Source organism: Schistocerca gregaria, chromosome 2, assembly GCF_023897955.1.
Source record: "Schistocerca gregaria isolate iqSchGreg1 chromosome 2, iqSchGreg1.2, whole genome shotgun sequence".
NCBI lineage: Eukaryota > Metazoa > Arthropoda > Insecta > Orthoptera > Acrididae > Schistocerca > Schistocerca gregaria.
In genome coordinates, this window is record NC_064921.1 from 683,369,427 (window position 1) to 683,512,658 (window position 143,232).

General features: G+C 42.4%; 1 protein-coding gene across 2 annotated transcripts; it reads left to right on the top strand.

Moving 5' to 3' along the window:
- Positions 1 to 52,865: 52,865 nt before the first annotated feature.
- Positions 52,866 to 111,967, top strand: LOC126334755 (uncharacterized). Of its 2 annotated transcripts, none has more exons than XM_049997322.1 (3): positions 52,866 to 53,645; positions 81,412 to 81,772; positions 111,443 to 111,967. In XM_049997322.1, the coding sequence occupies exons 1-3, from the start codon at positions 52,879 to 52,881 to the stop codon at positions 111,593 to 111,595; spliced, it is 1,281 nt and encodes a 426-aa protein (XP_049853279.1). In that variant the 5' UTR covers positions 52,866 to 52,878; the 3' UTR covers positions 111,596 to 111,967. The 2 variants fall into 2 exon arrangements, with proteins under 2 accessions (XP_049853279.1, XP_049853280.1); XM_049997323.1 differs by having other exon boundaries at positions 81,436 to 81,772.
- The last annotated feature ends 31,265 nt before the right edge of the window (positions 111,968 to 143,232 follow it).

Sequence of the window (143,232 nt, forward strand, 5' to 3'; positions counted from 1 at the left end):
CGACGAACCTGGGTGCAAGAATGGCAAAACGTCATTTTTTCGGATGAATCCAGGTTCTGTTTACAGTATCGTGATGGTCGCATCCGTGTTTGGCGACATCGCGGTGATCGCACATTGGAAGCGTGTATTCGTCATCGCCATAGTGGTTTATTACCCGGCGTGATGGTATGGAGTGCCACTGGTTACACGTCTCGGTCACCTCTTGTTCGCATTGACGGCACTTTGAACAGTGGACGTTACATTTCCTATGTGTTACGACCAGTGACTCTACCCTTCATTCGATCCCTGCGAAACACTACATTTCAGCAGGATAATGCACGACCGCATGTTGCACGTCCCGTACTACCCTTTCTGGATACAGAAAACGTTCGACTGCTGCCCTGGCCAGCACATTCTCCAGAGTTCTCACCAATTGAAAACGTCTGGTCAATAGTGGCCGAGCAACTGGCTCGTCACAATACGCCAGTCACTACGCTTGATGAACTGTGGTATCGTGTTGAAGCTGCATGGACAGCTGTACCTGTACACGCCATCCACGCTCTGTTGGACTCGATGCCCAGGCGTATCAAGGCCTTTATTACGGCTAGAGGTGGTTGTTCTGGGTACTGGTTTCTCAGTATCTATGCACCCAAATTGCGTGAAAATGTAATCACATGTCAGTCCTAGTATAACATATTTGTCCAATGAATACCCGTTTATCATCTGCATTTCTTCTTGGTGTAGCACTTTTAATGGCCAGTAGTGTATCATCAGTCTTGGGTAATTTTATTATGTTACTGTAACTAAATATGTGGTTCTGATCACGAAGCTGATGTATCGTTCTCCGTTGTAAGTTTTGAGTTTTATGATACACGTGCGCAACAAGTACAAAGGTTTGTAGCTCATTGTTGCGAGGCGCAGTGAAGTATGTGACGCCACGTGTGGTCTAGCGCGAGTCTGGCAGGAAAGAGTCAGATCCAGCTCCCGCCTTGCATGGCACCACGCCCCTTCACCCTCCTGTCAAGCATCAGAGTGGCACAGAACCGATCGGCCGCGGAAGGGCACAGACACGAATTGCCACGCTTCTCCAAAACGAAACTACCTCTGGTCTCTTTACTGTCCAGTGCCTTGCTGCCAACAACGAAAGGACAGTATGACAGAACACGTGTTAAGATATCAGAGGACGACGTCCATGGTACAAGAGGGAACTGTAAGAGATGACCGAGATTAAAATACAGTACATCTGATAAGTGGTGTAGAACGTTGGATATAGCTGCTACTCCGGGATGAAGATGGCACAGGAGAAGAAATTACAGAAGGCCTCATGAAACAAGACAGAAGACGACATAAAAAGAAAAAAAACCCGACGTCGTGAAAAACAAAAAATTCTGTAACAGGCAAAAAAGTGGGTTTGTTTCTGCAATAACTCCAGTGTTTCACCAAGACTCTACAGTCAAGGTAGTTCAGATAAGTTCGTCTAGAACAGGCTGTTCCAACCGATCTCCATGGAGCCGGAGCGCTCCGGAGCGCTCACTACGGCAGCTCAGAGCCCCCGTGAAGGGGGAAAGCGAACTCCACTGCCGCATGCAGCCGCAACTGACGCAATAATCGGTGTTCAATGACAGCTATGACTAGCCGCGGGAGGCCTGTACCTCTATTGGAGGGTACCTTTCTATTCATTGAGAGGGATGGTCGTCTGCAGCGTCTTGTATGTCATAAAATATTTAATTCTGCGAAGAGGTACAATATACAACGACATTATACACGTCTTCACGCAGCGCACTACGATCAGGTAGAAGACGTTGCACGCAGAGAACTAGTAGCCAGGCTTAAGAACGACAGACCAGGAGACCTAAGTTTAAAAACGGTTTCGTAATGCGGAAGGTATCAAAACATGCAACATAGTTCGTGCTCTGTAATGCGTTTATAATTTTCAGGTGAATGAGAGCGGAGAAAACACTACTGAATCTGCAATTCGATCAAGCTACAGGATCGCTCACATCACTGTGACGTGTGGCAAGCCGTTTTCGGTGGGACCACTCGTAAAATTGTGCATGGTAGCAGTTGCAGAATGTTTGTTTCCAAGGGAGGTACAGGCAATTGAAAGGGTTTGCCTGTCGAAGCAAACACTGTCTCGTCGAATCCTGGGTATGGCAGCGGATTTAGAGACACAGCTCAATTCTGTAGCGACAGACGTTGCACCACAAATGATTGGGCGTCACCAAGGTTTTTCTTCTCGTTAGAGAAATAAACTTAGTGACGAATTCGGAAAGACATTTTGAATCTTCGTTGTTTATTCACCAAGAGGCACTGTGTGCTGAAACAAAAAAAATGTTCAAATGTGTATGAAATCTTATGGGACATAACTGCTCTGGTCATCAGTCCCTAAGCATACACACTACTTAACCTAAATTATCCTAAGGACAAACACACACACCCATTCAGGAGGGAGGACTCGAACCTCCACTGGGACCAGCCGCACAGTCCATGACTGCAGCGCCTGATACCGCTCGGCTAATCCCGCGCGCCTGTGCTGAAACAGTAGAGCTAGTTGGCGAAAGGAAAGATGTCGTGAAGAATGTGAATTCTGTGCGGCGTCACGGTATGAATCATCAAGGATTCAAAGGATTCCTGAAAGATATGGAAGCGGAGTATGGGGATATACCTTACCACAGTATAGTTCGTTGGCTGAGTCGGGGAAAAGTTCTTCATGTTTTCTTTGCCATTTGTGAGGAATTATCCCTTTTTTTCTCGAAATGAAAGGGGATGAAATGCGTTATCTGAAAGATATAAAATGGATATCAGACAGGCGTTCCTAGCTGACATAACTATGCATCTGAATAATTTAAATCTGCCATTGCACGGCAAAGGGCAGCTAATTGTTGACATGCACGACCAGATCAAAGCATTCATGGAAAAGTTACGTTTATTTGAGAGGCAGATGAGTAATGGACATTTAACGCTCTTCAGTCGCCTTGCTTCTTTAAAACTACCTGAAGGTACTACTTTTGGCGGTTCCCAGGCAAAGTTGAAGCAGCTCATGACGTCGTTTGAAACACGATTCCGAGACCTCACTAGTTTGGAAATGAAACTTAAGGTGTGCCGTTCAGATCATGTGCATGTTTGGATCTGCGTATTGTTGTGAGCAGCTTTTCTCAGCAACGAAAAGAGTAGAAAGTAAGGAACGATCGTTTCTTCAGAATATAACAATGAAGGCCATCCTCCGCACTAACGCTGCTAACACTTTGACGCCTGATATTTCCGAACTTGTAATGACAAGAAAATGTCAAGCTACAATAAAATGGTTCAAATGGCTGTAAGCACTATGGGACTTAACTTGTGAGGTCATCAGTCCCCTATACCTTAAAACTACTTAAACCTAACTAACCTAAGGACATCTAACACATCCATGCCCGAGGCAGGATTCGAACCTGCGACCGCAACGGTCGCGCTGTTCCAGACTGTAACGTCAAGCTACACAGGCTCAACATATTTAGTATGCAATTTCTTGTAAAACATTTGTTTCTTATTTATTTTCTGAACATCGTATTTCCTGTTGTAGCATGTGACCACGTCTTAACAGCTTGGAGTATGAGATTGCCGATCTTAGAGGCTTGAATTGTAGCACGTAACATGACAGCGTGTAACGCTTCGAATTCTAAGAGTTCGTCCATACATGGAGCCCTCTCTGCTTCAGAACGACAATGCCAGACCCATTCGAGCGCAGCGACATTTGCAACAATCCAGCGCCTTCGGTTCAGTGTTACCGATCATCCTCCATATAGTTCCGGCTTAGCCCCATCCGATTTTCATCTCTCTCCAATTTTTAACGAACACCTTCGAGGACTTCACTTTGATAGTGATCAAGCAATGCAAGCGTAAGTGGGGTTGTGGCTCCCTTAACGAAGTCAAACGTTCCACAGTGACGATATCAACAAATTGGTCTCTCGCTGGGAGAAATGTCTTCGACGCCAGGGTGACTATGTTGGGAAATAAATGTGTAGGTATGAAGAATTTAAAAAGCTTTAAGAGTCATCACATAAAAAATTTGAAGGCATTGCTTTTCGGCACGCCTTCGTAAGAATTAACCTTTTCCGTGAGAAGTATATTTCAACGTCATTTGAGCGAAGGAGTGTTGCAGTCATTCTGTAATGAAGACTGAGTTAATTATTAGCACTAGTGATAGTAAAAACCATCTTAAAACGCTAAAGCTGATAGTCTCCAGGTCGTAAAAGTGTCAGAACTTAGGAGTGAATTAAATCCACTATTTACAGGAAGTAATTGTGGCTCCTTGTGCAGAGAAATTTCTCCTTTTTTTCGAAAAGAGCACTGTTTCAGACATCCGAATATAGGGGAAACTGAACCACGGAACTATCATTTCTGCATCACTCACATATTATTACTGGAAATACTTCGACCTACCTGTAAAAATATAAATACCACGGCAGTCAGTATGTGTTCTGAAAATGATCATGGAAAACTTGAGTTCTTACTCTTCAGTGGGCTAAAATATAAAGAAAAATGTTCAATTATCTAAATTTTTATAGGATATCGGAGTGTTTCATGATGGCTGATTTAAATTATCTGACTATTCACAAATATATAGCGTTTTTTTTCTTTTTTTTCACTCACACAGACTTTCATGTTTTATTCATGTCACACTCTCTTCTTCTGTAGCTACTAGATGCACATATATAGGTTTTTTTCCAATTTATAGGTAGTATTTAAACATTCACTGCATATGTGCACTGTAGCACACTGCACACAGTCTTGTTCATACATGCTTTAAGACTGACTGAGGGATGATGGGAGCTGTAGAAGGTGAGAGTAGAGTGGGGTGTTGTGGTGGGAATGGAGGGAGAGTTGGTATTGGGGCCACTATGTTTCTGAGTGTGCGTGTGGGCGGAGGTTCGTGCATGTTTGTGTTTTGTGTGCATTTGAAACTTTTATTTATTATTTTTATCTAATGTTTAGTTTTGTTTGTGGTAAATGGTGAATTAGTTTGAGTATTGATCTATCGTTATTGCTCTTTTAATCATCGAGCATATCTTCATTTTTATTTATTGGCATCTTTATGAATTATTCTTCCTGCACAGTGAGCATTCCCCTTCTGATGTTGTTATGGCATGGGACTGACATGTCTGTTTTATCCAGTGTGGTGGTGGTTTTCTTTTGTTAGATGTTCTGCATATGTGGAGTAGGCACATTCAGTTTTCAACACTTTTGTATGTTCTTTCTGCCTGATAGTAGTATTTCTTGCAATCTTCCTAATACATCTAGGTTTGCTATCATAACATGTCAATTCATATATTCCTGAACTGCTGTAATGATCATTTCCTTCTATCACAGTTTTTAATTTCCTTAGAGTTGTGCTATTTGTCTCGAAGGATATATTAATTTTATGTTTTTTTGAAAATGTTACTGATCTTGTGTGTGAGTTGTTTGTGGTATGTGACGGTGTACAATTTTGTTTTCATGCTGAAGGGTGAATTTTCTCGTGTGCTCGTGTACTTTGTGTTATGGCATGTGTTGGTACATCAGAATTGTTTTTAGTTTTGCATCTCCTGTTTGTATTTTAATTTCAGGGGCGTCATGTTTCTTGTGTACTGTCCTACTATTATATCTATTGTTTAATACTATATTGAGGATCATGTTTAGTTCTTCTTGATAGTTCTTTTTGCTTAAACGTGTTCTGTATCATATGTGTAATGGGTGCTTTTTTTGTGGATGTACATGATGATTTCTTATGTATAATCATGTCTGTATCTTTTTCCTTTCTGAAGTTTTGTCTCTGATAGTTTTTGTGATTTTGAGGTCGAGATCGTGTGTTTGTTTCTGTTACTGTTTCCATAGTGAACTGAGTGTTAAGTTGTATGTTATTTATCTGCCTGTGTAACTATTTATTTGTTACTATGGTTCATCTATGAAGCTTATATCACCTACATATCTGTACTAGTATAATATTTTATATTCTTTTGTTTCCATTATTCGCGCAGAAATTCTATTTTCCGTATGATTCATTAGGATATTTACTTGTGTGCAAATATGTATGTAGATCTCCTGGCACCCTTGGCAAAAAAAGCTTTTATCCTCCCCCTGGCCTGAAATACATATATTTATTAAAGTTTGCCTACTGTGTGGGCAGGCTTTTGTTTGTGTAATACTTATCTATGAGATAGAAAGTGCAAACACAAAAACTTAACAAAGTGTCATCTACAAAATAAATGCAAATACTGTAATTGTGCTTTTATTAAAATTAAATAGAAACAACTTGCATTACGTTACAAAGGTACCAGGGGGGCAAAACACTGATTATTTAAATAACAAAGGTTTTTCTTCCTTGCACTGTCATTTACAAAACAACTTCACGGTCTCTCTATAGCCCAATTTCACTGTCAAGTCTGATACAGTAGCAAGGACACCAAAATAACAAAGACGAACTTGTTTCTAGAATGTCCTCAAATAATCTTTTATGCATCTTACAACTGAAACTGACCTTTCTGTTGAGAAACTGGAAGTAGGAGTACTCAAGTATATGTTCAAACTTGGGTAAATACATATACTGTATTTGCTATCTTTTCGATTCTTGTACGATTCTGGAAGAGAGCATGGCTCATTTTCGTTCTTACATAAAAAATGTAGCTCTTGAAAAGTAAACATTCAAGCACAAAGGCTGAGTTTTCAAAATCTGAGCTGCAGATCTGCTAAGGCCTGGACCACGCTTCCTGGATTTCAAGTGAACATAGCTTCTTCGCCTCTGACATATATATATATATATATATATATATATATATATATATATATATATATATATATATATATATATATATATATATATATATATCACTGAAGCTCTTCTAAAAAGCAATTCTCTTGGTAAGTTCTTTGGTCAGTTCTTCCAAAATCAAGAAGAAAGATAACTGCATCTCAACTGATTCATTAGTTTCTCCAACGTTCGATCAGATTCATCAAAGAATTTTTTGTTTTTCTTATTTCATTTCTTATCCTGAACGCCACGTTGTTGAATTTTAGCAATATTGCAAAGAGATTCAAATTTTGGCTGACTTAAACCGGTAATTTCATATACCATTTTAATTTATTTCAAGAAACCAGCTAAGGAATTTTACAGCTACAGAATAGTAGCCATATCCATACTTACTCCTTGTAATTGCTTAATTACAATAATGAATATTTGAAGAATAGTCATAAAAGATGCTTCAAAAATATGGAATTTCTTTATTAGATCTAACAGATCAGAATAAAAAAGTGACTGGCGGGTAGCTGTTTACAGGGAAGCTACCATAGCAACAGGCAATCAGAGAACGCTCTTGGCTGTCCCTCACTTTCCATTCACCGTTGTCAAATCTATCTGTTACTGCAGTAACGGCTTTGTTGCCGGTTTCATGTTCGCGGCGGAACAGTCGTGTGGTACGTTTTTTTTGTGTACTTTGTTTCTCTGGCGGCGATTTTATTTTGCGCTATAGAGTGTCTGAAGGTTGCAGCGTGAGTGTGCAAAAACGTTCAGCGATAGAAGTGTGTGTGCTGAACGAAAAGTTCAGCGATCTGCCCATATTTTGCGTTTTCAGACGCTTGAGTTTGTGTGTTCTGTGCGGGAGTATTTCGGGAAGGAGAGTGAAAATTGTGTCACTCTATTTGCCTCTAATGAAAGTAGTCGAAAGAACTACAGACGCTTTGAAGATACATAAAAAAATCGTCATCAAAATTTATAAGGAGAAATACTGCGCACAAGGGGAAGAGCTTGGTTCATTCAAACTGCGGACACCCGGTAAAAAGAGATCCACGGGTAACGAACTTAAACGCTTTTCAGCAAGATGCTGTTCGTCGTCACATATGTGGACATTACAAGAGAAAAGAATTTCCAACTATGAAAAAGCCGTGCGTTGCTCTTCGCGGGATAGAGTATGCAGTGGCAGCGAGACGTCTTTGTTAACGGTTATCAGAGCCCTCGGTTTTTGGTACAAAAAAATAAGTGGACAGGAAATTATAATGGAGAGAGGTGGCATCGAAGTGTGAAGTCGATTTTTAAGGAATGTCGTTAAAGTGCCGTTTGAAGACATTGTGTGGCTCGGCGAAACCTGGATAAACGCCGGCCATTCTGTCAGAAAAGACTGAACCGATGACAGCATATGTGGAAGTTCTGCTGTTCCCGTGGGAAAGAATTATTGTCTTGCATGCTAGAACTGCATCTGGTTTCGTACCTGTCTCCTTGTTTACAAATCGAGGAAAACAGGTGACTACAACGAGAAGGTGAACCACGATAGTTTTCTGAACTGGTTCAAAGGGCGCCTCTCAGAAAACTTAAATCGGCCGTCTGTCATTGTAATGAATAAGGCCCCCTGCCATTGAGTTATTAAAGATAAAGCTTCCACAACGACAACGAAAAAAGCCGACATTGTTGACTGGTTGAAACGCCACATTGTCAAAATGCAGGACGCTTTATGTAAGGCGATGCTCTTGGAAACAGTGAAAAAACTTTAAGCCACGGTTTCAACAATGTTATGGAAGAGGTAGCTTAAGAATGTGGCCACAGGGTTCGTAGGCTTCCACCGTACCACTGCCACGTCAACGCCATAGAAATGATTTGGGCACAGATTAAATACACACTTCAAAAAAAGTTTTGCACCACCTCGGTTCCGAGAGTCACGGAACCTTTTCAGAGAATTGAAATAGAGACCAATATAAATATCATTTCCGCCCTCTTTATTCCTCATGAAAACCACACATTGCATGTTGAACCACCAAATAGCGAGACCTTCGGATGTGGTGGTCCAGATTGCAGTACACACAGGTACCTCTAATGCCCAGTAGCACGTCCTCTTGCATTGTTGCATGCCTGTATTTGTCGTGGCATACTATCCGCTAGCTCATCAGGGCACTGTTGGTCCAGATTGTCCCACTCCTCAACGGCGAATCGGTGTAGATCTATCAGCGTGGATGGTGGGTCACGTCGTCCATAAACAGCCCCCAGGCATGTTCGATAGGGTTCATGTCTGGAGACCACGCTCGTCCCTCTAGTCGAGCGATGTCGTTATCCCGAAGGAAGTCATTCACAAGATGTGCACGATGGGGGCGCGAATTGTCGTCCATGAAGACGAATGCCTCGCCAATATGCAGCCAATGTGGTTGCACTACTGGTCGGAGGACGGCATCCACGTATCGCACAGCCGTTACGGCGCCTTCCATGACCACCAGCGGCGTACGTTGGTCCCACATAATGTCACCCCAAAACAGCAGGGAATCTGCACCTTGCTGTACTCGCTGGAAAGTGTATCTAAGACGTTCGCCCTGACCAGGTTGCATCAAAACACGCCTTCGACGATTGCCTAGTTGTAGGCAAATGCGACACTCATTGGCGAAGTGAACGTGATGTCAATCCTGAGCGGTCCATTTGGCATGTGGTTGGACCCATCTGTACCTCGCTGCATGGTGTCGTGATTGCAAAGATGGACCTCGCCATGGACGTTGGGAGCGAAGCGCATCATGAAGCCTATTGCGCACAGTTTGAATCTCAACACGACGTCCTGTGGCTACACGAAAAGCATTATTCAACATGGTGGTGTTGCTGTCAGTGTTCCTCCGTGCCATAATCTGTAGGTAGCGGTCATCCACTGCAGTAGCAGCCTTTGGACGGCCTGAGCGAGGCATGCCATCGACAGTTCCTTTCTCTCTGTATCTCGTCCATCTCCGAACAACATCGCTTTGGTTCACTCCGAGATTCCTGGATACTTCCTTGTTGAGGGCCCTCCCTGGCACCAACAAGTAAGAATGCGGACGCGATTGAACCGTGATATTGACCGTCTAGACATGGTTGAACTACAGACATGAGTCTTGTACATCCTTCCTGGTGGAATGATTTGAACTGATCGGCTGTCGGATCCCCCCCCCCCGTCTAATAGGCACTGCTCATGCATGGTTGTTTACATCTTTGGGCGGGGTTAGTGACCTCTCTGAACAATCAAAGGGGCTGTGTCTGTGATACAATATCCACAGTCAACGTCTATCTTCAGGAGTTCTGGTGACCAGCATGATGCAAAAGTTTTTGTTGTTTGTAGAGTTTCCCGGTCAAAATTACGGAAAGTAGAGCTCTGAGAATCGTTTTCTTCACTAAGTCATAGTGTTAGAACACATGTTCCGAAGTCCTATTGCAAATCGACGTTAGTGATATGGATCTGTAATACAGCGCATTACTACTATTTCCTTTCTTGAGTATTTGCGTGACCCGTGCAGCTTTCCATCTTTAGGTACGGATCTCTCACCGATTGAGCGGTTGTATGTGATTGCTAAGTACGGAGTCTTATCAGGGTATTCTGAAAGGAATGTAATTGGTATACAATCTGGACTGGAAGACGTTCTTAATTAAATGATTTGAGTTTCTTCTCTAGTCCAAAGATACCGACCTATACGTTATTGGGTTTGCAGCCTGTTCATGATTCAAATTTCAGGATATTTACTGCGTGTTCTTCGGTGAAGGAATTTCGAATAACCGTATTTATTAAGTCCGCTTTCACTGTCACTGTCGTCGGTAACGTTACCATTGCTGTCGTGCAATCGGAGTAATGACTACGTTTTGCCGCTGGTGTACTTCGTATACAACCAGAATCTCCTTTTATTTTCTACCAGATTTCGAGACAGTTTCGTCGTGGAAAACACTGAAAGCATCTACCAGTGAAACTCACGCTAAATTTGGAGCTACTGTAAAATACTGCCAACATTGGAAATATTATGATGTTTTAAAGCTGGTATGCTCTTTTCGTTGCTTCCACAACATTTTTCAGACCTTTTTAGTGTACCATGGGGGATCTGCTCCATCTGTTATTAATTTACGTGGTATGAATCTCTCAATAGCCGTTGCTATTATTTATCTCAATTTAAGCTACATCTGGTCTATAATTAGTACATAGTTCAGGAGGAGTGGAGACTGTTTCCTAGGAAAGCATAAGTGAATGAATTTTTATCGGTTTTTTAAATAAATGTATTTTGCATTTGTTTTTGGTCGATGCGTATCTTACGGTATTCAGTCTTGTTACAAGACCTTGTGGTCACCAATCCCTGTATCTGCCATAATGATCCCTGTTTGCTGGGAAGATGCGAAGTATGTTTTCGCTACCATGTACACTTCGCATGGACTCCTGAACTAACTGTTCTACATAATTTTCAGAGAAAGCATTCACTATAATTTTGGACGATGTCTCGTCTCTTCCACCGACATTGAACATGTATTTTCACTAACACATCAACAGTACATTGAGGTCACCACCAACTATAATTGTATGAGTCGTCTACCTGTTTGCAATTTGTTTTAACCTTTCAGCAACTTCGTCAACTGAGTGGGGTGTCGGTAAAAGGAACCAATTATTAATTTATTCCGGTCCCATATCAACTAATAGGGTCCATCTACTTTAATTTCACTACAAGACAGACTTCTTCTGACAGTTAATCTGTCATTTGTGAACGCCCTTAGGTTCTTGGAGAAATTTTGGCTGAACTTATCTCCGGCTTTAGGCGGCTTTCAGTGCCTATTAACGAATTGAGCTTCAGTTCTTTCTGTTGGTGCTTGAAGCTCTGATTCTTTCCCAACATCCCTGCTACAGTTTACGACTATAATACTCCCAGTCCACTCCACATCGCCTCCACCTTCGATGTTGCCGTCTCCTGTGTGAAATGAACCCGCGACTTGTAACCCAAAAACCTACCACCGTACTGCAAGTCAAGGAATCTGTAGACGCCACCGTTGCAGAAGCGTCTGAGCCTGTGATCAAGACCCTCCACACGGCCCTGTGCCAATGGATCACAATCGGTCCTGCCGACAAAGCTACAGATGGAGCAGTGAGCGAAGGGACACCAACTTAGGCTGCATCCGAACACAGCAATAATCGTCCCTATACCCACTAAAGGAGGCAGAAATCTGCACTACGCAGTTACTGAAACCTAGGACTGTGCCGCCAAAATACACAAACACACGTGAAATATGAGAACTAATCTACAAGTGCTCAGGTAAAACCAAAATAAGCAGCTTCTAGCTAGAAGCTCATAAAACACTGCTGAAACGAGTACTGCGCTCTGTCCTAGTGCTGCTGTAACGGAAGATGGCATCTAATTGAGCCGGCTTAAGTCGGTATTGAACTAGCTTCAAAATGTTTTAAAATTAGGTGCAAATAACGTAATTATAAGGGCAATAAAGAGTGAATGTATTCACTCCATACATGCAGAACGTTTAACACGCCGAGGTGACTAAAGTGATGGGAAACCTCCTAATACCATGTCGGACCTCCTTTTGCTCGGTGTAGTGCTCATTCTACGCTCAACAAGTCGTTAGAAGTCCGGTGCAGAAATATTGATCCTTGATGCCTCTATAGCCGTCCGTAACAGCTGAAGTGTTGCTTGTGCGTCATTTAGTGCACGGACAGACCTCGCGACTACGTGCCATAAACGTTCGGTAGGACTCACGTCGGGTGATCTGTGTGGCAAAATCATTCGCTCGAATTGTCCAAAATGTTCTTCAAACAAATCCCGAACAACTGTTGCCTGGCGACATGGCACATTGTCGTCCACAAAAATGAAGTCCACGAATGACCGCAAATGGTCTCCTTGTAACAGAACATGTCCGTTTCCAGTCATTCATCTGTTCAGTTGGACCAGAGGACTAAGTTCTTCCCATTTAAACGTAGCCCACACCGTTATGGAGCCACCACGAGCTTCAAATGGTTCAAATGGCACTGAGCGCTATGGGACTTAACATCTTAGGTCATCAGTTCCCTAGAACTTAGAACTACTTCAACCTAACAAACCTAAGGACATTACACACATTCATGCCCGAGGCTGGATTCGAACCTGCGACCGTAGCGCCTAGAACCGCTCGGCCACACCGGCCGACACCACGAGCTTGCACAGCACCTTGTTCACAACTTGGGTCCATGGCTTCGTGGTATCTGCGCCACACTCAAACCCTACCATCAGCTTTTACAAACTGAAATCGGGGACCCCTCTGACCCCCCCAACCAATAAGGTCACCATCCCAGGAGAGGCACTGCAGGCGATGTACTGTTAGCAAAGGCATTCGTGTCGGGCGGCTGCTACCATAGCCCTTTAACGCCAAATTTCGCCACATTGTCCTAACTGATACGTTCGTCGTACGTCCCACAATGATTTCTGCTCTTATTTCACACAGTGTTGCCTGTCTGTTACCACTGACAACTCTTCGCAAACGCCGCTGCTGTCGGTCGGTAAATGAAAGCCTTCGCCACTGCGTTGTCTGTGGTGTGGGGTACTACCTAAAAGTTAGACACTGGACTCGTATTCGGGAGGACGACGGTTCAATCCCGCGTCCGGCCATCCTGATTCAGGTTTTCCGTGATTTCCCGAAATCGCTCCAGGCAAATGCCGGGTTGGTTCCTTTGAAAGGGCACGGCCGACTTCCGTCCCCGTCCCTCCCTTATCCGATGAGACCGATGACCTCGCTGTCTGGTCTCCTTCCCCAAACAACCCAACCCAACTACCTAAAATTTGGTATTCACGGCATTTTGGTCACTGAGGATCTCAGAATCTTGAATTCTGTAACGATTTTAGGAATCGAACGTCCCATGCGTCTAGTTTCAACTCCATTACGCATTCAAAGTCTGTTAATTCCCGTCGTGCGGCCAAAATTACGTCGGAAACCTTTTCACGTGAATCGTCTGATTATAAATGACAGCTCCGGCAATGCACTGCTCTTTTATACCTTCTACACGCGATACTATCGCCATCTCAATATGTGAAAATCGCTATCCCATGACTTTTGTTACCTCAGCGTAAAATCAAGTCGTCATCACATTGGAATAAAAACAGGCATGTCATTCTTTGTACGAGCTGAATGGAACAGTCACTGTGGCCTCTGCACGGGTGTTTACAACGTGGAGGAAAAGTCTCGGCTTTACAACCCGTCTTAGAGTAACGGGACGTGAGCGAACAATAAACAGAACTTCCGACAGCAACACGTCGCCCTTGGCACTGTGTCTGAGCAGTGAACACAACATTACCAAGAACGTTACGTAGCACGTTGCCATAAGTACACTACCTGTGTAGCAAGATGCAGTCTGAACATGCAACTCACTGTTGACATGCTCTGGAGCTTTGTTTTCCTTCTTTTGGCAGTGTGAATGTAGAGGGCAGAATGTATATTGGATAATTTAATAATGTGTCTCATGTTTTGAAGCTAATCTTCTTTGGTGTGGACTCTAATTGATAAAAAGCTTACGTCAATTAATTGTGCTACAAAACTCGTTTTCACATTTTGTAGAATATACATTCACGAAAAGTGTTTTTAACTTAGGGATGGCGCCTCGACAAGCAAAAGTAACTGTTGCCGAACAATATTATTCGATTTCGGCAAATTAAGAGAAATAGAGAGGAAATGAAATGTTGACATCTATATCCATATCTTTATGTAACACTGTTAAAGATCGAACAAAGGATTCTTTTATTGTACCACAAATTGTTGTTGTAGATCATGTAGAAGTATTGCCAGACGGTCACATGACCCTCCTCCGTTGAATTTGATCATTGCAGGGATGTGGCGTGTGTGGATTCAATGTAGCAACACGGGTTGACTTAGAAACGTTGACAGAAACAAGCTGTGGCACTTGGACTTACGCGTGACCACCCTGTGATTGATGTGTTCAGATTTGTTGGTCTACAATGCGGTCTGCGCAACGAACAGGACCGTTTCTACCATTAGGCAAGACTAAGCGGCTGCCTAGGACCGGAGAATTTTTGGGGGACGCAAAGGGCGGAAAAAATTAATTTCAAACTGAACAGCGAAGAAATTGAACAAATAAGGAGAAAAATGTAAAATAAGAAAAATTAAACCAACGAATTGCTTTCAAAAGCATACGGAACACATACATAATAAGTCTTTTAATTACTTCGACGAAAGTAGATGGTGAAAAAGTTGAGATTTATTCCATATTCTAAAAGTGTTGCAATTAGAACAAAAACGAAATAACACAACGATTATCCAGATGATCTAGTCTGATGATTCGGCATGTCTCCCACCAGTATAGCATAATTTCCAATTCAAGGAAAAATTCATTCGTACCAGAAAAAAGTTCCACTGCTTTATTAGTTTTTTTCTTGCAATTAAGTAAAGTAAGTAATTGATGCCAGATTTGGTTGCACTGATATATTCAGTTGAGTTCTAGTTTAAAATGTTCAGCACGTTCTTCCTATTTCAATTCGTTAGGGAAATTTCAAAAATTGAAGACAAATAAGAAACGGAGGGCATTTGTGGTTCTCAATCAGTTTTAAACGAATTGAGCAAAAAACATGAAAATTAAGGACTTTTCCCAGAAACAGAGGGCGTCTGGTCATCCAAGTTTAAGGATGAAAATCGTAATAGAAGATTTGAATTGTTGTGGTCTTGGGTGGTGGTGATGGTGGTGGTGGTGGTGGTGGTGGTGGTGGAAGGGACGAGGGAGGTATCGGGGAGACCGACTGCAGTAAAAAAGAGTGGGCGTCATTTTTCAGTTCTCGCCTATGGCGCAAAACACCATGCAACGACCCTGCCAACGAGTCTACAAAGAATTACCCACTACCTGAAGTCATGCAGTGCGGCACAAGAACAGTGACAGAAACTCGCGAATGTCTGTATGCCTCTGAATTAGTTCTAATTTCTCGAATTTTCTCGCCGTGGTTATTTCGCGACATGTATGTGGGTGGAAGAATGTTGTCCGACTTTTCCGGGAAAGAATTCTTTCGAAATTTCAGTGACAAACCTCTTTGTTATGCACAACGCCTCTCTTGTAGCGTCTGCGACTGGAATTTGAGCATTTCCTTAATATTCTGCCTATGAATCTCAGCCTGGCATCTGCTTTTCCTTCTGTTTCTTTAATGTGCTCGTTTCAGTTATGGTCACTTAGTATAGAACCAGATATTATACGGTAGATATTGTTTCCAGCAATTTGTCATCAGAAGTGTTGTTGTACAGTAGTGAATTTATTTTCCGATGTGTGCGCAATATGTTACATTTCTTTGTGTTCTGGGTCAACTGCCGAAGCCTGCACCACTCATCAGCCGCCTGTATAGCATTCTGCAAATCGGTACTGTCTTCTGGCGTTGCTACTTTCTTATAGACAACCGCACCGCATCATCTGCGAACAGCCTTAAAGATCTTCCGACGCTTTCTACTAGATATTTTACTGTCTGTACATTGTAAACAGCAACGATGATATCATATTTGCGATGGGTCTCCGGTAATTACTTATGATGATTTTGTTCTATTAGGAGCGACTTGTTGAACTCTATCTGCAAGAAAATCGGCAAGCTCGTTTTTTTTGTGTTTACTAAATGGCAGCCCGAGACGATCTCAAATGCCTTCCTGAAGTCAAGGAACACAGCATCATCCTGAGCGCCGTTGCGTGCAGCACTAAGGATCTCATGCTGGAACAGAGCGAGCTGAGTTATTTTTGTTCCCGGAATCCATGTTGATTTTTATCTTTCTCCAAGAAAGTCGTAATTCTTGAGCATCAAATGTGCTCCGCAATTGTACAAGAGACTGACGTCAACGATATATGCCTGTAATTATGTGCGTCTGTCCTACGGCCCTTCTTGAAAACGGGAATAGCTTGAGCTTTTTCCCAGTCGGTAGGTACCCTTCGTTGCTCCAGCGAACTATGATAAACTGCTGCTAGAAGGGTACAAATTCTTTCGCATAATGTTTTCAGAATCTTACAAGTATCTCATCTGGACTTGATTCCTTTCCACTACTAAGTGATTGTAGTTACTTTTCTATTCCGCAATCACTTAGCTCAATATCTGCCATTTCGGTATTGTTGCAGTGATTAAAAGAAGGGAGCGTGTTATGATATTTCGCGGTGAAACGATTTCGGAAGATCTAATTCAGTATTTTGGTTCAAATGGTTCAAATGGCTCTGAGCACAATGGGACTTAACATCTGTGGTCATCAGTCCCCTAGAACTTAGAACTACTTAAACCTAACTAACCTAAGGACATCACACACATCCATGCCCGAGGCAGGATTCGAACCTGCGACCGTAGCAGTCCCGCGGTTCCGGACTGAGCGCCTAGAACCGCTAGACCACCGCGGCCGGCAGTATTTTGGCCTTCTCTGTGTCATCTTTCGTGTTGGTACAACTATGGTTTCCGAGTGACTGAGTAGATGATTTCGAGCCGGTTACTATTTTACGTAAGACCAAAACCTTTTAAGATTTTTAGTCAGGTCAGATGCCAAGATTTTACTTTCAAAGCCACTGAACGGTTCTCTCATTGCTCTCCTGACGCTTATATTCGCGTCGTTCAGGATTTGTTTGTCAGCTAGTTTTCGACTTCTCTTGAATCTCTGGCTGAAGCTCTCTTTGTTTACGTAGCCGTTCTGTAACACGGCTGATAAAGTATGTTGTGTCTTCCCCACCCCTTAAGACCTTGCTCGGAACGTACTAATCTAAGGCATACTAAACAATGCTTCACAATTTTTTTTCGATTTGTGCTCCACGTCTTCGTCCTCAGCATTGGATATTTGTTGTTGACTTCTCAGATACTCTGTCATTCTTGCTAAGCAAAAATATTTTCCTACCTTTCTTAATATTCCTTGTGATACCCTTGGTCATAGTTGCTATCATAGCCTTATTATCACTGATACCTTCGTCTATGATAACTGATTCGATAAGGTCAGGTCTGTTTGTTGGTAAGAGGTCTAAGACGTTACCTTCACGAGTTGGTTCTCTAATTATCCGGTCGAAGTAATTTTCGGAGAAGATATTTAGAACATTGTGACACGAATCCCTGTCTCTGTCACCAGTTTTGATCGCATGACTCCCAATCTATACCTGACAAGTCGGAGTCATCCCTATTACAACGACGTGATCGGAAAAGTTACTAATCATATTCTGCAAGTTCTCTTTGAGGGGTTCTACCAGTACAGCTCCAGACCCAGGAGGTCTATCAAAGCATCCGATTGCCATTTTTAACCGACTGTTACCCACTTTAGGAATTTTAGTAACATCGCCAGGTATTATCAAATTCCTTACTGCAATAAATACGCTGCCACCATTCGCGACTAACCTATCCCTGCGATAAATATTCCAATCTGAACTTATCATTTCGATGCTATTCATTTCCGGTTTCAGCCTGTTTTCGGTACCTAATACTGTTTGTGCATTATAACGCACAATAAGCGATACTAATTCCGGGGCCTTTCCTTGCGTGCTTCTGCACTTTGCTAATATCATATTAGTCTTTCCCATATCCGATCAATATTATGGTTCAAGTATCTTCGATTTGGCACGCAGTGGCTAATGGGGCCGAGCGGTGTGGGGGAGGAGGTTTGGAGGGGGGGGGGAGGTGTTGGAGGGGGAGGTTTCCCCTAACCTCTAACCAGTCAGTCTCAAATCCGACAGGATCTGCTGCTACCTGTGAATTTATGTCCATCTGAAATAGTGTCCGAGCAAACCTTGCGATTCGGGCTGCGTGGACATTTGAAGTCAGCAACAGGCCATTGCTCACCTAACATAGAGACGCACGTCATCAGCAGAACAAGCAACACGGAAGGTGGACGGAAGTTGACTGTAGCCGTGTAGTGTGGTCTGATGTATTGTGGCCTTAGGAGCCCCGATTTTGCATCTTTGCAAAGAATACAAGGTATCGAGTGACAAGTTAATTACAGGTAAAATTGTTAAATCCCAAGTGTCATATGGTCCACAGTAAAAAACGTTTATCTGTTCATGATACAAGACGGTGAACGACCAACGTAGCGTGGCTGAACCGTCCATACTTTGGACAATTATTTTTATAAATATGTAGAATTCTACTTGCAATAAAAGTCTGTAACTGAAGAATTAACAACAAATTTCAAATGACTTTGATATATTACACAGCGCTTAAATGTGTAGAACCAGAAATATTTATACTGAGGTGAGAAAAATCACGGGTAGCTCCTAGTATCGGGTCGGACCTAATATCGCCCGATGTAGTGCAGTAAGTCGATGTGGCATGGACTCAAGTCGCTGGAAGCTCTCAGCAGAAATACTGAGTCATGCTGCCTCTACAATCACCCATAACTGCGAAAGTGTTGTCGCCGCAGGATTTTGTGCACGAACTGACCTCTTGTTTGTTTCTATGGGATTCATGTCGGGGGATCTGCCTTGCCAGATCATTCGCCTAGAACTGTCCAGAATGTTCTTCAAACGGTGACATGTCACATTGTCATCCACAAGAATTCCATCGTTGTGTGGAAACATGAAGTGTATCTATTGCTGCACATTGTCTCCGTGTAGCCGAACATAACCATTTCCAGTCAACGATCGGTTCCGTTGGGCCAGAGGACCCAGCCCATTCTATTTAAATGTAGCTAGCACCATTAATGAGCCATTGCCAGTTTCTACAGTGCGTTGTTGACATCCTCGGTCCATGGCTTCGTGGGGCCTGGGCCACACTCGAACCCTACCACAGCTTTTACCAACTGAAATCAGGACTCATCTAAGCAGCCATTGTTTTACAGTCGTCTAGCGTCCAACCGACACTGACACGAGACCAGGAGAGGCGTTGCACGCAATGGCGATCTGTGAGCCAAGACACTCGCACCGGTCCTCTGCTGCCATAGCCCATTAACGCCAAATTTCGCCGCACTGCCCCAACGGATAGGTTCGTCGTAAGCCCCACATTGATTTCTGCGCGTATTTCACGTAATATTGCTTGTTTGTTAGCACTGAGAGCTTTACGCAAAGGTCACTGCTTTGAGTCGTTAAATGAAAGCCGTCGGCCACTGCTTTGTTCATGGCGAGAGGTAATGCCTGAAATGTTCCAATGCTCACCTCAGTGTATGGTGTATTAGGAGAGGAACTCTCATCAAGAGGGACGTGTTATGCAGATGTGTTGACACAGTCTAAGGACATGTAGATGTAGACATATTACAGCAGAAATCTTTGAGAAGACAAGAGGTATGTAATCACGGAAAACTGGCACAATCATTTCAAATTAGTGAACCTGTATTGGTGACGGCAAGGGCTAAGTCAGTCAAGATAGATAGTGAAATAATACTTTTTTTTTGTAATGTACGAAGGACCACACAAAATAGCATGCATAGCTCATGCTAAAGCAATGGAGCTTTCAGCACCCAAAATCAATGTGACAAAAGGCGTTCGTAATGTTGTAGAAAAAAAACAATATTGTGCACGGAAAATCACACTTTAAATGCATGTGCATGGGGAGTTACACTGTAAATAAAGACTGAAAATGAATTGACTATGTTAGTTTAGTCATTACATATTATAAATTTCATGTCAGTATTTTGCTAATGTTATGTGGCATGGTCACGAATGTTGTAATGTTTTGCACATAGTTTAAAGGACAGACCAGAAAGCGCACACAGAACAAGGGAGTGGTGTTCTAATGTTTTGCACATTGTGTAAAGGACAGAGCAGAAAGCGCACACAGAGCAAGGGAGTGGCTAGTGGCCTCCATGGAATGTGGAGCGATGAATCATATTGTCTGGCTCATCAACATCCAGCTGCTTTGGTAGTCCATGAGCAGCAGGAACACAAAGAAAGGACTGGCAACAGAGATGTTCTACGATGACGAAAGAGTTCATAATTCGTTTGTCAACAAGTTAAGCGAATACACGCTTATTGTGTAGTTGTTTTCCCATCCATTCTTCTTCCTTTCATTTTGTATTGGGTATACTGAGGCTTCAGTTAAAAGTAAGCAGTCAATGTGGGGAAGCAAGTTTCCTCTCAGTACGTTATTCAGCAGTTAATAAATAACTAATTCAGTTAGAGGCAGAATTATTGCAGCTACGAGGGGAAAGGAGAGAAATGTCACTCCCTAGTCAACCTGTCCTAGACACTAACTGCACTACATTGATCACCCCATTTTCAGCTAACTCAGGGAAGGATGTCTTTGTCTTTTTCTATAGGATACACCCACTAGGTTATAAAATTGAGGTAATGCGCAAGTTTTGAGTGCAGCCAAACTAAAACTAGCAGGGGACACTAGGATGTGCGTGATGTGTCATAAAAAGTAAGGTAAGCACAGTCATTCGATGTCTTCAGGTTGGTGGACGGATATAGGAGAAAGAATTCGTCGATACATTACCAAGAGCAACTTAACGGTATGTTTCAAAAGAATGGAAAATCAACAGAGAGTTCTACAAAATTGCTGAGAATACATATGGACTTATGGAAGATGATAATCTTGACAAATCCGTCTTCCTGGAAGCTGACAAGAGATCATTTGATGATAACTAGAAATGTCATGACGAGTCCGCATGGAATTCCCAAAGACACTGAACGAAGAAGTACGCGCTACCTGATATTGATGTGGTCGCCATGCCACAGGAAAACAAGGTAATACGTAATACAGAGGTTAAATGTTTTGCATGTAGGAATACGGGGCATATGAAGTGTAACTGCATAGAACAGCAGTGCTGTATATGCAGATGGTTTGGGTATTCTGAGCAGGACAATAGTGACAGAAATTTGCGGCCCGTGGAAGATGTCCAATAGGTGGACTTCACACCCCACGTGGCAGATTTTTTCTGATCTGCTACGCAATAGGAAGGTTGCGTAAATTTTTATAAGACACCTGATCTCAGGTATCTGTGGCAAGTAAGACTATACTTGCTAAAGTAAAACTAAATCCGCCCCACACAGGGCATTAAGTGGCATAGATTCAACAGTAATAAGTTTCCAAGTGGGGAAGGTAACTTCCAGGCTGACACGGAAGTTTCTCCTTTGGATATGAAATCATTCTCGAGCGAGATTTCGCGGTTGCTCATTACACCCAAGTTGACTTGGAACAGCGTATAGTAGGACAGCATGGAGCATCATTTCATCTTGGCTCTTTGGCTGGAGTACTATTACTATCACAAGGAAAACCCTTTACGGCGGGTTGGCTGCCTAAACTGCACACAGAGTCCCTTTGAGTTTACTTGGGGGATATTATACTGAAAGATGCTGGGAAGGTAATGTGGGATGATGCAGGAGCTCAACTGCTGCTGAATTCTTTTCGTATTATTGAACCTTTTCTGAAAACAAGGAATAGGACAAGGTGAAGCGATTTGCATGGGGTAGTTTGTTGTACGAATGAGAAATTGAAGGAAGCAAAGTAATGCCTGTCAGTGTTAATAACTTCAGCCATGAAGAAATATAGCTATCATGTGGTGTCCTGGTAGCTAATTTAGAAGTAGTAGATGAGGACGAATTGGACAGGGATTTCACGATACCAGGACGATCTGATAGCTTCAACTCACTAAGAAGTAAAGTACCGCATTTAGAGGGACAGGACAAGAAGGACATAAAAAACTCTTTGTAAGAAACCATATTGAGTTCCCCAAATCCTACAGCCTGGCATGGAAGACAAGTCAACTACCTCAAGATGGGATCATAAAAACAAGTAATAGCCCCTGATCAGCACTTATCATCATCATCATCAGCATCATCATCATCATCATCACCACCATACCGAAAAAATTTCCAAATGGCAGGAAAGCGTACGAGTTCTTTTGCGACTACCACTGTTTAAATCGGAATACAGTGTCAGATGCTGAAACATTAGGTAATCTGGGCCAGTGTCGATATTTTGCAGCTATGGACCTACCATCAGTTAAAGATGGCGTCTGAAGATCGTCCAAAGACAGCATTCTTAACGCCTTCTGATCATTATCAATATTGTTGCATGCCTTTGGGACGGAAAAAGTACCAGCCACTTTCCAGTGAATATTAGATGATGTACTTTGAGGATTAAATCTGAAGCAATGCGTGATCTTTTTAGATGATACAATTGTGTCCTCTAAATACATCCAGGAGCGTATAGTAGATTTACGTGTGGTTTTCATTTGTCTGCATGTAGCTCAATTAACCCTTAGACTGGAAAAGTGCAATTTCATTTTACAGGAAGTCCATTACTTGTGCCATATTGTCAGACAAAACGGGAATAATGCTGGATTGCGACTTGTTGATGCCATCAAAAATTTTCTGACACTGCGACAGTCAAGAAACTTCAATCATATTTAGGCATTACGAATTTTTATCGAAAATTCATGCTAAAATTCGCTGAAATTACAAGTGCCTTCAGGCAGTTGTTAAGGAAAGAGATAAAGTTTCATTGGCCAGCAGACTCTAAAACTGAAAAGTAGTATAGTCCAGTTATTGCCTTTCCAGATTACCGGAAATGGTTCATAATGTCTTCTGACTCCAGCAATTTAGCATTGGGTTGCGTTATTAGCCACGAAATAAATGGACAAAGCACCCCCATAGTGTACACATCCAGGCAACTTAATAGGACAGAAAATAAATATTCAACAACTAAGGAAGAAATTCTGGCATTAATATTCGGAATAACTTGTTTCTAATGTTATTTATATGGATGTCATTTTAAAGTAATATCGTCTTATGCAGTAGTAACTGCAGTTTGCCTAGAGCCAACATTTCCCGCTAGACCATCAGCTATGCTGCCTGTCCGTTAGAATTTGGCGAAGAGCTTGCGAATTATTTTCGCACTGATTCCTTTTGGAACGTAGCATTGCTTTTAAAAACTGCGCCTTGATACAGCTAAACTGTGTTCTAACGTGGGGCTTACTACTCTATAGCTTTGTTTGGTCCGTTCGGTCTTTATTCAGGTTTTATTTCTCCAGCCTAGATTCTACTATCCCCTCCATTTTAATAATGGATTACCGCTTTTAGCGCGCTAATTGTTTATATCTTTACGTGAATTATGGGGAGTGGAGCTAGGGTACTTACTTTCCGCTATCACTTGTTAAAAAGAATCTGTGATTTCTCTTCAAGTATTGCTAATAATGCTACTTTTTAGTATCACTCTATTCTGCAGACCATTATTAAAATTTTTTGTACGCATGAAAAGTCTTCGAGTGTTATTGCCATGTATAACCAATCATCAATTATCTTCGGAAGCAATATCAGGAACTAAAATTACCTATCAGACAAAGAAAAAGCGGTGATGTATTGGTTGAGCGAAATGGTAAGAAATGCACTGTTCAAAATAAATATCGCTTTGTTCGTTCTGAACCTGAATTGTACGGATGGAAAAAAGAAGTCGCTGGACGACGTAAGAGTCGACTCGAAACTGCGACACAGTTAATAGCGCGACTTTTTGAGCTATTTACCGAAGCCAGACAAAATTTCAGCGATACAGCTTTACGTGATTGGGCCAAAGCGATAGGTGCTGAAGAATTTACAGCTTCCCATAGTTGGATTAGTCCTTTCAAAAGATCACATAAAAATGTGGCAAGGAAAAAAGCAAATTATGTATCGAGGAACAGGTCGGAAAATGAAGTGATTCAAACCGAAATGAAAGAAGCTTTTATTACGGATGCAAAGCATAAGATTGGTAGTTTAAGTAAATCTTACGTTTACGGTGCAGATTAACATCGTCTCCAAAAAGAAATGCGTGTTAAAAGGATATTCAAAGGGGGAAAAAATATGCAGAGGCGACGGTGCAGCCAACTACACTCACACGTTCATTGACTATAAAGAACAATCAGAGAATCATGTGATAGATGCATCGAAGTCGGGAAAAATAAGAAATGCAAACGTTACGCTTCGCATACGTCATGCTTTTCTTCTGTTCTGAGGGAACAAATCTCCTTTTTGGTTCGTGAACAGGTCTTAAAAACACTGATTCATTAAGAGCTGTATTTCGAGCTCACCCTGACAAAGAAGTTTTGAGATACTTTAGATTCCACCCAGCACGACGAACGTAATTCAACCGTTACATAGAGCATTTTTCCCTGTGTAAGGCATTTTACGGAAAACTAACAAATAAAATTATTGCTTGCACATTACTGCAGTTTCCAGTCTACTACAGCGCAATAGTCTCAAGTTGCAATCAGTTGTATATTATAAGTTTGAAAGGTCTCTATTGGATTCCTTTCATGTTAATTTTTTAAATCTGTTGCCATTTACGGCATAAATTATTCCTCTTCTAAATGTACTGTGGTGTTTCTGACTATCTGGGAGGAGACTGAGCAGTGGAACGTGTTACTTTTAAACATAAACAAGAACGATCTGTCACACTACTACACTTTAAAATACAGTTTATATGTAATTCATGTCACACAGTCTCATATGGAACCTACATCCGCTTTCTTGTATATACTGTATATGATAAGATACTGTCACCCCCCTTCCCTTCTGTGTGAGAGGATGAATGAGCAAATGTATTTCTAGTTGCATGCTGGATGGTAGCAGACAAGCCTGTCTGCTAGAGAACAGTAGGACCAACGTCGGAACAGGTAGCTACGCTTTCTAAAAGCAAAGAGGTTTCTATCCTTAGTATGGTTCTGTCCATCCCTTGTCATGTTAGTATAGGAAGCTGCCCTTCTGGTCACTTCCGTTTTGTATACGGAAGCACCCTTGGTAGGAGCGCAGGTCAGTCTGTCCGTGGCGAGCGTCTGAAGTGGAAAGATCTTCGGCTAAGCGCGTGTCTGCTAAGTCCGTAGGACAATGGATTTCTTAAGTTCAGCCTAACTGAAAATTTAATCACCTTTATTTCTGGTTTAGCTGTAAAATATCTAAGGTTATCTTAAATTGCAACGCAGTGTACTTCGAGTGTGAAGTTCGAAATGTATTCCGGTAGTTGCTTTGTCACTACTTTGTGAGTAAAGTGGAACCACGTGTTGATCAGTAACTCTAACTGAGATCATCAATCTTAAATGCGAATGTGTGTGAGATTATAACGTCTCGTCTTGACAATATTTTTCAATATAGCAACTTTTCTTTGTGTTCAACCCTCATGGGGTGTACTTTGTGAGACCAGTACCACGTGCTTATACAGTTGTCTGACCCATCAGGTTAATAGTAAGACGACAGTAACCAGTTCAAGGTTTTTCTTTTTTGAATTGCTTTTCGATCTAATTTATTTGAATTATCAAAATTATTGTGGAGTTACACTCTTTGTGTAAGCCAAGTTGACCACGTGAAGCATGTGGTGTAATCATCAAAGTAGCCCTCAGATATTCTTTTCGGGAAGATTTCACAGAGAGTTAGTATGAATTTAGTATACCGGTGTGTGGTAATTACATGACGGACAGGATTGCGCTGCGAACGTAACTTCTTTGGGTGAAAATTGAATCGGTTGGTTGTGGTTAATTTCCTCTTGCATATGTTTCAACGTTGTTCGTGTGTTATTTTATGAATGCAGTGTTGTATGCAGTCTCCCAGTCTTGGCTCCATATTTGATGTGTTCCGTAAGATTACAAACTCACATTTTCACAATCCTAAATAAGGCACCTGCTTAGTTATGACTCAAGTTTAATATGCTGAAATTTCAATGATCAATGTTAAAATAAATTTCCAAATATAAACTGATTTATTTCCTTTTTTTTAAATTCTCTTTATATATATATATATATATATATATATATATATATATATATATATATATATATATATATATATATCACTGGTTTTCGTATGACTATTAAAAGATTATAAATAATGTTAGTCTGGTTGGGGATTTGGTACGCTAGACTGGATACCTGGTGAAACAGTTGCGCAGTAAGGCAAGGTTAACTTCCCCAGACAGCTCACAGCTTTTAACCCGCTTTTATTGTCTATCAGCACCGCTTTCAGACTAAATTAACGCAACAACATTACACATAGCGAACCTGTTATGTGATTCCGCTAGACTCTGGAATCTCTGAAACGTTAGATTGCGAGCGTTGTATAATCTTAATTTTTTTTTCCCCTGCAGCACTCAAACAACTTCTGCGTTGTTTCTGAGCAGACTTTCAAATGATTCACGGCGTTGTTGAGCGGCGTTGTGTTGTTTGTCTTTTTGTTTTGTTTTCTATATTTGTGTGTTTTATATGTGTGTGTGGTTTTTTTTCTCGCTTGTAAATTGCACTGCTTCGATCAAAGATGAAAATTTGTTTTGCGTGTGAAAAAGTGCGTACTAGGTTGGGTACCTTTCGTGTAACTGTCGTAATTTTTGGGGGATACATTTATTGTGATTAGTGTGTTGCGTACCGGGTATAAATTGAACTAATGCAGACACGTAACCAAGCTAAAAGTGGGCGGTCCAACAACTTAAGCAACATGGACCAAAGGGATAATTTGATTTCGAATATTAACGCGTCGGACGGTTCCGAAAAATGCAATGGGGAATACTTCAGACGAAATGCAAAACAGGACGAACGGGCTCACAGCAGAGCCAGAAATTAATTTGCCTCCTACTAACCAAATTGATTTGGCAGAACTCATGAAAGCCTTATTGCAACAAAATAAAGAAAACTCAGAGAAATTAGAAAAATCGTTCCGAGAACAAAAAGAATCATCTTAAAAATCGATCCGAGAGCTGGGCGAACAAATGACGCAGAAATCTGAAACATCGATCCGAGGGCTAGGCGAACAAATGACAGAGAAATCTGAAAAATCGTTCCGCGAGCTAGGCGAACAAATAGACGAAAAGCTAATCCAGGAGACACATAAAGTCGACAAGTCGATGCAGAGAGTGTTCGATGATATCTCACAAAGAATAAACAACCTGGCAAGTGAAATAAAAAGTGATATTATGAAAGAATTAGGCCGTCTGCAAGCCTTAGAACAGGGCAAGCGGAGTGGCGATGCGGAATCGAAAGAGAGCGAAGAACAGCTACTTAGGAATTTCCAAGCGCTGAGAGAAGAATGCCAAAGGGAATACCAGCATGTTCTCTCCAGGGTCCAGGAGGCGGAAACGCATTGTCCCGCTTCCGTTAGCAACACAGTAGCTGACAACAGTCAAGCGATTCACGCACTCGAACAGCAAGTAGAAAAATTGAAGCAGACTCGGGCGGAGGACAACAGACAAATACATGATAAGATTGCGGCATTAGCGGACATCATAGGCACGATGAAGGTGACGGAGAGTGATAAAAATATTACACCGGTAGCGGTCGTAGAGACCGAAGAAGTGCGTTCGCTTCTTAGATTTCAGAAGAGACAGTTCGAAGTGAACAGGCGGCACAAAGCTGTAACAGGCGAATTACAAGAACGCGTGGCGCATCTGGAAAGTCGCATTGGGTGCGATTCCGAACTCGCCAATAGCATCAAAAATAGCCGTACGAACAGTGCAGAGAGGGACTCCGGCCACGAGGGAGATTTTGACGACAGGGAAGAATGTATTTTGAGGGGGAAACATGAGAAAAATAGAAACATTCAATGGCCTCGCCGGGAGGAAATTCGGGGATTTGATTTCAAACATTTCGTTATGGTGAGAAAATTTGAGATATTTCGAAATTCGCAAAAAGGAATACATCCACGAGCATGGCTCGAGCAATTTGAGTTCTGTCTTCCCCCCGACTGGGCAAGTTCACATAAGATAGAATATATGTGTGGCTATTTGGAAGGCCAACCGGCGATTCGCATGAAGTCGGCAGCGCGTCACTGCAACTCCTCTCGGGAGTTTCGACAAGCCTTTCTCTCCGCCTATTGGTCGCAAGCGGCACAAGATAGGGTCAAGCATGGCAGAATTATACTGCCAAATTTGAACCAGTTTGGTTTCGGCAGCCCAGCACGCCTATCCGACCACATGCTGCAGGCGAATCAATTTCTATACGATCCATACGGACCTGCGGAACTAATTAGGATATGCAGCACCAAATTGCCGATGCACTTGCGCCACGTCATTCTTGCGGGACGATGCAAAGAGGACGTGGAAACGTTTAAGACACTTCTCCAAGAGTTGGAATATAATACAGCAGAATGCTCGCCTAATCAGGCACAAAGTTATTACGGGGCACAGCAGCGCGACCGCAGTCGTGGCCGTAGCACTTGACGGCGTGACTCGTCGTCGCGACGCGGACGGAACAATAATCGGGACCGGCCGTATAGAAACTGGGGTAACAGTCGCGAACACAGGTGGAACAACGGAAATGATCGAGGACGTGGACAGGATCGTGAACGCAACAGTTACGGCAACCAGAATCGATATTACGGTGAACACGGTGGGAATAGGACTGTAGGCGGAGCACCCCATGATGTTGAAATTCGGCCGGCTAACCCTAGACATAATCCAGCAAATGGAAATGAACGAAACCGGCAATGACAAACGATCAGCGCAGAAGGCGCCCAATCGGAACAAATGAGCGACGTGGCAAATGAGTGCATACGGTATATAGAAAGGGAAGGTATTAGAGAGGATTTGTTGCAAGAAACTACGAGTGCTAAAATTTCGGGAATAAATCCAGTCGTGACAGTTGCAGTAAACGAAATATGTTTTAAGTGTGTCATTGACACTGAAAGCCTTTTATCCATAGTGAGCGAGGCAGCATTTCAAAAATGCGAAGTGACTGGGACGTGGTCCGTTTTTCAAGTGCGAGGAATAAAGGTGAAGGGCGCAATCTACGGTAAGAGCGTAGAAATCCGGAGGCAGACACGGCTCAATTTTACCTGCCACGGAAGAGAGTTTGAGTACAACTTCTTTGTGCTCCAAATGCTGAATGTGGTAATGATTTTAGGAAATGACTTCATGAATGCCCACCCCGCAGTAATTGACATGGGTGGAGGAGTAATGACAGTTCAAGTTGGGGATCAGCCAAGTAATTTAGTATTTGATGAATGCATATTACGTGCCGAGTCAGAAATTAGTTGCCTAAAATTTCAAGCTCAAACCGAGTCGCAACCGAGACTGGAGTTACTCGTGAACTATGTAAGTGAGTCGTACTCTACGTCTGGTGAGCAGGGGAAAGATGTTTTGTTTTTGCTGATGCACTGAGAAAGAGCATCGCGTGTGTCAGAACCACGGACAGAGAAAAGGAGAAATTGTATTGCCTACTTAGGAATCATGAACGGGTATTTTCTGAGACTCCGGGGAAGATTAAGGGTTTTACTTACCAATTCAGAGTACGTGACCGTCAGACGTTTTCTCTCAGACCATACGCTATTCCCGTGGAGTATAAAGCCCAGGTGGAGAAGGAAATAAACAAGATGTTAGAACAAGGAATAATTGGGCGGGCAGTAAGCTCGTACAACTCACCCTTGCTTGTCGTACCAAAACGCGACAACTCGGTTCGTTTGGTACTAGGCTCGAGACAGATAAACACAATTATTATGTCGGAAACGGACAGGCCTGAGAGCCTTGAGGAACTCTTACAACGTTTCCACGGGGTAAAGGTACTATCATCTGTCGACCTCCGTTCCAGTTTTTGGCAAATCGTGCTACACCCATCTTGCAGATTATATACAGCGTTCCTGTGTTATGGAAATTGTTTCCAATTCCGGCGTCTCCCGTTCGGACTAACCGTCTCATCAGCTACTTTTATAAGGGGATTAAATAGCATTTTGCCTGATGATTTGAAACAGCGAGTGACAATTTTCGTGGATGACATATTAATTGCGGAAAAGTCGTGGGAGGATCATAATGACGTTCTGAACAGACTACTGGATATTTTTGAGAAGGCACGTGTACCAGTCGACTTAGATAAGTCACAGTTCGGACGAGAGAGCATAAAATTCTTAGGCCATATTGTCTTAGCAAATGGAATACTACCCGGAGAAAATTGCAGTGATAGCGGAGTGTGCAGTGCCAACAAATAAAAAACAGTTGCGAGCATTCTTAGGCCTGTGTAATTTTTATAAGCGATTTATAAATTTTAGTGTACTTGGTACACCCCGTCTATGTGGACTAACAGGGAAGAACGCTTTGTGGGTCTGGGATCAAGAGGCACAGGATGAATTTTATAAACTGAAAAAGGCTTTGGTAGAGGCTCCCATCCTTGTGCATCCCGACCTGACACAAGAATTCTGTTTAATGACGGACAGTTCCTTGTCAGGATTAGGTGCGGTACTGTTTCAAACGGAAGGAAATGATGATATTACAACTTGGAAAACAATCTCGTTTGGGAGCAGGGTGCTCTCCCGATGAGAAAAAAATTATTCAGTGACAGAACTCGAAGCACTCGCAATAGTTTGGGCATTCTCAAAATTTAGGTATTTCTTATTTGGGAGGACCACCAGGGTATACACTGACCATCGTGCACTCCAATTTCTAATGAGCACAAAAATTACGCATGGGAGACTAGGACGCTGGGCACTATACCTACAGGAATATAATTTCACTGTAGAATACATTCCGGGACAGAAAAATGTAATTGCTGACGCTTTATCGCGCATTCCTGTAGGTTTGGTTCACACAGAAGAAGGGGAACTCGGTGAAAATAATTTTAGCATCCTATACTTACAGAATGTTTGCGTTCGAGAACTTTGTTACCACCTCTTTAGGGAGTATAGCGGACGAACAGGATAAGGACGCAGTATTGAAAGATATAAAGAAGAAGTGGGAGGACAAGGAGAATGTAGGAATACGCCAGTACTACTTAGTGCGCAATAGAATACTATTCAACAAACGAGCCCCGGACGACTCCAGATGGGTGTTGGTGATTCCGGAGGAACTCGTAAACAAAAAAAAAAAAAAATATGGTACATACATTTGAGTTATGGTCACTTCGGAGCACAGAAATGTTGTGAAAAACTGAAGGAGACGTGCTATTTTAATAACATGCTACGGCGTATTCGTTGTATACCTAGAGTGTGCGGACCTTGTCAGCAAGCGAAGGCGGCCACAGTGACGTATGCTGCATCATTGCACCCGATAATACCAAGCAAACTTTGTGACCTCGCGGCCGTGGATCTATTTGTGCCACTAATACGATCTAAAGCAGGTTTTGCATATGTTTTCGTAGCGGTGGAGCTAACCTCCAAGTTTGTGTGTCTGACTCCGTTGAGGAGAGCCACAGGAAGGGCAGTGGCAGCTGCATTCGCAAAGCAGTTTCTGCATGAAGTTGGGCGTGTGAAAAGGGTTCTCTCGGATAATGGACCACAATTTAGTTAGCAATACTGGCAGCGGATGCTTCGAAAGAGAAGAATTAAACTTATATATATCTCTCTATTTCACCCCAGCTCGAACCCAAGTGAGCATATTATGCGTGAATTAGGAAAATTATGTAGGTTATACTGCACTCGTGATCACCGATCGTGGGACATACACCTAAAAAGATTCCAGAACATAATTAATGAGTTGCCTAATACGTCAACAAAGCTTCCGCCAATCACTGTACTAAAAAACAAGGAGCCTCCGAGCAAAACAAAGAGGTGGTGCCTTGGCCACTAGAGCCGAGACTACGCCGGAACGCAATTGTTGACTTAGCTTTACGCAACATCAAGCGTGCAGCAGAAGCCAGAGTCAAGGCGTATAAGAAATACGTGAGAAAAACAGTGTTTCATGTAGGACAAAAAGTTCTTATCAGATCACACAAGCTGTCTAACAGACGGTCAGGTGTCTGCAAGAAATTTTTTAATCTCTTTAACGGCCCAAACCGGGTAAGGAAGATTCCCCATGAAAACGCCATAGAAGTTGAAACTCTTCGATCGAAGAAATCAAAAGGGCTACACCATGTGTCAAACGTAAAACCATACATTGAGTAGAAAGGACAGTGAGGAGTAGAGAGGACGGTGAAGAGCAACAATTGATTAGTTTACATTTGTGATAAATGCATTTTGAATAATATGTTGGTAAAAATAATGATACAGATGTTTCTATGTGACTGATTGAAGTGATGTTTTTGGTTTTTTTTTGTGTGCAGTTAGGATTTAGGTTGGTCCAAATGTGAAGACAGAAGGTTTCTTTGTGAACGATTGAAATGCTGTTTATGGTTTTTTTGTGTAAATTGAAAAGAGTCGCTCCTAAGAGAAGCAAGATCTATGTTGAATTACTGCAAAACTCAGGGGAATATCCGATCTGTGGGTATTATGGGCCTGGAAAACCCAGGTCCCCAGCTGTTAGTAGCCTTGTTTCCGATTTTCTGCTTTCAGTGCTACTATCTATCTATTACTATTCTATATCTGTCAGTATAAATGAGGATCTCTTACTATAGTATGCGTGCTGTGTGAATATTTAAAATAGGAGAACTCTGAGCAAGGAATGAGTCAGTTTGGAATCTTGAAAACAGGGTGCGATAATACGATTGTTTAACCAGTGGCTTCCCAACATGCGCTAATATGTTAATATTGATGATATATCTTTTTTTTTCTTTATAGCTGAGTACGTAAAGTGCTGTCTGTAGATTTCGTAAGTAGATTGATTCCCTTCTTAATTTACGTGGCCCTGAAATATTATTGTGGTAGTCAAATGACGAGCAGTTTGCCAGCAAATGGAGAATGGAACAGAAATATGGATCCTTTTTGTAGTCTTGACTGATGTTGAGCCGTAGCCTGAAAAATTACTCTGCGTTAATACTTGTCCTAGAAAAGTGACGTTTATGTGTTTTGCTGATGCTGTGAGCATTACAGCTTATTGTTTTCGCTGGTGCGGGATGCACTGCAGCCTATATGAGTTGTACTGAGGAAATTTCCCTCTTGACGGTAGAGGAAGATTAAATAATTTTGACTAAGGGCCCGAAGGAAAGCTTGGTTCAATGTAATAAGGATGAAGCAAAACATTTGTCATTTAAACTACAGGAGGATTCGGATCTTTTGTGGCTGTTGTAAGTTCAATATGTTAAGATGAAACTGTTTTACGGAATAGAGGAGACCACAATTTTGCCATTCGTGAGAAATGAATCCAGAATAACCACCACAGGCGAAATAACTGATTTGGAAGCGAAAGGTAACTTACAGAATGAACGAAATGGGAGCAAAATGGATAAGAAAATTTAGTATAACCTGCATAATGAAAATATCTTTACCCTTTTCAGAGTCATCTGTGTGATTAATTCTTGTGATAACGTAATTTTAGATGAAATTGTCTTACTGTTTTATGTGTGAACATATGAGTATGATAAATGTATATTTGCGAGTCTCTTATCAGGTGTGTCAACTGGTATAAATGTTTTGGCTTGTAAATAACCATTGTTTTTTTTTTTTTACTGTGTATGTTTAAGGAAAGTTTCTCCATATTTACCATGTGACAAGACATACGCCGCGAGCGTCAGGAAGAGGACGAATTAGAACAATGTTGTAGTGGTATAAACACTATGTTGAAGTAGCATTGAAGTAGCTTGTTGGATTAACTAGTAGTGGATTGAAGTAAAATTTTGAGTAATGCATGTTTATGGGTAGTTAGTTTGTAGAATAGACAACAGGTGTGCAAGTGTGTGTGTAAATAACATGTGAACCCTATGCTGTCCTGACCTATACTTGCACAAGGCATAATCCTATTCATTTTAGTGAATTAATAAGCAGCATTTGATTTATTTAAACGCAAGTGAACCACATTAGTGATGTGGATTTAGATATTATATTGTCAGTTCATTTAATTTTTATTTGTATACTGTCAAGTCATTTCACTTTTATTTTTTATAATGTCAAGTCATTTAACTTTTATTTTTATATTGTCGATTCATCTAACGTTTTTATTTAAAAAAAATAAGTCTCACTTTTGTTCTTAAAAATTGTGAAAGACGATACTAAGTGGTATTATGTATGACATTTTGTAATCACATAACTATGAGAACAATTTCTGTGAATGCAGTTGAGAAAGCGAACCGGCTAAACTCTTACGAGACAGCGGAAGCAGCGAGGAGGGCTAGTTGTAAACTGGCGGGTTTCCCAGCAGGACACACTGTCAATCGGGCCACTTCGGGAGCGCGGTCGACAACAAAAGAAGGGTACGCGGCAAACACGTTCCCTTGCACCTGGAGCTAATGGCCGGCCGCACCAGTGCGACCCTTCGTGGAGGCGATGACCTGAGATGGGCGAGCGGTCCACCGCGCGGAAATCCATCTGCTGGCAACGCACCACACGCACGCGACCGTGGCGAGACGGGCGCGGTGAAACGACAGAAGACACGGGATAAAGGGGCGTAGAGCCTTTTGACAGGTACTGTCCAGAGAAACTGGCAGACTTCAACGACGCCTACCGACGTTTCCTGACGGATGCCCACTGTCAAGCGACAGTGAATCATAGTTCTCTGGTAGCTAAGGGTGGCACAAAGAAGAGTCATTAAGTGTCATCCTTGCCCAGGAATATCAATCTGGCGTGTCAAACTAGGATACCGCACGAATTTGACAACACAAGCATGGAACCAAATCGAGATGTACGTGACACGGGCCACCAAGAGAAACTTCATGAGAGGGCAGAGACGTTGGGGGTGCACACAACAGATGGACAAAAAAAAAAAAAAAAAAAAACCACTAAGAGCTGCGGTGACGAAACCCCCCTCCCCATATATTGTGCCTCGGAACAGTGGAACTACTGTGTGTGTCAGTGAACAGTGATTATACGGTTCTTAGTCCAATGCATATACGTGTGTTCTGTCAGAGAAACTTTGACTCGTGTGTTTTGCAGGGGTTCGATTTTTTGGTTTTCATTAGACTGACTTTTGTATTTTGCAGGTGTTTTATTTATTGGTGATTTTTTTTTAGACTTTGACTATTGCACTTTGAGAGCTGTTTTATTGATCAATGTTTGTTCTTGTGTGATGTATTACATTTGTGATATGTTTCGTAAATTCATTCCTGTGGCATTGCTTCGTTTATCGGTCAGATAGCTATTCATTCTCATTGGACTGTGATCGATTAGCCTTTGCATGTGGCATATTTATAGTGAGGAACCCCTTAAGGGTAACAATCACATAATTAATTGTAGTTTCAGTATAAAGACACAGTGATCATTGTTTGCTAACTAACTGAAATATAGCAGAGTGATTAAATTAGTGCCACAAAGTTATTTTAATTCTACAAATTATTAATTTTATAAGATATAGAATTTTTTTTGCGATAGCCACTTCATAAAACATGTTTTTTCTCTTATCTTTTTTTTTGCTTTTGCGGATTGTGCATTGTAATGTTCTGCTTCATAATACTGATGTTATTTTCATGTTTTTTTATTGCTGTGGCATCTTTGCTAATTTCATAAATTTTACTTGTTAATAAACAGTCGTAAGTTTTCCTGTGATCAGTTGGCTCTTGCAATGAGCAAATACTGGTGAACTCCATAAGGGTAACAACCAGAAACTGTTTTCATATTAATAACACAGGAACCATTGTTTTTACTTGCTGACCGAATTAGGTCTAGACTATCTTTTAAATAGGTGTCACAGATTTTTTTTCTTTGAAATTGGTAGATTCTATAGATGTGTTGAAATTATTGTATTTTAGCAAGTAGCTGGTGACCCATTGCCTTTTCTTTACATTTTTGGTTTAAGTTGGGTGTGAGAAGCCTGCTTGGGAATGTCTTAGCATGGACAGAAAATTCCCTGCACAGTCTTTTCCCGGAGCGTTGGGGTTATGAAAGGTCTCTGTTGGATTCCTTTCATGTTAATTTCTTAAACCTGTTGCCATTTACGGCATAAATTCCTCTTCTAAATTTACTGTGGTGTTTCTGACTATCTGGGAGGAGACTGAGCAGTGGAACGTGTTACTTTTAAACATAAACAAGAACGATCTGTCACACTACTACACTTTAAAACACAGTTTATATGTAATTCATGTCACACAGTCTCATACGGAACCTACATCCGCTTTCTTTTATATACTGTATATGATAAGATACTGTCATCCACCTTCCCTTCTGTGTGAGAGGATGAATGAGCAAATGTATTTCTAGTTGCATGCTGGATGGTAGCAGACAAGCCTGTCTGCTAGAGAACAGTAGGACCAACGTCGGAATAGGTAGCTACGCTTTCTAAAAGCAAAGAAGTTTCTATCCTTAGTATGGTTCAGTCCGTCCCTTGTAATGTTGGTATAGGAAGCTGCCCTTCTGGTCACTTCCGTTTTGTATACGGAAGCACCCTTGGTAGGAGCGCAGGTCAGTCTGTCCGTGGCGAGCGTCTGAAGTGGTAAGATCTCCGGCTAAGCGCGTGTCTGCTAAGTCCGTAGGACAATGGATTTCTTAAGTTCAGCCTAACTGAAAATTTAATCACCTTTATTTCAGATTTAGCTGTAAAATATCTAATGTTATCTTAAATTGCAACGCAGTGTAATTCGAGTGTGAAGTTCGAAATGTATTCCGGTAGTTGCTTTGTCACTACTTTGTGAGTAAAGTGGAACGACGTGTTGATCAGTAACTCTAACTAAGATCATCAATCTTAAATGCGAATGTGCTTGAGATTATAACGTCTCGTCTTGACAATATTTTTCAATATAGCAACTTTTCTTTATGTTCAACCCTCGTGGGGTGTACTTTGTGAGACCAGTACCTTCACACCGAACATGGACCCTTCAGATCCAGCGTTCACACTTGCAACTGACCAGGAGGTCACTCGCATCCTGGCCCAACCAGCGCGCAACAACATCCGCCAGGCTAGCACAGCTGAAGTGAAATGGGCCATCATGCATACCACTGCTAGGAAGGGCCCTGGTCACGATGGCATTCAAAACTGTGTCCTCCAGGAGTTCACGGATAAAGCAATAGAATATCTCACGCACATCACGAATGCCATACTGAAACACCAACACTTCCCCGCCTTTTGGAAGACGGCCAAGGTCCTGATGTTCAGGAAGCCGGGGAAAGACCACTGCCTCCCACAAAATTACCGACCCATCAGCCTGCTGAGCGCGCTCAGCAAGATTGTTGAGAATGTAATACTAAAACGACTCACTAGGCACTGCATTACAAATGACACCCTGAGGCCGGAGCAATTCGGCTTCAGGAATCACCACTCGACAACACAACAACTCCTCCGCGTCGTTGAATACATCACACACGGCTACAACATGAACAAAGCAACTGGTGCGGTGTTCCTGGACATCGAGAAGGCTTTCGATGGTCTATGGCACAACGGCCTCATACGCAAACTAAACGACGCAGGGTTCCCCGACGGGCTCGTACGTCTCATACACTCATATCTCACGGACAGGAGTTTCAACACTGACGTGCAGGGCAAACAATCAACACGACATGGTATACAGGCAGGGGTACCCCAAGGAAGCATCCTAGGGCCCTTACTGTTTAACCTCTACATTAACGACCTCCCAGATACACATAACACGACGATGGCAATCTACGTGGATGACACTGCCATCCTAGCGCAAGATTGGAAGCCGTCTAACATTAACTCACGACTACAGACTGCACTCAGAACGGCAGAGCCTTGGCTGGTGAAGTGGCGTGTTAGAGTAAACGTCGACAAGTGCGAAGCAGTTCTGTTCACCAGAAGACCGAAACTACTGCGCAAACATCAACACTGCAATCAAATAACACTACACGCACGCCCAATACGTTTCCGAGAGAAGGTCAAATACCTCGGTGTCTGGCTGGACCGGAAACTACTCTGGGGGGACCACATCCAACACGTGACCAACAAAGCAAACGCGAGGCTCAAACAACTCTACCCTATACTTAACAGGCATAGCACACTGAATAGGAGGGTGTCCAGGTCCATGTACACCACACTTATCAGACCTCTGATGACGTATGCTGCTCCCGTTTGGGGATACGCTGCGCCCACACGTGTGCGCCGTCTGCAGCTCATACAGAACAAAGTACTCAGAATCATAAGCAACGCTCCGCGCTACACGCGTACCGCGGACCTTCACCGGGAATATCGGCTAGATACCATCTTGCAGGTATTCCAAAAACTCTCCACACGACTGTACAATAACACGAGACACTCGCGCAACCCGTTTATCCTTTCTCTGGGTAACTACGACCACAACCATAGATGGAAACATAATAGACCAAAAACACTATTAGCACGAAACTGAACATCTATGGTCCATAGCACGCTAACATGACAGTACTGGCGAGCCCCTGCAACTCAGCTACTACTGGCAACCCCAGATGCTTAACCCACCGAAAAACCGGCAATCGCAGGGAAACCGTACTGTATACAGCACGCAAACCAGCCACCCCCCCCCCCCCCCCCCCCCCCCCTCTGTGAGCTGATCTATGACCGATCGCCCACTAATATATGACGACAATGAAATGTTTCAGGGACGCAGCAGCAGCAGATCTTGGAACGAGCGCCAGCAACGACAACGGTAACGATGCACGATACCTCGCACTAACATAACCACACCTTGCATGCCCTGTCGCAGCTACCAAGCCGCTACTGCCCTTACTACCCGTGCTACTGTCGCAGAGGTTTTTCTCCCTTGGAGCTTGCCTTGGCACTTTTTTTCCTCTGCCCTTACAACCGCTACCCTTCGATCGTTTTCGACCGCTTCTATCTCCTGATGGACCATGTAAATGAGTAATCTTACCCAGACGCATGAATAACATCACAGCCTGCATCCTGTGACTCCTGATTCTAAAACTAACGTGTTATACGGAGGTGACAGTAGAACTTTTGGTTTGGTCACCACGTTCGTGCGGGCGTGGAGGGGCCCCATCCTTGATAAAAAAAAAAAAAGACCAGTACCACGTGCTTATACAGTTGTTTGACCCATCAGGTTAATAGTAAGACGATAGTAAACAGTTCAAGGTTTTTCTTTTTTAAATTGCTTTTCGATCTAATTTATTTTAATTATCAGAATTATTGTGGAGTTACACTCTTTGTGTAAGCCAAGTTGACTACGTGAAGCATGTGGTGTAATCATCAAAGTAGCCCTCAGCTATTCTTTTCGGGAAGATTTCACAGATAGTTAGTATGAATTTAGTGTATCAGTGTGTGGTAATTACATGACGGACAGGATTGCGCTGCGAACGTAACTTCTTTGGGTGAAAATTGAATCGGTTGGTTGTGGTTAATTTCCTCTTGCATATGTTTCAACGTTGTTTGTGTGTTATTTTATGAATGCAGTGTTGTATGCAGTCTCCCAATCTTGGCTCCATATTTGATGTGTTCCGTAAGATTACAAACTCACATTTTCACAATCCTAAATAAGGCACCAGCTTAGTTATGACTCAAGTTTAATATGCTGAAATTTCAATGATCAATGTTAAAATAAATTTCCAAATATAAACTGATTTATTTCTTTTTATTTAAATTCTCTTGTTTTCGTATGACTATTAAAAGATTATAAATAATGTTAGTCTGGTTGGGAATTTGGTAAGCTAGACTGGATACCTGATGAAACAGTTGCTCAGTAATGCAAGGTTAACTTCCCCAGACAGCTCACAGCTTTTAACCCGCTTTTATTGTCTATCAGCACCCCTTTCAGACTAAATTAATGCAACAACATTACAAGTTTTCCTCACCACAGTTTCGAAATTTAATTAAATATCCGTGGGACTCCTCTAATACACTGATATTAGACCTGATTTATTTCTGACACCAGTCCAGATTTGTCTAAGACCTGATTTATTTCTGACACCGGCCCAGATTTGTCTAATGACGCCTGATAACGTCTGTGAGTTGCAGATATGTCATACGTCGTTTTTGCTTGTATGTTCTTGATGCAAAAAAAAAAAAACATGTCTGGAACATTGCATCAATATTAGTCACGAGAAATAAAATTAGTTTTGGTGTGTTTTCAACGATATATTTATTTGTGTGTCTATTCTATAGCAAATTTGAAAGAACGTTATAGTTAACATGCCAGTTGTAAGAAAGTAAAGAAATTGTTAATTATCTTACGATAGCTCTCTACGGGCGGTTCAGCTCTCATTATTATGGCAAGAGAGCGGCACTTAGCTAACGCCACCTTGTCACTCGCGTTGGCGAAACGTAGCGAGAGATGTCAGGCATGGACAACAGGCAGTTAGTTATAAGTGCGGAAACTTCCCTTACAGACTTCCAGGTTATGTCAGCAGCTAAAATATTACGTACAGGCTGTTTTCAACGTTAACTCACAGTGCTAAAAAAAAAAAAAAAAAAAAAAAAAAAAAAAAAAAAAAAAAAAAAAAAAAAAAAGAGCACAGGTTTCGACATGACAATTCTAACCTTCCCCTGCAAGTGAATGTTTTAATCGCATTAAAAATCCGAGTTATTTTGTTTCAGTACTTTACAGAGTATTATAAATGTGACATGATTAGAAACTTCAGATGTAAGAGACATTAGTCAGCGTCAATATTCGTTCTTTAAAATTCCACTTTGTGTGATTCTGTATAGACACAATGTAGACTCTAGGTCATCAGGTCGGTGACAGCAGACCGTTGTTGCGGCTTTGGTTGTGTGGAGGAGTTCGCTCGACGTCGCCCCTCGTCACAGTCAGAGGCTTTCGTTGTTTGATGAGGCGCCGCCCCCACACCACCTGGTTGAGAGGAACAGATGCCTGCAGCTCGCATCAGGTTTGGTATGGCGTCTCAACGTCGTAATACCTCTTACAGTTCACCATCGGTTTGTACGAAACAAATTAAGAGCAGCATCAGAGAGACAAAAACACATTTGTTACGCACTATGCGACCATAAATAGAGTTTTGTTAGTACATTTGTCTTGTTAGAAATTTCATATAGTTTATTTAAGGTTATTACTATTCATTCGTTTCGTGTAGTGTGAACTCATGTTTCTCACAAGCTTTACGTTGGTTCACTGTTACTGATCTAATCTAGGCAACGCTTCCACTAAACAGCTATTGTTAGCCTGTTACATATAGTTCAGTTCTCAGCAAACTGTATCTATAAAAATGTCCACCACAAACAATGGTTGAACGTTCTTTAGTCTTTAAACGTCCTGCGCTTGGTTTTGTGCAACACCACTTTTGAGGACACATAGGATTAATTGCATTCAGACTATTACTTCCATATTCCAGCGCAGCAGAGGTGAAGGCAAATTCACACACTACTGTCTGTTTTCAAGCGTTTAATGTGCTTGGGTTTGCGTAGTCTTTCAGTATCACATAAATAAGTGTTCAGAGTTTCTCAGCTGGCTTAAACTGCAATTCATACGGAATCTTCACCTGTTTCTATGCACTTTCACATACAAATATGGGCTACTTAACTATCCGGTTCCGCGATCGTGAAACTTTTTACAACATTAACATTTTTGTCTCTGATTTTTAAAGTGTATATATGAGATTCGTGTATTCTCTTACTATTTGGCCGTGTTGCTAGACACTTGCTCCAGTGGCCTGAAATGTTTTCTACATCATAAATTTATGTTTTTCGTCGTACAGGGCATCATTGTTCTACATGCACCATCAAAAGAATCAAAAAGACCAAAACAGGGAAGTGGGCAAGAAATCGTCCACCTCATACGCGAATCAAAAAATGTGTATGCAAAGAAGCATAGAGAGAAACTTCGTCCAATTTTAAGTTAACGAGACATTGCGTTAAGCAACTCATGGTCGGATCCTTCAACTAGTACTATGAGCTTGCATCATTTGCATATGAAAATTCACTAATAAATGCTTGGTTACTAGGTCCTGAACAAAATTTATCCTTTACATATGAAATGATAAAACTAAACATAAGCCATAGATAATTCCATGTTTGTGTCTTGCTTGAATAGTTCATGAGTTTTATTTGCATGCTCTTGACAGTGCATTCCACCCATACTAACTGTCTTGACAGCAAAATTGTCACTTTTTGGTTCGTATTCTAGTATCCATTCACATACTACGTATGTCTGTTGCAGATTACTACTCTCAAACTATTTAACTTAAATGCTGCACTTTCCATGACACATTTACAATTTTTTAATTTACATGTCACTGCTAGTTATTCCACGGAAAAGAACTTTTACTATTTCAACGGTTGTATTCAAATCTCAGTCAGCATGTTTACAAATATATACACATATATACATAAGTACATATCATTAGCATGGCTGCTCATCTATCTTTAGCTGCCTAGAGTTAAACAAAAATGCATACAGTCTGTAACTAAGTACCAAAGTTCCTTCATTTTAGGAGTAGTATCCTATAAATTGTAAGAGCTCTTTCACTTCAGGATAAGTATTCTTCAGACTTATTTACTGTGAAATATCAACATAACTAGCTATACTAGAGAGCGTCCGGGAGTAGGAACGAATATTAAAGTGCTATAGAACATACAAAACTTATTGAAAATGTATTTTTTCCAGTCACATTAAGTAACTTCTCCAATTTATGTATGAAAAATTGTTTCCTCCATATGACCACCCAAGGCCATGCGGCAACGAGCAATGCGTTCACTGAAGTTCTCGATAACGCGTTCACAAAAATCTTGTGGGACGCCATTAATAACTCTTTTAATTTCATCTTTCAGTTGGTATATTGTTTGTGGTTTGTTCACGTGCACTTTTGATTTCACAAATCACAAAGGAAGTCACAAGGCGTAAAATAGCATGATCTGGCAGGGCATTCCTGGTTACCACGCAAAGAGATAATTTTTCTTTTTAGGAAACTTTTCATTCAGTATAGCAATCATTTCACGGGATGTGTGACATGTCGCACCATCTTATTCAAACCAAAAATCGTCATTTTCACCAGTAAGAGGGAAAAACCACTCAGAAAGTATGTTTCGGTAACGGTCTCTGTTCATAGTGACGGCAGCTCCCTCATCATCAAAGAAGTACGGCCCGATCACTCCTGGTCAGAACCCATGTCATACAGTCGTGCGTTATCTCATCTTCCACAGTCACTCGCCGGTTTTCGTTACCCCAAATCTGCAGTTCTACTTATTGACCAATCCGCTGAGGTGGAAATGCGCCTCATCTGAAAAAATTATTCTTTTTGTGAAGTTCTCGTTCTCCGCTTGTCGAGCAAGACTCATTGTGCAAATCGATGACTCTTTCCATGATCTGCAGGCTCTTGTGTTAGTTGAATTTCGTACGCATGCAATTGCAGATCTTTTGAAAGGATTTCATGCAGTAAATTTGGTGATAAATTCAGTTGTTGAGCTCCTCGGCGATCCGATTTGTGGGGCTTACGCTCACATTGTCCGCGCGACAGCAATGCGTGTGTTCGAACAGAACAGGGTCGCCCTGTTTTCTTAACGTTTGAAACAGAACACTGGTCTCAGATTTCCGGATCAACTTCCGAACTGATGAGTCAGTTGGAGGAACATTACGTTCGAGTGCCATGCGCTATTCACGAACGGTTACCGTGGCACTTTCACTGTTTTTGTAATAATTTTTTATCACTTGAATACACTGCTCAGTTGTCATCTGCTTCATGACAAAAATAAACATCAAACAACAACGATCACCACCCAAAAGCCAAGGGAGGGATCGCAGGTTACAAACACGAAAGAACCACCGCTGCCAACGACCATATGACAAAATGGCGCAAAATTCAAACACGTCCTTACATCCCGGACACTCGTTACATATGCAGTAGGATTTTGTTCAAATACTTGATATTACTCGTGTTTTACACCTTGTGAAACAGAGGCCATACTTAAGTAATGTCTTTCGTTTAATCAGTGCACTATGTGCTGACTGTGCACATATACACACAACAAGAAAACACTTATCAGTTTTACATCTCAACTAAAACATATTATATATACAATCATTATCGTGAATAAACTTTCTAATGCAAATCCTTTTTAGATTCTTTTGGTGATAGAGCCCTAAGATCTTTGCCATATCAAGCATCCTAGATAGTATATTACATGTGCATCTTTCATTCTTTATCGCCTCCCTTAGTGCACAGCATCGTAGTCACTATTATTTCGATTTTCACTTTCTTGCAGTACCTGCCACGATGTGCTTTGTCCGTAACAAATTCAAAATTAATTTCGTACCACCTACTACTAACTGGTATATTCCGCTCGGAAGATCTAACTATGCGACCCCTCCCCACAGGAACTCCATTCCAAACATACAGGACATAGACAAATTTTTTACAGTGAGTAACATACATACTACTCTTCCGCCCTCAAAATTCCACAGCAATTTGCACCAGCTATTTAACTAATTGTCTCTTGGCACCTATTGCCGGGAGACCAAACAGTTCTGGACAGGTAACAATGGCACTCGAGTCTGACTGGAGTTCTTTTTAAAAAAATTCACCTCAATGACATTTACACCCCCACCTGTGTCTAACACGACTGTCGTGGGTATACTTCACTGCTGCCCGAATTAGTCATCTCTCTCAGGTTATGTGCACCATTCGAAACCTGTGCCGCAACATCTGAAGCTGTTCATGCTGGCTATCACTCCCATTCCATCCCTGTCCCATAGTCATCAGGGAGAGCGATGGGGTCGGGTTTAGTTTGAAGCGCCGGCGTTGTCTGATGGCTGTTCCTCGTACATCTCTATAATTCGCACGGCGTGATTCTGCAGGGGTGGCGCCCAGTTAGGCGGAGGCTCCGTGTTTTGTACAGGCATAATGTGGACGTTATTATTATTGTAATTACTCGGCGGCGGGTGCCTAAAATGTAGCTGCCACTGGTTAGAATGCTGTGGTTACCGTCTACCATTATATCTATATTCCGAGGCCGCTGTACCCTGGAGTACAACGATGTCCATTATTTTGATTTCGTTGCCACTTTGCGTGAGACGAGTTATGGATATTTTTCTGTCTATGTTGGTGTTCGTTTGCCTGATACGACGCAGCGACGTTGCCACGCTGCGGCTGTTGGCGGTGGTGGCTTTCCCCCCTCCCCCCACGGCGTTGCCATTGCAACTCGTACCAGTTTTCCTGGATTAGGTCAGTCGACTCCAAGACGGATAAGAAATTTTCCAAATTATCGTCCAGCACATAAATGAGCTCTCCACGTATCGGTATGGGCAGTTTAGTTTTTAGTACTCTCAAGTTCGCTAGGGGTTCACCCCAACAACGGGTTTTCGCGCTATGTCTCTCACAGTACTTTCGAAGACTTCCCGTTTCGGAGTATAGACCTCTAGAGAAAAAACTTCTGTCCGTAATCTCTCCTGAGTACATGTCAACCAACGCTTTGTGAGGAGAGCATGTCAAATTCATCTAAGTTTCTGCAGCCGCGGTTCTCCGTGAGGCACTCACTCTGAATGTGAAACATGACAAATTCTATTTTATATTTCTCATTCCAAGCTTTTATAAAGCTTTTATAAGCACAGCTGGATGTGGAGATTTGTTGTCTTGTGTGAAAGTCTGGAACTGCGAATGTTTTTATGAGGCTCCTCTGATACAGCGGTTTTGAACATTTTTCGACCCGCGAACCGCTTCCACAACGATCTGTGTTGGATGAACTACTGACTTTTAAATGTACACACAGTAGACATGCGTAAATTTAATTCCAAGCAAAAGATTTAATAAACTTAAATTAACTTTCTTGAGGGTATTTTTGTTCTATCGTTGCAACTACAAAAATGAGTGATTTTTTCACCATATGCATTTCACTTCATTGAGGTAAAGCATCATCAGTGGTCTGTAATTAAGTTATTTACATTTTTATTTGGTTTTAGATTGAAAAACAGTTTTTTTTTTAAGAATAGGTTGATTTGTACTTACCGTGATTTTTCGGCTGATTCCTCGCTTACATCGGGAAATGCCATCTGTTAGCACATCGTTGTTTTTCTGTGTTAGACACTGATCATTTTGGTCTAATTTTTAGATTTTCTGCAGCACTATGCATTTCTTATGTTTTTTCACAACACACTTTTATGCACACCACTGTGTTCTGTTTATTTTTGTATGTCAAGTATGTGTTGTCGTTTGAGTTTTTTAGTGTTAATAACATATTCTTTCCACTACTTTGTCTTTACCTACCACATTTGTTTTTTAAATTAGATTATTTTGTGTGTGTAATTCTATTTAACAATAATTAACACACATTTGACATATAGAGAAAACCCACAAGAAGTGACGTTATCTTAAATGCAACTTTAAACCACCCACAGAACCACAATCAAGCAGCAATCAGATACATGTTAAACATGCTGAACAAGATCTCCCTAAACACTTCTAACTACCAGAAAGAGTTAGCCATTATAAAACAAATAGTATTAAAAATGGACATAAAGAAACCGTGGTAGACAAACTAAACAAAAAAATACAGAGACAAATAATGAAGAAGCTAACCATACTACACTAATTCGTACGGCATGCACTACAATAAAAGAAAATGACATACAAGGACCTACCACAACAAATTCATTCATAAAATAGGTAACATATTCAAAAAAGAAGGCATAAACATTGCTTACAAAACGAACAATTCCATACACAAGCACATCCCAAAACTAAAATTAAAACCAGACAGATACCAACAATGTGCTATCTATAAGCTCAGTTGCAGAGATTTTGAGAAGATATACTTTGGAATGATTGGTAGGACATTCGACACAAGATATAATGAACACATCAGAGCATTTAAATACGGTACAAATCATTGAACATTTGTGGATCATCTAAAACAAGAACACCATAGACGAAGCAATATTGAAAAAGATATGAATATCATAGAAATTAGTAAAGATAGATACCTCCTTCCTTTCCAAGAAAATTTCCACATACAAAAAGCATTAACACAAAGTAAACAGTTGCTCAGTGACTGGATATATATTGGAAACCAGATTCTATATAGAATAATTGATGAAATACCATGAAAAAGAAAAGAGCCTTTCCATCCTTCACCCCCTCCCACAACCCCCCCCCCCCCTAAATACTTATATCCACTCATCACGGTTTCCCCCTGCGCGAAAAAAGGAAAAAGAAAAAACATCCCTCCATCGCTATTCCTTCTCTACTCATACACAGTACATAATTACAAAGAAGCATAATTAAATAGAAGAACACACCTAAAATAATCAATTTTTTAAATGTTATAGGTCAAAGACAAAGTAGTGGAAATGTCATGTTGGCAACACTACAAAACTCAATCAACAACACATACTTGAAGTACAAAAACAAAAAGAATACAGTGGTGTGCATAAAAGTGAGTTGGAAAAAATATAAGAAATGCATAGTGCTGCAGAAAATCTAAAAATTAGACCAAAATGATCAGTGTCTAACACAGAAAAACAACGATGTGCCAGGAAATGCCATTTCTCGCTGTAAGCGAGAAATCAGTCGAAAAATCACCGAAAGTACAAATCAACATATTCTTACGAACTGCTTTTCTATCTAACAGCAAATCAAAATGGTTCAAATGGCTCTGAGTACTATGGGACTTAACTGCTGAGGTCATTAGTCCCCTAGAACTTCGAGTTACTTAAACGTAACTAAGCTACGGACATCACACACATCCATGCCCGAGGCAGGATTCGAACATGCACTGTGGCGGTCGCGCCGTCTCAGATTGTAGCGTCTAGAACCGCTCGGCCATCACCGGCCGGCAAATCAGAATGGAAATAACTTAATTACAGACCATTGATGATGCTTTTCCTCAATAAAGCGAAACGATTCTGGTGAAAAAATCACGCCCTTTTGGTAGTTGCAACGACAGAACAAAAATACCTTCAAGAATTGTAAAGCAACTACGGACACTATGGCCACACAAATGAAGAGATTAAATTATCTTAACCCTTAACGGTTAGAACCTAAAATTCCTCTAGTTACAGCTTAAAAGTTGCACAACGTGTAGGCCTAGCTGCAATAATAAATACAAGTTTCCATTGTAATTACTCATCTCTTCTTGGAATTCAGTAAAAAGGTTGCGCCTGCTTTCAATGGCAAAGAGATTTGAAGCCAGGAAGCACAGCAGTTAAATAAAGTCTCAAATTACTTTCAGCACAAAGTCCGTTTCTGTATTTATTTTATACAGGGATATGAAGAAAACGATTTTTCGCGCAACTATGTGTATAAAAAGGCTTATAGAGTCGTTATGACTTTATTCGGTAGCATAGCGAACTCCTTCAAACTTAATCAAAATAACTAGTTAATGACAAAGATTTATAACTTTCCTGTAACTGAAAATCATAGAAAATTTCAAGAAGCTGCTGTTTTTCATTCACGCTAATATGGCTTCTAAAATTGTTGATTTTTCGAAGGGACTGCGAATCCAATTGTTATTATTGGACATAGCAGGGAGATATTCTCTGAAGGTTTTTCCAAGTCCTTTCAAATGTTCTTGACTTTTTCTTCCAAAGGAAGATAATTTTCCACCAGGAAGTCGTAAGGGGTATCAAAGTACTCGGCTTGATTTTTCCTGAAACATTTTTCCCAAAAATTAAATTTTTTAGTCAATGTTTCAATAAGTCCTGCACAGTACAAACTTTTATGTGTGACCCCTGAAGAGGTAAGTTTAAACTGTTGCTTTTTGAGAAAATGTCTGCCAGATACGCTGAGGTCTGAAGCCAAATTTCATCTTCCATATACATTGCTTTGTGAAAGACGTAGCTGGCGAGAAAACGTAAACTTAGTTTTTAAGCCCGTACCGTCTTGAAATAGTTCCACTTCAAGATAGCCACCTAACTTAAGTGTGACACAATAAACCCTTATAAATGCTTCCCATGTCGTCACAAAGCACTGCGAGGATGCGGGAATTTCTAGAGCGTGGTTTAATAAAATTAATTATTTTCACTGCATCGTTCAGCGCAGATTTTAGTTCATCGGGCATGCGTTTAGAAACAGAGCCGGGCTATGAATGCAACAATGTGTCCAAGTAGCTTTCGGCGATACCTATTTCACTGTGGCAACAAAGCCAGCATGGCACGCTCTCATAGATTTCGCACCGTCTGAACAAAATGCCTGCACAGCGAGTCCAGTCTATTGACTTTTCGCCAAAATATTCGTCGGTTAACTAAAAATCTAACTCCTCCTATAGTTCTCTCGTTTAAGGGTCTGCGGAATAGTAGCTCCTCTTCTGCAGACACGTAATATGACGGACGAAAAGTAACAAACTGGCTAAATTGGTAACATAAGTCGATTCGTCACGTTGAATCACAAAAGAAGGACAGGGTCGAGCTCATTCCACACTTCATTTTCGACATAATTTGACGTGTATTTCATCCAACAGTTGATCATATTGTCGGACAATGGTACCATATTGATTTTTGAGATGTGGAAGATTCTCCAAGCATGCACCGTAATACATCATTTATACATGGCTGCACTAAATCTTCAGCTATTGAATCTAGTTTTGCAGTTTTAGCAATTCCGTAGCAAATGCGGTAAGACGCTTCAAGAGCATTCTTATTGTCACTGTTTTCAGCCGATACAAAAGCAATTAAATCATTTTACCATTCGTTAGCCTTCCCTATAAAAAGAACCAGCAGATTTGTTTACGTGGGTGGGGTATTTAGTTTTTAAATGGCGTTGAAGTAGCAAAGGTTTCAGACTATTGTTAGTAAGAATGTCACCATAAACAACACACCGTGCTCTTGGATGATACTTGTCACCTATATACGAAAATTAAAATGTAATGCAATTATCATCTTACTTTCTTTCCTTTATACACGGTTCACTTTTGCCGGATTGAGACACATCACTAAAAGCTGCATGTTCTGTTGACCTAACACTAACTTGTGATTTAGTTAAAACCCTATTTCCCTTTCAAACTTCCAATTTTCAACCAGTCATCTATTTTAATGTGAACAGAAACGATTCTGATACACAACTTACAACTTGCTTGTTTGGTCTCGGTTATAGAAGGTGTTTTTTTTTTTAATTTTTGCTAATAACCGAGTAAAAAACCGAAATATTAATTACCCATGGAAACAATGCTAAAGTTGTTCGTTTCTAAAAACCATTTTTTTAAAAAAAGGAGTACATTTTATTCGTGAAATTTGCATTGGTTTGAAAAATTGCGTTGTTGTAGACAATTGGAAATGTGATTCTTGCTATTTTAGTAACACTGCCGGCAGAAACGATCAACTAACATACGGCATAAGAATTGGTATACGTAGCATAGCTAAGGCAACACTGTTCCTATTGCCGTACGTCGTGGCCGAAGGTCTACGTGCAGTATGAAAGACGTGGTCCCGCCTGATTTGCTTTAAAAAATTAAAGATTTGTCTGCCATTTCTATGAAATAATAAAAGATGCCGGAAATTATGGCAATAATAACAAATTAAAAATTTAACAACATTCAATTTATAGAATGAAATAAAAATGGAAAGTAGCTCGAGCTTCGTGTGCCTACAAAATATGACTTTGTCTACTTGCAGTCCTTGAAAACCGACTAATTAACACAAAAAAACAGAGTTCTTTAACTTGGGTTTTCACCCTTTAACACCGACTATTCATAATGCCTAAATAGTGGTATAATCCCCGATTACAACGTGATTTTTGAGCAGAGTTTCAAAAATTGGAATCAGTAGGAGAATATGTGAATTTCTGTAGTATTCAATCACTTTTCGAGAAAAGCAGCGCGTCTAGAACGGTCTAAGTTTAGTTTTATTGCACTGTTTAATTTAATATTTTGTTTCTATATATCTTGAAAATAAGAGAGTCAAAATTTTTCAATCTTTGTTCGATTTCGACGTTTATTACAGGAAATAATAAGAATAAGAAATTGAAAATCGGTTATTTGAGAAACAGGTTACTTTGAGCGATTTTAACTGTCAGGTTTAAGTGCCGTGGAATAATTAATGTAACTGGAAATCGTCGGTTTCAGTGATAACCTCTATCCCTACTTGCGGGTATACGCAATCGCGCCAGTCCGATAAATCGCTCTTTAATATCTTTTCAAATTGTGACGAGTCGCTTTGAACATTTTCAGCGCAGCGCCCACTACTTGTAATGCCTCTGCTTTAGATTGCGCGGCATCACGTAACTCAGTGTCGAGTTTTGTATTGATTAGGGTATGTTTCTCACCTAACACGCAACTGATATCGTCTACTAATTTTGTACTCTGTGCTGTGAGTTTCTCATTAAAGTTAGATTTCTGGCTAACAGTTAATTCATTCAAGTGCTGTGTACGTTAAGTGACATTTCGCTGCGGTATATGGTGCGCAGTTTTTAGCTGGCCAATATCGTCCGATAAACCTTCTTAGTGTTTCTGATATTCCCTGAGAAGCGTTTTTAATGTAGTCATTTCAGTACGGATCACATAAAAATCTTAATTAACAGTATCGGTTTATTGCTTCGCAAACTGTTCAAAATTGACTTTAATTGTTGCTTGGCAATACGATCAAAGTCAGTTCACATTTGTTCCGGTAGTTCCCTGGAAACACGCCCGAGAGCTGCGTTAGTGTGCACTGCTTGCTGTTGAGACAGGTTATCTAAATCTGTTGTTTCGCGTTCTTATACAATGTGATGAAAATCAGACATGAACTGTACAGATTGCTGTCGTGCGGGTCGCTCAAAAGTCTTATCTATTTGTTCTGCTTGCTTCAATGTAAATATTTGGAAATTATCATTCATCGTTCATGATATTTGACAACTTATAAACAATGCACTTAACGCATCTTGAGCAGCGCTCGTTCGCGGAATTTCATCCGTTAATTCAGATTGCTTATTATTCTCCTCTTGCACGTTATTTAAATCCACATCAGACATTGTCGGATTGACCACATCGTCGCCATCGGCGTTTGAACTGTTTTCAACATTGTCAAATACTACTACAGAATGACGGATTTTACTAAAACACGTCACCACATAATATATACAATTACTTTGTAGCAGTGGTGCTCGGAAATACTAAATTAAGACACAACAAGATGGATACCTCTAATTGAAACATGAGATAGACAACCTCCATTCATCCATCTTGTTCGCGTTAAGCTCAATAGCAGCCATGTTGCTTCGACTTCCACCGCTAGTCATGAATTTTATAAACAATAATTTTCGTAATTAAAAAGATCTGGAATAATTACAATGGCAGATTTGAACCATGAGCTGTTTATAGCACTGTCTGAAAGTCATAGCTACGCAAAAAATCACTTTGGTCTACGTTTGTACGAGCGTTCAAAATATCTGACGTGTTGATATTGCTCTGCACATTCGGAAAGACCCCCGGGCGTGCGTTTTACACGCTATGAAGTCAGAAACTCGGCATGCTCAATATTGACCTTCGAGTGGACGACTCTTGTAACAAGGTTTATCATATGACTCTTAAAGCTATCTGGTGCGATAAAAGCTGTACAGGTATGTGACGTGCTGCAGTGTGATAAACCGTTCGTTATACAATGCGACACTTATGCTCTCACCTAAAAATAATCGCAGGTAAAGTCCGCCCCCCTCCCCTACTGCATTTATTACCGCTAGCAGATTACGGCGCTACTATAAATAAGCTCTCTTTTCGCAGCCGACCTGCTATTGTGTTGTACGGGAGGAGCTGACGTCTGACATGAGCTCCACCTCAGCACTGTCACGAGAGGAATGTCGCAAGATCGTAAAGAGGCACCTGCAGAGGGACGACTTCGAGTTGGCATGGTTTGCAGTGGCTCCCCTCAGCACAGACATGAAGGGCTTCATGGGCGATCACCTGAAGCTGCGTACGTCGGTATCACTAGGCGACAAGGAAAGCCGAGGGGCGAAGACCGTCGAACTGCAGTTCTTCGTTAAGTCGGTGCCTCTGGATGACGCCTACAGGAGGAGTTTCGCTATGGCGTCTGTGGCCTACCAGAAGGAGGTCCTGTACTACGGCGATCTCCTTAGGGACGTGCAGAAACACCTGCGCTGCTCGGAGTACGAGGCTGATACGTACCTGGGCACCGTCCCTAAGTGCTACTACTTGCGGCCGGACTTGCTGGTGTTGGAGGATCTGGCTTTGGCCGGCTTTCGCGTGCTGGACACCATGAAGCCACTGGACGTGCACCAGTGCGAGTGCGTGCTGAAGGCGCTGGCGCGGCTCCACGCCACGTCCATCGTGTTCGAGGAGCGAGAGGGCCGGCGACTGGCCGACAAGTACCCGCTTCTTGGGCACGAGACTCTCTATGGGTGGGAGCCGGACTCTCATCTTTACCTCGCACAAGTGGCCAGCCGCCGCGCTGCACACATTCTGCTGGACCTCGTACCTCGCTTCGCACCGGGCACGCCTCATAACGAAAAGCTACACAGCCTCCTTGACACTGTTATGGAATCAATCTACGAACTCTTGAAACCGAGTGACAAGTAAGTCGTCGTCAGAAAGGTGTAGTTGTAGTATAGACCGTGTGATAGAGTGTGTCTGTAACTGCTGTAAATTCTGAGCTGCGTATGAGGTAAATATTGAGCCAAAAGTAAGGCAACGTTCATAACTTCTACACTAATTCCTAAACATAGTTTTAAAAAAAGAGATAGCTATAGTAGCTCTAAAATTACTGCTGGTCTCCGTTAAAAACGATGTATCATTGAACTCAACTGGATTCCTCTTAATCAAATGGTTCAAATGGCTCTGAACACTATGGGACTTAACATCTGAGGTCATCAGTCCCCTAGAACTTAGAACTACTTAAACCTAGCCAACCTAAGAACATCACACGCATTCATGCCCGAGGCAGGACTCGAACCTGCGATCGTAGCGGTCGCGCGGTTCCAGACTGAAGCGCCTAGAGCCGCTCGGCCACACTGGCCGGCTGCTCTTAATCAGCTGTGCATTCTCGCAACCACATTTTCGTCTACTTTCTCCTTAGTTGTGTCATCAAATTTGTTCTCGTAGTTTGTCCTTCATAGGAACAAACATGTAGTCAGAGAGAACCAACATCTGGCTGTACGTTAGATATACCACAATCCAACACAATTTTCCGATGATATATAACAGTTATGCAACCCATTCTCACAAATGAAGTGAATGTGTATTACTTAATAGAGACCTGTCATCGAAATGCATTAGGAGCAGCAGACGTGTTACTAACATAGGTGCAGACGCTGCAGTCCTTGTAACGGTTGCAGTAAAGGCAAGATATCGAGTATCGACTGAAGAGGTGCTCTGCATATTCTTCGTAAATACACACATCACTTTCTCTATATCCCACTTCATAAATAGTTAGACGGCAAAGATTTTCAGTTTCGTTTAGAATACGACATTGGCTCTCCAGCAAGGCAATTAAATTTTTGGGGCCGGCCGGAGTATCCTTGCGGTTCTAGGCGCTACAGTCTGGAGCAGAGCGACCGCTACGGTCGTAGGTTCGAATCCTGCCTCGGGCATGGATGTGTGTGATGTCCTTAGGTTAGTTAGGTTTAATTAGTTTTAAGTTCTACCCGACTGATGGCCTCAGAGGCCAAGTCGCATAGTGCTCAGAGCCAATTGAACCGTTTGAATATTTCTTGGACAACATTTTGGGAATTAATTTTGGCTTTGTTCAGTGCAAACTTCATCCTCATTGGCAGAGGTTCTTTCGCTGTAGAAGTCAATTACGTCAACGGCCGAAGCATATGTGATTACGTCTCTTACCAGTGTAATGAATATTAAGAGTAGTATAAAAACTTCTAGTTGGATATCAATTGAACAATCTCAGTTTTAAATGGATTTTTATTCCGTAATTTTTTAAATGTAGAAATTAAATTGCGTAACACAATTGAGTTTAACATTAGTAACCTGACTATCTCATGCACCGACGTAGCTACTCGCCGGTGCTTACATTTCACCTTCAGCAGCTTTTGCCTCTTTAGCTAGAGAACCCAGGTTATTGGTGTTGTCTAGTTTACCTACCTCCATCAGTATGCTGAGAGAATGCTGCTTACCAGCTTAAATGCTTGGAAGTTATCAAAAAGACAACCGCGAAATATCATATGTAGTTCCTACGACGGACATTAATTGTTTTAAAACTGCGAGCCATAGGACTTTAAAAAGCGGAAAACGTGTTTAAGCTGATTTCCTGCATTTTCATCACCAAGATTAGTATTGCCATACTCATCAAAACAAAAAATAAACTTAGATCCGTTTATACTGATACATATTTACAAGAAATGTATATTTTAAATTTTTTATAAATGCTGACTTCCTTTCACTTTCTAGAAGTTAATAACCTTGTTATTCTGATTTTTATTGAGTGATGCAGTTACAATTTGTGAATTTATTCGCAGAGAACCACTCAGTTCCTGTGCAAATTTCATTTACCATGCCTTCTGCTGGTTGTCTCATTAATACCTTTATGGTGGTCGCCCTAAATACCTTCCCTTTTTGCAATACAAAATAGTATTTTTACAAATATTTACTACAGGAAGTACAATCCGATTTCGGATCTTACGCAGGACACAAATGAGACGTTAACAAGTGTATGTTCTTGACATTCCTGATGTTGTGATGTTTCTTATGCAAAAAGACAGTACATATCACACATTGAGTTAAATACCGCAAATCTTTAAATATTCCCTTACATACAGTCTACAAAAACGAATTTAGACCATGGGCTATTTTTATTTTGAAGTATGTCTTGGGAGATATGAGAGAGCTAATGTGAACAAAATGTATTGTAATACATACAGTGAGTGTTTACATAGGTGGACTTTTCACTTTGAACATTGTCTGTATAAGGATAAATATACTAACAGGAAAATGTAGAAGCAAGTGGAAACCTTATATTAAATTTATTCCTTAAATTAAAGACAATACATTAACATGTTCAAGGAGTTCATCTAATAAACCCTATCTATTCCTAATGTGCAAGAAGCATTTCTACTTCCAACAAAATCACTGATAAGTATTAAGTTGCACAGTGAGGTATACGTCAGTATAGGGATAATATATGTTCTGACGCACTCTTCATTGTTCCCAGATGTATCCAAGATGGCGGCGTGTGTAGACTTGGCAACAGCGCATGACGTCATCCAAGATGGCACCCATAACGTCATCCAAGATGGCGGCTTTTGGCGGGAAAGTGCCATGCTCCCATCCCCCAGAAAAATGGCGGGAAGTTCAAATTCCAATAGGATAATGTATCACACCACTGTTATCTCTACTAACCTAAGAAAATCGCAGGCAGGTAGGCCACTTGGGCTACCTACACTAACCCAAATCACCCGACCGCCACCTCCTCATAGGGATTCGTGGGAAAATGACTCAGCCTGCATTGGGCTGCTGGAGAGAGGAAGGAGTGTCCTGTATTTATTTTGGGCCAATTTATTTAGGGATGGATTATATTTATCACAGTGATACAGAACACACGCTCTGACATGTCAAACAGCATACACAGCTGAAAACTACTCCTAAATAACTCATGTAAAATGCTCTACACATGCACTTCCTAATTGCAGCCGGCCGGGGTGGCCGAGCGATACTACACGCTACCGTCTGGAACCACGCGACCGCAATGGTTGCAGATTCGAATCGTGCCTCGGGCATGGATGTTGTGATACCTTAGGTTAGTTAGGTTGAAGTAGTTCTAGGGGACTGATGACCTCAGAAGTTCAGTCCCATAGTGCTTACAGCCATTTGAACCATTTTTTACTAATTTTAACTGTCAAAATAACGCATTGCACAGCCTACAGATATGCAAACCACTCATAAATAATGCAATACATTTATGTCCAGAAGGCCAAACAACTCATAAATTGTAAAAATAATAATCTGTCTAAAAGACTCTGCAAACATGCTTGCTAATCGTCAACTGTCAAAATAATACACCAGTCTTTACTTAAGCAATTAGAGACAGCACCACCATCCAGTTTGTTCGCGAGAAGCTCCACACTCCAACTGACCTAGTACACAGTACCACCACCAGAGAGCACTGTCATCTGTTCCATGATGTAATTCTAGATGGCAGCCATGACATCAGCTGATGATGCAAGTACCATTATCCAAGATGGCGGCAAACTGTGTTCACCATGTGGTCTAGACCTAGTACACAGTACGTCTGTTCAGAGACGTAATCCAAGATGGTGGGGGGAAATGGCAGGAAAATGACTCTGCCTGTGCTGGACATAAGTTTTTATTTTGCAGGTAAAGTCTCCACCAGGAGATCTAGACCCCAACTGACCTAGTACACAATACTGCCCCTAGAGGATGCAGTCATCCCTCCTGTGACGTAATCCCAGATGGTGGTCTGGAGAGGGAAAATGGCGTGAAAATGACTCAGCCTGCTCTGGGCTGCTGGATCGAGTAAGGAAGGAGTGTACTTTATTTTGGAACAATTTGTTTAGGGATAGAGTGTATTTATCACACTGGTACAAAACACATGCTTGGGATCACGCCATACAGCCCACAGACCTGTAAACTGCTCCTAAATAATGCTTTGCAGACACTCAGACAGCTCCTAATTTACCCAAATAATTTCAGTATATACCTGCAAACTGTTGCTAAATAATGCAGTACAGTGACGTGCAGGCACGGAATCGTAAACTGTCCAAATCACGCATAGAACAACCTACAGACCTGCTCACAAAATAATGCAACAGACGTGCAATCAGTGTGCCCAAGCACAGCTTCCGCACACCCTGTCCACTCGACCACACAGGATGTTAGCAGCAGCTCTGCGAAGTGACGCGGCCATCAGCTGTCAAACCACACACAGATGCCCGCACTCATAAGGTGGCGACATCCCTTACATACTTGATACATGAGAAATTCCTCTTGAAATATGTGTTCACCTAGGCACCATTGCTGATGCGATCAAGCAGAGGCGCAGATGCTCCAGGGACGCACGCTGTCACAGCCGCAAGCTGCCGCTGGACACAGGTTGAAGTTGCCTCTATTTTCAGGTATACAGTCAGTGTTGTAATGACAACACAGAACTCCAAGGTGAGCTCACGCTGCTCCTATATGTGAGACACCTCAGGGCAGCACGTGTATTTACTGTTGACGACAGAGTAGCACGGGGCACATTGTTCCTAGTGTGACATGAGAGATGCCTCTAACTGTGCTTAACTGCAATTAGTGCAGAATAACATCGAATGCACTCTTCCCAGCGGTCCTAACATGATACCCCAGTCCATCACGTGTTACCCTTCCTGCTTTCAAGACACACAAATGCTCCCACCGCCATGTAGATGCTCCTATATCCCAGCACAAAGGATGTGAATGAATTGAGCATTATGATTGACTCTTATCGAATTTACCCACCGAATTACTGATGCCATCGGTATCGAAGCACCATCCACCTTTTCTTTCTTTCTGCAGATGGGACTTTCAGCAGTAAAATTATTTTGCACAGATCACTAAAGTGCATTGACAGTTAAACCCGCAAAGTTGTCTACAGATCATCAAATACATACGAGTCTCAGAAGAATATTGGAAGCCAGGAACATATTTACCAGTGTAACTATAATTAAATATTACAATTGCTGCTACAGTCTGACACCGATTGATGTACAGGTAATGTCTCCTCTTGACGCCTCTGCTTCTGAAAGGAATCTCAGAATCTAGAGTGCACATAATTTTCCACGTAAAAAATCTCTCATACCCTCGCAGTTATCGATGTGCTCAATCTACATGTCCCTCATGATAGGACACGCCGACTATATGTCACGATGCTCCTAAGTCATAGGGACGCACCGTCCACCTTTTCTTTCTTTCTACAGATGTGACATTCAGCAGCAATAAACTATTTTACACTAATCGCCATATTGCAGTGACAATTAAACCTCGCAAAGTGCCACACACGTTGTCAAATACGGAAAGACTCTGACTCAATTACACTGCTCTCCCACTAAGGACAGGAGACTGAATATTAGAGCGTGAAACTGATCTCCAACGCAGAAATATATCACTGCGTTCCATGTCGATGTAGTAAACATACAATTCATATCGTCTGCCATAAAAAATCATCCCTTTTACATCAGAAAGCCGTCAGTGAATCGAAGTCACTCTCAGAACTGTTGTGCAACGACTGCCTCGTTTTCCCCCTTGGTACAAACGCGGTACTATTTCTGCTCTGAACTTGCTTCCTTGCTTGCTCGCGTTTCTACACCCATCTCCAGACTCTGGGATTACAAGAAAATATCTAATTTCACACGGTTCACACACAGCACAATATCTAATTTCACACAGTTCACACACAGCAGTACCCTACCGATCACTCATGCAACATAATTTCGAAGATATAGACTGGGAATTATTTCTATACAAATACAAAACTTTAGCTAGGTGGATCATGCTCTATACCACTGAGTAACTAGAAACAAACGAACGAAAAATGATATTTCCACCCGTGAATACTGATCTCTGTAATGTAACAGACTCGAAATCATCCCTATAATTTACAAGGTCAGCTAAGGTGTTTCTCATGTCTAGAGAACAGGCAAACGTGTTTTTCACATGCTAGATACACACCCCACAATCGTCCGCCCCCCCCCCCCCCCCCCCCCCCGTAGCTATGTGGTCAGCGTGATCCTATGGGCCCGGGTTCAATTCTTACTGGGTTGGAGATTTTCTCCGCTCAGGGACTGGATGTTGTGTTGTCCTAATCATCATCATTTGATCCCCATCAACGCGCAAGTTGCCGAAGTGGCGTCAAATCGAAAGACTTGCACCAGGCGAGCGTTCTCCTCAACAGGAGGCCCTCGTCACACGGCGTTATTATACCCCACAATCGATGTTCTCTCAACTAAATAAAGGCGCCAAATTTGCAGAAACAGTAAACCGAACAATTTACATTGGAGAGAATAATGATACAGCACTAACACACCTCCATATTCATTCTTAAATTTCCATGCGATCACAAAAGCTGTCCAACACATACTAAGTATTAGTTCGCTATTCAGTAGCCTAGAGGACAACACCTTAATTCATCTACATTCCTACACTCCAACAGGCCTCTCCATTCTGATAGCTACTACCGTTAAAGTGAAATGTGAATCACTCCCACACAGGTCACTGGCGCTGCATCCCTGTACTTACAACTAAATGTTACGATCGCGATCTCAGTTGAACGACATTCGACAATGAGCTAAGTATCGAAAATACACTCTATTGACGGCTGTGGCTCTGGAAATAGAAATATCAGTACTACGCTTATGACTTGACATACTCTTCCCATGCTATCACAATACTCCACATCAAATCCATACCTCACTTATGACTTGACGTAATAATTTCCTTTGCACAAACACAATCTTTATAAGCCTGATGCTCAACACAAACCTATCACACACCCTATATTACTAAGTATGATACTTCGTCAATAACTGATCGCTGGTGATATAAAATAATACTGAGAGAAAATCAACCATTGGTGGACATGTCTCATAAGTTTTTCTTGCTTGTGCCACTGCCATGCCCTAGAGAGATGTAATCAGCCAGATGTTAAAAAAAAACTCGATCCCAGCAACAACTGTATGTTACTGTCACAAGTGGTCATGGTTCTGCAGGTGCACACAAGTATCCATGTTAAAAGCTATACTGGCTTTATAAATCGAGGTACGACGTTACCTATTAATGAGGTGGTTTTTCTATCTGGACAAATACAATGACAGTGATCGCTGAAGTGTATATTATCAGACCAGCAGCACACTTGCACGTAGCCCACGATGCAACCTCGTGATAAAATCGCTCAATTTTGAAAGTTTTTCGGCTAAGGAACATGGTATGCAACAGTTATTTGCGACGCCCTCACACCGCTAGATATTTATCCAGTATGTGTAACGTATTCTGTCTTGATACCATATCAGAGGTTCTGCTACATATCCACTGAGTTATAGGCGATGACTGAGAAAGATCACAAACAGTAGTAAATCATATGCTTATTGAGGTCGTAAGAAATGTACATTGGCTTTTCAGATCTCTAGTGTTACGCTATCCACTAGAAATGCTGTTTGCGATTTGGAAACAAGTCCTCCCATTCAACCACATACCTGCGCTGGATCACATCCACAAGTGAATCATATTTCTGGCACTCTCATATCTCGCAACGAGTCACCTTCCTCGAACCTGTATGCTACAGTAAAATTACAACCTGGTTTTAGTCAGTCCCTATGCATCTTGCAACTGCTCCCGTTTCTACAGCTTTGCGCATGTGATCGTCCCATTTTAAGTCGGAACTGAGCAGAAGTCGGAGAAAACTATATCCACCACCTTCTGCAACCCGTGTAGAAACAGAGCGACCTGAGTTAGTGCGACAGGAGCATGTTTTGACCATTCGGTGGAAATGCGCGCATTGTGGTGTGTCCCCAAACTACATACATGTACTACAGATCCGCGTCCACTCAAGTCTATCAGCCCAACATCTTTATTCTCTACCCCCAAACAGAGAAAAATTAAGAACTATAGAAGCTCCACTAGCTTCATCTGATATAGGACTAACCTACGAACCTCTGCTCGTGCGATGACACAAAGCTGCGGTGGGACTCCAGCACAGAGAGGATGATTTCACAATGCTTCCCAGAATAGCGCAGTTGCAGCCCTCCGAGCATTCCTAAAGGTATACCCCATCCCTCAGCGAATTTACACTTCATACTGCTGCTGCTACTGCTGCCGGTGTGGCACGTTCCTATTAAATATACAGGCACTGCAAAGGCCACTTTAATGTTTGATCACCTATACTCTAGGCGAATGATTGTATCCCACAGACTATGCTAAGTCGCAAGAGACGCTCCCTCTGGTCCTGTTTAGTTGTTTGAAACACTGTTTACTAACACGCTTTTGTACACTGCCAAACATTTCGCTTTTCTGCCTCGACTTCAAGGTCTGTGCCAGGTTCTAAACTAACATTAAGAAGTTCTGATCCACGGTCATTCGCAGGAAACTAGGCATTGCCATACATCGGCTGGTTTTAAATAAAAGACAGTTACAACATAAGGAAACCGGAAGAGTTTGATTGCACTGTGTAGAGTCTCAGAACTACAGTCCAAAGGTGATTCATGAGCCCCACATTTACACTCATCTCTCACACTGATGGAATAGCTGATAACTCTACGTTCCGTTTCGACTGGTTCCTCATATTGCAGTCATTTACTTAATCACTGTTTCAGTGCTATCTACCCCAGCCGACAAAACTCTCTCTCCATCTCAAACAAGCTATATCAGTCAATCATTATGTGGTAACCAATAGCGTACCAGTGGACGGGTGGGATGGAAAAGACAACATCGATGTACTCTAATAATAAACATCACAGTTGATAATGCAAACAATTTGAGCCATTTTACACTAATTTCAACACCAAACTATCATGTGACAGCATGTTTCCCAATTTCAGTATCATAGCTAAAGGACCCCTTCTCCACTTTACGAGTATCATTGTGAATGTAGATAGATGACCGTGCAGTACGTCCATTAAATGTTAATTCTCGAGCACAAGCATCATCAAAGTACACTCCTGGAAATGGAAAAAAGAACACATTGACACCGGTGTGTCAGACCCACCATACTTGCTCCGGACACTGCGAGAGGGCTGTACAAGCAATGATCACACGCACGGTACAGCGGACACACCAGGAACCGCGGTGTTGGCCGTCGAATGGCGCTAGCTGCGCAGCATTTGTGCAACGCCGCCGTCAGTGTCAGCCAGTTTGCCGTGGCATACGGAGCTCCATCGCAGTCTTTAATACCGGTAGCATGCCGCGACAGCGTGGACGTGAACCGTATGTGCTGTTGACGGACTTTGAGCGAGGGCGTATAGTGGGCATGCTGGAGGCCGGGTGGACGTACCGCCGAATTGCTCAACACGTGGGGCGTGAGGTCTCCACAGTACATCGATGTTGTCGCCAGTGGTCGGCGGAAGGTGCACGTGCCTGTCGACCTGGGATCGGACCGCAGCGACGCACGGATGCACGCCAAGACCATAGGATCCTACGCAGTGCCGTAGGGGACCGCACCGCCACTTCCCAGCAAATTAGGGACACTGTTGCTCCTGGGGTATCGGCGAGGACCATTCGCAACCGTCTCCATGAAGCTGGGCTACGGTCCCGCACACCGTTAGGCCGTCTTCCGCTCACGCCCCAACATCGTGCAGGACGCCTCCAGTGGTGTCGCGACAGGCGTGAATGGAGGGACGAATGGAGACGTGTCGTCTTCAGCGATGAGAGTCGCTTCTGCCTTGGTGCCAATGATGGTCGTATGCGTGTTTGGCGCTGTGCAGGTGAGCGCCACAATCAGGACTGCATACGACCGAGGCACACAGGGCCAACACCCGGCATCATGGTGTGGGGAGCGATCTCCTACACTGGCTGTACACCTCTGGTGATCGTCGAGGGGACACTGAATAGTGCACGGTACATCCAAACCGTCATCGAACCCATCGTTCTACCATTCCTAGACCGGCAAGGGAACTTGCTGTTCCAACAGGACAATGCACGTCCGCATGTATCCCGTGCCACCCAACGTGCTCTAGAAGGTGTAAGTCAACTACCTTGGCCAGCAAGATCTCCGGATATGTCCCCCATTGAGCATGTTTGGGACTGGATGAAGCGTCATCTCACGCGGTCTGCACGTCCAGCACAAACGCTGGTCCAACTGAGGCGCCAGGTGGAAATGGCATGGCAAGCCGTTCCACAGGACTACATCCAGCATCTCTATGATCGTCTCCATGGGAGAATATCAGCCTGCATTGCTGCGAAAGGTGGATATACACTGTACTAGTGCCGACATTGTGCATGCTCTGTTGCCTGTGTCTATGTGCCTGTGGTTCTGTCAGTGTGATCATGTATCTGACCCCAGGAATGTGTCAATAACGTTTCCCCTTCCTGAGACAATGAATTCACGGTGTTCTTATTTCAATTTGCAGGAGTGTATATCAGACAACACTCTACATATTTCTAACACCCCGAGCTTAGTGCATAATCTATGCTGATGACACTCACAGAGCTTTCTCGCTCTCTTAGGGTAAAATTAGATGGTGAAAGACCCTCTCGCACAGTCACCAGCCAGCCCAAACTGCAGCACCGCTACCGATTTAATCTGCATCCGACCAGAAATAGGCCGCAACATTCCCCATTTCGTGAATGAATGGAGCTTTCTGAATCCTCGCCCATACAAGTGCACAATATTTCTCGAGATGCGCCCATGTCGATGAGCTTAGCACTCCTTATCGATGTATAGTAACAGATTTCAAAGTGTCGTGATGTAAGGTATTGGTAAGAGAGAACATAAACGCATGCACTCCTAGGGCTACAACGTTCTGCACTTAAAATGGGCTATAATGTTAGATGGCCTGCGCTTCCGACCTATCAGTCATATGGAATGTAGCGCTGTTAATATTCCAACGGAAGAAATAAATTTCAAGTTCATGACATACATCCTTCTTCCCTGTTTCTCTACGATAAACTACGGTATCGATCCGTAAAACGAGAAAACTACTTCCTTAAAACGCTGACTATGCGTGGTACTTGCACAATATAACTTTCCAGAGATGTATAGCGTCCACTGTTCACATCCGATCATGGTTCAGAAATTATACAATGCCTGCATCAGGTTTATATAAAATGATCGTTAGTAACGGGTGATACCTCCTACAAGGAAACACATAAACGCATAGCAGCAGCGTCCAACACATGAAAATTACAAGTCATTCCGTCACTAACTCTGTAAACAGCACGTCTTCTAGGCAAATGTATACACGGGGATTGCACCACCTCACAAGCACCTATCGCTAACTTAGTTATGACGCTGAAGTCTCGATTTTACACCCAAGATGCGACGAGGGGGTGGGGCGGAGGGGGGGGGGGCGGATGGAGTACATCTCATAAATCAAAGTTCGTTTAGAGGAATGTGTGAAACTTCGTCACACATGAGATAGACATCCTGTGATGACCGACAGGTTTACCATTAACGATCGCAAGTAGACAGTGCTTTAAACCATATACAGAACACGTGGCTGTATACGAGTAGAACGCAGGCTATGTCACGCGACTGATGCATCCAGACAGAACAGTGGAAAAATTCACCTGCAGCGACTTCTCCTTCTCTAGAATGCATCAGTCAACCATTAAGGCTTACCTCGTTACAGATCCATCTCAATCGATCACCCCGTCCACTCTGTGGTATCCTTTAAGGCAAATGCAATTCAGTTTAGAGGTGGATGGCTCTCTGTCTTCCTGAAAAGCATCAGATACAGTAGTCAACTCGCATGTATCACTGGTACCTCAATAGACATTCAGTATAATGCTGCCTCGACAGAAAAAAATTTACTGTCTCCCTGATTCCCTTCGTTTCGATGTCGACGTTTTCTCGGATTCCTCTTGTTGCCACATACTTACTCCCATGTACAAATTGTTCAGCGCGAACAAGAAGATACGCAAGTACTTCCTCAATTTCCTCACATTTTGGTGTATATTCAGTCAATTTATACCTATTCCCTCTTCATTTTTCGCAATTCTATCGATTTTATGTCAGATCTATCCATGTGATCATGGCATAACCTATCGTTCTGTGTTCTAAAATTGCTTGTAAATGTAGCACAGCTGCCAACACATAGTCCAAATGTACTGATCGGGAGGCTTAATATAGCCCTGTACTCGACTGTATCCAGTCACCTCCACAATCTGAGAGCGTTTGCTCTGTTTTCTGTATGTCTGTATATATACATGCCACACAGACGGCTCCCAGGACCCAATACCCCCGCTGGTGGAACAAATGTCGAACATAGAATACGTTTTTGGATGTAATGCATGGTTGGTCCATCCGCGAACCCTATCGCGCATGTGACGTGTGGTGGATCTGCCTCCGACCATAGGTCTGGATATATAGTCTGCAGCAGATCCACACTTGAACGCTAACTCGGATGTGGTATATTGTGGATCTGTACCCCAACACCACTATGTACCTTCAAACCCTGTCCTATACATGGCATATTGTGGATCCACATCTCAACATTGCCCCAGATATAACACACAGTGGATCCACATTCGAACACTAACTCTGGTCTACTACAGGTACTGGAAGCCTAGGATTATCCTGTTGGAATTTGAACTTCCCGCCATTTTTCTTAGGGAGGGGGCGTGGCACTTTCCCGCCAAAAGCCACCATCTTGGATGACGTCATGCACTGTTGCCAAGTCTACTTGCCGCCATCTTGGATACCGTCATCGACTCCTGCCCTTGCCGGCCGCGGTGGCCGAGCGGTTCTAGGCGCTTCATTCCGGAACCGTGCGACTGCTACGGCGCAGGTTCGAATCCTACCTCGTACATGGATGTGTGTGATGTCCTTAGGTTTAAGTAGTTCTAAGTTCTAGGGGACTGATGACCTCAGATGTTAAGTCCCATAGTGCTCAGAGCCATTTGACCATTTTGACTCCTGCCCTTGCATGGGACCTATGGTAGTAATCGAAGACACGCTGACTGCTGCGATCCATTTGCATCCCCTCATATTTGATTTCTTCCCCGATGGCGATGTCATCTTTCAGCAGTATTATAGTCCGTGTCTTAGAACCATAACCGTACTACGGCGGTTTCAGGAGCGTTATGGTGAATCCATGTTGATGTTCCGACGATCAAATTCACCTGACGTAAATCCTATTGCATCCATTTGGATCGCTATCGCGGTCCATCCCCGATTGCGTAAATCAGCGGTCCATTATTTACGCGGATTACAAGACCTGTACGTAGGCATCTAATGGTATATACCTCCACAAACTTACCAACAAACTGTCAGATCAATGATAAGTGAATTAGTGTTGTATTTCGTTCCAAAGACTGACAAATAAGGTACTAAGCAAGTAGTCATAATGTTTTGACTCATCAGTGTAGCCCGCATCTCGTGGTCGTGCGGTAGCGTTCTCGCTTCCCACGCCCGGGTTCCATTCCCAGCGGAGTCAGGGGTTTTCTCTGATGGCTGGGTGTTGTGTGATGTCCTTAGGTTAGTTAGGTTTAAGTAGTTCTAAGTTCTAGGGGACTGATGACCATTGATGTTAAGTCCCATAGTGCTCAGAGCCATTTTCATCAGTGTATGTCCATGGCCTCAGCTGTAGAGTACATCTTTTACTGTGTTCTTCCTTGATGTTTTAGTCAGTGGTTGTAATTTCGGATCTTACATTATGTCAACCACCTTCAACATAAGCATGGCCACACTGTGAAACGGTCATTTCTTAACTGTTGCAAATGAAGGATATGCCCACAAATATTCAACTTTCGTTTAATTTACATTGACTATATGAAATATTCTCCGCTACTTACTCTCGTATTTTCCGTTAATCCGATTTGAGACATTTTAGTTTCAACTGTGAAACGTCCCCTTACAAAAATTATACAAGACTGTGCTTAAACTGACACACAATATTTTTAGCGCAACGCAATCTGACTTTCAAAAATCCTACAAAAGAATCGCCCTGACTAACATTAACCTATACGTTTCACAAATCACTTACCTCACAAAAATCTTGGTTACTCGAACTACTGCAATACAGCGAGCGCCACTACTGCTAGCTAACTAAGAGATTCAAACCACGAAAGGCACTAACTACTGATGGGTATAGTTAGCAAATGAAAGATTTTGATAAGGAACAAACAGTGTATTTACCTTAATAATCATAATATATATATCAGTTCATGACATCAGTTCTTAGAAATTTGAAAACTCCGCTATCTCTCTCCCCACGTCCACCACTGCTGGCGGCTCACCTCCAACTGCGCAACGCTACGCGCTGCTAACAGCCAACTGCCCAACGCTATAATGGCAGACAACAATGCAAACCAGCCACAAACTGCACATGGCACAGCCAGTGATTTTCATACAGAACGCTACGTGGCGGTGGCGTTACCAATAAAAAAACTTAAACAGCCTACTTACATAGCCCCCATGCTCCCCACAAAAAACTTTACAAATTGTTTTGGGCACTGGCCAATAATGATTTGATAAAATTTTTCATAATTACAATAACAAAGATATCAAATGCACACACTTACTGATACAATGTTGGTCAAAAGCTAAAATTTTCTCACAGTCCATAAAGACAGTCCTGATCATTCATCAAAGTAAAATTGCAGTGTTTTTCTCAAAGTCTGAGTAGTAAAACAAAATGCACACAGAAGTAGTGGATTTCCATGCAGTCTTGAAGAAGTAGTGTTGCCCTTCCAATGGAAAGACAGTGCTGACTCTTGACATGCAGACAGGTAATGGGCCACAACAGAGCAAACCCACAGCAGAGTCAGTCGAAGTTTTAAAGAATATTGGTAGGTAGGTCGTCACAGAGTAGACCCATTGTAGTCCTGGTAGAGATTACGGTATTGGTGGGCCACCAGAGGTGCAGATCCACTGCAGTTCTTGTAGAAACAATGGTATTGGTGAGTCATCAATGGTGTAGACCCACTGTAGTCCTTGTAGAGATGGCCAGCAGCCATCTGTTTGACTGTGCAGGCGCACAATCACCATTGAAGAGTCTTGCGGATAATATAGCAAGTCCATAACCACCACTTGTGCACTCACAAAAATTGTTTTTGAAATGTCCTTAGAATGAGCAATGCTGTTAACCAGTCCCATACTGAATTATCAACATATGTGCAAACACTAACAGTCCCTACTTCTCACATATTGTCCATATACTATGACCAACAGAAACGTGTGCAGTGAAATGTAACTTACAAATTACTTAACTTGATCAACTGGTGTCAGTTACAATTTTATAACATAAGAATACAATAACAAAGGTACAAAATACATCATTAAAGAACATAACATTTGTAGTAATAGGGGCTTTACAAAAGAATCGAAATAACAAATACATCAGTGTTACAAAAATTATGACATGAGTACATACATCAAAGATCAGAATAACTTTTGAAACATCAACTTCACACATGAGCATTAGAACAAAACAGAATAAATAATGTGTAAACATCTTTATGAAGTAAATAACATGTTATTAATGCAAATTATATTTGAGGATAACTGTATTCCTCATCATAGTGAATGTAGCTTAGTATTAGAAGAGAAAATATTCTATGAAACAGTACACAGAGACAGGAAGAAAACGAATACACAAGGGTACACAAACACGTAGTGGGATAACACAAGAGGAAAGGGTAGGGTTTGTTTTCAGTGTAACATTTGGTACTGCAGTCCAACCCAAAACTTCATTCCATAGATCTTTCGTCTTATTTCAAAATTTGTTTCCACCAAAAAAATCCTATCCAAGCATGCTTTATGTAGTTATATGTTCACATATTTCTTACCTCATTATTTATTTTCCATTATCTTACCTCATCATTTATTTCCAAGAAAATCCTACCTAAACCTGTTGTCTCTAAACCCTACTGTTTTGTTCATATCCTATTTCGAAATACTTTTTTTTTTGGCCAAACCATTTTCTTATAGCTTCTCAATGCATTCCTTCCAATTCATCGCAACTCATTCTCTTATATAGTCTACCCCCTCTTAAGCTAACTTAAATCTACTGAGCTCAGATGTTACACTAAGGGACGAGGTAATGCAGCAGCGCAAAACAATTAACACAAACAGCAATGACAAAAAAATATGGAAATTGGCAAAGTAAGCTACAGTAAATCTAAATTACCAAGCAATGCAACATTACAACTAATATGAGCCAATGTGCAGCAACAAGAAAAATAAATCAGTAATAAAGTTGGCTTAACCTAGTAATACAAAGTGACATTCAGTAGCACTATGCATGGCAAACAGCAACAGCAAATGCTATAACTTTTACCTCAACATGACAAAGCTCAAGCAGAAAAAATATTATGCTAAAGACAACAATGCAGATAAGGGAAATGTATATTCACATCTTAATGTCTATATAATTAAAGTGGTGCACCACAACTTATTCTACGAAATAAATTACCAAGTACTTGAAAAGAATATGATGTATGCAGTTCCTGTGAAGGGAAATGTCTTTTTGTGCTCCCTCATTTTTTTGGAAGTATATCACATTATTATTATATACTGGATCTGTAGACAGAAAATATTTATATTAGTACCTCTATAAATTTTATTTTAACCAATCATTTTAAACAAAATAGGCAAAGCAAGGCGTGAAACGTCATTCGCTAGCCATAAGGCATTTCATAATGCAGTAAACAATCTTCCAACTAGCAAGACAATAGACATGAAACGTTTTTCATCATTTCACTTCAGTAAATATCATAAATTAAGAACTCTACAGTGTAATCATGTTTTCAAGTTTGAGGGTGTCGTATTTACAATGCTTTCTACAAAGGAATGTCAATAGCGAGGATAATGGCCTCTTTTTTTTCTCTCCACCTGTGCCTCTGACAGGCACACACTAATGGCTTTTTCCAGGCGATAGTCGCGCAGCTGGGTGCCCACGACGCTTTACGTGAAGGTGGTCACTTAACTTTCTTACCGAAATATTTACGACAGCAGTTTCCGCTACAGTGACAGTCTCATATAAAACTATTTCACAGGTCAAGAATTTGCGTTACAAATCTGTAGAAAAAAAAACCTTTAAATAAAATAGTGTCCAAAAAATTTTCGCCAGCATAGTGATACATTCACGCATATACACACATTTCATAACTCTTAAAGTACGATTCTCGGTTTCCAACATCCTTTTTCACAAATCAGAGTCCCTAACCACTACTCATTATTCCTTACCTTATTATACGTATTCGTTGACACTTCTTCAATATTTCATCATAACAGATACATAGCATAATTAAATAACTCATATACCGTCAGCTTATTGATCATAAACATACCGCAACAGCATAATACACATATTCATCGTAATAATAACATCATAACACCTCAGTCAACTCTCAAAATCGTCGTAGCCTCCTCCAAAAATTTCAAAACCTAAAAAAAATTCTCTGCTCATGTCAAAAGTGTCATCTGCCTCAAACGTACTTTACAAATCATGGTCCCATACCAAATATGTCATTCAAAGCTCTCATAGTATCACAATGGTTCTGAAAAAATATGAACAGTTCACAAAGTACAGACAAAATACAATTTCGTAAGTGTGAAGTAATCCAACTGTGTAATTGCGTAAACAATGTGTCACTGATGTAGAAAAAAAATTGTTTCTTAGTTAAATAATCAGATAGCTGTATAATTCTGTGTTAGAGAAATATGGTACCGATGTGTAAAGTTGTATAATCAAATACCATATTAGCTAGGGCTCCTTGTGCTTGCCAAACACATGGTACACAAAGTAAGTGTGTACCCCCTGAGGATACGCTTATTGCCGTCATGAAGAAAGTAGTGTACTGTAACATATTGTTGTGCTACGGAAAAGGCTGTCTCCTTGTAGCTATACCACAAAAGTTACTACTAAAACATGTTTTGCTTTCCAAAAGAATTCAGAAAAACTGTGCAGATATAAAATAGATACACCGCAAAAGGACAATGTAAATTGTGTCACACATTAGTAGCGTCGTGACATAATCGTACTGATGTCACATATACTAACCACTGTGTCATCTGATATCTCACAGAAAGTACTTTAAATCCAGAATGTATGTATTTTAAAATAAACCAAAATGTTGCATTAAAATCTCATTAGCAGTACTGGTAAATGTTGTAAGTATGTGAGCCTTATGGTCGTTACGTAATCGTTCCACTAAAAAGCAAGAATGTACACACACTCAATAACACCGTGTCGTCTGTTCACTATAACAATGCATTCCTAATTTCTGTTTAAAAATGTTCCCTAGGTTCTGGATTGGATAGTTAACTTCAAAGCATTGTTGCATGTTAACAGTTTCTCAGTGTGACAAAGCATACTAGAAATGTGAAGTGAAATGTTTTATGGAAAAGACAAAGTTAAAAAGCAGATTATCTTTCAACAAACGGTTTTACATGTGAAATGTGGTGTAAACCTTTACTCTTCCTAGTGCTCAGAATTTCAACCTCAACGCAATTATCATGTGGTATACATCGGTTAAGAATACTGGAGTTTTTCTGAAGGTTGGCGCCTATGTTATTTTTCTCTGAGCCAGCCGGCGTACGCGGCTGCCTGCGGTGCGAGTCATTGTCTGCCTGTTTGTTGGTGCGCGCCGTTATTGGGATTAGGAGACCTAACTTCTACAAATTCACCTTGACGAGAAGGCCCTGCCCTGTTTGAAGCTCGCCAGTTCTGTCGTTTTGTCGGTAGTTTACATAGTTTCTTGTTTGTCGGTCATGTAGTGGAGAATTTCTCCCTGAATCGTAACTGCGCGCTGGACCGTTGCGTCTAAAGTTATTCTGTCTCCCCTGATAATATTTATTTTGATTCCCATATTGCTTGTTTCTCTGATTGTCTCTGTGATAGTCACTACCACAGAGAGGTGATCTTTCCCTGTAATTATTACTACGCGCCAACGGTTGTCATACGGGTGGTGTCTGTTTTGGTCATGATTTGTGTTGTGAGAATAGCCATGTCGTGTCCAGTTATTATTTCTTTCATCGCGGAATTGCGACGGGTGTGACCTGTAATCGTTGTGCTCCTGTTTTCGAGCCCCACGATTGTCACTGTCAATTTCCAGTTCTTGTAAACAGTCCATGAAAAGTTCAATGTCGTCTTTGCATCGTCCTGCTAAAATAATCTGTCGTAAATGTTCAGGTAATTTGACTAAGCAAATGCGGATTAGTTCTGAGGGGCTGTATGTGTTTGACAGGTACTGATTCTTGTGCAACATGTCTTCAAAATATTTCACAAGACTGGAAAATTCAGATTGTTCGAAATGTTTCATCATTATGATGCCATGTTTTACTCGGTCTTGTGTGGCTTGAGACCAATATGCTAAGAGGAAGGCATGATAAAATTCTCCTTCACTGCGACTATCGTGAATGACCGATCGCAATCTTACAGCTGGTTCATTCTCTAAGTAGCAACATATAAATTCTAATCTGCGCTCTAATGACCAGTTGGGGGGGGGGGGGGGGGACAATGAGAGAATTGATGAAGCCATGCTTGTGGATGAATGTCGTTGTCAGAATTCTTAAATGTTTTGAATTTACGTGTAGTAATGAACAGCTTATAGTCAAAATCATCATGTCGGCGAGTCGCATGTCGGTCATTGTTACGTCGTTTCGGCGGTTCCATCTCAAAACTCGGTGTACCTTGCCAATTTCTTTCATAATTTCCGAAGTGTCCTGTGTTATTATTTTGTGGTTGTTCTGTATTTCTACGTCCCTCTTCCCGTACTGGAGCGCGAGTATCCTCTGAAATATGTAATTCTTGTATTACTTGAGCCAACTGATCTTGTACTTCCCGCATTTCTCTTTTGTACTGTGTGTTGATTTGATTTCGATTCTGTTTGATTTTTCTAATTTGTTCATACTCTTCAGTGTCAGTGAAGGCTACAGGTTTTGTGTCATTCAGATCATCATCTACCTTTGTATATAAGTTAGTGAACTGATCTGAAAGTTCGGCTACTTTATCCCATAGTGAAATTATTTCCTCTGTGTTTTTTTCTGAACCAAGTTTCAGAGTGTCCATTTGTGTTGATATCGTATCTACTGTATCCTTTAAGTTTTCCTGAGTTTTTGCAAGCTGCGTAACCGAATCGGTACCTTGCAAGGTCACATGATTTTCATGAACAATAGGTTGCAGTTCTTTTATGGCTGCTTCGTGATTCTGCAATGCATTTTCATGCCGCGAAAAAATAGGTTGAAAATGCTCACAAATTTGTGTTTTTACGTCATTACAGACTTTTTGACATTTCGATTCAATGTTATGTAACTCATTAGTTAAATCTTGACGTGTTTGTTCAAGTGTGGTGTCTAACTATTGAAGCTTTTGCTGTTTTTGTCTCTGATTCCGTTCCATTGTGTCTAACTTTTGAAGATGTTGTCCCATTTGTTTCTGATTTTGTTCTAGCGTTGTGTCTAACTTTTGAAGACTTTGTTCCACTGTGTCCAACCCCTGAAGACTTTGTTCCATTGTGTCCAACCCTTGAAGCCTTTGTCCCATCTGTTGCATTAATTGCAACAACAATGCACCGGTGTCCGAAACATGCTCCTCAGTGCCACTCGGCAATGCATTCGAACCGGCAATACTCGCAGTCTGAAAAACAGAAAATGTGTCTTGACTTATTTGAGGAAACGGTGAGGACGCAAAACCTGAATGTACAGTATTTGCAAGATTGTGTCCTATCATTTCGGACTCCTGACGCGAGCCGCCGCCGACCGATCGATCGATAACGCTTCCCCGTCCACCAATCGTTCCACTGTCCAGATCATCATTTGCAGCCCTCCCCACTTCCCTATGCACTGTTACCAAATTACTACTTTGAACACTAGTCAATTCATTACATGGCGGCGCCAACACAGTGCTTTCGTCTTCACCTTCATTTCTCAGTTTACTTTGGAGCCCAGTATTACGCCTTTCACACGCCACTATTGTCACAATATTTCACACGACAACACAGAAAAGCACAATTTGAAGAGCAAAATAAGAGAACACATTAAAATAGCAAATAATATCTAGTTAACTGCAAGCGCAGCCGCGAAACACTTGGTGCAAATCCACATGCATGCCACAACTGTTCCACAGTACAACAATGAAAAACTACATCTACAGAGGAAACTCTGTCTACAATCACGCGCCAGCAACAAACAAAATCCACACTAATTACACAAACCACAAGAAAAAATCAGAAGACTCCAGTGAGTCATCCTCGGCTAAGGGTCGACACCTGAAACGTCCCCCTAGAAAAATTATACAAGACTGTGCTTAAACTGACACACAATATTTTTAGCGCAACGCAATCTGACTTTCAAAAATCCTACAAAAGAATCGCCCTGACTAACATTAACCTATACGTTTCACAAATCACTTACCTCACAAAAATCTTGGTTACTCGAACTACTGCAATACAGCGAGCGCCACTACTGCTAGCTAACTAAAAGATTCAAACCACGGAAGGCACTAACTACTGATAGGCATAGTTAGCAAATGAAAGATTTTGATAAGGAACAAACAGTGTATTTACCTTAATAATCATAATATATATATCAGTTCATGACATCAATTCTTACAAATTTCAAAACTCCGCCATCTCTCTCCCCACGTCCACCACTGCTAGCGGCTCACCTCCAACTGCGCAACGCTACGCGCCGCTAACAGCCAACTGCCCAACGCTATAATGGCAGACAACAATGCAAACCAGCCACAAACTGCACATGGCACAGCCAGTGATTTTCATACAGAACGCTACGTGGCGGTGGCGTTACCAATAAAAAAACCTAAACAGCCTACTTACAACTGGAACAAAACACACTGGTTGACAATGAGAGAAAACAACTGATGTCCACACCCTAACCCACAACGCAACATAAACGAACTGCCCGTATCAGGAAATGAAAGCCTACCAGGATTGCGTGGCTCTATTGAATTGCAGACCTACCTGTTGGCTCTGCGTCTTCCATGTCCAATTATAAATCCTCGACCTGTCAAACTTACCTGATCTTACCTGCAGTGCTGCTGCTAGCACGTTGCACACCCCCATATGAACTTGATAATGAATTATTCTACGATACCAACACATTGGGAGACGTTGGTACACCCATAAATGAGTAACAGACAAATCTGGTAAGATATTGACATGTTGTTGTGGCGGCCAGAGGGTCATCCAAGTTTCTAGGTGTGCATTAGTTGCATCAGTTGCACAAAGTTATAAATGCTTTTCTCAGAATTCAAAGCAATCGTGCGACGATAACTTCTACCTTTCGCCCCGGCACAACAGATACTCAAGAAAAAGTTACTCGCACCTTAGTTTACACTGTTGAAAATGGTTCAAATGCCTCTCAGCACTATGCGACTTAACTTCTGAGGTCATCAGTCGCCTAGAACTTAGAACTAATTAAACCTAACTAACCTAAGGACAACACACACATCCATGCTCGAGGCAGGATTCGAACCTGCGACAGTAGCGGTCGCTCGGTTCCAGACTGTAGCGCCTAGAACCGCACGGCCACTCCGGCCGGCTTTACACTGTTAAGCCGCCACAACTCTGCTATGCTTTGTGGCACACGGTTGTTGCTGCCTACCGTGCTGTACTTTAAACCACAACGCCAGGACAGTTTAGGAACTGCTTGCACAATTAACAACCCGATCATGTTACTAGGAAACAAAAAGTCTAATGCTATTATCACAATCAAGATGTTATCAGCGACGATAAAATCACGACACTGAGACAGGGAATACCGGAATAATCGAAGCACCCTACTTACCTAAATGAGCGCCTCGCCTGGTATAAGCTTTGTGCATTATCTGTGATCGTCGAAGTGTCTGTATGTTGTAACAAACTACAGCAGCGTGATTCGGCTGTTTTTACATGTTTCACAGTAATTCAGGTGTCTTGGTAACTTACTAACGTATTGGATGCAAAAATATAATAACTATCTAGCTAATTAAGTAGAAAATAATTAAAAACAAACATTATCGTTACTACGCATATAACTGACTGCTTTCTCACCGCCTGGAGCGCTAATGTCACTCCAGCTGTCAAACGGTAATAACTTTCGCACCAGAGACCAGGGGGCGGCTTCTGAGGTAGTGTCGCTGTGCCATGGCATCACTTCCATAAAAAAGAAAGAAAGAGAAATCTATGCGAGCTGCGCGTAAAACATTATTTCGGAGTACGTATTTTCTGATTTGAAGAGGCACATTTCGCCGCGCGCACTCTCGCGGCAGTTTTCTGAAGCTCGGAGCCTCATCAGGGCTGTGTGAAAGGCTCAGCCGTTGGACCCACACCATTCAGTCGCGCTCGAGATGCCATACGAGCAGGATCGTGTTGCTGAGAAGGGTGTGGCTTGATCGCTGCCCGGCAGTTCACTCAGGTTCACGCTTCGGGCTACCCACAGGACTTTCGTGAGCTCTCTGCGACGGAGCTTTTCCTCATAATCGACAGAGTGGCACATGCCCATGATTACCTGGGCCTGTGGCGAAAGGCGTCTCCGCGCTTACAAGACTTACCAGTTACCAAATGAATTTCTTCTGTTGCCGCGTGATCTGCCGTGCGCGGCTACACAAGAGGTGATTGTTCCGCCGGGAGCCTCGCCGGGCGCAACAACTGAAGACGTTGCCCCGCCGGAGGCGGTCCCGAAGGGTGTTGCGCCACCGGCACTGGCTAATCAAGAAGTCATTGCCCCACTGGTTCCCCTTCGGACAATCCCAGCCAAGAAGCCGCTACCGTACCAGTTTCTGCCGCACAACGTCAGACTGACAATGACTTCACTGACTGCACAGAACAAACCTTGGCTCCAGATGCTCTGGACATTCCAGAGGCAATCGGTGGGAACGCCAATGGACGTACAACAGGCTTCACGCAAAGGACCGGCCACCACAGACACTGACGATTCGACTGCAACTACTTCTTTACATGACAGGAAACAAAACAAGAAGGCTGCTGCTTCGGACGCCCCTATGGCGCTCACGGCAGCCACATAAGATGGTTTCACTGGCTCAAACTGGAGGCGCACTGTCAAGCCCAATCGGCTTGAGCAAGTGCAACCCCCGCCCCTACCTACGTCAAATAGATTTGTAGAGGCGCCTGAAGAGGGCATGGAAGCAGAATCCACCCCTAAGGTGCGAAAGCCGTCCCGACCCCCGCCGGTTGTCATAACGTGGACCGAGGAGTTCATGAACTTCCGGCGGATGATCAAAGAGATCGTAGACGTGAAGTGTTTCAAAGTTTCCAGGAATGACCTTTATAAGTTCTTCCCCTCCACCACTAACGAACATAAGAAGCTCATGGACTTTGCCAGGGCACAGGATGATGAAACGATGCCTGCCAAGAAGACACAGATTCTTGATGGGCATAAAAGAGATGCTTTGGAAGTGTGCGATGCCACCCTTTCTGAAATAAAATTACATTTTCAGTTCACTGGACACCTCACTGCAGCCAGCTTATTTGATGTAAATCAGTTTGACATCACAGATTTTCCTGAGAAATACCTTGAAATTAAAGACACATACATTTCTGGAAAAAAGAAAGTTGAAGGGTGAGCTTCAATGCTCCTACGCTAGGCCTGAGTTGAGAGCAGTTGCAATTTCTTTCGCTGATTCTAAAGGATGAACTTAGTGACACATTCGACGACGAGACTGTCAAAGTTTTGAAACTGCTAATCACGACGCCTATCTCGACATCAGAAGCTGGGCGGTGTTTTCAATGCTCAAGAGAGTTAAAACGTTCTTACGAAACACCATGAAAGAAGAATGAGTGCCTTAGGGATGCTTTCCTGTGAAAAGTCGTTGGTGTGTAAAATTGGACATTTCAATCTAAGGTGACAGATTTATTGCCAACAAGAAGGAGCCACGAATCGATTTAGAATATTGCTCCTACTAATTATTTTGAAGCTGTCTTCCGGAAGTCATGGCATATTAAATATTGGTAATTTGATTAAATTTGCTTCGCAAAATCCAGATTACAAGTTCGAATAATTTATACATGCTCTGTTACTTCTCGTACTGGCACTAATGTAGCGGACACTTTTCTGATAGTCAGCCGCGAACGTCAAACAAACGAGGAGTCTTGACTGTCGAGGGGATAAGAGTGGAGTGGGAGGAGCAGCCACGTCCCCCTCTCGCAGGGCTGGCCCGTGTTCCAAGTTCCTGGGAAACCAGAACTGATATAATAATGTACATACGGATCGCTGATTCTATCTGGTGTTGTGAGAGTCATATTTGAACCCTGTGACAGAGCAAGATTGCTCGCTGCACTCATTTAAAAATAAGAAAAGGAAACAACCAGCAAGCTCATCTCAAAGCAAAGTGGAGCACATAAATCATTTGGTAACGGATAGAAAGCAATTGTTAGCTGAGGTTGGTGGTGTCGTTGCGTGTTAAAAGTGGTTCGAATGGCTCAGAGCACTATGGGACTTAACATCTGAGGTCATCAGTCCGCTAGAACTTAGAACTACTTAAACCTAACTAACCTAAGGACATCACACACATCCATGCCCGAGGCAGGATTCGATCCTGCGACCGTAGCGGTCGCGCGGTTCCAGACAGTAGCGCCTAGAGCCGCTCGTCCACAGCGGCCGGCCACGTTTAAGTGACCGAATATACCCTATGAGGAGTGAAGAACTGTGCTGTTGATATGTGTGCGCGTATGTGCATTTGTGTGTGCGAGAGAGTTTTTCGGGGTTGGTGTTACGTTTTATATCTCATGCAGACATGCGAAAAAGATAGCTAAAGCAACTTCTGTCTCTCTCATACAAACACTTGCTATCATGTTCTACAGGAATATATCAATCTCCTACTGTGCATAAGAAGAGCGCTGTCGTAGTAAGTGTTATTTCTGTTTCTCTATACGTTTCGTTTGATAAAATATTTTGTGAAATATATGAATTATCGACAAATTTCCGATGCTACCAAACTATTTTGCACCACTAGTGGAATGCCTCAGCGGCCGCCACTGTTCGCGACTATTTGTTTGACTGTGGTCGCCGCAAGGGTGTGGAGGTTGGAACTCCCACGGCGAGGAGCAGTCTGGTGGACGGCAGCCAAACGGCAACATTAGCCTGGAGCCAGGGACCGTGGGTAGCAGCGGACGAGACTTCGTGTGCGACGTCGGGCCACGGGAGACACGCCGCCCGCTCTTGTTTACGTCCTGGCGTGAATGGCTCATAGAGTTTGCCGGTGGTAGCGGCCCGTTATATTAGCAGGACGGGGCGGTTGCTGTCGTCACCAGTGGGGCCTCAGCAGAGAGGTGCGAGAGTGAAGGCACGACAGCTAGGGTTGTCCAACTAGGAGATCGCGCCAACTCGTCAGGGCCTACTTCGTTCATATTTATGGTATACCCAAGGCTCGCCCAGAAATGAAAGCGGCAGATGGCCGAGCGTTTAGAGAAAATAGCAGTTCCGGCGCGGGTAGGACGAGACATCAGCCATTTACGTTAGCGTAGCTTCTCGGTGGGCGTGAAGCAGAGTACGGAACAGTAACCCGAAGGTCGTCTGGTCAAGTGGCTATTGGCAAACTTTTTTTTATTATTTTCTAATACGTTACTTACACTGCAGACGAACCAAAATAATCTTCAATATATTTTATTTACTCGTGTTTTGATGAAAGGTGCGAAAAGGAAAGGCAAAGGAAATTTAGGATTTCGAACGAATTTACAAAAAAGGATTGTACTTACAGCGTCCATAAAAACTCTGCAACTAATTTACCAAGATAAGATTGTAATTGTGTCTGATCAAACAGGTAAGTCGAAAATTTTCATTCGTGGACGTCAGTCGAAATATTGTTCCTAATGTCAATAATAAAACGTTAACAGTCTTACGTTGTCTTTCGAATTTGCCAGCAGCAATTGACGTATAACCGAACCCTGGACCATCGAAGGGCTAGAGTAGTTATCGTGAGACAGCAGCATAGCCGGCCGCTGTGACCGAGCGGTTCTAGGCGCTTCAGTCCGGAACCGTGCTGCCAATAAAGGGTCTGTTTTTCTGAAACCATTAACCCATGTTGAACACCCTTATTGTACCTTATATATTAACTACGTATTTTATCCATCTTCAGGAACTGTATTTCTATTAGTTGAAATAATCAGCAAACAACTGCACAAAAGAAATTTTATCCTTTCACCTCTTTCAGAAGATTAACTATCGCATCATTAGCGAGCGTCAAAAATAAACGTGTGTACGTAGCATATTACGTAGCCCTTATTGGCGATACATTAGTTATTAAAATTAATGTGGTTAAAGATCTCGAGAGTCTTGCTTCTGGCTTGACGTTATATTTAGTCTTTTATACATCTCCAGTAACAGTATTTCGACAAACAGAAATATAGTTGCTGAATATGGATAAAAGACTAAATTTATCCCAGACTCAAAGAACAATCTATTTGTACAGGAAAAACAAACTGAAGACTCTCAGGATGTCCAACCACATTAATTTCACTAACAAACTTATTGCCAAGAAATATTACAGTAATATGCTGCATTAACCTGCTTATTTTTGACGTTCGTTAATAACGCGATAATTATAAAGGGCACTAAGTGCCTGAAACCGGTAAAGGAATAAAATTTCTTCTGTGCAACTGCTTACAGATTATTTCAACAAATATTAATGATGGCTCGTAAAACGGGCCAGGAGGTAACTACCGGTTTGTTGCAACTTTTGCTGAAGCACTGCTCCTGTTGATAATTATTTTGGTGCCTCTTGCTACAGTGTTTGTGGTTTTTTTGTGCAGGTATCGTAACGTGCTGTGCCACAGAGACCTGTGGGTAAACAACATTCTGTTCGCGGAGGACACCAAGGGCGAGCTGTCGGTGCGGTTCGTGGACTTCCAGACACTTCGCCTGGAGCCTCCAGCACACGACGTGGTCCCCTTTCTGCACTTGGTCACTGAGCGCGACATGCGCCTGGTCCACGGCCAGCGGCTGTTGGAGCTGTACCACCAGACACTGGCCGACGTGCTGCGCCAGCACGACCTCCACGTCGACTCCCTCCTGCCCCGGCAGGTCTTCCTGCAGTCATGCGAAGACACCAAGCCATTGGCAGTTGTCCTAGCCGCCTACGTACTGCAATTCACCACGCTGCCTCAACAAAAGGTACAAATTCTTCACACAACCCTGGTTACTGAAGAGGCCCGGAGTGATTTTAGATTTATTGCAGTACAACAGAGATTGCACTCCTGCCACCGTTTTTAATGCAGCTTTTTCTGCCATTTTGTCTGAGCACCACGACTATGTAGCTGTTTTTACGGATGGGTCGAAACAAGGGGATTCCATTGGTTGCTCTGTTGTTTTTCCGGATCGTGTCCTCAAGATCCGACTGCCTCAGACTTTTACTGTCTTTGACGCAGAATTGTCTGCGATCTTGCGGGCACTGGAGCTGATGAGACATTCTTCCTGTCCTAAATTTCTTGTCTGTTCCGATTCACTAAGTGCCCTTCACTCCTTGCACCGTTTGTATCCAGTAGATAGAATAGTCCAGACCATTCAGGATGCCCTCCTCCAACTACAGCGACTGGGGAAGGTGGTGGCTTTCTGTTGGGTTCCGGGGCATGTCGGCATTGATGGAAATGAAGGGGCAGATCTCGCAGCTAAGGAGGCGTGTCTCGATCCACAAGTATGTCAGTGTGCTATCCCCCTGCACGCCCTCACCTCGCTGTTGAGCTCACGACTCATGCGTCGGTGTGAGGATGAGTGGCTGGAAGTAACTGACAATAAGCTCCGTATAGTTAAGCCCACAACGCGTGTGTGGTGTATTTCCTGTCAGCGCCGTCGACGGGACGAGGTTCTCCTCACTCGGCTTCGGATAGGCCACAGCCCTATGACGCATGGCTTCCTGCTCCGGCGAGAGGACCCTCCAATGTGTGGTGCTTGCGGCGTCCAGGTCACTGTGCGCCACGTTGTATTGGATTGCGTTTTATTTTATGACCAGCGGGCCGTGGCTGACTTGCCGGCGGACCTGCCATTTCTTTTAGGCAACACTTGGACGAATGTGGCTAAAGTTTTAAAGTTCTGTGCCATGTCAAATGTTTTTTACAAAGATTTTAGGGAGAGGATTTTAATTTGCTCACTTGAGCGCCCATAAGCCCCAACACACACACACACACACACACACACACACACACACACACGAAGACCTGAACATCGACTCTGTCCGGCTCTTACAGGTCTTCCCGCAATCCTGCGAGGACGCTAACCACGTCGCCATCTTCGTCGTCATACATCACGCGAATCATGTTGATACCTCTACGGCAGGTACAGATACCTCTTCTAACTCTAATATCGAGCCCTCTAGTGGCAAAGTCTCTCGGTCTTAGGGTCAACGACGAACCTGGGTGCAAGAATGGAAAAACGTCATTTTTTCGGATGAATCCAGGTTCTGTTCACAGCATCATGACGGTTGCATCCGTGTTTGGCGACATTGCGGAGAACGCACTTTGGAAGCGTGTATTCGTCATCGCCATACTGGCGTATGACCCGTCGTGATGTTATATGGTGCCATTGGTTACACGTCTCGGTCACCTCTTGTTCGCAGTGACGGCACTTTGAACAGTGAACGTTACATTTTAGGTGTGTTACGCCCCACGGCTCTACCCTCCATTCGATCCCAGTGAAACCCTACATTTCAGCAGGATAATGCACGACCGCATGTTGCAGGTCCTGTACGGGCCTTTCTGGATACAGAAAATGTTCGACTGCTGCCCTGGCCAGCACATTCTCCATATCTCTCACCAACTGAAAACGCCTGGTCAATGGTGGCCGAGCAACTGGCTCGTCACAATACGCCAGTCACTACTCTTGATGAACTGTGGTATTTTGTTGAAGTTGCATGGGCAGCTGTACTTCTGCACGCCATCCAAGCTCTGTTTGATTTAGTGTCCAGGCGTATCAAGGCCCTTATTACGGCCAGAGGTGATTGTTCTTGGTACTGATTTGTCAGGATCTATGCACCGAAATTGCGTGAAAATGTAAGAACGTGTCAGTTCTAGTATAATATATTTGTCCAACGAATACCAGTTTTTCATTTGGTGTAGCAATTTTAATGGCCAGTAGTGTAGGTTACCGATATTATGTTAAAACGATATGGCGAGCGCCCTTATTGGCAAAGACTCTCTGTCTTTCATCTGTAAAGTTCAGTATTGGTTTCAGCGATTACCTCCCTGCTGCGATCTATTTTGCATCGTATTAGGTGCCTCAGTGACTGCTGGGTACCTAGCCAGATAAAAATCGACGAAACCATGTTTCGTCAGCGTATTGTGCTGCTGTCACCAGAGGGCCTGACGTCCTGAGGGGCTAAACTATCTCTGATTTCTGTTCTCTTGTAACAGAGGCATCACTTGACCTCTCCTGTCCGATAAACTTGGGTTGATGAATTTAGTTGGTGGATTTTTAAAGAAAGAAAGAAAGCAGATCAAGTTAAAAAGTCCCGTAGAAAATGAGGTTATTAGAAATGGAGCACAAGTTCAGATTGTAGAGTGATGGGGAAGAAAATCACCGTGCCCTTTAAGGAAACTGTCCAGGCATTCGAATTTAGCAATTTAGGAAATCACGCGAAGCATTAATCCAGGTGACCGTATGGGAGTTTGAGCCACTATCGTCCCAAATGCTAGTACAGTGCGTTATTAGTGCAGTCTCATATTCTGAAATACAATTTAGCATTTATTTTCTAGAGCTAGATAGAGCTTGTGCGAGATAAACTGGAACCTGTGCAGAACCACATTCTCGTTCTCAGCACTGGGTGAGTCCGCCCTTCTGTTTCAAAGGGGTGGTTGTCTCAGTTTGCTGTTGCCTACTGAGTGTAAATTTTGTCCATTAGGAACATTCTCGTTCTAGCACTGGGTGAGTCCACCCTTCTGTTTCAAAGGGGTGGTTGTCTCAGTTTGCTGTTGCCTACTGAGTGTAAATTTTGTCCATTATGGGAGAAACATTCACTGCCCACTTCGACTGCGCTGCAAAAATGGACGGATGTGCACGCTTGCTGCTCTGCAATCTTTCTCAAACGATGTTAAGTAAACTATAAGGTAAATAATTCTTACTCTCTCGTATCTCATCAGATTCATGCTCAACTGCTTATCATTTCGTTAATGGTCACAGTTATTCTCCCATTGCGACATTAAGTAAGGTACTTCGTGAAATTCGAATACTTCATAATGAAAAATAGTTGTCGCTATGAGTTTGGTTCGTGTTAGGCCATACAATGCTGCATTTGAAAAGTATCTATTATGGAATTTCTTTAAAATTGAGACGTCTATGTCTATCTCCAGTCGCAAGGAAATGGACTGTATATGGTGCACTCACTTCCAGCTATACGCGCAAAAAGTACACGTGAAACGTTCGTAGCATCCCTCACATCTCACAAACCAGAGGTTTCTAGCCTAGGGACTGTGGGTCACATGCAGCCCAAAGCAAATATCAGTGCGGCTCAAGAAGTGAGTGTCTATCACACGTCTCGTAAAAAAATTCTATAAAATTCCATTTATGTAAAGTAATGATAAAATTTATATTTTCACTTTGAAACTCCTATCACACCTCCAACCATCTCTCTCTCTCTCTCTCTCTCTCTCTCTCTCTCTCTCTCTCTCCCCCCTCCCTCCCCCCCCTCTCTCTCTCACTTTTTTGCTCAACAGGTTAGTGTTAAGTACAGGGTATACAAAAAGTCTGGGAACACTTTCAATTATTTATTGCACAAGAACCAAACATTGTACAGATATGATACATATGTCATTTTGAAGAGAAATCCTGAAAGTTTATTTTCATGTATATCGCCACAGCGTAGTTTGGTAATTTGCCGATAGTTAGCGCTAGTCGCATACATGGCGAGTTTATGGTACGAAGTGAGCTTTATGTGTGTTGGAGTTTGACAAAAACAAGTGTTCTACAGCTGTTCAACGGATGTTTAGAACCAAGTACGGTAAGAACATACCAACAAGGAAGGCTATTCAACGGATGTTTAGAACCAAGTACGGTAAGAAGATACCAACAAGGAAGGCTATTTACCACTGGCACAACAAATTCCTCAAAGGTAAATGTTTTTTGTGCCTTGTCACGTCGAAAACTGCACAGGTAAGAGCACTGTCACTGGAGATTCCTACTTGGACATGTTGCAGCAATAGCTGATGCCTCAGATGCAATCGGACTTTCCGTTCATCTTTCAGGAGGAAGGGGCTCCACCCCATTTTCATCGTGAAGTTCGTGGGTACCTGAACACGGAGCTGAACACGGCCTTGCTACAGGAGGGGACAGCTGTTTCATGAAATGGCCCCCCGATCACCAGATCTTACTCCGTGTGGCTTTTTCAAGGGGGACAAAAAAACACCTTTCAGAGTTTCTCTTCAAAATGCAATATGTATGGCATCTGTACAATGTTTAGTTCTTGTGCAATAAATAATTTAAATTGTTTCCGAACTTAATGTACATCCTGTATAGAGTATGTGCAGCTTAAAGATTGTAACCCCTGTCATAAGCACTTCGAGATACCAAAATGAGATTTTCGAAAATGACAGAATGCGAAGTGAAGAGTATTTTGCCATATAGTTAACATGTACAACTTCTTTTTTTCTACTATGATTTAAAAATAACTACAGAGTTTTTCAGTGAAATAATGTAATTATTTTCAGACCCATCAATAGCTGGTGAAATGAGAATTATTATTGGTTTTGTCGCGTCCCAAGCGTGGGTTTTGCGAGGGATTGAGCGACACGGTTCGTAAACGGGAATTAGCCGGTTGACCTAATTGAGAGGGAGACTTTTGATCTGGCTAAGATGTTAAATTCCCTGGTGTGAAGGTACAAGGCTAGGATGTTGGTAGAAGTAAACTCGTATGGACGTTATAATAGTTCTAATTTATTCATAAAGAATACAGATCACCCTAACTGCGTAGTGATTGTACCTACAGAATAGCCAAGCCCATTACAGAGACGGTGACTGACTTCCACCGTTCTGGCTGCCTGATAGAACTTTCCAGCACTTTGCTGCCCACACTAGCACCCTACGTCAGAGTCCCGCGGTCGCTGCCTAAACGCTCATCGGCGACTATCTCCAACTGTCTGCCTGCAGCCCGCCCTCAGCCCAAGTCGGCTGCTACTCACGCTGACTACCGTCGCTGCCTAAACCCGAGAGAGAGAGATCCCCGGAGCGGCGTGCCTCCGAGTTTTGTTAGCTCTTCCCCTTCGACCCCGCCAGCGCTTGGCATGACGTAGCGTCGAGTGCAACTTTTCCTTATTAGGGATTGTTTTAGTATTAACTTCAGTACTTTTCTTCAGAAGCTGGGCGGAGGGGTAGAGGGGCCTCTCCCTATATGGTCACGCACTGCGTCCTGAGCCCTTCATTGGCTCCTCATGACGTAGTGCGGTCCCCACCTAGGGCCCTCTTTCTTTCTCTCTCCGCTCCCAGACTTCTCCCTCTAGCCAAGAGTGTTGATACTGCAAGTTATTGTTTATTAAGGGACCTGCCCAGAGCGCCCTGTTTATCTTAATAGCTGAGTCTGCTTCCTTGCTTATCACGCGCAGCTGCCTGGCCGCTTGGACCGCCGCCTCGGCTATCTGGCTGCGTCGTTATCTTTTGTGACCCCTCTGACACGCCTGGCGTCCCCTGTTAACTCTAGCTCCCCGTATGATTTCTGGTGTATCGTCTGAGAACAACTGCATTTAGACTTGGCTTTTGTGCGGTTACAACACCTCCCCCGCCAGGGAAATTGGCGTTACTCCTCAGAGTAGCGTCAATTGTGACTCTTTTATTTTTTTCCGTTACATGCTTTACAGATTTGTTTATTACATTAGCATCTGATCATTTTCATTTAGTAAAGTCAAATTCATTGAACACACAATAATACAATTACATTATACATGCCTAACATTCAGTTATGTCAAAAGCATTTGCATTAAAATCAAAAGACACTTTCATTGATACATACATTCACATTTCAATTAGAATTACATTTCAAATACAGTTACATTTCAATTACACATTTCAAATACAGTTACATTTCAATTACAAATTTCAAATACAGTTACATTTCAATTACACATTTCAAATACAGTTATTTAACGTCTGTTTCTGAAAGCGACCGTATCACCTTGGTCTTTTCCACATCTTTCATAAATTACTATCTCTTCAGTTTCTTTATTACTGTGTCTTCTAGCTGAACTAGTCTCTGGGTATTGGTTCACTATGGTATTTCTTATACATACTTTTCCACAACAATCACTGTCTTCAAAATATTTCCATATACTTTTAAAACAGTCTTTACAACATTTACAGTTTTTACAACAGCATGTTATTATGATTAGAATAACTATTGATATGGCTACATACGTAGTTATGGAGTAATGTGTGAAGTACCTGGAGTACTTCATTTCCTCCTCTTGTCTCTCTACCATCTTCTGGACATCATCCAGTCTTTTTCCTGCGACTTTCAAGTCGTCTAACTGTGTTATTACCTGGTCCAATGGCAAATCTAATGCTAACGTTGAGACATTCCTTTTTTTCCTTGTTTACCACGCAACAATCGAATTCTAGATTGATCTGCGGAACTATGTCTTTCTTCGTCACATTACTCTGAATCACTCTATCTGTTTGTATGAACACTCTAGTGCCATACCCCTCACATTTACTGTAAAAACTAATTTTTCCTACCCCTTTTATTACTAGGTCCTTTGGTGGTTCCCTTCCGCACAATACTGTTAAGCCTTCTTCATTACATATATATTCATTACATACATATAGCCATTCGTTACTGTTTAGATGAGTCCAAAGGCTCTGATTCAGTGCGACTATTTTTCGCACACAATCTTCCGGAATTTCTCTTACCGGTTGCAACAATTTGGCTTCGCACTCTTCGTGGTCGAATGTTGACAGCAAGGCGAGTGTTTGTTTGCACAGTCTCCTATTTTTACTTAGCTCCTTGCATTTTAGTTCCTCCGCAGAAAGTTTCGCGTACTGCCTTTTGGATTTATCTATTAGTAAGAATTCTTTCTCTGGCTGTATGTACACATATTTACCTTTCATGTTTGGAATTTCTTTTGGTAGTGGGAGTACTCTATACAAATTGAAATTGTTATTATTTATTAATGGAATATTAATTACATATCCTAGTATGCTACCCGAGATGAAAACATCTAAATCAATTATTCTTAACAATAGATAACCTGAGGACTCCGTAAGAGGAACAGGAAACTTTACATCTTTTAGTTCTTCCCGTATTAAACTTAGGTATTTTACAATTTGGACTGGATTAATTATATGAGGCTGTAGTATTCCCTTCTGAGCATTTACAATGGCATTTATCATTTGTTCGTATTCCTCTTCGATCTGACCAAACACTGCCGATAGTTGTAATACTTGCTCTGTTACTGTGGCGAAGGACGCTACACGTTTAAACCCTACATCGGTTTCCTTCACGTATTCCTTCATGAATCGTTCTAGTCTTTGCATCTTTGCATACCTGTCTTCAGAACGTGCTCATTTGACTCTAGTGTATATACCGTCCTGTTTACTCCCGCCAATGTGGCTCTTACCACTGCCACCTGTTCCTTTGTTAGCCTCAACAACCCTTCTGAGTTTTTCTCCATAGCGTCTATTCTTTCCTTATAGTATGCTGCATCTGCTTCGTCCAACGTCCCGAACAGTATTTTACTTACCTGTCCGACGAAGTTGAATACTCCTCTCTTCCTTCTGGTCTCGTGTTTCGGTAGCTGCTGTACTAAAAGTTGCAATCCTGTGATTTTTTCCACATGATGGGTTACTTGTTGGTCTAGTACCCTGCATTCTATTAATCCTACATTTAATTGTGTTAGTGTTTCTCGGCACCTTTGTACCGCTGCCCTACCATACCTCTCTGCATTCTGAAACCTTTCTGTTATTATATCTAGATTTACGTATGTGACTATTCTCCATGTGGTACTGTATATTTCTACCTGTCCTCTATTATCGTAATATAGTCCTGATGAACTCGGAAATGACGTCACTTGGTACTCATTTGTTGCATGCTCTGATGCAGTGATGTAGTATGCTGTTATCACTATGACGAATTTCACGACCTGCCACTTGAGTGCCATACCTGAAATTTAAAAGAATTGTTTCAGCCTGTTGGCATGTACTTTTGTTTCCTTATTTCTTTTAACTTTTATTACTACGTTAGGACCTTCCACTTTTACTACTTCAAATGGACCTCTCCATTGTGAATCTAATTTCCGAGATCTACCCCGTCTCACCGACTCATCGTGCAGTAATACTTTATCTCCTACCTTGAAGTTTTTTGGATTTTGTTTCATGTCATACTGTTCCTTACTGATTTTCTTACTTCTTATAATCGAGTCTCTGGCCACTCTGTGGGCTTCCTGCATTCTCGCTCTTAGTTTATTTACATACATTTCATAATTGTAACTTACCTGCTGTGTTTCTTGCTGCAGTACTCCTGGTATGTTAACCTTTCTTCCGTATAGTAATTCAAATGGTGTGTATCCTGTGCTGCTGTGTGGTGTAGTGTTGAACACAAAAATTGCATACGGTACCCATTTGTCCCAAGAACTTTGATCTCCTGTTACAAAGTGTCTGAGATACTCTACAATAGTTCTATGACTTCTTTCTAGTGCACCATTTGATTCAAGGTGGTACGCTGTAGTATTTATACGCTTTACCTTCAACAATTTACATACACTTTTAAATACATCACTCAGAAAGTTAGACCCTTGATCTGTTAATAATACTGATGGAATTCCATATCTTAATACTACGTTTTCCACAAATGCCTCAGCTACTGTTTCGGCATCTTGTTTGTCAATTGAGATTGCTAAGGTAAATTTACTCAGATCGTCTCGGAACGTTAACATGTACCTTTTTCCTGTATTAGATACATCTAGTGGACCCACTATATCCATCGCACACTTTCCGAATACTGTTTCTGCTGTGTCTGTAATTTCTAAGGGCATCCTAGTTTTCATTTGCGTGTTTTTATTCTTTTGACACGATGGGCATTTCCTAATGTAATTTTCAATGTCAGGCTTCATTCCGCGCCACTGCTTGTATGCTTTAATTCTTTCGAGTGTCCTGTGCATTCCTTGGTGACCTCCCAAGGGATTGTCATGCATTTCCTTTAGTATATTTTCTTTTTCTTCGGGACTAATTTCCTCACCACTATCCGTTTCCTGTTCTATTTCACTCGACACTTGTGCTTGCCGCACGTTTACGGAACTTTCTTCCCCATTTGCTTTTGCTGCCGAGATCTCTGTCTCCACCTTCTGCTTCGCATCTATCTCTTCCTTCCCTTCATGCCTTATTCTACTCAGCGCATCCGCATTACTATTTAACTTTCCTGGCTTGTATATTACTTCATAATCATACTCCTCGAGTTTCAGTCTCCACTTCAGGAGTCTCGAACTCGGATCTTTGACACTAAATATCCACGTTAGTGGCTTATGGTCTGTCACTACAGTGAACTTTCTGCCATATACATATGGTCTGAACTGTTTTACTGCGTAAACTATAGCCAACAACTCTTTTTCCGTTGTGCTATAATTTAGTTCGGCTTTGTTCAATGCTCTGGATGCATATGCGATGGGCAAATCTTCGCCAATCTTCTTACCTTGCGATAACACTGCACCCAAGGCTGCGTTACTCGCATCCGTTGTAATGATGAACGGTTTCGTAAAGTCAGGGTACTGAAGTAACGGAGGGTTTATTAATTTCTCTTTTAGTTCTTCGAACGCATTGTTCTGACGTTCGCTCCATCGGTACTCCACTCCCTTTTTTAAGAGCTCATGGAGAGGTTTCGCAATCTTGCTGAAGTTAGCAATGAAACGGCGGTAGTAACCTATCAATCCGAGAAACCCTTTTAGTTCCTTAGTTGTCTTTGGCTGTGGGAAGAACTTCACCTTCTCCACCTTCGCCATGTCTGGTGATATTCCTTTGTCAGTGATGCAATGACCTAGGAAGATTACTTCCTTCCTCAGGAATTCACACTTGTCTGGTTGCAGCTTCAAATTGTGCTCTCGCAACCTGTCAAATATTTCCCGGAGCTTTTCGTTATGCTCCTGCAGGTTTTTCCCATAGCATACTATGTCGTTTAGATATACAAAGCATTTCACTCCTTGTAAACCTGCCAAGACTGTATTCATCAGTCTCTGAAAACATCCTGGGGCTCCCTTCAGTCCCATCGGCATTCGTTTGTATTCGTAATGCTGATAGTTTGAGCTAAATGCCGTTTTCTCTCTGTCCTTCTCGTCCGTCAATATTTGATGGTACCCGCTTGCGAGGTCAAGCGTCGAGAAGTACTTAGCTTGCCCTAACTGATCCAGTATCTCGGAGATATTCGGTAGTGGAAATGCATCGCCTACAGTGATATCATTTAATCGTCGGTAGTCCACTACGATTCTCCATTTCTGTTTGCCACTAGCGTCTAGCTTCTTTGGAACTAACAGTAACGGTGCGTTCCAAGCGCTCTTACTCTCGACAATTATGTCATCTCTTAGCATCTGCTCTATTTGCTCCCTTAGCACTTCCTTTTGCGCTTCCTGTACGGTCTAGCGTTTACTACCTTTCCCGCGTGTTCCGGTGCAATCGGTATTCTGTGCTTCACTGCGGAAGTATAGGACAGGTTGTCCCCTGGTAGATGAAATACATCTCCGTATTCCGCGCAAACCTCTGCTAGAGCGCTTTTCTCTTCAGCGTTCAAATGATCCATTCTTAATTGCCTTCGCAACACACAAGTACGACTTTCTGTCTTTCCTATGACATTAGTACAACATTTTACTTCGCGTATTTTCCCTACTTTTTCTAATTCTTCCGTCATTAACCTGACGTTTCCTAACTGCACTCTGTCTTCTGACAAGTTTAATGCACTTACTATGCATTTCCCATTTCGCACTTTTACTAACGCTTCAGGTACATGTACCCCTTGTGCAATCTCCTGCCTAGGAATAATCATTTCCTTTTCGATTCCCCTTTTTACATTTCCTTCCACCTTTAATAACATTATTTTTTCCTCTCGGGGCCCTATTTCCCCGCCTACTTCTGAATCTTGTTCGTTCTCATGTCCCTTTGGCTCTTCCTCTACTACTAAGGGTATATCTCGCCCTTTTAGTCTCACTATTTTACCTGCATAGTCTAACTTAACTCTATGCTCTGTCAAGAAATTTCTGCCTATCAGTCCGTCGTACGGAATATCTAATCCTCTCCCGTACACGTGAAATTTTTGCCCTACTTGCTCAGAACCGTCCACACTTAAGTGTACCTGTACCGTACCTATTGTGCTGACGGCCTCACTGGTTACACCCTTTTAGCCGAAGCCTTTCCGCTTCATTAATTGCAAGTGTACTATTTATCGGAATACTCGTTCTCTTGAGCAGACACAACTGTGCTCCAGTGTCTATTAGCAACTTCAAATATCTTTTTAATTCTATGCAGTATAAAACCAAAACGTCATTTTCTGTTGCACAGTCGATTACCCTAACTGAGGGTTTACCTTTCGCAACAAGGCCCGACTGTGCGGCCTTGCCGCCTCTTAGTTTCCCTGCACCACTTTACCGGTTTTGCTCGATACTGGCACCCTGCCTTTTCTCCATGCGTGCCAGGGCCCTGCGTGACAATCTTTTGCGTAATGTCCCGGCCGCTTACACTTGAAACAAGCAACGTCTTTTACCCTCGTACACGGAACTCCACAGTTCCCTGGTAGATTACATTGTGGGCACCTCCACTCTCGTAACCCTCCATCAGCTTCCCTATGATTTCCTCTAAAGTCTCTTGTATCTATCGGCTGAATTTTTCTTAATCTTACCCGGCATTCCGCGTCTGTATGTCCTGGCTTGTCGCACCCGTAACAAAAATTCGTAAACTCTTTGCCCGTCATTATCCGTACTCTTCCCTCTGGCCTATTCTTTCTACACTTGCTTGCCATGTGCCCTCTCAATCCACAATTAAAACATTTCAAATCTCTAATATCTCTGGTATTCTTCACCGTTTCCTTTCCCCGGTTGAAAGTTACTCTTGGGGCTAGTCCCCGCTCTTTCATTGACAGTATTGCACTTTCTTCTTGCAATGCTAGTTCCACGGCCGCTGCTAGCGTGATTTCATCGCCTCTACTTCTTACTATCGTCTGTATTCTATCATTGCTTAACCCTTGTATAAAGCACGATCTTCCTAGTGAATCAACCAGTTCTATTGCGCCCTTTAAGTTCTCCCTAGCCGTAACTCTGCTTACTGCTTCCCTGAAATCCCTTTGCATTTCATCTATTCGGCTTGCCCATGTCGCAATTGGCTCTCCTTGTCCCTGTCTCGATTGAAATATCTTGCACGCGTAGTAGTCAATGGTACGCTTACTCGCATAATTTTCCTCTAGAACATGTTTTACTTCCTGCCATGTCCCCGTGCGTTCCCTTACTTGCAGCCTCGATCTGGCCTCTCCGGTTATTTTGGCTTTAACAAACTTCAGTAACGTTTCGTGTTCCTCCGGTTTCACAAGTTCAAATGCAGCGTCTACATTTTCAATAAACTCCCTAAGATCTCTCTTATTTACTTCGAACACTTTTGGAACTATACACAAGGCTTCTTTCACTGATATCTTACCGCTACTGGAGGATGACGGAACTTCGTTAGTTTGGGCCATCTTACCAACTTAACTATGTTAGCACTTTACAATACAAGATACAAAATTCTTAATATAATTTTATATGTACCGCTTCTCTTGTGGTGCGCCGTCTGTTCCGCTGATCCGCGTTGTCCCGCGTTGTGCCGCGTTGCTCCGCGCTGTCTCTGTGCTCTCTATGCCCGCGCTGTTCCGCGCTACCGCGATGCGTCGGCCGCCGCTCTGCTGGGCTGTGCCGACCCCGTCGCTCGCCTCGGCTGCCGCTGCTACGGCTGCTGCCGCTGCTCGGCCCGGACCCCCGGTCTCGAACGCTGGCTGCTTAGGCACCTCTGTGCCTCGTCGCTCCGCGTCGTGCTGCCGCTATCCTGCGTTGCCCTGCACCCGCGAGGACTACTTCTCTGGACTCTGTCGTAGTGGGGCTACTAATGCTGAAAGTTGCGAGTCGCCACAACTTCCTGCTAATTGCCACAGTCGCTGTAGCAAAATCTACTGGCTCCTATCTCCTTTTTGCCTATATGCCTTTGTGGTACCCCACACCTGGCACCAAAACTTTTATTTATGTCGCGTCCCAAGCGTGGGTTTTGCGAGGGATTGAGCGACACGGTTCGTAAACGGGAATTAGCCGGTTGACCTAATTGAGAGGGAGACTTTTGATCTGGCTAAGATGTTAAATTCCCTGGTGTGAAGGTACAAGGCTAGGATGTTGGTAGAAGTAAACTCGTATGGACGTTATAATAGTTCTAATTTATTCATAAAGAATACAGATCACCCTAACTGCGTAGTGATTGTACCTACAGAATAGCCAAGCCCATTACAGAGACGGTGACTGACTTCCACCCTTCTGGCTGCCTGATAGAACTTTCCAGCACTTTGCTGCCCACACTAGCACCCTACGTCAGAGTCCCGCGGTCGCTGCCTAAACGCTCATCGGCGACTATCTCCAACTGTCTGCCTGCAGCCCGCCCTCAGCCCAAGTCGGCTGCTACTCACGCTGACTACCGTCGCTGCCTAAACCCGAGAGAGAGAGATCCCCGGAGCGGCGTGCCTCCGAGTTTTGTTAGCTCTTCCCCTTCGACCCCGCCAGCGCTTGGCATGACGTAGCGTCGAGTGCAACTTTTCCTTATTAGGGATTGTTTTAGTATTAACTTCAGTACTTTTCTTCAGAAGCTGGGCGGAGGGGTAGAGGGGCCTCTCCCTATATGGTCACGCACTGCGTCCTGAGCCCTTCATTGGCTCCTCATGACGTAGTGCGGTCCCCACCTAGGGCCCTCTTTCTTTCTCTCTCCGCTCCCAGACTTCTCCCTCTAGCCAAGAGTGTTGATACTGCAAGTTATTGTTTATTAAGGGACCTGCCCAGAGCGCCCTGTTTATCTTAATAGCTGAGTCTGCTTCCTTGCTTATCACGCGCAGCTGCCTGGCCGCTTGGACCGCCGCCTCGGCTATCTGGCTGCGTCGTTATCTTTTGTGACCCCTCTGACACGCCTGGCGTCCCCTGTTAACTCTAGCTCCCCGTATGATTTCTGGTGTATCGTCTGAGAACAACTGCATTTAGACTTGGCTTTTCTGCGGTTACAACAGTTTGTAATAACATAAGTAAAGGGATTACCCTTTTATTTTTGTACTGAAGATGAGTTTTTCGTAAGCCACTGACCTGACTAGTCCTCATTTGTATGTTTAATAGCAGAACGTTTCAGGATTTTGTCGCAATTGCATTAGCACGTTAATGAGATGAAATGATGTAACACCTCTGTGTTTTGCGAAAAGAAGCTAATTTTAGCATGGAAAGAAGAGGAGGAAAAAGTTTACAAATCAGGTGAAAATAAATCGCTCCTTCTGTTGCAATTTCAGTGTAATCTTGTAACACATTGTGTTTTTAATGGTGAATGACTGACTTGTCGAATTATTTGTCGTACTGGCAAAGCCTGTTAATATGATCGTTTGCAGACTCGCCAGACGTAGCTTTTTAAGTTCTGCGAGATAGGCGTTTGTGTGAAGGCTTTAGCTGTGGAACAAGACTTCCCCTACCGCGGTGTCCCGTCCGCGAGTGAACTCCCACCACTAGTGTTGCTGTCTCCACTACTGCGGCGTCTGCGCAGCAAGGGGCAAGCAATGTTGTAAGCACTCTACCCAATGAAGCCATGTATGGAGTCTCCGTATGACCTTATTTCACTTCTCCCCCGAACCATTCAGAATTGTAGGAGATCTTGATGTGCATAATATAGAACGAGAATCTATGAAAATGTGCCCAAAGAGTCGAGTTGAGAGCATCATTTTGTCAAAAGAACAGTGTCTAATGCTTATATGTGGCAGCATGCTCATTTGCAGTGCAGTGGGATTACCCACAACTGATATCATATGGTGCTCCTATGTCCTTTCAGACCCCCATTCATTGCGAAGCGGTTAACGATTTACATGTAACTGACCACATCCCTATCTGGGTGCTTCTACGAAAGAGCGTCTCCCAGAAGGAAACCGGTATGATGGATTCTCATGTGGTAAACTGGACACCGTACAGCGAAGTGACTGGTTGTCAACACCGAGGCAGCATCCAGGATTGGTCTCATCCCATTATAAGCATGGTCGCCAGTTCCGTCGATGTATCTACCTCCAAGTTCTTAGTCCGATTCCAAAGTCCCCGTGTCTCATAGTGGGACGATAAGTGTCGTTCTCCACGGTCACTCAGCAGTCGGTGTGTATACCAGGCTTTTGCAGTAGAACGAGTAACGCTCAGAGCCAGTAATCAGAAGTCACGACAAGTGTTTCTGAACTTGTTAACTCATTCCAATAGCTCTACTGAATTATGAGATGGGCAAATAAAATTTCTAGGACATTCTTAGATCGCTAAGAACTACTGTACTGAAACGAGAGACATCCAAATTACGTGTGGAGACATCAACCAACCGGTAACAGAGTACATCGATAACCACCATTGAAAAACAGGATTCATTTTTGAGACTGTCGGCCATTAGTAGAGGGGGGAGCCTGTAAATACGGTTCCAGTAACAAATTAGAAGCACAATTACCCATTTTCCATGTGGGATATGTTTGAACTATGAATGTTCGATGTTGACAGATAATCGATGGTGATTTCGAATTCATCATTTACGCATAAGGAACATCGATAGTCGATAATAATCGCTCAACTAGGTCGTTGTTACTAATATCGAAGTTAAATGTAGAATTTATGGAACAGTGTAGAAAGCAACATGCGAACTCATATATCTACCATCATATTTATTAGTCAAGAAATACAGCATGAATGAAAAGTACGCGATACTACTGTAAATTCTACTATATTTATTATTTTACTAACCAAATTTCTGCCAGATAGCTGATATACCTGATGATGGGATAACAGCTTGATACCAGTTTATAAAATAATAAATATTGTAGAATATTGTACCATTGCCGTGTATTTTTCATTCATAGTATATAAAACATTCTGCCAAGAATCAACGGAACTGTCAATTAAGGCAATAAACATATAAATTACATTACCTATTCCATTCTATACAGAGACGTTAGAAACAACATTTTTGAGAGAAGTTTTTCTTTCAGTCTATTGCATCGTTAACACAGGTCCTGCATTTGATGATAATCTTTCAGAAGTTGACGACGTTGCTATACAGCACCAATATTTAAATGCATTTTTGGTTAGATATAAACTTCTATATGATTCCATACTTCCAATGAATCTTGTTTAAGGTCCAGAAGGCGATATCTCAGGTAATAACTGAATTTTCATGGTTGATCCGTTTCTGTTCCAGGTTGAACTTACTCTTTTCTTGTCCTACATTATAATATACACTCTACAAATCAAGTTTGATTTTTCTGTTTTCCTGTAATGTATTGAAGTGTTGTCCATCCTCATCGACTCCGTTTTAACAGCTGCCAGTAAATTCTTAACGGTTTTGACTGCCTTAAATGTGTTAAAGTAAGTTGAAACAGTATGTCTTTGAATCTGCAATCGATCAACGTTCATGTGGCAAATATGTGAATATGTTGGTAGTATGTGCGTTTTGATTTCTGTTACTTTTCTTCTGACTGCCTCCTGTAGTCTGTATTGCTTGCACGCCTCACATTTTTTATATTCAACATACTAATGTTGGGAATTACTTTACAACGTATTTTTATGCGAATTTCACGAGTATCCTTTTCTATAAACCTCAGGGTATCACAAACATCTGCCACATATACAATATCTGCGGCAGTTTGCATGGACGATGGTCGATCTTTTGTCTTCAACATCAAACTTCAAATGAGAGATCATCCATGACTATTTCACACCCGTGTGTAAAATGAGATCGGTCTGGATCAATGCAGTCTGCCAATGCTATTATGAAAAGAATGTTCATATGGAATAACTCAGATGTTTTAATTTTAGCCTTCAGCAATTCTCATTGCTAATGATAACGATGATCTTACAAATTTTGAATTTTTGAGATGGAATGGATCGTTTCACTTAATCTCTCTCGCAAACTTGCTGGGCCAAAAAATGTTATTGTTCACTTAAAACTCCAAATATATTAAAGGTCTGGTATGTCGTAACGGAGTTTTAATTACTGTATGGCAATGTTCACTTGCACAGAGACCAAAGTTCCATGAGCCTTAGTATAATTTAAGTCATTTGGTAAACTTGACCACTTACTTGATGTAATTTTAAGGCCGACAATGCAATCACACTGTCCAAAAGAACAAGTCTGAGCTGCTTCAAAAAGAAGTGTATGTTCTGCGATGCCCCATCAGTAAGACGCAAAGCAAATACTCGATCAGTCTCTTATCCAATCGCCATAGCAAAATTATATAAATAGCCAATCACTAAAAATTAACACGTAATTCATATAAGTTCTACTGTATAAAAATGAGCATATGACCTGCTGTTCTGTTCTCGTTTATATGACCCAAAAGCAGTATGGTTTTATTCTTCTGTCTTTTTTTTTTGTAAAATGAGGCGTATTTGTGAAATTTACTAATTTTATCTTTAATTTTTAGAGCTGCTTGTAGCTCAGAAGTATGTTCGACTTCTAAATGGGCTTCATCCAAATGAGTAGCTGTTATACAGGGAGGCCCATTGATCGAGACCAGGCCAAATATCTCACGAAATAGGCGTCATACGGAAAAACTACAAAGAACGAAACTTGCCTAGCTTGAAGGGGGAAACCAGATGGCGCTATGGTTGGCCCACTACATGGCCCCACCATAGGTCAAACGAGTACCAACTGCGTTTTAAAAAAATAGGAACCGCCATTTTTATTACATATTCGTGTAGTACGTAAAGAAATATGAAAGTTTTAGTTGGACCTCTTTTTTCGCTTTGTGATAGACGGCGCTGCAATAGTCACAAACATATGGCTCACAATTTTAGACGAACAGTTGGCAACAAGTAGGTTTTTTAAATTAAAATACAGAACGTAGGTACTTTTGAACATTTTATTTCGGTAGTTCCAATGTGATACATGTACCTTTGTGAACTTACCATTTCTGAGAACACATGCTGTTACAGCGTGATTATCTGTAAATACCACAGTAATGCAATAAATGCTCGAAATGATGTAAGTCAACCTCAATGCATTTGGCAATACGTGTAACGACATTCCTCTCAACAGCGAGTAGTTCGCCTTCCGTAATGTTGGCACATGCATTGACAATGCGCTGACGCATGTTGTCATGCGTTGTCGGTGAATCACGATAGCAAATATCCTTCAACTTTCCCCGCAGAAAGAAATCCGGGGACGTCAGATCCGGTGAACGTGCCGACCATGGTATGGTACTTCGATGACCAATCCCCCTGTCACGAAATATGCTATTCAATACCGCTTCAACCGCACGCGAGCTATGTGCCGGACATCCATCATGTTGGAAGTACATCGCCATTCTGCCATGCAGTGAAATATCTTGTAGTAACATTGGTAGAACATTATGTAGGAAATCAGCATACATTGCACCATTTAGATTGCCACTGATAAAATGGGGGCCAATTATCCTTCCTCCCATAATGCCGCGCCATACATTAACCAGGTAAGGTCGCTGATGTTCAACTTGTCGCAGTCATCGTGGAATTTCCGTACATATTATGCCGGTTTACGTTACCGCTGTTGGTGAATGACGCTTCGTCGCTAAATAGAATGCGTGCAAAAAATTTGTCATCGTCCCGTAATTTCTCTTGTGCCCAGTGGCAGAACTGTACACGACGTTCAAAGTCGTCGCCATGCAATTCTTGGTGCATAGAAATATGGTACGGGTATAATCGATGTTGATGTAGCATTCTCAACACTGACGTTTTTGAGATTCCCGATTCTCGCGCAATTTTTCTACTACTGATGTGCGGATTAGCCGTGACAGCAGCTAAAACACCTACTTGGTCATCATAATTTGTTGCAAGCCGTGGTTGACGTTTCACATGTGGGTGAACACTTCCTGTTTCCTTAAATAACGTACCTATCCGGCGAACGGTCCGGACACTTGAATGACGTCATCCAGGATACCGAGCAGCATACATACCACACGCCAGCATCAACACGATATCGACCTTTTCCGCAATTGGTAAACGGTCCTTTTTAACACGGGTATGTATCACGAAGCAAATACCGTCCGCACTGGCGGAATGTTACGTGATACCACGTACTTATACGTTTGTGACTATTACAGCGCCATCTATCGCAAAGCGAAAAAAGAGGTCTAACTAAAACATTCATATTTCTTTACGTACTACACGAATATGTAATAGAAATGGGGATTCCTATTTTAAAAAAGCAATTGATATCCGTCTGACCTATGGCAGCGCCATCTAGCGGGCCAACCATAGCATTTGGTTTCCCCCTTCAAGCTAGGCGAGTTTCGTTCTTTGTAGTTTTTTCGTTTGATGCTTATTTCGTGAGATATTTGGCCCGGTCACTATCAATGGACCACCGTGTATACGTAGTGTTTGGATGTGTATAACGCAAACAGAAATCTTTTTACTTTACCGTCCGCAACTGTATCATTTGTGAGATTTACTGCAATGTTGCATTTGTATCTAATCAAGGAATTTAGTCTTACATAATAACGCGCCAGTTTTCAACCACTAACTTGCTTTGTATTATTGCTCACATGAAATCCAACTGGGGGAGAATTCGTTGGGATACTCGACTGTTGTAATTTAGTAACTTCATGAATACTCTCCATGATCAACAAATTACTAACTAATGCAGAGATAAAAGCGATTACCATCACTCGTGATAGCGAAGACTCAGTTTCTGAATATGAAGGCTTCAGGAACTGTACCATAAACCGAAAGCTACGACTGCTTCTGCAACATTGCCATCGTTTATCAGCCAATACCATCAAGAATACCCCTGGAATTATAAGGGGCGATCATAAAGTTTCAGTTTGAGGGCGTTGCTGCAGCGTATATGCAACGTAGCGCGGATGCAATGCGGGGATGTACGTATCGACAGTTAGGCAAGGGATTAGTGTGGCATTCGCATCATCCCGGCGTTCGTGCGGTAATTGCGGGAATGTGAACTTTGGTGACGTCACTACCAAATGCGTCCAAACAGGACCAAGGTGCTATTTATTCTTTTCTTGGCTGCCAGAGGACAAACACCGGTAGGCGTCCATAGGAGAATGAAGACTGTGTATGGGGCAGCACCTCTGTCGAAAGCCACCACTGTGGAGTGAAAACTGCGTCAAGGGGTGGTGCTGGTTCATGATAATGCACGTTCCTATATCGCAAACATCAGAAAGCAGAAGTCACGCTAACTCAAGCAAGAGACATGTGAGCAAAAAAATGTCCAAATGTGTGTGAAATCTTATGGAACTTAACTACTAAGGTAATCAGTCCCTAAGCTTAACCTGAATTATACTAAGGACAAACACACACACCCATGCCCGAGGGGCAGGGACCAGCCGCGCTGTCCATGACTGCAGCACCTCAGACCGCGCGGCACATTTGAGCACTCTCCCTACAGTCCTGCTCTCTCCCTACGCGATTATCTGGCCTTCAATCACTTAAAATAAGGCCTTGAAGGGTCGATGATTCCTGTCGGACGAGGATGCGAAGCAGACAGTTATCGACTTCTTCACGCAGCAGGAACCGGTATCTTCAACCTGGTGCGTTGGTGGGATGATTGCCTCAATTCCCAAGGCGATTTTGCGTGAGTGGCATACCGTACGGCCTTCGAATAGAAACTTTTTGATTGCCCCTTATGCAAACTGTACCACTGTCAGTATGGCTGGCAAAAAAAGTAAATTTGAAACTATCTTTTGCATAACAATTTAAAATGCAATACATTGACAGAAAAAAATCGCAACACCAGGAAGGAGTTCTGCGGGTTTCTACGTTCTAAAAATGATGTCCATTCAAATTTCGCCCCAGTGGCGTAAGAGTGGCGTTAGTAGCGTCACTATGACGTTGCAAATCAGGTTTGCTCTAAATACACGCTGTAACTGCCGTGAGCGTTGTTCACTTCGGGATTGGGCGTGGTGAGTTGATGCTAGTCACGAATGCCTTTACCGAGGCGGAAGACCATTGTTTTCAGCGTATGATTTAGGTGCCTGCAGCAGCTATTTGAGCAGCATTTACCATGACAGTGACACAATGGACTGTTACTAATCGGTTACTTCAACGACAGCTCTGAGCGAGACTACTCGTAGCGTACATTCCACTGACCCCTACCGAGCGAGGTGGCGCAGTGGTTAGCACACTGGACTCGCATTCGGGAGGACGACGGTTCAATCCCGTCTCCGGCCATCCTGATTTAGGTTTTCCGTGATTTCCCTAAATCGTTTCAGGCAAATGCCGGGATGGTTCCTTGGAAAAGGGCACGGCCGATTTCCTTCCCAATCCTTCCCTAACCCGAGCTTGCGCTCCGTCTCTAATGACCTCGTTGTCGGCGGGACGTTAAACACTAACAACCACCACCACCACCACCACATCCACTGACCCCAAGCCACCGCCATTAGCTACTTCAGACGTGACTAACTGCCTATTGGCTTCTGTCTCGGGTTCTTCGGCCGACGTTCATCTAATGATTTTTCTGACGTTTCGCCAGCACGAGTGGCTGGCATTGTCAAAGCTTCACCCTCCATTGCCGGTGGTGAACTGGAGCCGAGCTCGCGGCCGCTGACTATATGTACCTGGCGCGCCAACGCCCGAGGGCTTCTCCGCGGTCATTTCCGGTGCGGTTCTCCTCTTGCTACCTGCGACGGTCGTTCGCTGCAGTACGGGAAGCCAGGATCCGTTTACCTTAAGGCTTTCCTCTTTCTTGTTCAAACTGTTCGCGTGTTTTTGTATTTCTACAGCTTCTCTGAACAAGCGCGTGTGATAGTGCTTCTCTACAGCCAGAACAACGTCAGAAAAATCATTAGATGAACGTCGGCCGAAGAACCCGAGACAGAAGCCAATAGGCAGTTTGTCAACAAGTGGCCACGAAAGCCTTAACAATTTTGTACTTCAGATGTGTCGAGATAGAGCTCCTTGGAGGATAGATTGGAGGTTGTAAGGGGGCAGAATAGATTTGCACCTTACACGAGACCTTTACACATCGCAACGAGAAGGTGAAGATAATGTAATTCGGTGGTTATGAGAACATTTGTCTATCAGTATGTAATACAAAAATGGATGACAGCCATCGATGGTAATTAACACACCATTCCTGTACAATGCATGTCTTTGAGTGGAAGGTGGAACAGGGAACGCGAGTCGCTTTTAGTTTTGAAAAGCCAGCCCCACAACGGCGTAGCGAAGCCGCGCTGCGCGAGTTACGAAGGAAACTACGTAAAGGAGTGGTAGGAGGAAGGTCAGCGACCCCGGGCCAGGCAATTCAGGCCGGAGGACGCGTGCAGTGGCACCTCTGCACAAAGGGAAAAAAAAGAGCTTTAGAAAGCTCCGTTTCGGAATTCCAGCGGGATACAAACAAAAGCTAGTGACGCATTTTCGTCGAGCGAGTGCAACAGACAGAAAGGTCAATGTACGTTAGGCGTCTAGAATGGGCACAAAACGTCCGACTGGCGAAAAACGCACTAGGAAGAAGAAAAATACTGAAGTTTCGATGCAGTTTGATAGAAGGGACATTGTGATTGGTACAGAGAGCTTGCCGGCCGCGGTGGTCTCGCGGTTCTAGGCGCGCAGTCGGGAACCGTGCGACTGCTACCGTCGCAGGTTCGAATCCTGCCTCGGGCATGGATGTGTGTGATGTCCTTAGGTTAGTTAGGTTTAAGTTTAAATAGTTCTAAGTTCTAGGGGACTGATGACCACAGCAGTTGAGTCCCATAGTGCTCAGAGCCATTTTTTTACAGAGAGCTTCTACAAAATAAGAGGAACGCTCCTATTGGTCGAAAAAAGCCGTGGCGTGAAGAAGGAACCCAAGAGGAGGGAGGTAGTTCTGCTATCAGCAGGACAAGAGAGAAATTTTGAGAGGTCTTTTCTCTGAACTGGCGCCAAGTGCAAGTCGGAGGGCTTAACGCCCCATACGACACAGAGAAGAAATTTGTGTGGGCACTGCATTCACAGCGGCTGCACTCCAGCTAGAAATTAGCTGTAGCAATGTTTAGCTCCAACTGTGGAGAAACGAACCAGCCAAATTACTATAATATGCATGCTGCTCCAATCATCGCGTGTATATCGCCACATAATAAGAATAGGGTTGAGTAGGTGTTTTCTTACATATCGAGAAAAAAGGGAAAGTTTCTGCTGGAAAGTTCAGCAAAGGCCAGATTAGTTTTAGAGGAATTTCAGTGGGAGAGAGCGGCCTTGCAGACAGCAGCACATCTCAGCTTAAGGTAAATACCTCATGCAGAGGCGTAAACATTGTTGGTTCACCAGCTTGTGTCCGCTGTAAACTCGAGCGGCGTTGGATAATCTTGTGCTCAAATTTGTCACTTAACTAACCATCCACTGTAGACTTGATTATCATGCTAAATAGTACCGAACTTTGAACTGGAATCCACAGCAGTTCTAGGTGCTAGAGTCTGGAACCGCGCGGCCGCTACGGCCGCAGGTTCGAATCCAGCTTCGGGCATGGATGTGTGTGATGTCCTTAGGTTAGTTAGGTTTAAGTAGTTCTACGTTCTAGGGGACTGATGACCTCAGAAGTTAAGTCTCATAGTGCTCAGAGCCATTTGAGCTATTTTTCAGAACCGGAAACGGACTATTTTCGTAGTACTGACCAACGTCATAACGTATATGCAGGAGCAATTTTGTAAAGAAACTTTCAGTTAAACTTACGTATTATTGCGCTTAGTATTTATGTAAAGAAACGTCCAATTAAACTTTCATAATATTGAGCTTTGGATTAATGTTCTTTCAGAGAGTTAATATTTAACATTGTTGTGTGTAAAACTATTTGACTTTTTGATGTTGCGCTGCTTTTATGTTGACGAGTTGAAAACAGTGTAAAAGCTGTAATTTTGTAAGAAATATTGCTACGTTAAACTTGTCATTTCACCTTACACAGTTGTTCTGAATTCTAGAAAAACCAAACCGCACCTTACAAGGTCTGTTGTGTTTTCTGGTGAAAGCTGGTTTCGCTTTGGTGCTAGTGATGTTCGTGTGTTGGTTAGAAGGAGCCCAGTAGAGGGTCTGTAACCAAACTGTCTGCATGCTAGACAGACTGGACCTACATCTGGAGTTAAGGCCTGAGGTGCGATTTCTTATGACAACAGGAGCACTGTCGTGGCTGTCCCACGTACCCTGCAACCTTGTTTTGTACGTCAATCGGGTGATTCGACTTCTTGTGCTGCCATTCACGAACGGCATTCCTGGGGGTACTTTCCAAAGGGCTAACGCTCGCCCGCATACCGCTGTTATAACCCAACATGCTCCTCAGAGTGTCAACGTGTTGCCTTTGCCTACTCGACCACCAACTCTGTCTCGAATCGAGAACATATGGGACATCATCGGACGAAAACTCCAGCGTCAACCACAAACAGCATTAACCGTACCTGTATTGATCGACCAAGTCAACAGGCATGGATCTCCCTCCAGCAAACTGACATCCATCACCTGTACAACACAATACATGCACGTTTACGTGCTTGACTTCAACATTCTGGTGGTTACACCGGCTATTAACGTACCAGCATTACACATTTGCAATGTCTGATCCCGCTGTTACATTAAACTGTGATATTGCAATGTTAGTCACATTAACATGCCACCTAGACAAACGTATTTCCATAATTTCAACACTGTACGTTAATTATTTTTTGGTGTTGTGGTTTTTTTTTGCATCAGTGTAATTCGCTTGGGAAAGAATGAAAAAACAGCCAACCATAGCGTATGTTATGCAACCGTTTGCTTGGTTTTTTCTTCTTTCCAAGACTATCGCTTTACCGTTGCTGTTTACAGCCATGTTTAACATTCTGAAATTATTGGATTGCGAAACAGTGAAGATGAACAAATTCATGGTCAGCTATAGACAAATACTGGCAGTGTTGTGTTTTACTCATATGTCGCGTTGCTGTTTCTTGCTGACATAAATCGGTTGTAGCGTGGATATACAAAAAATTGTGGAATGAAGAGCGGACAGGTCCGAATATACAAGGAGTTTCGAAAAGATCCATTCGATTTCAGAAGACAAAAATTTCCTACTAAATAAAGGCAGAGACTTAAGATGAATTTTAACTTACGCATCGGAACTAATAATTCACGTTAGCGCCAGTTGTCAGCTGTTGGTTTACGTGGTTACAGGTAGGGGTCTCCGGTGAAGTTAGAGAGATAGCCAGCTCGCTATCTCGCTTGTTCATCGCTCAGTGAGCGTTGAGTCGAGTTAGCTGTATCATCGACCAGTGGGCGAGGAGTCGACTTAGCTATAATATAGCAGCGAAGGCATTTTGCGTTCTTCGTTTCGGTGGCGCATTTCAATTACAACGGTGTGGTGTAATTTTCACCGAGAGTAGGCTCATAGAATTCGATGATGGTACCAGCAGTTTAAAGAAATGGTTCTTTATACAGTGGTTAAAATAAATGTTTCATATTGCTTTATTGTCAGTACTGGACATAATAAACAAAACTGCTTTGTTCTGTCAACTACAGTCATAACAAAACAAAAATAACCCAGTCAGGAATTTCAGTCCATAAAGAAAACAATCCTGCATTCAAATCATTGCATGAGAAGTACACACAAAGGTCAATACTGGACGAGCGCACTCTGAAAGAATGTTACATACAACCAGTTTATGTGGACGCTTCAGAGAAAATAGAAGAGGCGGTCGGAAAACTTCAACCATGTTGCATATACTGCACACGACCTACACCGTATTTGCGAAAACATCGGGCAGAATTACTGCTGGGTAAATGTCTTCATTGCTGCTGCAGAAAATGTTGGTAAAGGCTCCCAGTCGTCGTCAGGTTTCGTTCAAGGCATGATAGGGCTCCACCTTCCATAGTTTTCTGTCATGACAAGGTCGGATACTTGCAAAAGATAAACAGTTTTCTTGTGCCAAAACTTTGATAAAATCAAATACTTCATATGTGCTCTAGAATCAATGCACGTAGCAACCACCAAGAAGTTCCAGCAATTAGTCAACAAGAAAGATCTAGAGTTGGAACATTTTGCAGTGTAGTGCTAGAATTATTTGCTTGATGTGATTCAGAGTTTGAAAGAATAAGGCATGGAGGAGGAGGATCAGCGAAAAAAGTGTTAGGGACATCCTTGGTGGATTTGCTAAAGACATATTCGAATTAAATTTGAAGAACAATTCAGATGTGGAAGCCTCTGTAACTTAGACTGGACTTTCTTTACGGGTGTTGGCAAAATATGATCCATAGGTTTCTGTAGAGAGACATTTCTCCAAACATAAGGAGCTATTGAGCTCGAAGCACCAGCGGCTTAGTGTCATAAACATCGAAATGGTGTTTGCAATCCAGTTTAACAGAACCAAGCCCAGTATAACAGAATCCTGTAAATGTGACAAAGAAAGTTAATGTAGCTGGTTTAAACCCAGATGAAGTAATATCATCAACATCTTTTTTGGATCTTTTTGTATGTATTTTCAAAACCTTTTTCCCTCCTTTTCTGACCATAATTTGCATTTTAAAATAGTGTCCATACAATTAGTGATACAGTGGAAGTGAAATGGGGCACACAACACTGACAGACTGACGACTAACAATTCCCAAATTAGAGGACATCAAGAAATAATATCTGTACATTATAACTATGTTATGGTATGCCCTAAAAAGGCACGTTAAATCCGTAACAGCTATAGCGTAGAAACAGTATCATTAGATAATAGATAATTGGATTGAATATACATGACATTGTCCAATCACACACACAGAACGATACTATGACTTCAATTAAATTAGAATGCGGTAGCACAAAGAATAGAAGGGCATAGAAGCGACTCAACTCTCACTCAGAGATGCTTCCCTACGGTCAGTGAATCACTAGGACTAGATGTTAGTATGCCATGCAGACGCAAATGACTCAAAATGTACTACTGAGATCCTCACATTTGGAATGGCACGCACATATTCCTATTCTATTCTGTTTTCTTCTTTTTTCCTTCTAATCAAATGATCTTTACCTAAATTTTTCTTATTTTTTCAATCTAAAATTTTTAAAGGTTATATTTGATTGTAAAATCGTAAGTATATACTAGTAGAATTAGTAAAAAAGAAAAAAAAACGAAATAATCTATTCAGTTGCCTAGGTGATGGATCATCAATTAAATGCAAATGTAAAATATTACTTACACTGGAAATAAACCTAAACATGAACATGGTACCACTTTTTGGAAAATTATTGCCAACTGTTTAGGTATATCTACAATACAGTACGTGCTCATTTAGACCGCGAATTCACAAGATGGTGGACAAGTACACTGCAGTAACGTCGTCAGTCCTTCGTCAAAACCTGAGAAACTTAAAAATATTTTGAATGAAATGATGAAACCATATGTACAAGAGAACAAATTTCTTCTGTTAACTGACTCGTGGGAAAGATAAACAAATCCACAATTGTTTTTTTTATTTTTTATTCACACGTCAATTTCTTTAGGACGAAATTGAGGAGCAAATCTTCAAGGTCATGCATCGTGTCAGTACATAAAAGTAATAACAGATAAAATAAAATGTTTATGAACCCGAAAAAAGTCAAGCCATACGTTTAAGTAAACGCAATGAACAATACAACAAGAATCAGCTTAATTTTTCAAGAAACTCCTCGAAAGGATAGGAGTACCCCATGAAGAAACTCTTCAGTTTCGATTTGAAAGCGCATGGATTACTGCTAAGGTTTTTGAATTCTAGTGGTAGCTTATTGACAATGGATGCAGCAGGCCAATGTCAAAATACCCAGACTCATGAACAGGGGTCGACAAGAGATTCGTGAACTTACACCACTTATTGCCCGAACCGCCCATTTCTGAGCCAAAAATATCCTTCTAGAATGGGAAGAGTTACCCCAAAACATAATACCTTACGACGTAAGCGAATGAAAATAAGCAAAGTAGATCAATTTTGTGTCGAACGACCACTCGCTTCAGATACCATTCAAATAGTAAAAATGGCAGCATTAAGATCCTGAATGTGGGCTTTTCACGACAGAGTACTATCTATCTGAACACCTAGAACTCTTCAGTTCCACTAATCATACGACCATTCTGTGAAATTAAAACGACAGGTTTTCTTGAATTGTGTGCTAGAAACCGTAAAAACAGAGTCTTATTGTAATTTAGTATTATTTTATTTTCTACAAGCCAAGAACTTACGTCATGTACTGTACTATTTGAAACTGTGCCGATGTTGTACACAATATCCTTTACTGCCAACCTAATGTCATCAGCAAACAGAAATATTTTAGAGTTATCCATAATACTAGAGGGCATATCATTTATATAATTAAGGAACGGGAGTGGCCCCAACATTGATCCCTGGGCACACCCAATTGACTGTGCCCCACTCAGACCGCACATCACAGCCATTCTCAATACTGTGAATAATGACCTTTTGCTGTCTGTTGCTAAAGTAAGAGTTTATAGTTATACAATTAGTTTTGTCAAGATGAAGAAGTATTGCCAATCGTGCAATATTAAAATGATTCACCTCAAATGCTCCCTGCTAGTGCAACTCTGCGATGTTTACTTTTGTCGTCAGCTAAAGACTTTTATCAAAAACCTTCAAAACTGCTCTTATCTCATAGCAAGAGAAAAAGAAATCACATCCCAAGAAGGCTGTATCAAAATACATTCCATGATACATCACCGGTTTACTCGCCAATACTTGACTAAATGGTACGTAACGCGCGGCTGGCTGCCAAATTGTGCGGTAAGAGCGAACATTTTATGAATGTTAACGAAGTCTGTTTTTCTATAGGAACTTCAAAACAACCATGTAATCGTAAAATTTCGGCGCTTATAACGTAAGAAGCCGAGAAAATTACTGCTTTCATTTTTTTCGTGACGAATATTACCTTACGACGAATATCGCCCCAGCACGTTTGATTCTCAACTGGAAAATAATAAAACTAGTAGCTAAATTTATATACGAAGTTCAAGTTTGCGCCTTATAATCCCTAACTGCAAAACTTATTCCCAATCTCAAATTTTCCTTTGCCTTTTCTTTTCATGCCTGTAATAGAAATATTAATAAATGCAATATGCTGAACATTATTTCAGTTTATTTGCAATGTAAGTAACATAAAAACTTAAAACAAAAATAAGCTTCCACATATGGACACGACACCGCGACCGCTGGCTTACTGTTCTATGCTCTTTCCGCTCAATCCCTTCATAACTGTGTTAGAGTTTTGTGAATTCATTTCTGGTGCGGAAATGGAGGTTAACAATTTTCTTCAATGATGGAACAGAAAACCGGCTCTGCTTAAGAATATGGGGAACATACCAACCACATACTCGTACATAATAAAGCAAGAGCACTTTTCTAGCAAGAAGAGTAATTCCAACAGCTTTCGTACTCCTTGACTTTTATGCGTGTTGCGAACACTTGTTTCTTGCTTTCTTGCATCTTCGTGGAGAACTTAGATACTGGCGCCAGTAAAAGGTATTTGGGCTCATTCCATTATAAAATAACAGCTTATTTTATCCACACTATTCCCTGTACATTTTATAAACCATTCATCTGGCTCTATATATTCTCTCTATCAATGAAAAACTCATGTGTTTTCAGGAATGCTATTGAAGTGTTTTGGATCCTAATGGTGTGGAAATAGTAGAAGTGAATTGAATGCGTCATTGTTCCACAGGATATCGACCTGGAGAGTATGGTATCGGACCGTAACGACCTGGTGAAGGCCGCATACCAGCATGATGAACGCTATCGTTCGAGGATGACAGCGGCAGTGGAGGAACTGGTTGAGACTTGCCTCATGCCTCGCCTACGGGATCAGCAGCGGTGACCACCCAGGAGTACTGTGCTTTTGTGGACTATGTGACCAGTGATTCGTAGCAGTTATCCGAAACAAGCTCATTTCCTCTGTTGTAACTGCAGAATAAATATCTCAAAGATTACTTGAATGACTGCAGACTTCCTAATCACCTTCCAGCGTTGCTTTACTACTATACAGAGTGAACCGACAAACTGACAAACTGCAGGGATGGATTCCTGACTGGAAATTGAGGAGAAGAGATCCTATGAACATGCGTCTGGAAATGCATCGTTGCGATGGTAGATGGTGCTGACGAATGACAGTTCCTTTGATCACGTACCGTGTGATCGTTGTGTATTACAGGCTGTGTGATTGACGCAGCGTGCTGTAAGCAGCTGAATGGCCTGGTATTCATGTCGGTAACAAGCCGAGACGGTGTTTGTGGATGGCAAAGCAGAAGGAAACGGTCGAGAGGCAACATGACCATACCAAAACAGGTATCGTCACAGATACCAACCACAGCACACAACGTTTCAACCCATTTTTAGGCGTTTGTGTGATCATGGGTCCTTGCAGACAGACAAATGAGCAGGAATGTGGCGGATTGTGTGTACACCAGATTTGGAGGACCTGGTCCTAGGAAAGCTAGTGCAAGCTCCAAGCAAGTGGCCCGCCAAAGAACGAAAGAGTACGGCAATCCATGATGCGATATGTGGCCGCGTACATTGCATCCCATGGAGGCCATTTTGAATATCTGTTGTGATGTGGGTGCGATACATCTCTGTTCTGTGCCCTGGGACGATTTGTATTCGTTGTACGCACACTATCCATTTACGGACACATGTTCATAGGACCTTTTTTCCTTCATTTCCAGTCAGGTATACGTCCCTCCTGCAGTTTTTAGGTTTTATTAATGTTCATCCTGTTGACTACAAATTTTCAGTAAAAGTGTATTGTGAATTTTATGTTAATGAAGTGCAGAATCCCTGCGCAAATGTGAGTCCCTCTTTCCATCCTTACAGTTTCCCAGCAGCTACATCTACCAGGCAATTCTTGTACCATAAGTCAGTGTTACAGCAAATGCTGCCAGCATACTCAGTATTTTCAGCAACACGTGTATCTCTAAATGTTTTCACTGTATACACAAAGCATTTTAAATTATACTTTGTAAGGTGCCTGCCGTGACTCTCGAAGTGATTTTTGGTTAATGTCTGGTGCTGGCTTGACTTTCTGGCAGTCAGGATGCTCTCCACTGTCCAGATACATGAATTAAGACACACGCAACGGAATTAAGAAAAAATGGCCCCTATTCTTGAATAATGGCTAATAGTTCTACTAAAATCAGTAATTAACTGTCGCAGTGGTTACATGACTGCAGAAATAATAGAAAAAGGAAATCCAGTCACTACACAGTTTATTTTACGATCACATTTACACAAGTAGGGAAAATCACGCAGTCACAAAACCTGTGTTCCAAGAAGACTATCAATACACAGGTGAAAGCAATAAATTATATAATTCATACTTTATACACCTATGCATGCGTCACAAGAAATCAGGGAAGACGGAATGAAAAATGTTACCTCTGGGGACCACCCTGGAATCGACGTACACCAGTATGACTTTTATTTTCTCATTCATTATGAGACCTATTCCTTCTTTATCTCCATTTATTTTTATATTTATAACCATGTACTCGCCTGTTCTGAAGTCCAGTTCATCCTGCAACTGAACTTCATTAATCCCCACTGTATTTAACAACAACTTATCCACTTTTCTTTTTATATTTTCTAACCTACTTATCCAATTAAAGGATCTAACATTCCACCCTCTAACCTCTAGAATGCCAGATTTGTTTTTCCTGGTGACAGAATCCTCCTGAGTAGCCCTTACTTTGAGTTCAGAATGGAGGACTGTTTTACCTCCAGAATATTTTACCCGACAGAATGCCATCATTATCTAACCATACATCAGAGCTGCATCTCCACAGGAAAAGTAACAGTACTTTCAGCCATTCCCAGTACGAGCACAGCAATGGGATGTCGGCTGATGTTACAACGCCAGATGAGTCAATTATCGAGACAGCTGCCCCTGCAGCTACTGAATAGGCTATTTCTCCTCTTCAGGAACCATAAGATTTTCTGGCCTCTCCACAGTTACCTCTCCATTGTGGCTTAATCTATGGTAGGGCTATATGTATTACTGAGGCATGCAAGCCACCCAACCTGAGCAGTGCACGCACAGCAAAACTAAATGCCATGTCTGTGCAAGGAAGACACAAACCGGAAAGGGCTGGTAAGTGTCAGGTTCGGAGATGTGGCTTTAAGGCTACATAATGGAACCAATAAGAAGAAGCTACGCTCTTCGTCTTAGCTGCAGACATAATCGAGAACCAGCAAAGAAGAAAGGAAGCCACATAAGCTAAGATCCGAACAAGCTCATGGGATTTAAGAAGCACGTGGACCCTCTCCCAGCAGCACACAACACTAAGCCGCAGTGTTGTAAGTGTCAACAAGAGGGTCATATGGCAAAATACTGTCGCAGTCGGTGGTCACGTGCGCTGGCAAACACTCGAGTCAAGCTTGCCCACGGAAGAAAGAAGAACACTCGATGTGCACCCCCCGCAGTGGGCCGTATTTCGCAAGCTGACACGGCTGCAGAGTTTTTTGCTGCTGGCCGCAAAAGCGCCGGCGAGATGCAACGGAGGGAGAAGGCGTCCCAAACGAGGAAGATGATGTAGCAGGCGAGCTCGGCAGACGCCGACTAAGCCAAGATGAGACGTCGAAGGAGGCGAAAACTCGGAAACGGAAAGGACTTGAATTCGCATCAAGAGCAGAACGGTGTCCAGGCGGAAGCGGCCTCCCATCCCGTGCAGGAGGCTGTCCCCACCGCCAGTGAGAGTGGTGGAGGGGGGAGCCGGCTGAGAGTGGCAGAGCGGAGGCAGCCAGCACCAGGAATCGTTAGCGCTAGGATTTCACCCTCAACAAGTCCCGCCCACTCATCCCCGGTTTTCCTGGTCTTTGTTCGGCGCCTGGGCATCGTTTCAGTTGACCACGTGGTTTACCGCCTTCTGCTGCACTTGGAGTGAGTGTTAAATTAATATCTTGCTAGGTCTTAAATTTTGCCAGATGGTTAAAAGACAGGTTACATAAAACGAGCACAATTGGCCTCAGCTGTGCCAGGTACTTCCACAGCAAACATAAGAGAAAACAATTTAGCACTGAATTCTTTAAATACGGGAATCAGTATTCAGATGAATAGCCTATGAAGAAACATACTTCTATGTGAGAAAAAGCACCCTAAGCTACAACAGGAGGAACCTACCCTCAAAGAATAATTTGCTTGGAGAAAGAGGAACCACAGTATACTTGACACTTAAGTTTCAGAACTCAGACAATATACGTGAAGTGAAAAAAAAACACCAATATTCACTATACTTCCAGATGGCATCTAAATTACTTAGTTCTTGCTAGATCGATGCAAGCTGTTTTTGCGTGTTATTCACTGAATAGTTTTGCTGAAACGTTTTAGGGGTGGAAGAAGAACTAGCACAGCATGAATGACGTTTTACACACGTGAAACATCGCAGCATTTATTTCCTCCATACCTCCTCTGTAACAAACATACACATCATCATAATTATGTTCAAATGTGTGTGAAATCTTACGGGACTTAACTGCTAAGGTCATCAGTCCCTAAGCTTAGAGACTACTTAACCTAAATTTTCCAAATACAAACACACACACCCACGCCCGAGAGAGGACTCGAACCTCCGCCGGGCGCAGCCGCACAGTCCATGACTGCAGCGCCTCAGACCGCTTGGCTAATCCCGCGCGGCAATTATTTTCAAAAAATTGTTTGAATGACATTTACGAAATTAATAAATCTTTTGGTTAAAAACAGACAGGGCAAAGAATAACGACAGGTTATTTTCCTGAGACGTTTGAACAGCATATAGCAGACTAATCACATAGAAACATCCACAATTCTTTATAACCTCGTTTAAAATCCGCAGGTATGGCATTGGAAGAATTTACAAGTTAAAATCCACACATTACCCATGCAAATACTAACGAAATATGGCATATAAGCAAATATCTTACTGCTTTAATTAGGCATTTCTACTTTAGGCATTCTTAGATTGGCCGGCCGCGGTGACCGAGCGGTTCTAGGCGCTTCAGTTCGGAACCGTGCGACTGCTACGGTCGCAGGTTCGAATCCTGCCTCGGGCATGGATGTGTGTGATGTCCTTAGGTTAGTTAGGTTTAAGTAGTTCTAAGTTCTAGGGGACTGATGACCTTAGATGTTTAGTCACAAAGGGCTCAGAGCCATTTGAACCATTCTTATATTCTTTAATTTTCGTGAGCTACTATGAGAGCCTTCATAAACAAAACTAATTTCACTTATTTCTATATAACGTTGATTTTAGGCAACAGAGTTAGTCGACTGCATCCGTGGCTTTACTGCCGACATGACAGATTCAAGACCATTGTTCAAAAAATGGCTCTGAGCACCATGGGACTTAACATCTGAGGTCATCAGTCCCCTAGAACTTAGAACTACTTAAACCTAACTAACCTAACGACATCACACATATCCATGCCCGAGGCAGGATTCGAACCTGCGACCGTAGCGGTCGCGCGTTTCCAGACTGAAGCGCCGAGAACCGCTCGGTCATAACGGCCGGCAAGACCATTGTTTTCGCACTGTATGTTTGCTCTGCTGTTTCCCTCAAATAAACGTATTATAATAAGTGAATTAGTTAATGAAAATTTGTCCTTATTGCCCTTAAGTAACATCACGTTATTTTTTATTACTGGTGATGCTTTCAATTCTCTATAAATACAATTATTTATTTAATAATGCACATTCATATTATATTACTATCCAGAAAAACTTAAATTTCTTATCATTACTGAATCTCATCAAAGTGTAACGTGTGTTGGACTGTGACAATAATAACCTTGATGTAGCTTCCAGTTTGTGGAACTGGAGGCTGTTTAGGGGAGGGCCTTACACTACGGATAGGCGTGGAAGGGGGTGAATGGGCGGGACTTGGTCCGGGTGAAATCCTAGCGCTAAGGGCACGTGTCAGCACCGGACCACCGAGAAGTACCAAGATGCCGCAGTGGCAGAAGGCAGCGCACCAACAGTCTGCGGGGATGATCCAGCTGCGAACGTTGACGCCGTCGTATAAGAAGCTGAGTCCCGCTCTACGATGTTGCTCCACGCAGAGATGGAAACCTGCTGAGAGAAGCCTACCAACGACGGCCGGATGTGGAGTTGCGAGCGCTACAGACAGGGGCGCAAACGGAAGTCTCTCCGGCCTTCCAGACGGAAGGCTGCCCTCTACATCACCAAGAGACGTAGATTCCCCGATTGGATCACAAGGGTCGTCCTGAGACGTCAAACAGCTAGAGTACAACCAAGAATATAGTCGTCAACAGACCGGCACAGACAACAAGAGTCATTGAGGCAGTCACATCTTCCGAGCGCCGTCACTGACTAGACCAGCTCGTCCAAATCGTGCAACTGCCCTAGTCATCTATGGAAGTAGACTGGTGTCCATCCACGAGTGGTCCAAACACTAGGACAATATGAATGGACTGCAGGACCTACTGAAGACGATGAGAAGACTTCCAAAAGAAGGAAACACAAACAGTTCTGGCCAGGGTTTTTGGAGGTTTCCCCACAGCTGTAAGTCGCATGGCAGAATTGCCCCTTGCAACTGCTCCTACAATCCCAATTGGGAGACGGTAGTAAATATTCCGCCAGCACTACGGCTGTTGTGCACTCTGTTGTCGAGACTGAAGAGGAGCTAAGAAGACGTGCTTGTGTCATGGAGTTCGAAAAAATCAAATTGAAATGCGTTGTTTTTGAAACGGCATGGGCAAATGAGGTGGGCGAAAGGAAGCTGACCCACCGAATGCACCATGGGTCACGCATCTCAGAGAGTCTGCCGATCGGCAGGAGAAGAATGATGATGATTGTACACCTGCCCTGCCTCTGCACATCCATTGCAGAAGCACTGCATCTCAGAGAGTCTGCCGATCGGCAGGAGAAGAATGGTGATGATTGTACACCTGCCCTGCCTCTGCACATCCATTGCAGAAGCACTGAATGGACCGAACTGTACGATGTGGTGGTTGACTGCGGTGAGCTTCAATTCGGCTTTGAGTCTATAGACTCTAATGCCATAATCAAGCTGCAGACAGGAAATACGGCAGACTTCAGGGCACTGAAGAGCGTTGTGGATACTTACATTGCAGCACTGCCCACGATATCGAAATAGACGACAGAGAGATAGAGAAACAATTAAAATCGCTCAAAAGAGGAAAGGCCGCTGGACCTGATGGGATATCAGTTCGATTTTACACAGAGTACGCGAAGGAACTTGCCCCCCTTCTTGCAGCGGTGTACCGTAGCTCTCTAGGAGAGCGAAGCGTTCCAAAGGATTGGAAAAGGGAACAGGTCATCCTCGTTTTCAAAAAGGGACGTCGAACAGATGTGCAGAACTATAGACCTATATCTCCAACGTCGATCACTTGTAGAATTTTGGAACACATATTATGTTCGCGTATAAAGACTTTTCTGGAAACTAGAAATCTACTCTGTAGGAATCAGCATGGGTTTCGAAAAAGACGGTCGTGTTAAACCCAGCTCGCGCTATTCGTCCACGAGACTCAGAGGGCCATAGACACGGGTTCACAGGTAGATGCCGTGTTTCTTGACTTCCGCAAGGCGTTTGACACAGTTCCCCACAGTCGTTTAATGAACAAAGTAATAGCATACGGACTATCAGACCAATTGTGTGATTGGATTGAGGAGTTCCTAGATAACAGAACGCAGCATGTCATTCTCAATGGAGAGAAGTCTTCCGAAGTAAGAGTGATTTCAGGTGTGCCGCAGGGGAGTGTCATAGGACCGTTGCTATTCACAATATACATAAATGACCTGGTGGATGACATCGGAAGTTCACTGAGGCTTTTTGCAGATGATGCTGTGGTGTATCGAGAGGTTGCAACAATGATAAATTGTACTGAAATGCAGGAGGATCTGCAGCGAATTGACGCATGGTGCAGGGAATGGCAATTGAATCTCAATGTAGACAAGTGTAATGTGCTGCGAATACATAGAAAGATAGATCCCTTATCATTTAGCTACAAAATAGCAGGTCAGCAACTGGAAGCAGTTAATTCCATAAATTATCTGGGAGTACGCATTAGGAGTTATTTAAAATGGAATGATCATATAAAGTCGATTGTCGGTAAAGCAGATGCCAGACTGAGATTCATTGAAAGAATCCTAAGGAAATGCAATCCGAAAACAAAGGAAGTAGGTTACAGTACGCTTGTTCGGCCACTGCTCGAATACTGCTCAACAGTGTGTGATCCGTACCAAATAGGGTTGATAGAAGAGATAGAGAAGATCCAACGGAGAGCAGCGCGCTTCGTTACAGGATCATTTAGTAATCGCGAAAGCGTTACGGAGATGATCGATAAACTCCAGTGGAAGACTCTGCAGGAGAGACGCTCAGTAGCTCGGTACGGGCTTTTGTTAAAGTTTCGAGAACATACCTTCGCCGAAGAGTCAAGCAGTATATTGCTCCCTCCTACGTATATCTCGCGAAGAGACCATGAGGATAAAATCAGAGAGATTAGAGCCCACACAGAATCATACCGACAATCCTTCTTTCCGCGATCAATACAAGACTGGAATAGAAGGGTGTACTGATAAAGGTACTCAGGGTACACTCCGCCACACACCGTCAGGTGGCTTGCGGAGTATGGATGTAGATGTAGATGTAGAAGAAGAAGACGTCATCAAAGTAGCATAGTAGCATGAGAAGGAAACTATAGCCATCATCAGGCTATTGCCTTGGCTTTTCAATGAGAAGGCAGCCTACGTAGCGCTGCTACGTTCTGGCCTTGAGGATGCAGTAGTAAAGCCCCATAACTGGACAAATAAGAAGAGGCCAACGTAGTTGTTCTTCGTCGCTGTGTAAACAGCACGCGACTTCACATATGACAGCGTGTGTATTGTAACTTTCTTCCTTTGTTTTCGGATTGCATTTCCTTAGGATTCTTTCAATGAATCTCAGTCTGGCATCTGCTTTACCGACAATCGACTTTATATGATCATTCCATTTTAAATAACTCCTAATGCGTACTCCCAGATAATTTATGGAATTAACTGCTTCCAGTTGCTGACCTGCTATTTTGTAGCTAAATGATAAGAGATCTATCTTTCTATGTATTCGCAGCACATTACACTTGTCTAAATTGAGATTCAATGGCCATTCCCTGCACCATGCGCCAATTCGTTGCAGATCCTTCTGCATTTCAGTACAATCTTCCATTGTTACAACCTCTCGATATACTACAGCATCATCCGCAAAAAGCTTCAGTGAACTTCCGATGTTATCCACAAGATCATTTATATATATTGTGAATAGCAACGGTCCTACGACAATCCCCTGCACCACACCTGAAATCACTCTTACTTCGGAAGACTTCTCTCCATTGAGAATGACATGCTACGTTCTGTTATCTAGGAACTCTTCAATCCAATCACACAATTGGTCTGATAGTCGATATGCTCTAACTTTGTTCATTAAGCGACTGTGGGGAACTGTATCAAACGCCTTGCGGAACTCTAGAAACACGGCATCTACTTGGGAGCCCGTGTCTATGGCCCTCTGAGTCTCGTGGACGAATAGCGCGAGCAGAGTTTCACACGATCTGGAGTCTGGACAGTAAGCCCCAGCGCCTGCAGTGCCAGGATAAAGGCTGCCACCAAGCAATCAGATACGTAAAATGCCCTGACGAGCGTGATAGTTGCTCATGTGGTAGAGGCAAGTCGCCCATGAGACAAAGACAAAGAAAAAGCGCTGAAGTGTGCTTGCTGCTGCGGGCCTCACGTGACAAACTGCGTGACTGCCGAGCCTTTTCAGGCCACGGTAAACTATTGACACGACGCTAAGGAAGAAGTCGAACCAGGCTAGCTCAGCAGCAGCCGATAAAGATAAAAGAGGCGTCGGAGACGCAAGCGCGGCAGTACTGCGGCCTTGCTTCCTGAGCTGCCCATAGGTGAGACGGCAGAGGACTCTCTCCTTCATCACTGCCGGCAGGTCCTGTGATTTTTTTATTCTGTAAATCTCATGAAAATAAAGATGGAATGCTAGATTGCATTATGCCTCAAAACTAATTGTTCTGAGGTAGGATAAATCAGAAAGGTTGCAGCAGGAGTGGGAATGATCATGTTTAGTTTGCAGTTAAGATAATATTGAAACAGCCGGCCGAAGTGGCCGAGCGGTTCTAGGCGCTACAGTCTGGAGCTGCATGACCGCTACGGTCGCAGGTTCGAATCCTGCCTCGGGCATGGATGTGTGTGATATCCTTAGTTTAGTTAAGTCCCATAGTGCTCAGAGCCATTTGAACCATAACACTGAAACACAACTCCCAGCTGAAGCTGCTTCTGTGAGTTGTTACCATTATTTTTCCCACTATGATGAAACCAAACACAGAGATCACTGTAGGAGAGTGATACTTTGGATAATGGTTGACTATCTTAAAATACAAAACAGTGCGATGAAATATGTCACAGCGCACATCAAGAATAATCAGACTTCGTATAATAAAGACATTTAAACAGCGGGGTCTAAGAGAAGGGATGCAAATATTCATATGATATCATGTTGATGACGAGTAATCACCACATCACTAAACTTTCACTTCCCAGCGGAATTAAACTGCTGAAACATGTAATAAACTTGTACAAACAGTTAGCGATATTTAAGAGACATATTCAATAAATAGTAAGCCATTTTTACTCAATAGTAAAATAATTATACATAATTAACTTAAAGCTACAAACATGGCGATCTTGCCTCGGGCATTGATGTGTGTGATGTCCTTAATTAATTAGGTTTAAGTAGTTCTAAGTTCTAGGGGACTGATGACCTCAGATGTTAAGTCCCATAGTGCTCAGAGCCATTTGAACCATTTTCTTAGAAAATTCCTTAGTTTCATACTTAAAAAAAAAATATCGAAATTAATCCATCAACTCTAGCACATCGTTTTCAAGGACATACTCATTTCTCTACATGAACTTAATTAAACGACAAAATTTAATTTTGTCCCACTCCACTAGTGAAAATGGTGGATGGGAATCAAACCGTGTACCGCAGAGCGGAGTCAGTCAGCATCGGCAAGCCTTGAAGAAAAAGTTGCCACAGTGGCAGAAGGCAGGACAAAATCAACCTCCTTAGTAATAGGCGACTGGCGCACCACGGCCGATGTCACCCAGGAAGAGTCAGAGACTAGGTTAAGGATGGTGCTCCACACCGAGATGGAGGATTCTAGCCTCCTGCTGTGGGAAGTCGACCATCAGCAGCCACGGACTGAGTCACGAGCGGCACAAATCAGTGATCACATGAATACGACAGCGCATTCGCACACAGATGATCACACAACATGACAACGCAGATGAGCCGAAGCTCCACCCAAAGAAGGTCGTCAACAGGGTGACAGAAGTTGTTGGACCAAATAAGTTGGATGAATGCAAGAAGCATCCAGAGATGACCAACCAGAGAGTGCAAACCAACGAGGTCTTTAGGGTAGGAAGAACTCTGACGCCCATCGAACAAAGGGAGCTCAACGAGTATGAGCAGAAGATGAAATGCACAAGGATTGAAAGATGACAAGACAGGTGGAAAACAACAGCAGTTGCAGCCAGAGTTTTCAGAGGTTTCGCCGGCCGGAGTGACCGAGCGGTTCTAGGCGCTACAGTCTGGAACCGCACGACCGCTACGGTCGCAGGTTCGAATCCTGCCTCGGGCATGGATGTGTGTGATGTCCTTAGGTTAGTTAGGTTTAAGCAGTTCTAAGTTCTAGGGGACTGATGACCTCAGAAGTTAAGTCCCATAGTGCTCAGAGCCATTTGAACCATTTTTCAGAGGTTTCCCTTAGACGTAAGACAAATGTCATAGTTGTTCCCCAATCCCTCCATAGCCCTAATTGGGAGAAAATAAGTCTACTCATACCCTAAGTCCCACAAAGGACGAAGAGATAACACTAAAATATAAAACTGTACCCTTGAAACAAAAGAAAAGAGAAGAAAAGAAAAGAAAGAGATAAAAGAAAACTTGATGACCAGTCTCAGGAAGCACCTGTTACAGATAACGGGTCATGTTGTCGAAATATTATGCATGAATGACACCTACATCCGGCAGAATACCTGACACCTCAATATGTTATTAGGAATGTTGTTATATGACTACAGTACAATCAATGCGTCACTCCAGTTCCCCTTGCTTCAGTCAACTGGTGGAAAGTAGTTCACGCATAGAACTGACGACCGATCTTTTAAAGTCAGAGTGTACCACATCACATCTATATCTCAACTAACGCATTGAAGTCTGTAGCGCTTGTTTCATGCACTCGTCAGGAGAAACATAAGGCAAAAATGGCCACATTAGTACATATATAAATTTTCGTGGCTTTGGAAGTGATAGAACACATGATTGCTGTTCTTTACGAATATTCAAAATAGTGTATGTTCAAATGGTTCTGAGCACTATGGGACTTAACATCTGAGGTCATCAGTCCCCTAGAACTTAGAACTATTTAAGCCTAACTAATCTAAGTTGAAGCACCTAGAACCGCTCGGCCACATCGGCAGGCAAAATAGTGTATGTTATTACGGTTTTTTTTTAGAACAATGAGCAACCCAGTGAGTTCCATGTCCTCCTGCAGTATCTAAATTTGCCGTCCCAGACTGTTTAGATTTCCACGGTCATGGGCAGTGTATTTTGCATAAAGACTCCTCAGATTTTGGACTGATATGAATTCTCCGACGAAGTGGAGTAGGACAGTATTTTTAAGTCATCTGTTGAATGGTACGAATAAGAGTTTTCTTATGAATAGTTCAAGCCCTTTCCTGTGTGGATTTAAATGCAGTATTTTTCCAGTGGCCACTGATTGTATCATTATGTTGTGTCTTTTCACCTTCTCAAGGGTGCTTTTCACATTTTTGACTCTCCAGGCAATGGCTGCCGCTCCTCCAGCTAAAGCGACAATCGCTGAAAAACCTGCTAGCACAGGAATTAGAAGTGAAACAATTCCACCAGACGTCTTAGGCATTATTAGAACCCTGATCATTTTTAGGGATCCTCTTCTTTTTCCTCTTCTCACTCCTCCTGTTTGCTTCAGGACTCTTTTAGCTGCTGACAGTGTTGTCTGGAGGTAATTTTTTAAACATCCCAAAGGTTTTTCTTCTTCATCTTTGGTGTACAACAAGTAGTGTTCATAGCTTGTCGGAAATTTACTCTCAAACCCAATTTAGGTTTGGTAAGCATTGTTTTATCGATTGCAGTATGCTGCAGTACACTGCCGTACACCGATGTCTCTTCTCCCACGTATTTCTCTAGCTTTTGCAGTTAAAATTCAATCTGCCATGTGACGTTCTGCAAATTTTACTTACGATGTATGAAAAGTCGTCTTCCTTGTTCGCCTCGTCCAATGGATTAATCCCCTTGTCACCAGAAGCTACTCGCTTTTCAAGCTTTGTTCATCGTTCACAGTAGTTATATGAAAGAATATGAAATTCTACTGGTATCTTATCGAGAATACAGCCTCTGTCTCTAATGAACTTCCTAACTGTCTTGTTTTGCTACGGCATGGTTTGATGTTTGTACGCCCTGTTAAGCCACTTAACTGAAGTCTTGTTCCCGTAACGTCTTATGTCACGCTCTGTTGGAAACATGAATGTTTCAAAGCTTCTCTGCAATTCTTCTGTAAAAAGTCCCAGTAATTTGTTTACCTATGCCACCCTTTAAGATATAAGCTCTAATGTTTGTTTTTTGCACTTTGGAAACTATAAATACCTCTGTTGACTAGTTCAGTGGGTACTACTTCTCAAACATCGTCTGGTACTTTGAAATACACACTAAATCACCTAGATTAAATTTCTGTTCGCATGGATCGACCATTTTAATACCATTGTGTACTATATTTAGAAGCTTATGAACATCAATAGATTTCATTTTTATCATATGATGTTTAGTACAGTTATACTGTCCAACTATTTGTTGGAAAATATCTCGTCATTTTTATGATCCTCAAAGACTGAAATGCATCTACATATAATGGTTTCTTTCCATTCTTTTTAAAGATTCCATGAAAATCGCTTTCATATGGGTCATATGGGTGTATATTGACTAGTAGTATTCCATACTGCTCCATTATCATTTAGAAATAAAATTCACTGTCATGATCGGGTTCAAGGTTGTCTGGGCAACCATCCATGCCAAACTGCTGCAATTATTCCAACATCCATGCTACATCTATCCTTGTACTTGTTCTCACAAGTACTGCCCAGGCAAATTTGGAATAAATATCAATAACCATTAAAATATATTAGCTTCATATCTCTGAGATCCACCTGCTGTAAGTCGTTCTAGCCTCATACCATAACACATCTATGCAGGAATGTTTTATGGGCCAGTGTGCAGAGCTTTCAAACTATCTCTAGCATTTGACGTTGGTTCAGTTAATGTTTCGTATTTCACACTGCTTGGATTTCTTGGTCTTCCATTGCATTTCTTATGCACGTCAGTCAAATGTAATATTTCGCCATACATTTCTAGACCTTTCAATAAATAGTTGTTGGATTTTGAGATTCTTAGGAATATAAATTCAGTAAACCCGATTTTCTTTCACATTCTTTACCGCCAAATTGTTTTGTTTGCTCAGTTAAACATACAGGACGTGTACCCAATATACATGGTGTTCCCCTACTGACTCCATGTACATTACCTACCTTAGCATTACTGTGACAATTAATGAAATTGGTAATGGCTTAGTCATCATTATCATTGTCATCATCATCATCATTATTATCATAATCGTCGTCGTCGTCTTTTTCTACTCCTTTTCCTTCCAGAGTCATTGGAAGAGGTTTTAACCTTTCTCTGAAAGACTGACCTCTTTCCACTTTCCCTAACATTAGCAACCAAAATTTCCGTCACATGGTCTTATGCACCTGATGACTTTAAATTTTATCGACATGCTGTTACATATTAAACTGACTTTGATATAGTATACAGCTTATATACACTCTTCCAGTAAATGTGCGAAAATGGTCCACCAGACCTACATGCCGATTGATCCTTTCATTCAACTTATTCATGAGTAAGACGCTTTTGGATTTCCATAACATCTAATTTTTACACAGTTTTCAGTTTCATCAGCCTTTCGATTCAATAATTATTTCAATTTACCATCATGAAGTTTAAGACTTTCGTTCATTGTTTCAATTTTTACAACTACATACTGGTGAATGTTCTGTCTATGCACCCTCCACCTGTCGGTCTGGGTGGCTGATGTGTATGTAAATTTGTCCATGGTGTAAAGAGAATACTGACGTAGTTTCCCATTTCCTTTGCTGTATATATACTGCTCAAAACAATGAGGAGAACATGTCTATGGGTGTCTGCCATACTCCACTGAGCTATAATTGAGAAATGGATGTGTTTCTAAATTATAATCTTTCACAATTTAAGTACACAGCAAAACGTCATTACATCCTCAATCGTTTTACATAGAAAGAACTAAAATGTCCAAGTGTCGAAAGGAAAGTGGGAACACTCTTTCATCCCTTCACCCTGGGTGCTTTTCATTGAGATTTGAGAGCTTCAGTAACATGTATACCCTCCATGAGCATTTATCGCTGCCTGACACCTATATGGCATGCTCCGTATAAGTCTACGGAGGTCACTCTGTGGTATCCATTCCCACAGATACATGATAGGGTTTAGGTCGAGACACACTGCCAACCATCCTCTACTTCAATGTCCAGGCTTCTCAAGGCATGCAAGCTGATGCCTGCCACTAGGCCACTGATATCAGAAGCAATTCAGGGCCACCTCTAAATGCAACATCCATCACATGGTCCAACAGAATCTGTTCGATTTATTGCATGGCAGTAAGCAACCATAGACAATGACAAGATCTGCCTGATTGTCAACACTGATGCCTCCCCATGACTTCACAGATCCTTGTAACTCTGTTGATTTCCTGTGAAACATCTGGGAAGCACCACTCACCACAGGTCTCTACATATGAACATGGCCATCGCCTTGCATCAGACGATATCTGGACTCACCTGTGTACAACACATTTCACCAGCGACAAAGTTGCCAGTTGACATGGGATTGGCAGAACTGAAGGCGAGCTGCAAGATGTTATTGTGTCAAGTGGGGTACTCGAACAAATAATGTCTATGGTCCTTTCTCGTAACCTGTTCATTACAGACTGATCAGACATAGCGGCTCCAGTGGTCCTTTTACGATCGTCTTGCAGCGCTCTGGGGGTATCTGCGACGCCGCAACGCGGAATGACCGGATATGGGTATTCACGAGGGGTTGTAAAGCGTTAACGCCCTTGTTCAACTCACATTGTGTACTGACCTCGCACCTTGTAGCGCGTCCATAACATATGGATGACAAAGGGAGAGACATTGGCATCAATAGCAACGCGTCGGAAAATCTATTCTTTTTTAATCAAACAGAATGCCCCTGCAACATGCATTGCATTAAGACGTCGCATTGCATGTGCTTCGCTGAATACAATGACAACTGCCGTCTGTGTCTAGAACACTGAGACAGAGGAACACATTTCTTTCTGAGGGGTCACCTGACACTGTAATGAATGACACAACCAATAGATGGCAAAATACACTCCTGGAAATTGAAATAAGAACACCGTGAATTCATTGTCCCAGGAAGGGGAAACTTTATTGACACATTCCTGGGGTCAGATACATCACATGATCACACTGATAGAACCACAGGCACATATACACAGGCAACAGAGCATGCACAATGTCGGCACTAGTACAGTGTATATCCACCTTTCGCAGCAATGCAGGCTGATATTCTCCCATGGAGACGATCGTAGAGATGCTGGATGTAGTCCTGTGGAACGGCTTGCCATGCCACCTGGCGCCTCAGTTGGACCAGCGTTCGTGCTGGACGTGCAGACCGCGTGAGACGACGCTTCATCCAGTCCCAAACATGCTCAATGGGGGACAGATCCGGAGATCTTGCTGGCCAGGGTAGTTGACTTACACCTTCTAGAGCACGTTGGGTGGCACGGGATACATGCGGACGTGCATTGTCCTGTTGGAACAGCAAGTTCCCTTGCCGGTCTAGGAATGGTAGAACGATGGGTTCGATGACGGTTTGGATGTACCGTGCACTATTCAGTGTCCCCTAGACGATCACCAGAGGTGTACGGCCAGTGTAGGAGATCGCTCCCCACACCATGGTGCCGGGTGTTGGCCATGTGTGCCTCGGTCGTACGCAGTCCTGATTGTGGCGCTCACCTGCACGGCGCCAAACACGCATACGACCATCATTGGCACCAAGGCAGAAGCGACTCTCATCGCTGAAGACGACACGTCTCCATTCACGCCTGTCGCGACACCACTGGAGGGGGGCTGCACGATGTTGGGGCGTGAGCGGAAGACGGCCTAACGGTGTGCGGGACCGTAGCCCAGCTTCATGGAGACGGTTGCGAATGGTCCTCGCCGATACCCCAGGAGCAACAGTGTCCCTAATTTTCTGGGAAGTGGCGGTGCGGTCCCCTACGGCACTGCGTAGGATCCTACGGTCTTGGCGTGCATCCGTGCGTCGCTGCGGTCCGGTCCCAGGTCGACGGGCACGTGCACCTTCCGCTGACCACTGGCGACAACATCGATGTACTGTGGAGACCTCACGCCCCACGTGTTGAGCAATTCGGCGGTACGTCCACCCGGCCTCCCGCATGCCCACTATATGCCCTCGCTCAAAGTCCGTCAACTGCACATACGGTTCACGTCCACGCTGTCGCGGCATGCTACCAGTGTTAAAGACTGCGATGGAGCTCCGTACCAAAATGGATTTAACAACCGGTTGTTGATTCACGTGTTCCCCTAATTCTTTTGAACAATATGTATTAAATTAATGAAGCTCTTGTAAGTTTCGTCTGTATCGTCTGTCATTCAATATTCTTGTTTTATTGACAACCAGCAACCTGTACTGAGAGTAGTTTCATCAATCGAAACATTTTGTTATAAACTAATTGAATGTCATGGCTACACACACTTGATAAATTTGTTCTAAATTCATAATACGCTGTTTGAAGGCGATCCCTTACCAACTGTTTTGGAGCCCTAAAATATTGGTGACCCAAAAAATGGACACAAACACCCATACAACATCAGAGACAAAAACATTTCCCTGTTTGATCCTGATTTTCCACTGCAGCGTCGTACTGTACTGTACAGTACTGCAGGACCAGTCAATTACTACGCTACCGGCCACAAAAATTGCTACACCAAGAAGATGACGTGCTACAGACGCGAAATTTAACCGACAGGAAGAAGATGCTGTGATATGCAAATGATTAGCTTTTCAGAGCATTCACGCAAGACTGACGCCGGTGGCGACACCTACAACGTGCTGACTTGAGGAAAGTTTCCAACCGATTTCTCATACACAAACAGCAGTTGAGAAGCGTTGCCTGGCGAAACGTTGTTGTGGCGCCTCATGTAAGGAGGAGAAATGCGTACCATCACGTTTCGGATTGTAGCCTATCGCGATTGCGTTTTATCGTATCGCGATATTGCTGCTCGCGTTGGTCGAGCTCCAATGACTGTTAGCAGAATATGGAATCGGTGGGTTCGGGTGAGTAATACGGAACGCCGTGTCGGATCCCAACGGTCTCGTTTCACTAGCAGACGAGATGACAGCATGGCTGTAACGGATCGTGCAGCCACGACTCGATCCCTGAGTCAACATGTGGGGACGTTTGCAAGACAACAACCATCTGCACGAACAGTTCAACGACGTTTGCAGCAGCATGGACCATCAGCTCGGAGACCAAGGCTGCGGTTACCCTTGACGCTGCATCACAGACAGGAGTGCCTGCGATGGTGTACTCAACGACGAACCTGGATGCACGAATGGCAAAACGTCAATTTTTCGGATGAATCCAGGTTCTGTTAACAGCATCATGATGGTCGCATCCGTGTTTGGCGACACCGTGGTGAACACACATTGGAAGCGTGTATTCCTCATCGCCATACTGACGTACCACCCGGCGTGATGGTATGGGGTGCCATTGGTTACACGTCTCGGTCACCTCTTGTTCGCATTGACGGCACTTTGAACAGCGGACGTTACATTTCAGATGTGTTACAACCCGTGGCTCTACCCTTCATTCGATCCCAGTGAAACCCTACATTTCAGCAGGATAATGCACGACCGCATGTTGCAGGTCCTGTATGGGCCTTTCTGGATACAGAAAACGTTCGACTGCTGCCCTGGCCAGCACAGTCTCCAGATCTCTCACCAATTGAAAACATCTGGTCAATTGTGGCCGAGCAACTGGCTCGTCACAATACGCCAGTCACTACTTGTGATAAACTGTGGTATCGTGTTGAAGTTGCATGGGCTGCTGTACCTGTACACGCCATCCAAGCTCTGTTTGACTCAATGTCCAGGCGTATCAAGGCCGTTATTACGGCCAGAGGTGGTTGTTCTGGGTACTGATTTCTCTGGGTCTATGCACCCAAACTGCGTGAAAATATAATAACATGTCATTTCTAGTATAATATATTTGTCCAATGAATACCCGTTTATCATCTGCATTTCTTCCCGGTGTAGCAATTTTAATGGCCAGCAGTGTACAGGGTACTTGTGATGAGGGTGTCTTGCCCACTTTGCCATCGTGATGCAAGGACTTTTACAAAGAAATAAAAAACACATTTTGCCCTTACAAATTTTGTTTGCTTTTTATAAACATTAGGATCTATGCCCCCAGCATCTGAGTGCTTAGCGCCACAGAATGTCAGTCTTAATGGCGCGGGTTCGATTCCCCGTAGGGTCGGAAATTTTTTTCGCTCAGGTACTGGGTGTAGTGTTGTCCTAATCATCATCACCTCATCCACATCGACGCGCAAATCGCCGAAGTGGCATCAAACTGAAAGACTTGCACCCAGCGAAGGGTCTACCCGACGGAAGGCCCTAGTCACATGGCATTATTATTATGATCTATGAAGATGCTTAAATGAGAATATTGTTCCCTGTCTGCAACTGGCACACAATATTCACAAGTATTTGCACATACTGATGTACAACATATGTCATAAAGTTGAGTGATGACTCCTTCTGTAGGATGTATAATTTGATGAGCTAAATGTAATTAAGTGGCAATTGTTTCCTTGCAGAATCTGTACACATATGGCCATCAGCTTAGTCGCGTGTCTAGAGCATGCTGGATCACGTAAGTGCATGCATGAAGTTTTTAAACGTATGCTACTGGAGACGAGTACACACACACACTCTCTCCTTAAAACTATTCACGGAAAGCTCCCTGCAGTGAATATTTCTTTGCCTAAGTGGGGAGGGGTATACAAGAACAGTAAGTGAGACACTGGATCTTCTCATCAAGACTCACTTCCTTCAATACACTCTGGAAGATAACACAGACCAAGAGTCGACCCCTGAGAGGAAGTGGTTTACTGGCAAACAAAGGGAAAACTAGGAATCCGACAGGAAATGAGCTGATTAAAAAAAAAAAATCGGTGGGCGGTGAGAACTGTTCAACCATTCAATTCACCAAGCCCTCATGGAATGTTCCAGCTCTACTGTAACAAGCAGGATAGAATTTAATTAGATTCCTGTTTAGGGTCAACCTAGCAGCAGGAATCATTCATAGTGCTTGAAGAATAGTTAGCGGTGTTTTCATTCAGAAGGTAGGGGGAATTGACCTTACCAAGGCTATGAGACCAATCAGTGTGTCCTGACTTCTTCTAAAGACGTTAGAAAAACTGGTTAACATGTGCATTATCGAGATTAACAAAGGTTCCTCTACATGTAAACCAATATGCACAACAGAAACGCAAATCATGTGAAACAGCATTTCACAATATTGTTAGGAAAGGTGGAAAAAGCTCCTAAAAAAGGCCCAAAACTCTCAATCACATAATTCAGCCCAGCACTTGGCTTCAAAATGCTGGTGATCTGATACTCTTTCCATAACTTCTCCCGTTATTGTGGGTCTACACTGCTGACATGCTCCTACTCTCTTATCTTTGATATTAGTGTTAGTCTTAACCTTACTACTCACAGCCAGAGTTGGCTGAACATTTCTTACTCCAACATCTTGAGGCTCCACTCTCCCCAACACTCGCAGCTGGAGCCTGTTACTGTCGACACAACAAAACTATCAGACCGCATCCTCTACTTGCTAGCCTTTCTACCAACTACCACTTCCCAACTACTGATTTCCCTCCTAATTTCTTCCAAATGTGCCTCAAGGACACAGATCTTAGTTTCTTGCTGCCAAATCTCGTCTTAACTGCATACTTTGCAGTTCCAATAGTGTCACTATATCGCACCCCTGTGAAATCCTTTGCTACATCTCCCACAATGCACCCTGCTACTTACTTTCCTACGGCATCTCCCCCAGTTTCCGCGCACGATCAAATAAAATATCTATAGAACAGGTAATAATGTATTTATAGAAACATGATAAACTAAAAAAATATTCTCTTATGGAGCACAGTATGTAAAAAAAATTGCACGTTACACAGAAGTAAAATTCAAAACAACACGAGATATATCTTAAATACAACGCGGAGATGTTAAATCTTGACTTTGTCACAAGAAAAATGACAGTAGTGTGGCCATTCAGAGCAGAACTTATATATAACATACGCGTGGATGTGCAAAGTTCATTTTGACCGTGAGATCAGTTAGCAAACAACAGTAAGACTACATAACGACTACTAGTATCCGAAATTCAGCATATAACTGAAACTTCAGTATAATAACTACTAAAATATACAGTCACTGAAAAGATGTTCAAAATGTGAAACATCAAAAAGAATAAAAATACAACCAAAAGTTATGTTTAGAAGAATACTAAAATCACACTTGTCACTCAGCCACCACCATTCTGAGGAAGGCTGTGTGTGTGTGTGAACTGCATTATTGATTTTAGGTTACTGACAATCCACTAACTTGGGATTCATAACCTCTAGAAACGCGAATATAATAGACAGTCTCGTTTGTGAGGAAGATCGGAGCAGCATTCTCTTTAGAAACTCTAAGTCTACACTCTCCCATTCACGCAATATTTTGGTTTACTTCCGCAGTGACCAGCATTGTTCTCATTACGCCGGTACGTCCTACATACTTCAATAAAGTAAGAAAAAGTTGATCATGATCACCAATTTCTATCTCCCCCTGGCATAAATCAAACCTCTGATTAGAAATGTCATCTTTGCATTAAGAAAGTGTCATCTTTCAAAAAAGGTGGGAATACGAAAGTGTTAGCAGAAATTTCAGTGGAAGTAAGCGCCATACATCTAATACCAGCAGGTGAGACAGTATTCACGGTGTTAAACTGAGATTTAAGATTTTGTTTAGCGAGACTCCTCAAGTTGTTGCAATCATTTATTTGTTGTTGTTAGAAACCTTGTACTGTTTGGCATAGAATCGTAGCAATATTTCGCCGTATCCGTAATAAATGACGCTTATTACACGGGTGCCGTCACTGATCATGGTATTCCGCGGTTATTTATGAATACCTGGACAATTCGCTCAGATTGTATAGTCATAAAGTTTATTTTAGACAGTTACGATGGAACTAATACCACAGTCTTAACACAATAATACGCTTCAGTTGTCTGTTAAATACATGTTGAGTGTCACGCTCTCCTATAGTGGTGAAGTTTTTTCACAGTGTAAACAAACTTGTGCGCAAGAAACTAACACACACACACACACACACACACACACACACACACACACACACACGTGTAAGTGCCAAAAACGCAACTGTACAAAATACTTTACGAAACACATTTTGAACGTTGCATACAAGTTTGTGAGTTTGCAGCCGAATTTTCATCTTCTTTGTGAGATATTTTGACATTTTCCCTGATTATCTTCCGGAGATGCTCACGGGACTCCTACAAAATTATGAACGAGACTTGCCGTGTTCTGCCGGCTCCCGGCGCCATCAAAGACTAAAAACAGTTTCAACGAAAATTAGTGACCTTCTGAACCGTATGCCCCATTCAAAGGATGTATTAACGTAGCACATTTTCTATTCAACCATATACATGTCAGCCTCTCGCAAATTCATTACTAGAGATTGTTATTCACAGATATGTCAAGAATCTCTCCGATGCAAGGAGATGATCATGTATATTCAGGAGACAAATGATATATAGGAAGTTGACATGTTCAGTCAGTGTTCTGTGGGTTAAAGCCGTTATCAGAGTGCTATTTTATCTTGCAAAAGGGTAATTTAATTAAAATCGTTTTGTAATAAATTCTTTGTCACTAGGGAATACAGTGCATGAGTCCTGTAAAACTGTGTGTTGACAGCTTTGACACTGATTCCCAACAATGTCAGGGTACATGTTGCACACAATAATAGGATTATCATGCAAGGATTGGGCATTTATGTGATGAAATGACTAGGTAAGAAACCTAACTTGTACAATAGAGCATGTGTGAAACTTGCTCGATAGGTATGTTCTTGATTGTCTTGTCACACCAAAGACTCAAAGAATTTGACCGATGTCCATCAGAATGGATAATACAAAACAGCTTATACAGTCTTAAACAGACTATTCCATGCTGATCTCGGGATGTGATAAGCTCTTGTTCTCTAATAGACATCAACCTGGATGTTTGGATGAGCAACTGGTTGAACTTTGTTTTAAGTTCTATCTGGACACATCTGTTTTTGTAGACAAAATGAACTAAATCAATTGTCATTTTGTTGTTTTCTCTTTAATAGATGGAAATATATGTGGTGGACTTCTATAAATGGGGAATCCCACTGTCACATTTGGGACAGTTGTACATTATTGTTTTATCCATAAAACACTGTTACTGTCAAAATATCAAAATAGTACTGCATATCCAAAGTATGGCACATTCTTTTTTTCTTTTTCTCGATTACTGTCATGTACTTTTACATATTTTTGAAGAAATGCTCTCTACGGATGTCACGTGCAGGACATTGCACGAAATGCAAAATGACAAGTCAAGCATTAACCAAAAAGTTCTGCTAATTGAATTATGTTACTGTAATAAGACAATTTTTTCTTGAGAATGTAGTGTTAAAAAAAAAGTTTTCTGTCACATATTGGACACAGGTGTCATGCGCAGGACTCTGTGCATATATCTGGTAAGACACAAGTATGTCAAGGGATCAGTTAGCTATATTCCAATGTATAGGTTATGCAATACATGTGATCTTGTGATGAAGAAAGTCGCTGAGTACAGTTTCAGAAACAATGTCATCTGTATGGCAGATTTGTTTTATAAAAATTCCAACATAAAAAATGCAATATTTAAAAATTAACAATGTTTAAAATTGTTAGGTTCATTAACATGAAGTGAAAGTAGATAATATAAAAAGTGACAATCAAATACAATCCATAAAGCGGAAGTATCCATGGTTGTTTATAATTTCTGGCATTGTATCCTTCGTCCCAATTTCATTACCATTGTAACAAATGCATTCAGAGGGATGTGGCCACTTGAAGGTATCGGTTCCAGCTTTGTCCATAACCGATATCTTGATCTCCTCAGAGTCAACTTTACAAGTCTCTCCAAAATATTTTTATCCATTGTATGGCACAGTTACTCAATCTCCACCTGACCAACTACTGAGTTGATTGTGCTTGCAAGAGTAAAGTGTGTTGGAATGTGAGGCAATCTTTTTACAGATTATTCCTTCTTCATTTGTTTCAATCACATGATGCTGTGGTATTCCTGGAATTTCAGGAACATTTTTCCAAGGTTTCTCTCGTCCAGTGTTTTGCTTAGTTGTCTCCTGATCCACATAGAGTACAGTATTATTTTTGCAAACTTAAAGATGCCACTTTGTAAAACCCCTTGGCAGGCTGGACAATTGTTGGTTCCTCTCCTTGGATCATGCCCTTGCAGCACACAAGATGCTTTGCATTTCCAACTACACCATCCGCAACATCTTTTCCATGTGAAGTGTCAAAATATTTTCAGGTAAATTTCTTGGAATGCTTTGCAAACAAAAAATCAAGAAGTGTAACCAGGAATTAATTTTTAAATTCTGAGGATGGGTCATCACTCCAGATCACCACCTCTTCAGAGTTTGATTCAAGTGCACTTTGGCAAATTGTATCATACAGTGTATTCATAAAGACAAATATTATCTTTGCCCTTCTGTGCATTATTTGAACATATCACATAAGTTTTATATTTTCCCTTGTAGACTGTAGCTGCGATAAATAAAAGAACACCACTTATAGACCACAGTGCACTGTGGATCTCATTATGATACTCACAGGAGCATGATATAGCAAAATCTACCGGAAGGACTATCTTTCCATTTTGTATTCTTTTATCTGTTTCAAAGCTTACATGCTGTATTAGTTTAATGTTCACGTGATGCCACATTTTAGGGAACTGTTTTATGAGAAATTTAAACAATTCACCCAAACATCCTTCTTTACAGAAGAGCTGAAACCTCCCAGAATCATCTTTTCGCCTTTCTCTCCAAGCTATTGCTTTTTCAAGCTCAATTGGAGCCACAAGTTTATTTCTGGAACCGTATGTGGAACATTTATTTTGTGAACAATTAGAATTTAAAGTTGAATCATACAAACACAATTTCCAAAAGTCATCAATGTAGTGGTATTACAGACTCTTCAACTTCAGAATGAAATTCTCACTGAAGTGTACACTTGCATTGCTCAAGGTCAGTTGGCTTCAAAAGTAGAACATTCTGTTGTCTTGAGGATCATAACTTTGAAAACCTATTTGTAAATCTGTACTACATTCTTCCTTAAATATCTGGAAGGCCTCTCATATATATATATATATATATATAAAAAAAAAAAGGAGAGAGGTCAGACAGTACTTCTGCAAAACTTGTTTGTTTCTATTCACCCAAACACACCATATACTATCTTTCTTCCCTGGACATGCTTACAATATAAGGGTAAAAGATGAACTTGGCAACTTGGGAATAATATTTATCTTGATTCAAGGGCATTTTCTTTTGCATTTCATCTGCAAGGAGAGGCCAACGTTCTCTGGCTGTCCATCAAATATATTTACCATTTTCCGAGGGGATGTGGGAAGTGCCCAGACAGATTTTGATAAAGCCTTGCTGAATGCCTAAGTACAGGGATATGGTGCTATAGTTGGCATTGGGATGGTCAGAAGAATAGCAGTCTTCTTTTTTGCCCTTCGAAGGTACTTTCAATCACTCTCCTCCTTTTGACGCTCCTGGAGTGCCATTTCTATCATACATCCTTTTTTATGTTTTTTTTTTTTTTTTTTAATTTCATTTGCCCTTCAATTTTCTTCTTTCTGAAACTATGGATCTTCTCCTTTGCGGCAATTTCTTAGTTTCCTCATCCTGGCTACATTTGCGGAAATCTGTTTTGGTTGATCTGCCACGTCTATCAAAACATAAACCAAATAAGACCTATGAAAATCTTGAAAGTAAATTATTTGCAGCAACTGAAGCTAAATATGGGTGGAAAAGAGTAAATTTAAACTCTTACAGCATTATTTAAGTAAAATTAGCATTCTTTACATATGTTTGTGTGCTTATGGTGTCACCTGTGGGACAGAAGTAACCATAAGAAATAAATCGCTGTAGTGAATATATAGTTGAACTATTGCCATCATATGTCAGTACTTACACCCAAGGAAAGAGGGCAATCCTCACTTTAAACTTTTTTCTCTGGATGCAGTTTGAATCATAACCTTTTTGTCACTTGCAGGACAACTGATTTTGCATAACTCAACTTTAAATTACATGGTCATAAGCTGCATAAGTGTTAATAAAATATGCATGCTGATTATATTAATACTGTCCGCCATCGTAGTGTAACCGCCTACCACACAGGGGGACCGGGTTTGATTCCCGGCAGGGGACTGGTGGTTTTCATCATCATTGACTCGCAAGTCACCAATGTGGTGTCACCTAACAAGGACCTGCAATACGGTGGCTGAACTCCCCTGAATGGGGCCTCCTGGCCAAAATAAGCCATATGATCATTTCTATTTCCATATTAATACTACTTATTTTCAGAAACTAGAACTACTTTCAGTGTATCACTCTCCAGGTATGCGGTTGTACCATTTGAAGATATACTAATTCAGCATACACAAATCAGTTGATAGGTAGACATCTTTAATGTAAAGGTGTCCAATGACAAAATGCTAATTTCCTTAAGTACCATATGGGGTGCTGCTGTTGATATATTTCATTATCCTTTAATACAATTTGTATCAATCAAAAACATTATTGATTTTCAAGGAATCATCCAAACACGTTCTACTCATTATTCTGGACAGTGTAATTATTAATAATCAACATTTCTTGTCAGTGTAGGTTAATCACCTGAGGTAATTTATTTTCATTATGTAGGAGTTCACACTATCTTTTACCAGAAAATGTCAATCATAAGAGTAGCAAACAAAATAGTCACTATCTTAAAAGAGCATTTGGGTGCGAATTGCTGTGAATGGTGCATAACTGGTAGCAGGTGTTGTGTGGCCCACTACTGTTCTGATGTGAGCCACAGAAGTGAAACGGTGTGTGTGCGCATGCGCGCGCTGGTCAGTTGTATGGAAACAGTACAGAAAGATGCACTGATGTTGAGAGGTGACAGAATGATACAGAGGAGTTATGTTTAAACATGCCTATGATTACTCCACAAATGAAGTTTACTGGTATGTTGACATGAACAATACTTTTCATAGTGTTTACAAGGAACGGTGCCAAGCAACACAGCATGAAAACAGTCATTGCAAAAAGATTCTAATTGACAGTGATGTGTCATTTGTCATGTCTTGTCAATGACAATTGGATTCAAACCCAGCAGAACTTTATGTGCATTTTCAACTTATTGCGGCATAATGAATAGTCCATTAAATTTCGGGCCTGCAGCTGCACAAATAAAATTTCCTCCACTGATATTTTGGCTGCTTATTGTCCGACCATCCTCAGATAGAGTCACAAGACTGATGACAAGATGCCAAGTGTGGTCTTATATGCTCCACTGCGGCGGTACTGCGCATGTGGATCACAGATGAGCACTTCTATCAAATTATGGCTGCTTGGGATAGATGAATTACATCAATTTCTTAAGCATTTGAACTCTATCCGTGCTAGTATCAAATTTACTATGGAATGAGAAAAAGACACCTGCCTCCTCTTTTTGAAAGTGGACATTTGCTGTATAGTTGATGGCACATTAGGACATGCCGTATATTGGAAACAAACACACACAAATCTATATCTACATGCCAGTAGCTGCCATCACCCTTCACAGACCAGAGGTGTCCTTAAGATCTTAGTGCATGGGGCTCACCGTATACCCGATAAAGATAATTTGCTAAAAGAGCTCACATACCTCTAGTGCATTTTTAAACTGAATGGATTTTCTCCACAACAAATTTATACAGCATTCAATGCAAAACCTAGAATGCAGGGATGTGATGGGGAAGAAGATAGTAACTTCTTCAGATCAAGTGTGTTTTTGCTCTATGTAAGTGCTCTTTCCTTGAATATAGGCCGTACTCTTGAGAAACACTGTGTTAAGGTGATCTTCTGGTACCCCATGAAGATTGCAGCCTTACTCGGCTCTGTAAAGGACAATTTACTGCTTCGTAAAGTGGGTGTGTATCAGATTCCTTGAGGAAATTGTGAGAAGTCATGTGTGGAGCATCAAAGATATACACGCTTATCACAGCCAGACAAGTCAGCTGTGGCCGAACATTGTATTGATACAGGGCATTCCATGAATTACAGTGATGTGAATGTTTTAACATCCACCTCTTCCTTTCGGAAATCTGTCTTCAAAGAAGCTATAGAGATTAGATTAGTTAATAATTTAATAAATAGAGATAATGGTTTTAATTTGGACAAAGCATGGAGTCCGGCTCTTGGGGTAATTAAGCTGCAGAGAAGGTGTCATGGTGTCACTGCCTTTGAACATACATTGATAAGCGAATCGAATGTCTATATGCCTTCGACACAGGTGGCACATATGTAATTGTATTTCTTTGCTGCCAACCAGCATCTGTGACCTGCATGCGCAGTACTGCCGCGGTGGAGCATGTAGAGCTGTGCTTGGCATCTTGTCACTACTCCTGTGGCTAACTGAGGATGGCTGGGTGATACATGGCCGAAATACCAGCAGAACTTGTTGCTGTCAGTAAATGCAGGTCTATCTCAACCAGTATCTGAATGCAAATTGTGAAAGGAACTGCATGCAATGGAGATTTGGAATATGATACCTCTAAAAGGCCACTGCTCACCATGCACATACAGCTGCAGGAGGTATTGGGGCTAAATGACACACAAATTGGGCAATAGCTAACTGGACGCATGCATTGTAGTCTGATGGGTTGAATTTTAACTTTTCTATAATGGTGTAATGCCTCAAATGCACTTATGCTCCAACAAAGTGTTTAACCCACAGTGTGTAGTGGGTATAGTTCAGGTCAGAGTTTGTTCTGTCATGTTTTGGGCAGATTTTTATACTGTGTCTGTGTAATGGTTGTAGTTCAGTTCAGGGTTAGTTCTATCATGTCTTGGGATCACTTGTGAGCATGAATGTGAACTAGGATGTTTATCTCAACATTCCCAGTGACTAAGAGTTGCACTTTACTGTTTATCTTCATGACAAGGATGCTATGGACACCCCCCTCTTCCAGGATAAAAATGACCATATTCACAAGGCTGCATGCATACATTCCTGATTTGATTACACTCCAACAGCCTAGAGCACCTATAGTACCCCTCCCCCCAAATCATATGATTTCACCATACAAAATGTCTGGGGCTATGGCGATTAAACCCTGCATTTTGACACCTCTATCGCAGTTAATCATCAGTGAGGTGCTTCAGCTGGATATTGACTACCTGAAGCAACTTTGGGACACTCTTCCTTGCCAAACTGAGGGCTAGAGGTGGTATTACATGATATTAACATGATGTTTCATGAAGGTAACTAATTTTTGTCTGAAATGAAAATTAAAGCACATACACTTGTCTCTTGCGCACTTAATTTATTTACCCAACCAGTTTTGATATCTTCAATCCTCTTGACCTAAGTAAATTGGGAGGAATCCAATTTCATATGCAGTCATAACAGAAGCCAGTATTAAATAACCATTGTCCAGAGATCTCTGGTCTACACAACACTATTACTGTGTTCATCAGTCGATGATTGTCATGACAAAATTCATACCGAAACAGTCATCAGTTAATGGAGAAGGTGATAGTGTCATGTAAACCAGAGAGCTATGGACATCAGTTAATTAATAATGGCTCCCATTACACCTGCACACGAGACTAGGTTCATCCCAATTTCCAATTTATGTTGGTCAAGGAGCCTGGAGATTATGTAATGGAACACCAAAACTGGTTGCGTAAACAAATTAAATGCAAAAGATATGGCTGCAGGTGTTTTAATTCTCATACTGAACAGCCAAAGCTGGATCTCATTTCGGGGCAGGATTTTAGGAAGTCGTATCCCTGCTGGAGAGTCACATTCAGAGTCTGATCCAGTCCCGGGAAGTATCCTGTCACAAGTGGGACACTTTTGGGGTTCTTCTGTGAGAGGTTCTGGGTTTGAGGGGATGAGGAAGTGGCTCTGGTTATCTGCTTCTGTACCAGGTCGGGAGGGTAGTTGCGGGATGCGAAAGCTGTTTTCAGGTTGTTGGTGTAATGGTCGAGGGATTCAGGACTGGAGCAGATTCGTTTGCCACGAAGGCCTAGGCTGTAGGGAAGGGACCATTTGATGTGGAATGGGTGGCAGCTGTCATAATGGAGGTACTGTTGCTTGTTGGTGGGTTTGATGTGGACGGATGTGTGAAGCTGGCCATTGGACAGATGAAGGTCAACGTCAAGGAAAGTGGCATGGGATTTGGAGTAGGACCAGGTGAATCTGATGGAACCAAAGGAGTTGAGGTTGGAGTGGAAATTCTGGAGTTGTTCTTCACTGTGAGTCCAGATCATGAAGATGTCATCAATAAATCTGTACCAAACTCTGGGTTAGCAGGCCTGGGTAATCAAGAAGGCTTCCTCCGAGCGACCCATAAATAGGTTGGCATACGAGGGGGCCATCCTGGTACCCATGGCTGTTCCCTTTTATTGTTGGTATGTCTGGCCTTCAAAAGTGAAGAAGTTGTGGGTCAGGATGAAGCTGGCTAAGGTGACGAGGAAAGAGGTTTTGGGTAGGGTGGCAGGTGATCAGCGTGAAAGGAAGTGCTCCATTGCAGCGAGGCCCTGGACGTGCGGGATATTTGTGTATAGGGAAGTGGCATCAATGGTTACAAGGATGGTTTCCGGGGGTAACAGACTGGGAACGGATTCCAGACGTTCGAGAAAGTGGTTGGTGTCTTTGATGAAGGATGGGAGACTGCATGTAATGGGTTGAAGGTGTTGATCTACGTAGGCAGAGATACCTTCAACCCATTACATGCAGTCTCCCATCCTTCGTCAAAGACACCAACCACTTTCTTGAACGCCTGGAATCCTTACCCAGTCTGTTACCCCCGGAAACCATCCTTGTAACCATTGATGCCACTTCCCTATACACAAATATCCTGCATGTCCAGGGCCTCGCTGCAATGGAGCACTTCCTTTCACGCCGATCACCTGCCACCCTACCTAAAACCTCTTTCCTCGTCACCTTAGCCAGCTTCATCCTGACCTACAACTTCTTCACTTTTGAAGGCCAGACATACCAACAATTAAAGGGAACAGCCATGGGTACAAGGATGGCCCCCTCGTATGCCAACCTATTTATGGGTCGCTTAGAGGAAGCCTTCTTGGTTACCCAAGCCTGCTAACCCAAAGTTTGGTACAGATTTATTGATGACATCTTCATGATCTGGACTCACAGTGAAGAACAACTCCAGAATTTCCTCTCCAACCTCAACTCCTTTGGTTCCATCAGATTCACCTGGTCCTACTCCAAATCCCATGCCACTTTCCTTGACGTTGACCTCCATCTGTCCAATGGCCAGCTTCACACATCCGTCCACATCAAACCCACCAACAAGCAACAGTACCTCCATTATGACAGCTGCCACCCATTCCACATCAAACAGTCCCTTCCCTACAGCCTAAGCCTTCATGGCAAACGAATCTGCTCCAGTCCTGAATCCCTCGACCATTACACCAACAACCCGAAAACAGCTTTCGCAACCCGCAACTACCCTCCCGACCTGGTACAGAAGCAGATAACCAGAGCTACTTCCTCATCCCCTCAAACCCAGAACCTCTCACAGAAGAACCCCAAAAGTGCCCCACATTTGACAGGATACTTCCCGGGACTGGATCAGACTATGAATGTGGCTCTCCACCAGGGATACGACTTCCTAAAATCCTGCCCCGAAATGAGATTCATCCTTGATGAAATCCTCCCCACTCCACCAAGAGTGTCTTTCCGCCGTCCACCTAACCTTCGTAACCTCTTGGTTCATCCCTATGAAATCCCCAAACCACCTTCCCTACCCTCTGGCTCCTACCCCTGCAACCGCCCCCGGTGTAAAACCTGTCCTATGCACCCTCCCACCACCACCT

Coding starts and splice junctions, on each gene's coding strand:
- LOC126334755 (XM_049997322.1), top strand. CDS start 52,879: ATGAGCTCCACCTCAGCACTGTCACGAGAGGAATGTCGCAAGATCGTA. Junction 53,646..81,411: donor CTCTTGAAACCGAGTGACAA/GTAAGTCGTCGT, acceptor TTTTTTGTGCAG/GTATCGTAACGTGCTGTGCC. Junction 81,773..111,442: donor CCACGCTGCCTCAACAAAAG/GTACAAATTCTT, acceptor ATTGTTCCACAG/GATATCGACCTGGAGAGTAT.